The 128,214-nt window shown below is 43.7% G+C and overlaps 3 protein-coding genes and 1 pseudogene across 3 annotated transcripts in view; 3 read left to right on the plus strand and 1 right to left on the minus strand.

The window, feature by feature from the left end:
* The window catches only part of LOC147309813 (uncharacterized), a 10,333-nt gene extending 3,769 nt beyond the window's left edge, over positions 1 to 6,564 (plus strand). The window contains exon 12 of the mRNA XM_086269956.1: positions 271 to 6,564. Within this exon, the coding sequence (XP_086126082.1) occupies positions 271 to 5,699 (5,429 nt within the window). The 3' untranslated portion in view covers positions 5,700 to 6,564. The remainder of the gene's footprint in view (positions 1 to 270) is intronic.
* Positions 6,565 to 30,501: 23,937 nt separating this feature from the next.
* On the plus strand, positions 30,502 to 35,621 carry LOC147309814 (uncharacterized). The gene is made up of 6 exons (XM_086269957.1): positions 30,502 to 30,585; positions 30,803 to 30,907; positions 31,012 to 31,179; positions 31,300 to 31,416; positions 31,714 to 32,767; positions 33,811 to 35,621. The coding sequence occupies exons 1-6, from the start codon at positions 30,537 to 30,539 to the stop codon at positions 34,463 to 34,465; spliced, it is 2,148 nt and encodes a 715-aa protein (XP_086126083.1). The 5' UTR covers positions 30,502 to 30,536; the 3' UTR covers positions 34,466 to 35,621.
* Positions 35,622 to 38,541: 2,920 nt separating this feature from the next.
* LOC147309815 (uncharacterized) lies at positions 38,542 to 110,569 on the plus strand. The gene is made up of 6 exons (XM_086268195.1): positions 38,542 to 38,621; positions 38,839 to 38,943; positions 39,048 to 39,215; positions 39,336 to 39,452; positions 39,750 to 41,087; positions 109,446 to 110,569. The coding sequence occupies exons 1-6, from the start codon at positions 38,573 to 38,575 to the stop codon at positions 110,351 to 110,353; spliced, it is 2,685 nt and encodes an 894-aa protein (XP_086124321.1). The 5' UTR covers positions 38,542 to 38,572; the 3' UTR covers positions 110,354 to 110,569.
* LOC147309816 (uncharacterized) lies at positions 54,183 to 55,263 on the minus strand (annotated as a pseudogene).
* Positions 110,570 to 128,214: the final 17,645 nt, after the last annotated feature.

Below are 128,214 nucleotides of genomic sequence, written 5' to 3' on the forward strand. Positions count from 1 at the left end.
TCATCGGTTTTAGATCAAAGATGATTTCAAATTCTTTTGTGATACATCTGACATATAAAAGAGCGGAAACTTTTACCCTAATTTATACTAAATGTTATCCTTGGGTGTGAAAGTTACTGTGATAAGATTTTAAATTTCAAGCCTGGAAGTCAGACAAACATAAAGTTTTTAAAAAGCTGTTAAGTTGTTTTTTTTGCATGAAATATATTAAGCTTCCTGGAAAGTAGCCAATTTAAAACATATCCTGAAATTCTTCTCTTTGGTCTGTAGTCAAAAGCGGCACCAGCACGTTTCCAGGTTACGGCTGCGCATCTGCAAACCTGTGTGCAGCTGCTTTAAGCCTGGGTTCTCTACCTTTCATGCAGAGCGTTGGTACAGTATCAGGTGTTGCCTGTTCTGCAGCACCAACTACAACTGCTGCCCCAACTACAACCATCCCCCCAACTACAACTACAACCACTGCCACAACTACAACCACCACCCCAACTACAACCACCACCCCAACTACAACTACAACCACCGCCCCAACTACAACTACAACCACCACCCCAGCTACAACTACAACCACCACCCCAACTACAACTACCGCCACAACTACAACCACCACCCCAACTACAACTATAATCACCGCCCCAGCTACAACTACAACCACCACCCCAACTACAACAGCATCTACCACCCCAACTACAACAAAAACGACGACCCCAGCTACAACTACAACCACCACCCCAACTACAACTTCAACCACTGCCCCAACTACAAGTACCGCCACAACTACAACCACCACCCCAACTACAACTGCAACGACCACCCCAACTACAACTAAAACCACTGCCACAACAACAACCTCCACCCCAACTACAACCACCACCCCAACTACAACTACAACCACCGCGACAACTACAACCACCACCCCAACTACAACTACAACCACCACCCCAACTACAAGTACCGCCACGACTATAACCACCACCCCAGCTACAACTACAACCACAACCCCAACTACAACTACAACCACCGCCCCAACTACATCCACAACCACCATCCCAACTACAAGTACCGCCACAACTACAACCACCACCCCAACTACAACTACAACCACCACCCCAACTACAACTACAACCACCGCCCCAACTACAACTACAACTACCGCCACAACTACAACCACCACCCCAACTACAAGTACCGCCGCAACTACAACCACCACCCCAACAACAAGTACCGCCACAACTACAACCACCACCCCAGCTACAACTACAACCACCACCCCAACTACAACTACAACCACCGCCCCAACTACAACTACAACCACCATCCCAACTACAACTACCGCCACAACTACAACTACAACCATCACCCCAACTTCAAGTATCGCCACAACCACCACCACCACCCCAACTACAACTACAATCACCGCCCCAGCTACAACTACAACAACCACCCCAACTACAACTACCGCCACAACTACAACCACCACCCCAACTACAACTACAACCACCACCCCAACTACAACTACAACCACCGCCCCAACTACAACTACAACCACCACCCCAACTACAACTACAACCACCACCCCAGCTACAACTACAACCACAACCCCAACTACAACTACAACCACCGCCCCAACTACATCCACAACCACCATCCCAACTACAAGTACCGCCACAACTACAACCACCACCCCAACTACAACTACAACCACCACCCCAACTACAACTACAACCACCGCCCCAACTACAACTACAACTACCGCCACAACTACAACCACCACCCCAACTACAACTACAACCACCACCCCAGCTACAACTACAACCACAACCCCAACTACAACTACAACCACCGCCCCAACTACATCCACAACCACCACCCCAACTACAAGTACCGCCGCAACTACAACCACCACCCCAACAACAAGTACCGCCACAACTACAACCACCACCCCAGCTACAACTACAACCACCACCCCAACTACAACTACAACCACCACCCCAACTACAACTACAACCACCACCCCAGCTACAACTACAACCACAACCCCAACTACAACTACAACCACCGCCCCAACTACATCCACAACCACCATCCCAACTACAAGTACCGCCACAACTACAACCACCACCCCAACTACAACTACAACCACCACCCCAACTACAACTACAACCACCGCCCCAACTACAACTACAACTACCGCCACAACTACAACCACCACCCCAACTACAACTACAACCACCACCCCAGCTACAACTACAACCACAACCCCAACTACAACTACAACCACCGCCCCAACTACATCCACAACCACCATCCCAACTACAAGTACCGCCACAACTACAACCACCACCCCAACTACAACTACAACCACCACCCCAACTACAACTACAACCACCGCCCCAACTACAACTACAACTACCGCCACAACTACAACCACCACCCCAACTACAAGTACCGCCGCAACTACAACCACCACCCCAACAACAAGTACCGCCACAACTACAACCACCACCCCAGCTACAACTACAACCACCACCCCAACTACAACTACAACCACCGCCCCAACTACAACTACAACCACCATCCCAACTACAACTACCGCCACAACTACAACTACAACCATCACCCCAACTTCAAGTATCGCCACAACCACCACCACCACCCCAACTACAACTACAATCACCGCCCCAGCTACAACTACAACAACCACCCCAACTACAACTACCGCCACAACTACAACCACCACCCCAACTACAACAACAACCACCAGCCCAGCTACAACTACAACCACCACCACAGCTACAACTACAACCACCATCCCATCTACAACTAAAACCACCGCTACAACTACAACCACCACCCCAACTACAACTACTGCCCCAACTACAATCACCGCCCCAGTTACAACTACAACCACTACCCCAACTACAACTACCGCCACAACTACAACCAGCACCCCAACTACAACAACAACCACCACCCCAACTACAACTACAACCACCACCCCATCTACGACTACAACCACCACCCCAACTACAACTACAACCACCGCCCCAACTACAACTACAACCACCATCCCAACTACAAGTACCGCCACAACTACAACCACCACCCCAACTACAACTACAACCACCACCCCAACTACAACTACAACCACCACCCCAGCTACAACTACAACCACAACCCCAACTACAACTACAACCACCGCCCCAACTACATCCACAACCACCATCCCAACTACAAGTACCGCCACAACTACAACCACCACCCCAACTACAACTACAACCACCACCCCAACTACAACTACAACCACCGCCCCAACTACAACTACAACTACCGCCACAACTACAACCACCACCCCAACTACAAGTACCGCCGCAACTACAACCACCACCCCAACAACAAGTACCGCCACAACTACAACCACCACCCCAGCTACAACTACAACCACCACCCCAACTACAACTACAACAACTGCCACAAGTACAACCTCCACCCCAACAACAACTACAACCATCACCCCAACTACAACTACAACCACCACCCCAACTACAACAAAAACCACCACCCCAGCTATAACTACAACTACTACCCCAACTACAACAACAACCACTACCCCAACTACAACTACAACTATCGCCACAACTACAACTACAACCACCGCCCCAACTACAACTACAACCACCATCCCAACTACAACCACCGCTACAACTACAACCACCACCCCAACTACAACTAAAACCACTACCCCAACTACAACTACAACCTCCACCCCAACTACAACTACAACCACCACCCTAACTACAAGTACCTCCACAACTACAACCACCACCCCAACTACAACTACCGCCACAACTACAACCACCACCCCAACTACAACAACAACCACCAGCCCAGCTACAACTACAACCACCACCACAGCTACAACTACAACCACCATCCCATCTACAACTAAAACCACCGCTACAACTACAACCACCACCCCAACTACAACTACTGCCCCAACTACAATCACCGCCCCAGTTACAGCTACAACCACTACCCCAACTACAACTACCGCCACAACTACAACCAGCACCCCAACTACAACAACAACCACCACCCCAACTACAACTACAACCACCACCCCATCTACGACTACAACCACCGCTATACCTACAACCACCACCCCAACTACAACTACAACCACCGCCCCAACTACAACTACAACCACCATCCCAACTACAAGTACCGCCACAACTACAACCACCACCCCAACTACAACTACAACCACCACCCCAACTACGACTACAACCACCGCCCCAACTACAACTACAACTACCGCCACAACTACAACCACCACCCCAACTACAAGTACCGCCGCAACTACAACCACCACCCCAACTACATCCACAACCACCATCTCAACTACAAGTACCGCCACAACTACAACCACCACCCCAACTACAACTACAACCACCACCCCAACTACAACTACAACCACCGCCCCAACTACAACTACAACCACAACCCCAACTACAAGTACCGCCGCAACTACAACCACCGCCCCAACTACATCCACAACCACCATCCCAACTACAAGTACCGCCACAACTACAACCACCACCCCAACTACAACTACAACCACCACCCCAACTACAACTACAACCACCGCCCCAACTACAACTACAACTACCGCCACAACTACAACAACCACCCCAACTACAAGTACCGCCGCAACTACAACCACCACCCCAACAACAAGTACCGCCACAACTACAACCACCACCCCAGCTACAACTACAACCACCACCCCAACTACAACTACAACAACTGCCACAAGTACAACCTCCACCCCAACAACAACTACAACCATCACCCCAACTACAACTACAACCACCACCCCAACTACAACAAAAACCACCACCCCAGCTACAACTACAACTACTACCCCAACTACAACAACAACCACTACCCCAACTACAACTACAACTACCGCCACAACTACAACTACAACCACCATCCCAACTACAACCACCACCCCAACCACAACTACAACCACCACCCCAGCTACAACTACAACCACCACCCCAACTACAACTACAACTACCGCCACAACTAAAACTACAGCCACCACCCCAACTACAACTACAACCACCGCCACAACTACAACCACCACCCCAACTACAACTACAACCACTGCCAAAACTACAACCTCCACCCCAACTACAACTACAACCACCACCCCAACTACAAGTACCGCCACAACTAAAACTACAACCACCACCCCAACAACAACTACAACCACCGCCACAACTACAACCACCACCCCATCTACAACTACAACCACCGCCCCAACTACAACTACAACCACTGCCAAAACTACAACCTCCACCCCAACTACAACTACAACCACCACCCCAACTACAAGTACCACCACAACTACAACCACCACCCCAACTACAACTACAATCACCGCCCCAGCTACAAGTATAACCACCACCCCAACTACAACTACCGCCACAACTAAAACCACCACCCCAACTATAAGTACCGCCACAACTACAACCACCACCCCAACTACAAGTACCGCCACAACTATAAGCTCTGCAGCTACAACTGCTACATCAACTGCAACAACTGCCTCTACAACCAAAAGTGATGCTTGTTCTATCAGACTGGGAATGTTCCATCTGCTGCTTGGACTCCTTCTCTTTACCTTTCATTAAAGTCCCGAATAACAAAAAAACAAACAAAAGAACATATGATGTTTTAACAAGACTCAAAAACCTTTTGGATATTCACCTTGTGTTTACAAACCACTGTTAAAGTATAGTCAATGAAAAAAGGTGATAGAGTCTTGTTGAAGCTGACTTGGAATAAGTATGTAAGACTTCTTTGTATGTTGTCATGATGGACAATTATGTCCATTATGTCCAAAATAATATAATAATATAATAATTATTTATAATGGATGATACAACTGAATCCTTATAACAACAACAAAGCATGCTTTGGAAATAGAAGAAAGAAGGAGAATTTCTATTTCTTATTTATTCATTTATTTTGCTTTGTGCTTTTTATTTTCTGCATTTCTCTCTGTATATTACTAGTGATCAATGGTGAATCTGCAAGGGTGGCATGTGCCCACCTAAAATTAATCTCTTGCCATCCTTAGTGGAACCCAAGTTTTGCATATGACAGTGTTGTTTATTAAAATAAGCTAGCATTAACACTTTGAGCCTAGCTACAGTTAACATTGACAGAGTGAGCAATACAGTAAGTTTGCACCTCCTCTTGTCAGACCTGCAGGGTTTAAGCTTGTGGTGTTCTCCTCTGTCTTATGGCAGACAAACTATTTTTTTGCACTGGCACAAATAATTTGTGTGGCATCTTACTGTGACACCTGATTGTTGTCTAATTTTTGTTTTAGTAGTTTTAAATAGAGGTACAAAAAAACAAAAAGATGCCTGCATCTTTTGGTAAATAGTTGTATAGAACTTTATTGTTTACAAAATGTGGGTGTAGGTATTTAGAATTTAGGAAATTTCTGTAGATCTGCCCCTGCTGATGATAAAGATACAATAAAGCCCTTGTCCTATATCCTTCTGTGTTTCACTGTTAAACTGGGAACATTTCTGACATATGCTGGTATAGATTAATTTGGTGGTGTTGAGGCTGCTGCTTACAATCCTTTGTGTAGTTTTCACAACCGCTGGCAGAGTCATCTTCTTTGCCATAGAGCAGATTCCATGCCAGTGATGCAGGAGCACAGGGAACTCTCTACCACACATCTGTAAAATAGTTTTAGTACTGAATTTCCAAGTCCAGTGTTCCTTCACTTCCTGAGAAAGTAGAGTTTGCCTGTGCACCTTTTTAACCACAAAGAAAAGGTTGTTGTTCCAGATCAGGTCCTCAGAGGGATGTTCAACAAGATAATTAAAACTGAACACCTTTTCAGCTGCTCCTCAATGTGTAGGGGTGGAAGGGAGTTTCTGCCCTTCATGAAACGCTGAGACTGGTATTCAGATTCATCATTCCGCCCCATCTATCACACACTTAATATCTTAAATGTAAAAGTTAATTACAGTACAATTAGAAAAAACCCGAACAACCATGTGAAACGGATACGGTTGAACAGTCCGATTATTCCTCAAATTCCAGTATTGAATAAAAGCTGTATGCCGAGAGTGAATGAGACTAGACATCGATTCACTGATTTACACTACTAGGATAGAAATGTCATTTAGACTGTAGAAGTGTAGTAGGTGGGTAACAAAAAGAGGAAAGCTAGTCAGAACTACCAGAAGGTTTAGTATGTATGTATGTATGTATGTATGTATGTATGTATGTATGTATGTATATATGTATGTATGTATGTATGTATGTATGTATGTATGTGTATGTAAATTAGGACACACTAATTCAGGTCCTCTACCACAGGCCTGGGAGCTTGAGAGTCCTGACAGTGATCTCGGATGTTGTTCCTGGGATCTGCTGGAGCCACTCATCTACCTTGGGAGTCACTTTTTATCTATCTATCTATCTATCTATCTATCTATCTATCTATCTATCTATCTATCTATCTATCTATCTATCTATCTATCTATCTATCTATCTATCTATCTATCTATCTATTTATTGTAGGAATGTTTAGCTTATTTTAGAGTTTAGAAATGTGTTAACATAGAATGTAGAACTATTGTAGAGACACTGACACTGCCCTCAATATAATAAGGGCCTCACTGTGTCGTGAACTTAGGAGTAGATTGTAGGAGACCCCTCCCCCACTTGAACTGTGAAAGTAAAACAGAGAGGAGTTAATGCTGAGTGGAAATTCCCCAGAGAATGTTTGGGTGGGGGTCTCAACATTTGTAACTGGATAACTGTGGTCTGGAAGGGAGATGGGTTTTATGACCTCTAGGGAGTCACCTAAATCCACAGTGTTTTAACTGTCACGCACACACATCCACATGCACACTCACTCATGTGCACTCACACATACACACAGGTATGCGTACACAGTCACACACGAGCACTCACATAGACATGCGGGAATGCGCTCACATAGGCATTCATGTGCTCGTGCACATAGACACAGACACAGAGTTTGCAGCACACCGTGGGGGTTTTATGATAGGGTCGCCCCTACAAAACTGTGTTTCACAGACAAAGGAGTGAAGATTTTTTGCAGAGGGACACACCGGCCTCGTCTTCCCTTCTAGAAGTGCATGCTTAAATGAAGATGAATAAAGATAAATAAAGGTTTTGTGAAATGACTACTGAGTTCCGGTGCCGTCTCTGGAAGTTTCGATGAATAAAAGAACCGGGGTAAAACTGATTTCGCAACAGTTTTGGTGCCGAAACCCGGGATTCACTCGAGGCCCAGAGAGGATGAATTGGCCACCAGGCCAGTAGGTGTCCTCCAGGCGCCCTAAGCCCGCCCCAATTCCATATCAACCACAGTAGCTAAGGCGGGACCAAACCACGACCCCCTACCCCCGCTAGGTGATGGAGCCAATCAAAGGAGCCCAGAGGGATTGATCTAATGTGGTGGCAGAGGCTATATCGAGACTAATGTGATCTATTAGAAGGTTTCTATATTGGTTAGAATTAAGGTTAGAATTTTTATTTTTCCAGTTTATGAGGACCGTTTTATTGGCGATGCATAGGGCAGTAAAAACCATGTGGACTGTATTAGTTTCTGTAGTGACCTCATCCAATTTTCCCAACAAGCATACTAAAGGGGAGGTTGGAATTTTACATTTCAGACACTTTGATAAGTCTTCACATATCTCGTGCCAAAACTTCTGCACTGGTGGACAGAACCAAAGAGCGTGAATGTAATTGTCTGGTGTATTGCCTTGACAGTGTGAGCAGTTGTTGGAAGATGTAGAGCCCATCTTGAACATCCGATGACCTGTATAGTGCACTCTATGTAGTATTTTGTATTGTATTAATTGCAGACTGGGATTTTTAATCAATTTAAAGGTTTTTAAGCATACCTGATACCAGAAGTTTTGTTCTAAGCTGACTGATAAATCTGCTTCCCACTTTGAAATAGGAAGGGATGTTGATTCATCTAATTTAGAAAGTGTTCTGTATATTTTAGATAATAATTTGGGGGATTTAAGAGTAAGGAAATGTGCCGCACTTGGTGGTGTTTGTAATTCAACTTGACTGAGGTTAAATTTCCTTTTTACTATGGATTTAATTTGTTGATATTCTAAAAATCTTTTCTTGTTGATCCCATATTGTGCAACTAGTCTGTCAAATGGAATAAATTCTGTTCCCTCTAATATATGTTCTAAGTATTTAATTCCTTTACAACTCCATTCTGGGAAATTAATCATATTATTGTTTTGTAATATGTCAGGGTTTTCCAGATAGGTGTACGTTTGCATGGGATTAATGAAGACTCAGTTATTTTTAGAAACTCCCACCATGCTGTCAGAGAAAAGCTGATGTTGATACTTTTAAAGCATTCATGTCTTTTGATGTTTGAGCTAATAAATGGTAGGTCTGAAATCTCTAGATCCTTGCATAGTGCCTGTTCAACATCTAGCCAGGGCTCATCTAAGAAGGTATGTTTTAACCATTCTGAGATGAACTGAAGCCTGTTGGCTAAGAAGTATTGGTGAAAATTAGGCAGATCTAATCATCCTCTATCAAATTCAAATTCAAATTCAAATTCAAATTTTATTTGTCACGTACACAGTCATACACAGTACGATATGTAGTGAAATGCTTGGACAACTGCTCGTGACCTAAAGAAAACAAAAAAGGAAAGGCTATGAATAAGATAGGAAATAAATATGAAAAATTAAAAAGGGTAAATTTAACTAGGAAGGAATAAAATATAAATTAAGGTTAAAAATGAAATAACTGTACAACACAAATTAGAATGAAGGGTAAATTTAACTGGGAAGAATAAGATAAAATATATAAATTAAAGTTGAAAATAAAATAACTGTACAACAAAATACACAATACACAATATAGAACTATATAAGAATGTATGAAGAAATCTAAATATAAATAAATATATACACAATAACAGCAGCTGTACAAGTATTAACTGGAAATGAAGAATATAGTGACCAGTGTTGTGCAAAAACAATGTCCAGAAAGTCCAGTGTGTGTGTAAGAACCATATGTGTGGGTCAGTACTGTGTGGTGGTGTGATTGAGAGACCGTATCGCCTGCGGGAAGAAGCTCCTCCTCAGTCTCTCTGTGTTGGTCTTCAGGGAGCGGAATCGCTTTCCTGACCTCAGCAGAGAGAACAGTCTGTTGTTGGGATGGCTGAGGTCCTTCACGATCTTCCTGGCCTTGGTCCAGCACCGCCTGCTGTAGATTGAGTGCAGGTCAGGGAGCTCGGAGCGGATGGTGCGCTCAGCTGACCGCACAACCCTCTGTAGAGCTCGTCTGTCCTGCATGGTGCTGTTCCCGAACCAGGTTAAGATGTTTCCCGCCAGGATGCTCTCTATGGTGCACGAGTAAAAGTTCCTGAGCACCTTGGAGGGCAGTTGGAAGTCTCTCAAGCGTCTGAGGTGGTAGAGACGCTGTCGGGCCTCTATCCTTGGTTCTTTGTAACGTTTTTAAGCTGATACGCGGGGGTTTATCTTTCCAAAGGAATTTGGAATTATATGAATCCAGAGATCTGAACCAGGGATCATCAAAAATAAGTAATTTATTTTTGGCAAGGTCATCATTTTTATAGAGGCGACCCTTCCCATGAGTGATATGGGTAAAGATTTCCATCTAGTCAGATCGCCTTCTACTTTCTTTAGAAGTGGGATGTGGTTTAATTTAGTTAAGTCTGAAAGCTTAGGAGAAACATTAATACCTAAATATTTAATATTTCCAGATTGTAGTGGGGCAGAGGAAGAATTATGGAAGGAGCAGTTAATGGGAAGAACTGTAGATTTTGGCCAGTTAATTGAATAATCTGAAACTCTTGAAAACCAGTTTATTAGAGTAATTACCTCATAGAGGTTTGTTTGTGTGTTTTGCAGAAAAAGCAACACATCATCCGCATAGAGACTGATTTTATGTTCTATGTTCTTACATTTTATGCCCTTAATTGTTGTAGCCTGTCTAAATGCTGCTGCTAGAGGTTCGATAAAAATTGCAAAACGTGAAGGGGAGAGTGGGCATCCCTGTCTGGTGCCCCTCAGGAGACAGAAGCTGGAGGATGTCTGGTCATTTGTTCTGATACGAGCTGTTGGGGAATTGTATAATATTCTTATCCAGTTTATGAAAGAGTTTCCAAAACCAAATTTGTGTAAAGTTGCGAATAAAAATTTCCAGTTAACTCTGTCAAATGCTTTTTCTGCATCTAGAGATAATATTATGGTTTCGATGTTTTTATTGTATGAGTAGTCTATTAAATTAAGTAATCTACGAGTGTTTGTTGAGGAGTGCCGACCTTTTATGAAACCAGTTTGGTCAGGATGAATTAAGAGGGGGGTTATTTTCTCTAATCTCTTTGAGAGAGCTTTGCAGATTATTTTAAGGTCTACATTTAAAAGAGAAATTGGACGATAGCTTGAGGGAAATAAAGGGTCTTTGCCTGGTTTTAGCAGGAGACTAATCTTGGCAGAATTCACATTTGGTGGTAGTCTGCCATTTTCCTCGATTTCCTGCAACATTCCGTGGAATACTGGTGCCAAAATTGTCCAGAATTCTTTGTAGAATTCTGCAGGGAAGCCGTCTGGACCTGGAGCCTTATTATTGGGCATACTTATCAGGGCTTCCTGGAGTTCACCTGGCGTCAGTGGCGAATCCAGTGCCATTGCTTGACTGTCTAGTAATTTTGGAAGAGTTACCTTGTCAAGAAACAAATGAATTTCATTTTTAGATGGGTTTATTTGTGGTGAATATAAAGTTTCATAGAAATCCCTAAAAATGTTGTTTATTCTTCCAGGGTCATATATTGTGTTCCCCAATAAATCTTTAGCAGCACATATAGTTGTTTTTTCTTTATTTATTTTTAACTGGTTAGCTAGAAATCGACCTGATTTGTTACTGTGTTCAAAATTCTGCAAGCGAAGTCTTTGTATAAGGAATTGTGTTTTTTTATTAATAATTTCATTTAATTCTAGTTTTGTTTTGTGTATTTTGTTCAATGTTTTCTGATCTTGGTCGCACGCATAGGGTTCTTCTAGTGATTTGATGGTTTTTTCTAATTCCTGAATATTTTTGTTTTCTTCTTTCTTTTTGTGTGATGAGAAAGAAATTATTTTACCTCTCATCACAGCTTTCCCTGCTTCCCATAGAACAGAAGCAGATATTCCGGGAGTGTCATTAAAGTCTAAATATGAAATCCATTCCTTTTTAAAATATTTAATAAAGTCTTCATCTTTAAGCAGTGATGTATTAAATCTCCAGTTTTTACTTGGCGTAGTATTATTCTTGTGCATTAGTGTTAAAGATACGTGCGTGACAGTTAAAACACTGTGGGTGTAGGTGACTCCCTAGAGGTCATAAAACCCATCTCCCTTCCAGACCCCAGTTATCCAGTTACAAATGTTGAGACCTTTCACAGTTCAACTGGGGGAGGGGTCTCCTACAATTTACTCCTAACTTCATGACAGAGTCAGGCCTTTATTACATTGAGGGCAGTGTCAGTGTCTCTACAATAATTCTACATTCTATGTTAACACATTTCTAAACTCTAAAATAAGCTAAACATTTCTACACTGGTCAGGTGTTTTTAGTTTAATGTAATACCACTTTGTACCACAAGATGGTATGCTGAGTCAATATAACCCATTAAGAACGTGTTTGTATTTACCAGGTTGGCCTGGAAAAAGTCTCTTGACGAAAAAATTTCTATAAAGATTAAAATCTGAAATGATGATTTTTATCTACAGTGCCATCAGGTATCAGCACTTCATTTCCAGTCAAGAACTGCATGTCTGAAAACATCTGTACAGCAGTGGCCAGCCTTTTAAGTCTCCCTGTCTTGAATCTTGGGAACGTCAGCTGTTGTAATAACAATTTGTGTGATGCTGCTCCAACAACAACTATCACGTTCATCTATCTTCTATCTGGACTTATCTATATTATCTATTAGAAGAAAACCAAAAGGCTTGATACACCTTGCGAAGCATCAGAAAGGCTCAGAAAACACCTTTTTCAAGACCTGATTGGGCTTACGAAATCCAAATTTAGATAAAAGAGACTGGAGTCTGTCTGAAGCCGAGGTACAATAAAAAGGTATCAATATAAAACAAATAAAAAAACCTGCATACATACCAATATTTACTCGATATATCATACTTTCTGCATATTTTCTTTTTTCTTTTAATTATCAAGGGAATTAGGAATTTTAAGGCTTGTGTGAAATGTGGAACTGGAGCATTCCTTGTAGCAGGAAAAATAGTATCAATATCTGAAAATAATGAAGATTTAACTGAAACAATGCTAAAGACTTTACAGGCATGAACAATCTACTGCATAAGGGATTCTGCATAAATGGCTCTCAATGTAAAACCATGAACAAAATAAATAAAAAGAAGGAAAAAAATCTGTTTGAAACTGATATGAATCTTATTTATTGTTTTGTTTTTGTCATGTTATGCTGGTGGTCATACTTAGGCCAAACAGAATACAATACAAAATGAAGAAATAAAAACAGAAACATTTCCATGGTGTCCAACCTGTGTTTGGTAATGACGGTGTGCGTTGACATATCCTCCAATCCGTACTGTAATTGGCTGTTAAAGTAATGGCACAAAAATCCACACACTTATGGTACAAAATGTAGCTTTAAGAGCTATGAGTAAGAGTAATGATAAGAGTTGTGAAAGCTATCTGAATCATATATTATCCTTCGGCAATGTCACTCAGAAACAGCCTATATATGATGAATTCAGCTGAGATGGCTAGATGGAAGTAACCTTCCATGAAGGTTCTTTGTGCTCCTTTTCTTTCTCCAGTTTCTGCTCCTTGAGGTATTCACTGAGGTATTCAAGCACCCGATCAGTTGTGGCCATCTCCCTGGTGTACTCATGGATTTTTTTGTGTTTCATCCTGGACAGTGGTTCTTACACTCACTAGTCCCTGGTCACCTTACTGCCGCTTAGCGTACACCTCAAGGTGCTGGACTCTGAGTGAAACCCCTCATGCATAGTAAAGCCTTTCCTTGTCTTGATGTCAGTGGCTTCTGTCTCCTCCTTTGGCCAACTTATTATCCCAGCAGGGTATCTAAAGGGTATCTAAAGGCCAATATGTGTTGGTTGGCCAGATTTTGTACTTCCCATTTAGCTGACTCCTCAGGCCTTTTTCTCTGTGGGTATTTCATTGTTGTGGCTTTCCTAGCAGCCTCGTCATGGGTCCCATTTACCTGTGGGATTCCAAGGTACTTGTAGCTTTTCTTATGTCTGCGATGTTGTCTTCTGGTAGTGCAATCCCCTCAGTTCTGACTACCTTCTCCCGTCTGAATGACATTCTCATGTCATTGCTGTAGGTCTTAGTGGTGTGGATCAATGAACTGATACCTCGTTCACTACTGGCAAACAGCATTATGACATTCATTTAGAGGAGGTGGCTAACAAGTCCTCCATTTTGTAGTCTGCATCCACAGCCAGTTTTGTTAATGTTAATGGCTGAGAGGGTTCAGTTCTACGCAGCAGTGAGAACAAAGGATATTCTTGGTAGATCCCACACTTATGGTGACTTGTGCTTGAAGTTGGCCTCTAGTGTTATTCTGCACATTCCCATCCAATTCCTGATGAAGGGGCAGAGAGTCCGAGGCTTTTTTGTAATCAATCCCGGCAGTGCACAGGTTGGTTCGTCTGCTGTAGATACAGTGTAGAGAAATGACCAAAAAGATGGAAGACAGCAAACAAATCTTTATTTAAATAGCATATAGGAAAGTACACTTTCCTATATAAATATATCCTATATAAATATACATAAAACATTACAAATCTAGCTGATGAAAAATAAGAATACAAATAGTATTCTATAGTATCATTTAAATAAAGTAGAAACAAGGGCCATTCAACAGACTTGCAAATTGGAAGTTACCAGAGATTGACCCTTGACATTCATGATAACTTCTTTGTGTACATGCTGTTCAGAGCCATCGCTTTTGTTTAGCAACACTGTCTCTAATATTACTAATAGTAAACACAAATTTTACATTTGTATGTGTAAAGTAATGTGATGTGTTTAACCCTTTAGAGCCGGTCGGAGCGGGCACGCTCTGTTTTGCATAACTATTTTTAAATCCCGGTAGCACTGCAACCATGTAAGCTAGTGCAATAATTTTTTTTGCATATGAAACCGGAGGAGTTGTACTTACATCTTATGCCATCAGCTTGTCCTAGGTCACAGTTTCCTTCCACATATAGCTTTGCAAAAACTGCATAAAAAGCGCTTGCAGGAACAAAAACATAATATTCCAGAAACACGCTTTGCCGATCCGATCAGCTGTTCATAACACTTCCTACGTTGGAATAGACGTCAGCGCGAACTTTTGCATGTCCGCCATTACCTGCCCAAAACAGGAAGTGACGTCATTTTCGCGGAAATTTAGTTTTTTTTTTTACCATCATGGCCTCAGGGCCTATACTGGTATTTTTAAAAGTTATGTTAGACTTTATGACTTTCTGTGTCGTTTCTGGGATGCTTAGGACTCATATTGCACTGCTGGAAATAGTTTATTTTGATGCATATGCTGCTTTTTTGCAAATTTGCAGTATAATATTTATTTTCATTTTTTCTGCAGTGTATAAAAATCGGTGTATTTCAAAAATAAAACTATGAAGACACAAATTAATTTCCTGTGGTGGGAAACTATTTTGTGCAACTTTTTTGTATTTACAGTTTTGCGGGATAAGCCTCTTAAATTTCTCTAACTAGAAATATATGTTAAAAAAGCAAAAACGATTTTCAATTTTTTTGTAGTTTGTTGCACTTTTTTGCAATTTATGTAATTACTATGCACTTAATGAATACATATTATTAAAATCTGGGCTATAATTGTTGTATTGATGTATAGCAACTTGAAATGCTCCCAAAAATGGCACCACACCATGTAAAAATATAATATAAGCTCTGGCGGACTTGGTTCTATGGTAGGTCTTAAAGGGTTAAAGTGTATTCTATAGATCAGGGGTCGGCAACCCTAGGCATGCGTGCCAGCGGGTTAACTGATGGCACAACTATAGCTGGACTGGCCATCGGGCATACTGGGCATTTGCTCAGTGGGCCCATGGTGAATTTTTTTTTTTCTGATGGTATAAACAATGAAAGGTGGTGGATTGGCCAGATGCTGGCTGATGTGTAAAAATAACTCAGTTGTTTGGTGGTCCGAGTGTCAGGTGAACTGAACTTCAGGTAAGAATTTATGACCTGCAGTTTATCTGGGTCAGATATAAACCAAGTTTAGGTGGAGTTTTTTTTCGTTGTGCTGACTTTTTACAGTCAGTTACAATAACGTGTACTGCGTACTAGCTAGCATGACAGAGTTTCTATACAGCTGGGTGGGTGCTATGATGTTACTGATAGCGAATCGTCCCGTATTCAGAGAAAATATTACGCGTTTCGTATTGAGCTGAAAAGAAACCCGATTTGTCCCGGACTTCAGCTAGAATAGAAAAAAAGACACAAAGCTGGAGTTATTCTGCATTATTACGCTGCAGCTGCCTCTTCTTCTCTCATCCTCTCACCCTCCCGCACCTGTTGCTACTTCAATCATGAAATGGATCAATGATCAGCTGATCGGCTTTTCTCTCATGTTTGTTTATTGCCCACTTTGCGCCAGAAAGAGGAAACCAGCGGATATTGCGCTAAACAACAGCAGCACGTTTAAGCTTGATCAGCTGTTGTTAGAATTTATTTAATATTAATTGTTGTTTGCTGGAGCCACAGCTGGAAAAGCTGCTGGTCACGATAACGGTTTGATATGTGGTGAGAGGTAAACATGAAGATGAAAACAGGAGATGTCCTTACTGAATCATCAGAGCTGAACAGGTGATGGAGAAACAGGTTTACCTTTTAGGTGACATGAATGAGTTGAAGGGAAGTTATGAACTGTTTCTGAGAGACAAATAACCCCAGGATCCTTTTCTATGTAGCTGACAGCTGGTAAGTGTGCAGGGGCGGGTCTAGCAAAGTTTTGCCATGGGGCCAGGTAGAGCATTAACAAGAAAAGGAGGGCACAAAAAATACTTTTCTTTCTTATTCTCATTTAAAATGTCTCGCTTTTAACAAATAATTATCCGAATCTTACAACCAAAGTTTTCATCTGATGTCAAATGTATAGAAATCCATTATTGTACATAGTAATTTTTTTCAGGGTCCCAACATGATTTCTTCAGAAGAAAGTACTGTACATGATGCCAGTATTTTCCCACATTTTCTAGATTCTGTATTAGTACTTTGTGTAAAATGCCATCAAAAAAATTAAGTTTTATTCTTTCTCACGTCTTTCTATCTCCTTTCACTTTTTAAAGGTTGCCATGTTAGAAAAAATATTTTGCCCTGCCATGCTGTTTAATGATGTGGTAAATAAATAGTTTATGAAAATATCATTAAATCTGTCATTTATTATTTTTAATATTCAGTAATGGTCATGTCTCGCCTCTAGTCTTCTCTGTCTTAATTTCAGGTTTCCACCATATGATGTAGATAGTTCAGGAAGTTAACTCAACCAAGCAGTCTTTGGGTTTCGGCTAAGTACTGTTTAGAATACCAGAATAGGGAGGATGGTGTAGATTTAAGTTTATTAGAATGATACATATGTACCAACAAGACAGTGTACATCACTGTCACAATGACGTTTGTTTTCATTCAAAGGCTTTATGGTTTTTCCTATAATACCTGGTGGGCCGGTCTCTAGTCAAAATGCCTGGGCCAATTTTTTTGTCCCAGTCCATTCCTGGGCACGACATGCAGTGAATGAATCTGAGAAGGTGCATTAAAAAAAAAATGGCTGCGCCAGCGGTGCACATCAAAAATTAGCTCGCATAGACATAATAGTTTTGCCGCTTCTAAATGACGGTATCTTAGCTAACAACCCCAACTACCAGATTCAACTTGTAATTGGCTAAAAATAACTTAGCCTACCGGTGAGAGTCACGTTGTTAGCTTTCCACTTTCCGACACTTCAAAAGCTTCAGGAGCTGTCCGCTCAGCACAGCATCAGCACCACGGAAATACACGGATACATCTGTAGACTCGAGACAGAATTCACAATGCGTTTTTGGGACTTTCAGGTGTGTGGACCAATGTTTTCTTTTCTAATCAAACCAGAAATCTTTAATGAGCAGCTGGATTTGTCTTGCATTAACTGGCTGAGTTAATGCCAGTTAATGCAACATCGAAGCAGCTGGAATCCATAGATGTGCGTATTCATGGAGCTGCATTTTCACCTGCTGGACATCACTACCTGACAAGTTTGACTGTCTTCAGAACATTGCAGAGGCCTTATTGACAGTATTTGGCTCTACATATCTGTGTGAGCAGATTTTCTCTCACATGAGTGTCCTCAGGTAGCCATCTGAATGCTGGACACTCGGAGACCTGTGTCTCTGAGTGGGAGACCAGAGATCACATAACATGTGTGTCTCTGTATTAACAGACATGTCATATTGGCTTAGTTTATTTTTCTTATCATTGTTGTGAGGAGACCATAAATAGCATTTGTATTTTCTGTTGTACAGTTCATTTGCTATTATGGAGTTCTTGTTATGGGTAAAAGGTGTCTTTTTTTGTTTCAAAATAGCTGATAACTATTCACTGATAGCTGCCAACATCTGCGAACAAATATAATTCTATAAAGTGGTTCTATATAGTGTGTAACTGTTTATATAGCGTGTTATTAAATTTATTGCTAATGCAATCATATGGCACACTGACTTCTGAGGAAATTTTAGATGGCGCATGCTATAGATGCAAGCTACCTTGAAGAAAAGCTAAAATAAGAGGGACCATTATTGTACTCTCAGTGATTAGTCCATGTTTTCTTTTGTTTTTTCACTTAGGGAAATACAGGCGCATTTGGACCCATCAAACACTTGTTTTTACCCAAAAAATGATGTGGATGTTCTGACTACTAGGCACTGACATTTGTTTTCTGTTAATGTGCTTTAATGTTATTAATGTAATGTAATTCTGAATATTGGAATTTAAGTTCCAGAGAAGAGCCAGCACTTAATGGTGTGTGGATATCCCACCCGTCACACTCATCCACAGACAAACCTTAGACTCAGTTTGTCTTCATTTGACTGTAACGTAATGACTAAGTTGTTGTGTCACATCTACTATTCCAAATGTGACTTTATAAATAACTTCTTTAACCAAATTAATTTCTTTCCAAAAGCATTCTAATAAAGATATCAAACAAAAGTCAAAAAGTCCAGGTCAACATTATGAGCCAGAGAATAATCGTAAACAATTCTGTGCCCTCTCTTTCTAGTACAGGCTCACTGACTGCAACACTGCACCCTGATGGTGGCAGATTTTACAGAGCAAAAATACAATGTGGCTCTGCCAGTGTTTCTGAAAAATATAAGCGCTTCCATTGAAGTGTTGCTATATTACTCATATTAAATACATTTTAATAGAAAAAAAGAAAATAAAAATGTACATTTTTGTAAATTCCTTAGACATAACACTAGTATTTGTATATATGCACTGCACAAACACGTTAAAGAAACAATTTGAAAATGCCTCATCTCAATGGGATTTTTTTTTCTTTTTGCTGTATATCTCTCAAATAAAAGACACATTTAAAATCAAAATGAACAAAATGATGCTGTAGGCTAGTTCATTTTGCAGAAATTTCAATGCAGCATTAGTATCAGTATCAGTAGTTTGTACGACCCCCATGTGCTTGTATGCATGTGTGGCGGAGGTGGGAGGAGGGGAGGAGTGGTGCAGTGATCTCAACGGGGCGGTGCTGGTAAGAACAGCTAATGCAGACGGTGTTCTGTTGTGATTCAGTGCACACTCTTAATAAATGTGGGATCTGATGACAACGACCTGTGTGTGGGTGTATCTGTGCCTAGCATGTGTCACAAGTGGTGCCGAAACCCAGGAGCCTGCCGGTGTGGGGATGTCCGACCCGCAGGCTGCGCCGCCCGCCCAGCCTTTGCAGTTTTTGGCGCAGATGCTGGCGGAGATGGCGAAGATGAGCCACGACCATGCGGCGGCCCAGCGGGCTCACCTGGCTGCGCTGCAGGAGCAGACGGACCGGCAGACTCTGGTTCTGGAGCGGCTGGTTGGCGCCGCTGCCCCGCCGAAGCCCCCACCGCTGTCAAGTCAAGTCAAGTCAAGTCAAGTTTATTTATAGAGCACATTTAAAAACAACCAAGGCTGACCAAAGTGCTGTACAGTAAATACAGATAAAAAATACAATAGAACACAATTTCATAATAACACCTCGCTGATAAAAATAAAATAAAAATATATAAAACAAATAAATTAAACCTTTCTAAAAGCCAATGAAAAGAGGTGAGTTTTAAGAGCGGTTTTAAAAGTTTCTAGGCTTTTGGAGAGTCTGACGTGAGGAGGTAAACTGTTCCACAGTCTGGGTGCAGCCACAGCAAACGCCCTCTCTCCCTTTGTCTTTAATTTATACCTGGGAACATCTAAAAGCATCAGGTCGGCTGACCTCAAAGATCTCCTGGGGCGATAAGTACTAAGGAGTTCTGACAGGTAAGAAGGTGCAGTGCCATTTAAAACCTTAAAAGCCAGCAATAAGATTTTAAAATCAATCCTAAAGGCAACTGGGAGCCAGTGGAGAGAGCAGAGAACCGGAGTGATGTGGTCTCTTTTTTTTGAACCGGTCAACAGGCGAGCGGCAGCGTTCTGCACCAGTTGAAGGCGATGTAGACAGGAACGATCTAGGCCAGCATAGAGGGAATTGCAGTAGTCTAGCCGTGAAGTAATAAAAGCATGGACCACTCTTTCTAGATCGTTCCTGCAAAGGTAAGACTTGACTTTGGCTAAAATCCGCAAATGATAAAAAGATCCCTTAACTACAGAGCTGATTTGTTTATCAAGTTTAAAAGCATTGTCAAAAATAACACCAAGACTCTTAATGGAAGAAGTGCAATCGGAGGTTAGGGGTCCCAAAAAGTCAAGAGAGAAGTTGGGATCTTTAGGAAGCCCAAACACAATGACTTCAGTTTTGCTTTCATTAAGGTGTAAGAAGTTAAGAGTCATCCAAGTCTTAATGTCAGACAAGCAGGAGAGTAGCGGCTGCAAAGAAACATTGCAGTTCAACCTCAGAGGGAGGTAGATCTGAATATCATCGGCAAAGATGTGGAAGGACACATTATGTTTACGGAGCACATCGCCCAGAGGGAGCAAGTACAGAATAAACAACAGGGGGCCTAGTATGGACCCCTGAGGTACGCCACAGGTTAAAGGAGCTCTGGGAGATGACAGTTCACCAAGGTGAACAGAAAAACTCCTATTATTCAAATAGGACTGGAAAAACTTTAAGACAGTGCCCTTTAAACCGACACAGTGTTGAAGGCGGGATAGCAGTATGTTGTGATCAACAGTGTCGAAGGCTGCTGTCAGGTCCAGGGTTACTAAGACAGCAGCACAACCAGAGTCAACAGTTAAAAGCAAATCATTAAAAACTCTCAGAAGGGCGGTTTCTGTGCTATGCCGAGCTCTAAAACCAGACTGGAACTTCTCATAGAGATTGTTATTGTCAAGAAATAGCTGGAGCTGCGTGAGCGCGGCTCGTTCCAGTACTTTAGACAGAAAAGGGAGGTTGGAAATGGGCCTATAGTTAGAGAGTAGGGATGGATCTAGATTAGGCTTTTTAAGGAGAGGTTGAACAACAGCGTGCTTGAAGGGTGTTGGAAAACAACCAGAACTGAGGCAGGCATTGATCAGCACCAGAAGGAAAGGTCCGACTGTCGGTGGCGGTGCCCCGGATGGGGGACGGGGACGACCCCCAGGTTTTTCTGGAGACTTTTCGTGCCACGGCGGAGGCCTGCCAGTGGCCGCAGGTGGAGTGGGCTCCGCGTTTGCTTCCTCTGCTGTCGGGGGAGGCTCGGACGGCGGCCCTCAGTCTGCCGCCGGCTTCGAGGGGCAGCTTCCAGGACGTGAGCCGGGCGGTGGTGGACAGGTTGGGGCTCACCGCTGAAGATCATCGCCGGCGGTTCCGGGCCTGTCGGCTGGCCGTGGTGGATCAGCCGTTTGCTTGGGCCTGGAAGCTGCATGACGCGGCCGTACGCTGGCTGCAGCCGGGATCGTCAGAGGGCGAGACGCTGCTGGTGGACAAAGTGGTGCTGGAGCAGTTCGTGGAAGGGCTGCCTGCGGAGACGGCGAGATGGGTCAGGTGCCACCATCCCGCGAGTCTGGAGGTGGCGGTTACGTTGGCGGAGGACCACCTTGCCGCTAGAGCGGGGGAGCCCGGGAACAGCGGCCGGAGGCCGAACAGACAAGCCCCGGTGCCGGCACCGCTGGCGTTGAGCCCCACTAATCCTTTTGCTGCGTTTGTGCCTTCCCAGGGATCGGACCTGAGCAGTGCCGCCCCTGAGCCACGGAGAGCAGCACAGACGCCGGGGCAGGAGTGCTGGAAGTGCGGACAGCCGGGACACCTGAGGAGGGACTGTCCTTTGATGGAGGTGGGGCAGGTGTTCCGCGTTGCCGGTGCTCCAGCACCCTCTCCCGGTCCGGGAGGGACATACAGCATTCCGGTAAGGACTTGAGGGGGTATACGCCATGCTTTGGTGGACATGGGCTGCACGCAGACCCTCGTGCACCAAAGCTTGGTTCGCCCCGGGGCATTGCTGGAGGCAGAATGGGTGGTGGTGAGGTGTGTGCATGGTGATGTTCACAGGTATCCCATAGTGCCGCTGTTATTAAAGTATAAGGGCAAAACGCATAGAGTAACGGCTGCGGTTAGCCCGCGCCTGTCGCATCCCCTAATTCTGGGTACGAATTGGCCGGGGTTTCATCATCTGTTGGGACAGTATGCGGGGGTGCGGTCACGACCGCTAGTAGCATGTAGTGTCTGCGCGGCGCTCAGTGGTGACGCGGGGTCATCCGACACTGACTCTGGGGAGGGGGAGACGGCGGGTCCTTCACAGGTAGCCCTGCCGGCTCCGGAAGTTCCCCCCACGGGTGATTTCCCACTGGAACAGTCTCGTGATGACACCCTACGCTCAGCCTTTGATCAAGTGATTGAGATTGATGGTCACGTGGTGTGCCCTGAAGCCGTGCGGACCTACCCACGCTTCATTTTATCGAAAGACAGGTTATATCAAGTGAGTCGTGACGCTCGCATGGAGGGGACACACACCCAGCTGTTGGTGCCGCAGGGCCGCTGGGAAACGATTTTCCAGGCGGCTCATTATAACCCCATGGCAGGGCATATGGGATACGAAAAAACTCTGGAGCGAATAACGGCCCGATTTTATTGGCCGGGCATCCGAGCGGATGTGCGCCACTGGTGCGCGTCCTGCCCGGACTGCCAACTTGTTAATCAGCCGGCCATACCAAAAGCGCCTTTGCGTCCGCTTCCACTCATAGAGGTCCCGTTCGAGCGCATTGGCATGGACCTCATCGGGCCGTTTCAACGGAGTGCACGCGGCTACCGCTTTGTATTAGTCCTGGTGGATTATGCAACGCGGTACCCGGAAGCAGTCCCGCTGCGCACCATCTCTGCAAAGAGTGTGGCGCAGGCACTGTTTCAGGTCATCTCCCGAGTCGGAATCCCGAAAGAGATACTGACTGACCAGGGCACTTTGTTTATGTCTCGTACACTGCGGGAACTGTATGAATTACTGGGCATTAAATCTATTCGGACCAGTGTCTACCACCCTCAGACGGACGGGCTGGTGGAGCGGCTGAATAAGACCTTGAAGTCCATGATTCGTAAGTTCATTAACGAGGATGAACGCAATTGGGATCACTGGCTAGACCCTCTGTTATTCGCAGTGCGGGAGGTGCCCCAGGCCTCCACGGGATTTTCTCCCTTTGAACTGCTGTTCGGCAGGAGGCCACGTGGGGTGCTCGACCTGATTAAAGAAAGCTGGGAGGACGGTCCGAGCCCCGCCAAGAATGAGATTCAGTACGTGTTGGACCTGAGAGCAAAACTCCACACTTTGGGGAGGTTGTCACGGGAGAATTTGCTCCAGGCTCAGCAGTGTCAGCAACGCCTGTATGACAGAGGGGCTAGACTCAGGCAATTTTCACCGGGAGACAAAGTGCTTGTATTACTCCCTTCTTCTAGCTCAAAGTTGCTCGCCAAGTGGCAAGGACCCTTTGTGGTCACACGGCGAGTCGGGGACGTTGACTATGAGGTCGCTCGGTCGGACAGGGGAGGGGCCACGCAGATTTATCACCTCAATCTCCTTAAAGCGTGGAGAGAGGTTGAAACCGCTTCTCTGGTGAGCCTGGTTAAGGAGAGAGATGAGTTGGGGCCGGAGGTGCCAAATTCCATCATCCCCGCCTCCCTCCCTTGTGATGACCATCTCACACAGGCCCAGAGAGCGGACGTTGTCGCGTTACAACAGCGTTTTGCTGACGTGTTCTCCCCCCTGCCCGGCCGGACGTCTCTCATTGAGCATCATTTTGTAACGCAGCCTGGCGTGACGGTGCGTTCACGGCCCTACAGGCTTCCTGAGCATAAACGGCAAATCGTGCAGAGGGAATTGGCTGAAATGCTGAGAATGGGAGTGATAGAAGAGTCGCACAGCGCCTGGTGTAGCCCCATCGTTCTGGTGGTGAAGAAGGATGGGTCTATACGGTTCTGTGTCGACTATCGCAAGGTGAATGAAGTGTCACGTTTTGATGCTTATCCCATGCCCCGGGTCGACGAGCTCCTGGATCGGCTGGGCACGGCCCGTTTTTTCACGACCCTGGATTTAACCAAGGGCTATTGGCAGATTCCCTTGTCTGCCGAGTCCAAGGAGAAAACGGCCTTCTCCACTCCGTACAGTTTGTACCAATTCGTTACACTTCCGTTCGGCTTGTTCGGGGCCCCTGCCACCTTCCAGCGCCTCATGGACCGGGTGCTGCGCCCACACGCTGCGTATGCTGCTGCCTACTTGGATGACGTGATCATCCACAGCGACACCTGGGCGGAGCATGTGCAGCGGGTGGCCGCGGTCCTGGAGTCCCTGAGGCAGGCGGGGCTCATGGCCAACCCGAAGAAGTGTGCGGTTGGACGGAGGGAGGTACAGTATCTGGGGTACCACTTGGGGGGCGGGCAGGTGCGTCCACAGGTGGAAAAGACGGCGGCTATCGCATCCTGCCCGCGCCCCAAGACTAAAAAGGAGGTGAGACGGTTTCTGGGGCTGGCGGGTTACTATCGCCGGTTCGTGCCAGGATTTGCGCAGCTGACCAGCCCCTTAACCGATCTTACCCGGAAGGGTGCTCCAGATCTGGTTCAGTGGACGGGGCCGTGCCAGGCGGCGTTTGTGCAGGTGAAAAAGGCTCTCTGTGGGGAGCCGCTGCTTCACACCCCTAACTTTTCCCTCCCTTTTGTTCTGCAGACTGACGCCTCGAACAGAGGGTTGGGGGCCGTTTTGTCCCAGCAGGTGAGGGGGGCCGACCGTCCCGTTCTTTACATCAGCCGGAAGCTGGCAGAGCGCGAAAGACGGTACAGCACCGTGGAGAAGGAGTGCTTGGCTATCCGGTGGGCGGTCGACTCCCTTCGCTATTACCTCCTGGGGCGCTCATTCACCCTCTGCTCGCATATATTAAAAGATAACTCGGCTGTGGGGTATAGGTGACATACCAAGGCATTAGCTGAAAAATTAATGTAATGGCTGTTAGGTTTTGTATTGTTGATTGCCATTTATGCTTAGAAATATTTAACCATATATGCTTAGAGGTGTATAATCAATTGTGTAGTGATAGGACTGTGATCTTTAGCAGGCTGCAAAGGCTTGGTGTGCATTCTAGAGTGGAATGCACACCCACATCCTAGGAGATATATGGTATAGCAAACACACATATACAGTGGGGCAAAAAAGTATTTAGTCAGCCACCGATTGTGCAAGTTCCCCCACTTAAAATGATGACAGAGGTCAGTAATTTGCACCAGAGGTACACTTCAACTGTGAGAGACAGAATGTGAAAAAAAAATCCATGAATCCACATGGTAGGATTTGTAAAGAATTTATTCGTAAATCAGGGTGGAAAATAAGTATTTGGTCAATAACAAAAATACAACTCAATACTTTGTAACATAACCTTTGTTGGCAATAACAGAGGTCAAACGTTTACTATAGGTCTTTACCAGGTTTGCACACACAGTAGCTGGTATTTTGGCCCATTCCTCCATGCAGATCTTCTCGAGAGCAGTGATGTTTTGGGGCTGTCACCAAGCAACACGGACTTTCAACTCCCGCCACAGATTTTCTATGGGGTTGAGGTCTGGAGACTGGCTAGGCCACTCCAGGACTTTCAAATGCTTCTTACGGAGCCACTCCTTTGTTGCCCGGGCGGTGTTTTTTGGATCATTGTCATGTTGGAAGACCCAGCCTCGTTTCATCTTCAAAGTTCTCACTGATGGAAGGAGGTTTTGGCTCAAAATCTCACGATACATGGCCCCATTCATTCTGTCCTTAACACGGATCAGTCGTCCTGTCCCCTTGGCAGAAAAACAGCCCCATAGCATGATGTTTTCACCCCCATGCTTCACAGTAGGTATGGTGTTCTTGGGATGCAACTCAGTATTCTTCTTCCTCCAAACACGACGAGTTGAGTTTATACCAAAAAGTTCTACTTTGGTTTCATCTGACCACATGACATTCTCCCAATCCTCTGCTGTATCATCCATGTGCTCTCTGGCAAACTTCAGACGGGCCTGGACATGCACTGGCTTCAGCAGCGGAACACGTCTGGCACTGCGGGATTTGATTCCCTGCCGTTGTAGTGTGTTACTGATGGTGACCTTTGTTACTTTGGTCCCAGCTCTCTGCAGGTCATTCACCAGGTCCCCCCATGTGGTTCTGGGATCTTTGCTCACCGTTCTCATGATCATTTTGACCCCACGGGATGAGATCTTGCGTGGAGCCCCAGATCGAGGGAGATTATCAGTGGTCTTGTATGTCTTCCATTTTCTGATGATTGCTCCCACAGTTGATTTTTTCACACCAAGCTGCTTGCCTATTGTAGATTCACTCTTCCCAGTCTGGTGCAGGTCTACAATACTTTTCCTGGTGTCCTTCGAAAGCTCTTTGGTCTTGGCCATGGCGGAGTTTGGAGTCTGACTGTTTGAGGCTGTGGACAGGTGTCTTTTATACAGATGATGAGTTCAAACAGGTGCCATTCATACAGGTAACGAGTGGGGGACAGAAAAGCTTCTTACAGAAGACGTTACAGGTCTGTGAGAGCCAGAGATTTTCCATGTTTAAGGTGACCAAATACTTATTTTCCACCCTAATTTATGAATAAATTCTTTACAAATCCTACCATGTGGATTCATGGCTTTTTTTTTCACATTCTGTCTCTCACAGTTGAAGTGTACCTCTGGTGCAAATTACTGACCTCTGTCATCATTTTAAGTGGGGGAACTTGCACAATCGGTGGCTGACTAAATACTTTTTTGTCCCACTGTATCTCTTTAAGTATAAGACCCTTTTGTTCAGATGGACCCGCTAGACTCCTGGCACCAGCTTTGGGGAGTCTTCACAGGGTCACATCTTGACCTCACACAAATCACTTACACACACACACACACACACACACACACACACACACACACACACACACACACACACACGCACACACACACACAGTATTCTTTGTTCACATGTACACCTATGTAAGATGTTATATGTTAATGACCCTATGCATATTCATGTAACCACAATAAAAGGAGTGCTATGGGGAACCTGGCTGAGAGTCTGACGGAGGTCAAGTGGTGGAACGACACTTGGCTCCAGGCAGGTCTCCCTCATGCATGAGTAACATGAAGAACTTTGCCTACTTCGGGTCTTGCTTGCTGTGTAATTATATTGTCCTCAACGTTCCAGCGAATAGGTTCAAGCTACAAACCTATCAATGGCCAAACCCTTAATTAAGTGATTCAGAAACAACCTGCGTTATTTCTGTGTTAGACAATAATAGATAAAAAAAGAAGGTGTGTGTGACAAATGATCATACTTGATAAATAACATGCTGTATGTTTGATTTGAATAGGCGTGCTATTATTATGTTACAAAGAGAGCGTGGCAATGACATCCGTTTAACAACAGCAGGTGTGGTAAATTGAGAGAGTAGCACAACACTGTGACAGAGTTACAGCGTCAGTTGTGCTTCATGATGGTTTTTGAAAACATTTGAGATGGTAGATCATGAGGTTTAGATGATTTCTTGGCTGTTTGAAGCGTGTAAGAGCAAAATGTACAAAGCATAGAAGCATGTGAAGAGAAAATTTTAGAAGGCAAAGGAACTCAGACTCAAGATATCTTATACATGTGCACACATGGACAATCCCCCCCTCATCGCCCGATCCATCCTGCAGCAACGTGTGCAGGACAGATTTGAGAGAGAGGAAAGACCGCCCAGGGCTTTCAGAACTCTCTTTATTTATACTTAAACGAGCTTTCAGGGAAGTAGGAGTGGCAAAAACATTTCCATAAAAGGAGAGACTGTTCGCTTGTCAGCTGGAACAGGAGATAACTTTGTATGTATAGAATTCAGACATTCCCATAAAAGGATAGAAAGAGAGGGGGAGCGCCAGTTTGTCTCGTATGTCACCGCATTCCTCTACACATATGGCTTCAATCTCTCTTCCTGTGTTGGCTCCAATTCACAAGCTCTTCTTCCTTTAAATGAAGCTACAACTAAGCATAATCACAAAATTAAAAATCTTTCATCAAAGCATAAACCAGAAAATCAATGTTTGAGCTAAAAGACATTTCAATACAGTAGCTGAGTAAAAGTAAAGTTACTCCACGGTTCAAGTATTGATCTTGATCGGGTAAGGCAGCTGCCACACCTGCAGCAGGTTTTACACCATTGATCACAAAGCCGTCATCTACAATGATCACTGTTTTTTTCAGATATGTTGATTTTGAGATTAAAAACACAACATTTGTTAGCAAATTAATAGTTCTTTTTGGACTTCTTTCTTTTGTTTTATCTTGACCTCTGTAGGATCTCTGAGTTTTGTCCCTCTTTTGTCCCATGATTTCTCTGTCTTCAGAGGACTTGTTAGCCTATCTTTATAAACTACATTATTATTTAGCAACTGCGACTCTTTGTTTGCAAATGAGGCACCCAGGTACAGCATTTCTAAAAGTTTGCACTATGAGTACATACGTATCAGTCCATTCTTCATTAAAGCTATGGTTTTCTGCATTAACTTTCTACTTAACCTGTTAAACACTTCTGCCTGTTTCCACAGAATCGCCAGAGTTCACTCAGAAAGCACAGATTCCAAAACTGCAAGTTTTGGCAGGCTCCAAGCAAAATTTACCAAACAGCAGCAAAAGACCACAATTATTCTTCAAGTTTGAAAAACATTAGGATGAATTTTGTTTTATCTTTGCTCTCTTGCTTCCAAACGTCCACCTGAACAAACGCTTCCCGCACGGCTCCATCTTCCAGTGTGCTTCAAGAGCTGTTTCCCATCACTATTTTCAGCCTTATTTGCTAGTTATGCGTAGATGCTTTATGCACCAGTCTATTATATGTACAGTGTGGCTGTCCCCTTTTTAAAATTGATTTTGTTTTGCAACAAACACCTCTGACAAGATAACCAAATTTCTGCTGTTCAAGACCTAAGAAATTTCAGCTTTTGTATGAAATTGTATCAAATTGCACAACACTTAAGGCTCTTGAGGAATGACGTTTTTTCATTCATGTAATATATTCAGGCCAACTCCACAAACTAAAGCACTGCATGCATTATTAGCCTCACAAATATGAAGCCTAAAATATTGCAGTCGCTCTCTAGCTAGTGGCTTACTGCAGTACAGGTCATGTGAGTTACTTGATGTTATGTTTATGTCACTTTAGTTACTTTATGAGAGCATCTGGTCCTCACAGTGTGTGCTGATAAAATTCTGGTCCTTGGACAAATGTAGTTGATAACCCCTGATCTATTTAGACAACATTTATCATTAGTAGTATATGTAGAGGACAATATTTGATGTAAAGCATTTAGGCTTGATCTTCATCAGTTGTAGAAAAGTTATTCCAGGATTGTTTCATAACATTTGGTCCTGATTTTATTTGGAAGTGTCAGCTGTTATAAATAAATTGAACTGTATGAACAAAAAGTCAATTATGGTTTCAAAGTCAAAATTAAAGATGATGGCTTAATGACACGAGACGCAAGGTCATTCTCATTTGTTAAAAACTTAATAATGTAAAAAAGAATTCCTGTGTTTTTTGTGATGCACGAATACTTGTTGTTGAATTGAAGAGGAAAGGTGTGGTAAGGTGCTCTGACATAGTGATTTGACGAAAGAAGAGTTGAATGTATGAATGATCATGCTTTAAAAATGTAAACACACCCAAACCTGATGTCACCTGTTCAGTATATAAAGTGCAGTGCTGCTCCTCAGCTTCAGTATCACAGCCCAGGCAAACTAATCTGCAGAACTGACCTGTTCATCACAATGAAGCTGCTGTTTTCTCTGTTTCTTCTCTGGGCACTCTCCACCACAGGTAACTACACTCATTTCACCTGCAGGTAGAAGAGAGTCTAATTTAAAGCTTTAAATCTTTTATTTAAATCTTACATTGTAATTTTTTTTCCAAAGTTAGTGAGTAGTATTGACTCGACTGTAACCTGCTGTAACCCAATATGAACTTTCAGAACATCTCATATTTGCTATATATTTAAATTGTGATGATCAGTTTTGTGTTTCTCTCCTGATTGCAGCTGGAGCCCTCCAGTGCCAAACTTGCACAAATTCAGCATGTTCAAGCACAGCACTACTTACATGCTCCTCATCGGAACCAATGTGTGTTACAGCTACCATTCTAGGTAATGTTTTCTTCATATCATATTTCATATTTTCACCAAATTACATCCCCTGTGAAGCTATTTGTGTTCCATCAACATTAACAAACTGCACTTTGAATTTGTAGCTACTTCATCTGGAACTCCGGTCACACAAATCTACAAGGCATGTGCATCTTCCTCCCTGTGTCCAGCCGTAACCTCTCAGACATTCTCAGTCGACCTGGGTTTTCAAAGTGCTCTGGCTTCTGCTCAATGCTGCAACACAGATAACTGCAACTCAGCAACTCTACCAAGTAAGTTAAATACTACGTTGCTCATTGATGACAAAAGAATAATATAAAGAAATAAAAGCAATAATCTGATGTTGTAAGAGTCTCTGTTCTGAAATGAAATGGCCTCCTTTTCTGTTTCAGATCCTGCTTCTCAGTCAAATAATGGTGGAGTATGCAACTTTTGTGACCCTTCCACTGGTCAGTGCTCCTCCACATTACAGTGTCAGGGAGTGGAGAACCAATGCTTCCAATCAACTAGTAAGTCTTTATGTTGTATCAGCTGTGTCATCGGTTTTCTATCAAAGATGATTTCAAATTCTTTTGTGATACTTCTGACATATAAAAGAGCGGAAAATTTTACCCTAATTTATACTAAATTTTATCCTTGGGTGTGAAAGTTACTGTGATAAGATTTTAAATTTCAAGACTGGAAGTCAGACAAACACATAAACTTTTTAAAAAGCTGTTAAGTTGTTTTTTGCATGAAATATATTAAGCTTCCTGGAAAGTAGCCAATTTAAAACATATCCTGAAATTCTTCTTTTTGATCTGCAGTCAATAGCGGCACCAGCACGTATCCAGGTTACGGCTGCGCATCTGCAAACCTGTGTGCAGCAGCTTTAAGCCTGGGTTCTCTACCTTTCATGCAGAGCGTTGGTACAGTATCAGGTGTTGCCTGTTCTGCAGCACCAACTACAACTGCTGCCCCAACTACAACTACAACAACCACCCCAACTCCAACTACAACCACTCCTACAACTACAACCACCACCCCAACTACAACTACAACCACCACCCCAACTACAACTACAACCACTACCCCAACTACAACTACAACCACTGCCACAACTACAACCACCACCCCAACTACAACTCCAACCACTACCCCAACTACAACTACAACCACCACCCCAACTACAACTACAACCACTACCCCAACTACAACTACAACCACTGCCACAACTACAACCACCACCCCAACTACAACTACAACCACCACCCCAGCTACAACTACAACCACCACCCCAACTACAACTACAACCACCACCCCAACTACAACTCCAACCACTACCCCAACTACAACTACAACCACCACCCCAACTACAACTACCGCCACAACTACAACCACCACCCCAACTACAACTACCGCCACAACTACAACCACCACCCCATCTACAACTACAACCACCACCCCAACTACAACTACAACCACCGCCACAACTACAACTACAGCCACCACCCCAACTACAACTACCGCCACAACTACAACCACCACCCCAACTACAACTACAACCACCGCCACAACAACAACCACCACCCCAACTACAACTACAACCACCACCCCAACTACAACTACCGCCACAACTACAACCACCACCCCAACTCCAACTACAACCACTCCTACAACTACAACCACCACCCCAACTACAACTACCACCACAACTACAACCACCACCCCAACTACAACTACAACCACTACCCCAACAACAACTACAACCACCGCCTCAACTACAAGCTCTGCAGCTACAACTGCTACATCAACTGCAACAACTGCCTCTACAACCAAAAGTGATGCTTGTTCTATCAGACTGGGAATGATCCATCTGCTGCTTGGACTTCTTCTCTTTACCTTTCATTAAAGTCCCAAATAACACAAAAACACACAAAAGAACATATGATGCTTTAACAAGACTCAAAAACCTTTTGGATATTGACCTTGTGTTTACAAACCACTGTTAAAGTAAAGTCAATGAAAAAAGGTGATAGAGTCTTGTTGAAGCAGACTTGGAATAAGTATGTATGCCTTCTTTGTATGTTGTCATGATGGACAATTATGTCCATTATGTCCAAAATAATATAATAATATAATCACAATGCTAAATGTGTGATAATACTGAATCCTTTAGGAATAACAAAGCATGCTTTGGAAATAGAAGAAAGAAGGAGAATTTCTATTTCTTATTTATTCATTTATTTTGCTTTGTGCTTTTTATTTTCTGCATTTCTCTCTCTCTAATCTGATGTATATTACTAGTGATCAATGTTGAATCTGCAAGGGTGGCATGTGCCCACCTAAAATTAATCTCTTGCTATCCCTAGTGGAACCCACGTTTTGCATATGACAGTGTTGTTTATTAAAATAAGCTAGCATTGACACTTTGAGCCTAGCTATAGTTAACATTGACAGAGTGAGCAATACAGTAAGTTTGCATCTCCTCTTGTCAGACCTGCAGGGTTTAAGCTTGTGGTGTTCTCCTCTGTCTTATGGCAGACAAACTATTTTTTTGCACTGGCACAAATAATATGTGTGGCATCTTACTGTGACACCTGATTGTTGTCTAATTTTTTTTAGTAGTTTTAAATAGAGGTACAAAAAAAAAACAACTCCAGATGCAGTGTCTCCATCTTTTGGTAAATAGTTGTATAGAACTTTATTGTTTACAAAATGTGGGTGTAGGTCTTTAGAATTTAGGAAATTTCTGTAGCTCTGCCCCTGCTGATGATAAAGATACAATAAAGCCCTTGTCCTATATCCTTCTGTGTTTCAGTGTTAAACTGGGAACATTTCTGACATATGTTGGTATAGATTAATTTGGTTGTGTGGAGGCTGCTGCTTACAATCCTCTGTGTAGTTTTCACAACCGCTGGCAGAGTCATCTTCTTTGCCATAGAGCAGATTCCATGCCACACAGTGATGCAGCAGCACAGGGAACTCTCTACCACCACCCCAACTACAACTACCGCCACAACTACAACCACCACCCCATCTACAACTACAACCACCACCCCAACTACAACTACAACCACCGCCACAACTACAACCACCACCCCAACTACAACCACCGCCACAACTACAACTACAGCCACCACCCCAACTACAACTACCGCCACAACTACAACCACCACCCCAACTACAACTACAACCACCGTCACAACAACAACCACCACCCCAACTACAACTCCAACCACTACCCCAACTACAACTACCGCCACAACTACAACCACCACCCCAACTCCAACTACCGCCACAACTACAACCACCACCCCAACTCCAACTACAACCACTCCTACAACTACAACCACCACCCCAACTACAACTACCACCACAACTACAACCACCACCCCAACTACAACTACAACCACTACCCCAACAACAACTACAACCACCGCCTCAACTACAAGCTCTGCAGCTACAACTGCTACATCAACTGCAACAACTGCCTCTACAACCAAAAGTGATGCTTGTTCTATCAGACTGGGAATGATCCATCTGCTGCTTGGACTTCTTCTCTTTACCTTTCATTAAAGTCCCGAATAACACAAAAACACACAAAAGAACATATGATGCTTTAACAAGACTCAAAAACCTTTTGGATATTGACCTTGTGTTTACAAACCACTGTTAAAGTAAAGTCAATGAAAAAAGGTGATAGAGTCTTGTTGAAGCAGACTTGGAATAAGTATGTATGCCTTCTTTGTATGTTGTCATGATGGACAATTATGTCCATTATGTCCAAAATAATATAATAATATAATCATAATGCTAAATGTGTGATAATACTGAATCCTTTAGGAATAACAAAGCATGCTTTGGAAATAGAAGAAAGAAGGAGAATTTCTATTTCTTATTTATTCATTTATTTTGCTTTGTGCTTTTTATTTTCTGCATTTCTCTCTCTCTAATCTGATGTATATTACTAGTGATCAATGTTGAATCTGCAAGGGTGGCATGTGCCCACCTAAAATTAATCTCTTGCTATCCCTAGTGGAACCCACGTTTTGCATATGACAGTGTTGTTTATTAAAATAAGCTAGCATTGACACTTTGAGCCTAGCTATAGTTAACATTGACAGAGTGAGCAATACAGTAAGTTTGCACCTCCTCTTGTCAGACCTGCAGGGTTTAAGCTTGTGGTGTTCTCCTCTGTCTTATGGCAGACAAACTATTTTTTTGCACTGGCACAAATAATTTGTGTGGCATCTTACTGTGACACCTGATTGTTGTCTAATTTTTGTTTTAGTAGTTTTAAATAGAGTTACAAAAAAACTTCAGATGCATTGCCTGCATTTTTCGGTAAATAGTTGTATAGAACTTTATTGTTTACGAAATGTGGGTGTAGGTCTTTAGAATTTAGGAAATTTCTGTAGATCTGCCCCTGCTGATGATAAAGATACAATAAAGCCCTTGTCCTATATCCTTCTGTGTTTCAGTGTTAAACTGGGAACATTTCTGACATATGCTGGTATAGATTAATTTGGTGGTGTGGAGGCTGCTGCTTACAATCCTCTGTGTAGTTTTCACAACCGCTGGCAGAGTCATCTTCTGTGCCATAGAGAAGATATTACTCATATTAAATACATTTTAATAGAAAAAAAGAAAATAAAAATGTACATTTTTGTAAATTCCTTAGACATAACACTAGTATTTGTATTTATGCACTGCACAAAAACATTAAAGAAACAATTTGAAAATGCCCCATCTCAATGGGATTTTTTTCCTGTATATCTCTCAAATAAAAGACACATTTAAAATCAAAGTGAAAAACTTATGCTGTAGGCTAGTTCATTTTGCAGACATTTCAATGCAGTATTAGTATCAGTATCAGTATCAGTAGTTTGTACGACCCCCATATATTTTTTGCATACAGGTATAGTAGAATAGCTTTAATTTTGTTTTGTTTTATTAAACTTGAGTATGAACTTATACAACATGCAGCAAGATATTTGAGAAAAATAACGTTTTATTGATTATAAAATACGTTATATCAGATTTATATCTATATCGGCAGATATCCAAATTTATGATATCAGTATCTGACATAAAAAAGTGGTATCGTGCCATCTCTAGTTTGTACAGCGCCCATGTGCTTGTATGCATGCTTGTAATGTTAGGACATGCTTGGTCCACGGCATCACTGAGATGCTGCGTGAGGCTAATAATAATGCTGAGGCTGGGCATTGACGGGCACCAGGAGGAGCCAGGATGTACAGCAACAGAGCAGGGTCTGACAATGGGCCCAAGGATTTCTTGATGATACCTAATAGCAGTCAGGCTGCCGTTGCCTAGCTTGTAGAGGTCCCTCCATGGATATGCCTCCACAGACTATCACTGACTAATTAGCGAACCAGTCATGTTGAAGGCATAAGAACTGGTTTGGTTTAGCCAACAGGGCTCTATGGCGCTGAGGAGAGCACAGGACCTACTAGAAGGCGAAAAGTTCTCAGCACATCAGAGGCTGCCTATCTCCCTCTCTTGACCACAATCAGTTTGTGTACACACCAAATCAGTTCACGGAGGATGCCATCATCATCACCCTTCACAGAATGCTAAGCCATCTGGAGAACAGGAAGATCTAAGTGAGGATGCATATACTTCTCTTATCTGCTACTTATTCTTGCTCCCCTGTTTATATTTTATTTTATTCCATGCACAGTTGGACAGTTGCACAGCCATTCGTTGAAAATGTCCATTTCAAGCTGGACATTGTGTTTTTTCCCCTGCAGTTTCAGTCATAGTCTTCCTTTTATAGTTCATGTTTATCACACAGTAGTGTTTCAGATGTTTCATCTAAGACATGGAAACAGAAAGGAGTAAAGAAATAGTAAAGAGAAGCATATATTAAAAAATAACTCGGCTGTGGTGGAGGTGACATACCAGGGCATTAGCTGAAAAATTAATGTAATGGCCAAACCCTTAATTAAGTGATTCAGAAACAACCTGCGTTATTTCTGTGTTAGACAATAATAGATAAAAAAAGAAGGTGTGTGTGACAAATGATCATACTTGATAAATAACATGCTGTATGTTTGATTTGAATAGGCGTGCTATTATTATGTTACAAAGAGAGCGTGGCAATGACATCCGTTTAACAACAGCAGGTGTGGTAAATTGAGAGAGTAGCACAACACTGTGACAGAGTTACAGCGTCAGTTGTGTTTCATGATGGTTTTTGAAAACATTTGAGATGGTAGATCATGAGGTTTAGATGATTTCTTAGCTGTTTGAAGCGTGTAAGAGCAAAATGTACAAAGCATGGAAGCATAAACCAGAAAATCAATGTTTGAGCTAAAAGACATTTCAGTAAAGCAGCTGAGTAAAAGTAAAGTTACTCCACTGTTCAAGTATTGATCTTGATCGGGTAAGGCAGCTGCCACACCTGCAGCAGGTTTTACACCATTGATCACAAAGCCGTCAGTTTCTCAACAAACCAGATCTATAGGAAAGAATGAAGCAGGTGTGGGGCAAGAAAATAAAAAGTGATTAACATGTTTTATATTTTATTCAGACAGTTACCTCACAGTCATGACTGTTAGTTCTTGCATTAAGGAACATCTGATGATTTTCTTTCAACTTACACATAAAATCAAACAGATTTCACACCACACTGTTTATACTGTGTTAGTGAGTAAAATCAAGTTTTCATATTGAAATGGTCAACAACTGGCATTCAAGTAGGAATGAAAACTGTTATTGTAGTATAAGCTGATTAAATAGACATCTACAATGATCACTGTTTTTTTCAGATATATTAATTTTGAGATTAAAAACACAACATTTGTTAGCAAATTAATAGTTCTTTTTGGACTTCTTTCTTTTGTTTTATCTTGACCTCTGTAGGATCTCTGAGTTTGTGTCCCTCTCTTAGACAAACAAACTCGAAGCTACATTATGACAAAAACTGTATGATTTCAGTGCATGCATTATTAGCCTCACAAATATGAAGCCTAAAATATTGCAGTCACTCTCTAGTGGCTTGTTGCAGTACAGGTAATGTGAGGTACTTGATGTTATGTTTATGTTACTTTAGTTACTTTATGAGAGCATCTGGTCCTCACAGTGTGTGCTGATAAAATTCTGGTCCTTGGACAAATGTAGTTGATAACCCCTGATCTATTTAGACACCATTTATGATTAGTAGTATATGTAGAGGACAACACTTAATGTAAAGCATTTAGGCTTGATCTTCATCAGTTGTAGAAAAGTTATTCCAGGGTTGTTTCATAACATTTGGTCCTGATTTTATTTGGAAGTGTCAGCTGTTATAAATAAATTGAATTGTCTGAACAAAACGTCAATTATGGTTTCAACGTCAAAATTAAAGATGATGGCTTAATGACACGAGACGCAAGGTCATTCACATTTGTTAAAAACTTAATAATGTAAAAAAGAATTCCTGTGTTTTTTGTGATGCACGGATACTTGTTGTTGAATTGAAGAGGAAAGGTGTGGTAAGGTGCTCTGACATAGTGATTTGACGAAAGAAGAGTTGACTGTATGAATGATCATGCTTTAAAAATGTAAACACACCCAAACCTGATGTCACCTGTTCAGTATATAAAGTGCAGTGCTGATCCTCAGCTTCAGTATCACAGCCCAGGCAAACTAATCTGCAGAACTGACCTGTTCATCACAATGAAGCTGCTGTTTTCTCTGTTTCTTCTCTGGGCACTCTCCACCACAGGTAACTACACTCATTTCACCTGCAGGTAGAAGAGAGTCTAATTTAAAGCTTTAAATCTTTTATTTAAATCTTACATTGTAATTTTTTTTCCAAAGTTAGTGAGTAGTATTGACTCGACTGTAACCTGCTGTAACCCAATATGAACTTTCAGAACATCTCATATTTGCTATATATTTAAATTGTGATGATCAGTTTTGTGTTTCTCTCCTGATTGCAGCTGGAGCCCTCCAGTGCCAAACCTGCACAAATTCAGCATGTTCAAGCACAGCACTACTTACATGCTCCTCATCGGAACCAATGTGTGTTACAGCTACCATTCTAGGTAATGTTTTCTTCATATCATATTTCATATTTTCACCAAATTACAACTGCTGAGAAGCTATTTGTGTTCCATCAACATTAACAAACTGCACTTTGAATTTGTAGCTACTTCATCTGGAACTCCGGTCACACAAATCTACAAGGCATGTGCATCTTCCTCCCTGTGTCCAGCCGTAACCTCTCAGACATTCTCAGTCGACCTGGGTTTTCAAAGTGCTCTGGCTTCTGCTCAATGCTGCAACACAGATAACTGCAACTCAGCAACTCTACCAAGTAAGTTAAATACTACGTTGCTCATTGATGACAAAAGAATAATATAAAGAAATAAAAGCAATAATCTGATGTTGTAAGAGTCTCTGTTCTGAAATGAAATGGCCTCCTTTTCTGTTTCAGATCCTGCTTCTCAGTCAAATAATGGTGGAGTATGCAACTTTTGTGACCCTTCCACTGGTCAGTGCTCCTCCACATTACAGTGTCAGGGAGTGGAGAACCAATGCTTCCAATCAACCAGTAAGTCTTTATGTTGTATCAGTTGTGTCATCGGTTTTCTATCAAAGATGATTTCAAATTCTTTTGTGATACTTCTGACATATAAAAGAGCGGAAAATTTTACCCTAATTTATACTAAATTTTATCCTTGGGTGTGAAAGTTACTGTGATAAGATTTTAAATTTCAAGACTGGAAGTCAGACAAACACATAAACTTTTTAAAAAGCTGTTAAGTTGTTTTTTGCATGAAATATATTAAGCTTCCTGGAAAGTAGCCAATTTAAAACATATCCTGAAATTCTTCTTTTTGATCTGCAGTCAATAGCGGCACCAGCACGTATCCAGGTTACGGCTGCGCATCTGCAAACCTGTGTGCAGCTGCTTTAAGCCTGGGTTCTCTACCTTTCATGCAGAGCGTTGGTACAGTATCAGGTGTTGCCTGTTCTGCAGCACCAACTACAACTGCTGCCCCAACTACAACTACAACAACCACCCCAACTCCAACTACAACCACTCCTACAACTACAACCACCACCCCAACTACAACTACAACCACTACCCCAACTACAACTACAACCACTGCCACAACTACAACCACCACCCCAACTACAACTACAACCACCACCCCAACTACAACTCCAACCACTACCCCAACTACAACTACCACCCCAACTACAACTACAACCACTACCCCAACTACAACTACAACCACTGCCACAACTACAACCACCACCCCAACTACAACTACAACCACCACCCCAGCTACAACTACAACCACCACCCCAACTACAACTCCAACCACCACCCCAACTACAACTACAACCACCACCCCAACTACAACTACCGCCACAACTACAACCACTACCCCAACTACAACTACAACCACTGCCATAACTACAACCACCACCCCAACTACAACTCCAACCACTACCCCAACTACAACTACAACCACCACCCCAACTACAACTACAACCACTACCCCAACTACAACTACAACCACTACCCCAACTACAACTACAACCACTGCCACAACTACAACCACCACCCCAACTACAACTACAACCACCACCCCAACTACAACTACAACCACCACCCCAGCTACAACTACAACCACCACCCCAACTACAACTACAACCACCACCCCAACTACAACTCCAACCACCACCCCAACTACAACTACAACCACCACCCCAACTACAACTACCGCCACAACTACAACCACCACCCCATCTACAACTACAACCACCACCCCAACTACAACCACCGCCACAACTACAACTACAGCCACCACCCCAACTACAACTGCCGCCACAACTACAACCACCATCCCAACTACAACTACAACCACCGCCACAACAACAACCACCACCCCAACTACAACTCCAACCACTACCCCAACTACAACTACCGCCACAACTACAACCACCACCCCTTCTACAACTACCGCCACAACTACAACCACCACCCCAACTACAACTACAACCACTCCTACAACTACAACCACCACCCCAACTACAACTACCACCACAACTACAACCACCACCCCAACTACAACTACAACCACTACCCCAACAACAACTACAACCACCGCCTCAACTACAAGCTCTGCAGCTACAACTGCTACATCAACTGCAACAACTGCCTCTACAACCAAAAGTGATGCTTGTTCTATCAGACTGGGAATGATCCATCTGCTGCTTGGACTCCTTCTCTTTACCTTTCATTAAAGTCCCGAATAACAAAAAAAACAAACAAAAGAACATATGATGCTTTAACAAGACTCAAAAACCTTTTGGATATTGACCTTGTGTTTACAAACCACTGTTAAAGTAAAGTCAATGAAAAAAGGTGATAGAGTCTTGTTGAAGCAGACTTGGAATAAGTATGTATGCCTTCTTTGTATGTTGTCATGATGGACAATTATGTCCATTATGTCCAAAATAATATAATAATATAATCATAATGCTAAATGTGTGATAATACTGAATCCTTTTAGCAATAACAAAGCATGCTTTGGAAATAGAAGAAAGAAGGAGAATTTCTATTTCTTATTTATTCATTTATTTTGCTTTGTGCTTTTTATTTTCTGCATTTCTCTCTCTCTAATCTGATGTATATTACTAGTGATCAATGTTGAATCTGCAAGGGTGGCATGTGCCCACCTAAAATTAATCTCTTGCTATCCCTAGTGGAACCCACGTTTTGCATATGACAGTGTTGTTTATTAAAATAAGCTAGCATTAACGCTTTGAGCCTAGCTATAGTTAACATTGACAGAGTGAGCAATACAGTAAGTTTGCACCTCCTCTTGTCAGACCTGCAGGGTTTAAGCTTGTGGTGTTCTCCTCTGTCTTATGGCAGACAAACAATTTTTTTGAACTGGCACAAATAATATGTGTGGCATCTTACTGTGACACCTGATTGTTGTCTAATTTTTTTTTTAGTAGTTTTAAATAGAGTTACAAAAAAAAAAAAACTCCAGATGCAGTGTCTCCATCTTTTGGTAAATAGTTGTATAGAACTTTATTGTTTACAAAATGTGGGTGTAGGTCTTTAGAATTTAGGAAATTTCTGTAGCTCTGCCCCTGCTGATGATAAAGATACAATAAAGCCCTTGTCCTATATCCTTCTGTGTTTCAGTGTTAAACTGGGAACATTTCTGACATATGTTGGTATAGATTAATTTGGTGGTGTGGAGGCTGCTGCTTACAATCCTCTGTGTAGTTTTCACAACCGCTGGCAGAGTCATCTTCTTTGCCATAGAGCAGATTCCATGCAACACAGTGATGCAGCAGCACAGGGAACTCTCTACCACACATCTGTAGAATAGTTTTAGGACTGAGTTTCCAAGTCCAGTGTTCCTTCACTTCCTGAGAAAGTAGAGTGTGCCGGTGCACCTTGTTAACAACTGTGGTAGGACTCGACTTAAGCGGTCGAAGAAGTGCAGGAGACTGATGCTGTCCAGTGTAGCAAGTGATTTATTCACCATTTTGTGACCCAAACAATATTTACAAAGAAACAAATAAGAAACTCAACTCTATAACTCAGTTCAAATAAACATAACTGAACTTAAATCAACAGAAATTAAGGTCAAACTGCACACAGCTACACCGACCTGAACCTTTCTCTCGAAACACCTGAGTTCTTCTGCTTAAATAGGCCACTTAATCAAACAATTTCTCCTCTGGACTATTCCATTCAGTAGGTAGGTAAGATGAACATGATTATATTCAAACCTCTACTACTCCTCTTTACTGGCAACATAAACTCTGTGGTGTAATCAATACATATCACAACAATAAATCTATTTCTTTATAAATCCTCTAAAATCAACTTTATTAAATTATAAGAGTTCTTCCCCTTCTGCACTTGGTCTCTTCCTGTGACCTCAGATGAACCCAGAAGGTATAAAGCAGGAAGTAAAACTACATTTCCTCCTTTTGTTTCTGCAAGACAGGTAGGTAAGGTAAGTTCTAAACAATACAAATTAACAGTTGAAATAAAGAACATGTTAACTTAAACTTGTAGGAATTGATTTAAACCAAGATGTTATTTTATATAATCTGTAAAAGTGCAAAACATAAACAAACCCGGGATAGTAGATGTTTGCCTATTGCAGATTACATGTGAAATATGGTTGAATCAAAACTAGAATGTTAACTAAGAATATAGACAAATTGTCTTCTCACCCACTTTGTCACAACAACAAAGAAAAAGTTGTGGTTCCAGATCAGGTTCTCAGAGGGATGTTCAACAAGTTAATTAAAACTGAACACCTTTTCAGCTGCTCCTCAATGTGTAGGGGTGGAAGGGAGTTTCTGCCCTTCATGAAATGCTGAGACTGGTATACCTGCACCATCTTTTCAGTCTTTTTACCTCCTGCCTGTATTCAGATTCATCATTCTGCCCCTTCCATCACACACTTAATATCTTATATGTAAAAGTTAATTACAGTACAATTTGAAAAAACCCGAACAACCATGTGAAACGGATACGGTTGAACAGTACAATTATTCCTTAAATTCCAGTATTGAATAAAAGCTGTATGCCAAATGAGACGAGACATCAATTCACTGATCTACACTACTAGGATAGAAATGTAATTTAGACTGGAGAAATGTAGTAGGTTGGCTACAAAAAGAGGAAAGCTAGTCAGAAGTGAGGGGACTGCACTACCAGAAGGGAAAATTGCAGAAATAAAGGATTCTGGGGAACAATGAGGAGTAAATGGTAAGTGGACTAGTTCTTATTTAGCACTTATCTACTCTAACTGAGCACTCAGTCCTTTACACAACTCTCCTCATTCACCCATTTGAACAAGCACCGTTTTTTGACATAAATGCTTTCTATCTAACATTCACACAAATTCAATGGATGCATTTGAGAACAACTTGGGGTTAGTATCTATCTAGTCATGTGAGAAAATTAGGACACACTATGAAAGCTTGTATATTTTAAAATACATTTGTGGATATTTAGTATCAATTTTAATGATACTGAGGTATCCAAATAATATAATTAAATGTTTAAAAAAACAAGAAATGCCTTTTTAAAAATTTATGTGAAATGTAATTTAAAAAAAAAATGCAATTTCTGGTGAGGAATAAATTAGGATCTAAAGAAAAGGTTTTCCCTCTAACCCCTGCAGCCGGTCTGTCCTTCAAGCTCAGGTCCTCTACCAGAGGCCTGGGAGCTTGAGTCCTGACAGTGATCTCGGATGTGGTTCTGGGGTCTGCTGGAGCCACTCGCCTAGCTTGGGAGTCACTTTTTACCTCTTAAGCTACAGCCATCACAGGGCCTAGCACCCACCCCAGGAGGCCCCTCAGAAAGCTGCAACAGCCAAATATCTGCAGGAAGTAAGGCAAAGCCTAAGGAGTCAGCTGAATGGGAAGAACAACAAGTGGGCAATCACTAACTATGCCCTGCTGGTGATCATATATCAGCTGGCCAAAGGAGGAGATAGAAGCCACTAACAAAGAACCACCTCACCGTATATGTGTGAGTGTGTGTATATATGTATATATATATTCGTCAGGGTGCCCTGGTTCCTCAACACCTGACGCGGACCTTGTTGATCCGGGCGACGTCCGAGCCGGCATGGCTTCATATTTATCTGTCTCGCTCATGTATGCGGTAGGCTCACTTAGCATAGGGGGTCTAGCCTTAGGACCCTTACTGGATACAGACGCCTCAGGCAGGAATCGAACTTGCGATCCTGGGTTCCAAAGGCGTGTAGTCTAACCACTACGCTATCCAGCTGCATATATATATATATATTATATATATATATATATATATATATATATATATATATATATATATATATATATATATATATATATATATATATATATTTTTAAAAAAAACCAAAAAAAAAAACACCCAGCACGCCCCTGCGGGCGGTTTGTCCTTCAAGCTCGGGTCCTCTACCAGAGGCCTGGGAGCTTGAGGGTCCTGCGCAGTATCTTAGCTGTTCCTAGGACTGCGCTCTTCTGGACAGAGATCTCCGATGTTATTCCCGGGATCTGCTGGAGCCACTCGCCTAGCTTGGGAGTCACCGCACCTAGTGCTCCGATTGGTTGGAACCCACAGCAAAAGATATTTTTGGTATTTGGAACAAGGTAATCTGAGATGAGACTAAAATGAGACTTCTCATGAAGCGTTAGCTGTTTGTGAAATCAGATCTCAGCAGTTGACACCTTATCTATTTTTCTTTGCAACTCCTCCTTTCTTACCTTTGTGCATTATGACTTCTAATGTGTGATGTCTGATTTAAAACAAAAACTGACCTACATACAGTACATTTTAATTTTCAGAAAATGTAAATGTTTTTCCGGTTTTCATTTTGATGCAAGTTTTTGTTTTGAGCTTTAAACAAAAACTGATAAAATGCCAGAACAAACGAGTTACAAAGATACTGTTTCTAAGACACTTGCCATTTCTTCTGAGTTCTAGGTATATCAGGATCCATGTGTGGGGCACAGAGTCATAGGCTTTCTTGTTGTTAATCCAGACAGTGCACAGGTAGGTTCATCTGCTGTAGTTACAGTGTAGACTAGAGGAATGCCACAGAAGATGCAAGACGGCAAACAAATCTTTATTTAAATAGCATATTACATTCCAGGTGGACGTACACTTTCCTATATATGTCCTATATAAATAGATATACTACATTACAAATCTAGCCGAATAAAACAAGACTACAAATAGTACATGTCATTTAACTAAAGTAGAAATAAAGGCCATTCAACAGACTTGCATTTCGGAAGGACCAGAGATTGACCCTTGACACTCATGATAACTTCTTCATGTACATGATGTACAGACCCATCTCTTTTGTGTAGCAACACTGTCCCTAATATTACTAACAGTAAGTATAAATATTATATTTGTATGTGTAACGTAATGTGATGTGTTCTATTTGCATTGTATTTGATAGATACAAGCCACCTGGAAGAGAAGGTAAAATAAGTGGGACCATTATTGTACTCTCAGTGATAAGCCCATGTTTTGTTTTTGTTTGTTTGTTTTTTTTAACGTAAGGATATAGAGGCACATTTGGACCCATCAAACACTTGTTTTTCCCCAAAAACGGGTGCGGAGGGTCTGACTACTAGGTGCCGACATTTGACCTTTCTCATCTGTTTTCTGTTAATGTGCTGAAATGTTATAATTCTGAATATTAGAGAAGAGCCAGCATTTAATGGTGTGTAGCAGGGATGGACCAATCTGATATACAGTATCGGTATCGGTCCGATCCTGACCTAAATTACCGGATCAGAAAATGGGGAGAAATAAAAAATGTAACCCGATCCATTAAATATTTACAAAAGCACCTCACAAAACTTGCGAAGTAGCATAACCCAGGTAGTGACACTAGCACCTCAGAGCAATATGTGTTACGTGAAAGAGCGGCTGTCGCGTGCAAGACCTGACGGCTGTCTGGAATTACTTCACACTGAAAGCATCTGGATTCTTGCTACATGCTGCCAAACTGGCATTTCATCTCCGAGCAAGCTATCCCAGAGAAGTAAAGCAAGTGTGTAAGTTCATCTCTGAATGTTTGTAAATCATTCCTACGTTATATGGAGCTTGGACGTCTGTGTGTTGTCATTGTTAAGTCTGACCGTACAATTGATAGACTCAAGTTTTGCTTTGAAAAAAAAAACTGTGTGCAGGCTAAACAGTTCCGTGGCTCGAAAACAAAAAATTATATGAAAAACACTTTTTTTCAAACTTGTTTTAAGTTTTGTATAGAAATAACACAAAATTCAGTCTGAGGTTGAATATAATAGAAACAGCTTACACTGACATCAATCTTGATAAAAGATGAGTTTCATGAACCCATGTTTGCATTTATTTGCACTGCTTTCCACTCTGGATGTCTATTTATGTTAAGCTTGAAGTATAAAAGGGTCCATTCTACAACCATTTTTTTCTTTAGTTGTTGAATATAAACATTATTTTGTGCTGATATTGCACTTTTTTTTCAGAACAATGCAGCATTATCAGTAGCAGTCGCTTGCATGGCCCCATGTGCTTGTATGCATGCTTGTAATGTAAGGACATGCTTGATCCACGGCATCATTGAGATCCTGCATGAGACTAATAATAATGCTGAGGCTGGGCATTGGAACCCAGGACCCACTGCAACAGAGCACGGTCTGAAAATGGGCCCAAGGATTTCTTGATGATACCTAATAGCAGTCAGGCAGCCCGTTGCCTAGCTTGTCGAGGCCCCTCCCCAGACCATCACTGACTAATTAGCAAACTAGTCATGCTGAAAGCATAAGAATTGGTTTGGTTTAAGCTGGGCATACTTTGTGCCATTTTTGGCCCATTTCGAGACTATTTTTCACTCGTGTGACCATTTTGGAGATTGGCCCAAGTTTCACCTTAATCGTGTGTCGTGCATCGTGTAGTAACACATGAGGTAATGAGAAGCGATTAACACCTCACGACCAGCTCCCGATCAGCAATCATATGGTCACAAGAAAATCAAACCTGTTTGAAATCCTGGTTGCCCTTCGTGAGGGTATCACACTGTTGAAGTAGTGCCACAAGCCGATTTAACGCAACCTCCCACACTGCACATACGCAAACACAGAAATGGAAGTGAAAAAGGTGGAACAGTGTCCTGCAGGTTTTACTTGTGTCCTTGATCCGTCACAGCTGAGTTAAATGGTTAGATCACCCCCTCAACATGTCTTGAAGTTTTATTTATTTATATATATATATATAAATCGCGTCAGGTGTTGAGGAACCAGGGCACCCTGACGAAAAGTGGGCTACTGGAACAAGAAGGCATCGGTGGGCATAGCATATGGGAGAAGGATGCAACCCATAACGGCAATGCTCAGTGGCTAGTGGATCTGAGGGCAGACCACAGCGACCTCCCTGAACAGGGTCCAGTAACCATCACAGTGGCAGATATCCAAGAAAGGGTCTCCAGTATGAAGAGTTGGACAGCACCAGGGCCCGACATGGTTCACGCCTACTGGCTGAAGAAGCTGACTGCACTCCACGAGCGTCTGGCAGCACAAATGAACCAGCTGCTAGTTAACGAGAGACACCCGGAATGGCTAACTGAAGGCCGGACGGTCCTGATCCCCAAGGACCCCAAGAAGGGACCGGTCCCCTCCAACTACCGACCAATAACCTGCCTCAGTACTACATGGAAGCTCCTGTCAGGCATCATATCGGCTAAGATGAACAGGCACATGGGTCAATACATGAGCGGGACACAGAAAGGAATTGGCAAGAATACCAGAGGTGCAAAACACCAGCTACTGGTAGACAGAACAATCAGCCGAGACTGCAAGACCAGACTGACCAACCTGTGCACTGCCTGGATTGATTACAAGAAGGCCTATGACTCAATGCCCCACAGCTGGATACTGGAATGCCTAGAATTGTACAAGATCAATGGGACCCTAAGAGCCTTCATCAGGAACTCAATGGGGATGTGGCGTACAACACTAGAGGCCAACTCCAAGCCCATAGCACAAGTTACCATCAAGTGCGGGATCTACCAAGGAGATGCTCTGTCCCCACTGCTGTTCTGCATAGGCCTGAACCCCCTCAGTGAGATCATTAACAAGACTGGCTACGGATACCGACTACGGAACGGAGCAGTTGTCAGCCACCTCCTGTACATGGATGACATCAAGCTGTATGCCAAGAGTGAACGAGACATCGATTCACTGATCCACACTACCAGGCTATACAGCAATGACATTGGAATGTCGTTCGGACTGGAGAAGTGTAGTCGGATGGTAACAAAGAGAGGGAAGGTAGTCAGAACTGAGGGGATTGAACTACCAGAAGGCAACATTGCAGACATAGAGGACAGTTACAAGTACCTGGGGATCCCGCAGGCAAATGGGAACCATGAAGAGGCCGCTAGAAAGGCTGCAACCACCAAGTACCTGCAGAGGGTCAGGCAAGTCCTGAGGAGTCAGCTGAATGGTAAGAACAAGATCCGGGCCATCAACACATACGCCCTGCCCGTGATCAGGTACCCTGCTGGGGTAATAGGCTGGCCAAAGGAGGAGATAGAAGCCACTGACATAAAGACAAGAAAGCTCCTGACCATGCATGGAGGGTTTCACCCCAAGTCCAGCACCCTGAGGCTGTACGCTAAGCGGAAGGAAGGGGGCCGGGGACTGGTGAGTGTCAGCACCACAGTCCAGGATGAGACAAGGAACATCCAAGAATACATTGGGAAGATGGCCCCAACTGACCGAGTGCTCAGTGAATACCTCAGGCAGCAGAAACCCAAGAAAGAGGAGGGAGACGAGGAACCATCATGGAAGGACAGGCCCCTGCACGGTATGTACCACCGGCAGATAGAGGAGGTGGCTGATATCCAGAAATCCTACCAGTGGCTGGACAAAGCTGGACTGAAAGACAGCACAGAGGCACTAATCATGGCAGCACAAGAACAAGCTCTGAGTACAAGATCCATAGAGGCTGGGGTCTATCACACCAGGCAAGACCCCAGGTGCAGGCTGTGTAAAGATGCCCCAGAGACAATCCAGCACATAACAGCAGGGTGCAAGATGCTAGCAGGCAAGGCATACATGGAACGCCATAACCAAGTGGCCGGCATAGTGTACAGGAACATCTGTGCCGAGTATAACCTAGAAGTCCCGAGGTCAAAATGGGAGATGCCCCCAAGGGTGGTGGAGAATGACCGAGCTAAGATCCTGTGGGACTTCCAGATACAGACGGACAAAATGGTGGTGGCTAACCAACCGGACATAGTGGTGGTAGACAAACAGAAGAAGACGGCCGTAGTGATCGATGTAGCGGTTCCGAATGACAGCAATATCAGGAAGAAGGAACACGAGAAGCTGGAGAAATACCAAGGGCTCAGAGAAGAGCTCGAGAGGATGTGGAGGGTGGAGGTAACGGTGGTCCCCGTGGTAATCGGAGCACTAGGTGCGGTGACTCCCAAGCTAGGCGAGTGGCTCCAGCAGATCCCGGGAATAACATCGGAGATCTCTGTCCAGAAGAGCGCAGTCCTGGGAACAGCTAAGATACTGCGCAGGACCCTCAAGCTCCCAGGCCTCTGGTAGAGGACCCGAGCTTGAAGGATAAACCGCCCGCAGGGGCGTGCTGGGTGTTATATATATATATATATATATAGATATATATATATATATATATACATATATATATAATTTTATTTTATTATTTTATTTTATTATATATATTGTTGGAGTTTTCAAGTTATGAGATATTTTTGTGTTTTGATGCTGACTTTACTGCCTTGGCAGATGTAAGCAAATCTTTTGTGAGTTTGAGCACGGACGTCATCCCTGGACAGTCTAACTTGCAGGATTTGGTAACCAGCCGACAGTATAGTAGCAATGCTAAAGACAGAAAAAAAGAAAAAGTGGGCAGGATTGGATTGGGCAGACTCCAGGAGACAAGTGCACTCAAAACATCTTTATTGCTGAACACCAAAATAACTAAACTGAAACCACAAAGTGTAGAATGAGGGACATCACAACACAGATCAAGAAAAACACAGGGCTTATATACACAGAGGTATAATGGGGGAATGAGACACAGGAGGAGAGCACAGCTGGGAGTAATGAAACTTGACTAGACCAAGAAGAAGCAAAACCGCAGATATTAACACGGGACATTGACTGTCAAAGTAAAACAGGAAACATAACACAGAATTGCGGACCTGACAGTGAGACATGAAAAAAGACATAACACAGGGAAGGCATATAAACAAAACCTAAGACTTGAAATCAGGAGATACTAAAGAACTTATGAAGCTAGAAATACAGAAACAAAATAATAGAAACACTACGTCACAGAATGTAAATAAACTAAATCAAAACCATTGGGTTACCCTAACAGGTTGGCTGTGCCTTCACTTATGGATCAAAGTGTTTTAAGCTTGAAACAAAAACTGATAAAATGCCAGAACAAACAAGTTCCAACGATACTTTCTAAGACACCTGGCATTTCTTCTGGGTGTGGGATTTGTCATTAGAACCCAAAGCGACAGGTATTTTTGGCATTTGGAACACGGTAATCTGAGGAGAGACTAAAATTATATTTCTCGTGAAGCGTTAGCTGTTTGTGAAATCTGATATCAGCAGTTGACACCCTGTTTCCTTTCAACTCCTTCCTTCTTACCTTTGTGTATTATGACTTCTAATGTGTCAGTCTGATTTAAAACAAACTCCCCTACATACTGTACATTTTATTTACACAATTGGATTGTTTTGCAATTTATGTGAGGAAGAACAATAGAAAACATTTAGGTTTTCTTTATCAAGAAAAAACCCACACAATAAAACACTAAAATAAATCAATGTCCGTTGGGTTTAGATTTTATTATTGTCATTTGTATTAGGAAATATTTAACCATATATTCTTAGAGGTGTATAATCAATTGTGTAGTGATAGGTTGTGTGATCTTTAACAGGCTACAGAGGCTTGGTATGTATTCCACACTAGAATGCACACCTACATCCTGGGAGCATGGGAAGAGGTCGCATCTTGTCTTAATTGTTTTATGGTAGGATTAACGTAGCTACGTCTGTTCTAGTCTAAGTGCTTTTCTGTTTAGATGAACTGCTGGACTTCCTCACCGGGGGGGGGGGGGGGTCTACCCTCTTCCTGACCAAGGATGTTTGCTTGTGTGTTTTTATGACCCTTTGATCAGCAGTACCACAAACACACACACACACACACACACACACACACACACACACACACACACACACACACAATTTAGAGCTGACCAGTTTAATAGAGGCCCGGACCCCTGGATGGGTGAGAGCATGTACCGAGTCAAAAACTTGACGACGCCAGGAAGCGGGAACCACTGGGTGAGGGCGGCCGGTGGAAACGTCACAGACGAGGAGGGGACCACCGTCCTGCACGGGTCTGTCCTCTAGTATGAGGCCCGTCTGGGTGGATTTAAGCGCGAGGATGTCCGGGTCATCGCTCTGATCGGCAGCCATGGCGGAGTAGTCTATGCCGAGAAAGACAGGAGAAACCAGCGCACGGGACAAACAGTCAGCCACATGATTGGATTTACCAGCCACGTGCTGAATGTCCGTGGTAAACTCAGAAATGGCTGCCAACTGGCGCTGCTGGCGTGCACTCCATGGATCAGAAACCTTGGACATGGCAAACGTCAAGGGTTTGTGGTCCACGTATGTGGTAAAGTGACGACCCTCGAGAAAAAACCGGAAATGACGAGTTGAGCGGGTTGAGAGATAGCACCGATGGATCGAAGCAGGGAGGAGGATTTTCGGGCAAGAATTCTCCAGGCACGCGGAGGGAATGACCAAACACTAGCTCAGCTGGGGAAGTGCCGAGATCCTCCTTAACCGCAGAGCGCAGCCCAAGCAAAACCCACGGGAGGCGGTCAACCCAATTGCCATCCTTTAAGGAGGCGCGAAAAGCAGCCTTAAGCGACCGGTGGTACCGTTCACACATCCCATTAGCTTGCGGGTTGTATGCGGTTGTGCGGTGGACTTTAGCCCCCAGTCCATCAGCCATGGCCGACCAAAGCTCGGAAATGAACTGGGGGCCTCTGTCTGACGTAATGTCCGCGGGTGGGCCGAAACGCGAGACCCAGCTTGACAAAAACGCCTTGGCTACCACTGCTGCGGTAGTGGACGCCAGGGGGACCGCCTCCGGCCACCTGGTGGTCTGGTCAACAACAGTCAAAAGGTGCGTAAAACCGTGTGACTGCGGTAGAGGACCCACCAGATCGACATGCACATGATCGAAACGTTTGCCGGGTATGAAGAACGGCTCCAGGGGCGCCTTGGTGTGTTTATGAACCTTCGCACGCTGGCAGGGGATGCACACCGACGCCCATTCCTTAACAGATTTGCGAAGGCCTGGCCAAACAAATTTAGAGCTGACCAGTTTAATAGAGGCCCGGACCCCTGGATGAGAGAGAGCCGAGAAATGACGAGTCGCCAGGTGGAGCGCCAGTAGCTCCCTGTCAAAAACGCTGTAATTGCGTTCGCTGTCACGTAGTGTACGGCTGAAAAAGACGAGCGGTTGCCAGACACCCGAGATCCGCTGTTCCAGCACCGCACCTACCGCTATGTCCGACGCATCGGTGGTCAACGCAATCGGCGCTGAGGGGGATGGGTGGGCCAGAAGGGCAGCATTAGCTAACGCTGACTTAGCATCAGAAAACGCTTGGATTCTTTCCGGAAACCAGTCAACGGAGTCATTAGCTTTCTTACCTTTTAACGCCCCATAAAGGGGCTTCAGCAGATGTGCCGCTCTGGGGAGAAAACGGTTGTAAAAATTCACCATCCCCAAAAATTCCTGCAGTGCCTTAACATTCGTTGGACGCGGAAAATCCGAAACAGCTCGGACTTTGTCAGGCAACGGAACCGCGCCCTCGGCGGAAATACGGTGCCCAAGAAAATCGAGAACGGGCAACCCAAACTGGCATTTAGACGGATTAATAATCAGTCCATGCTCCGCCAAACGCTGAAAAACCTGCCGCAGATGGAACATGTGCTGCTCCTTCGAGCTGCTGGCCACCAGTATATCATCAAGATATACAAAAACAAAGGGCAGCCCGCGGAAGACCGAGTCCATCAACCGCTGGAAGGTTTGGGCGGCACCTTTCAGGCCAAACGGCATGCGCAGAAACTCGAAAAGGCCGAAAGGTGTAATTACGGCGGTTTTGGGGACATCCTCCGCGCGCACGGGAACCTGGTGATATCCCCGTACCAAATCGATCTTCGAAAAAACCGAGGTCCCCGCAAGATGGGCGGAAAAATCTTGGATGTGGGGAATGGGATAGCGATCGTTCTCTGTGACATTATTAAGATGGCGGAAATCCCCACAAGGTCGCCACCGACCATCAGATTTAGGCACCATGTGTAACGGAGAAGCCCAGGCACTGTTCGAACGCTGCACGATGCCCAGACGCTCCATGGTGGCAAATTCTTCCCGAGCGACAGCCAGTTTGGCAGGGTCGAGGCGGCGCGCGCACGCAAACACCGGGGGCCCTACTGTAGTTATGTAATGCTCCACCCCATGCTTCGTCACCGTGCTCGAGAAAGTGGGGACAGAGAGTGAGGGAAACTCAGAAAGCAAACACTGAAAAACGTCACCTGAATCTACTGAGTTAGCATGCACCACGGGCTGAGCACCCCGAGTCAAACAGGGTAATGAGGAAAATGACACAGCATCAATTAAACGTTTGTTAGCAACATCAACCAGCAGTCCGTGAGCACAAAGAAAATCAGCGCCTATTATAGGCACAGAGCTAGCAGCAACAACAAAGTTCCACTGAAAGTCACGGTCGTGAAAGCAAACAGTCACCAACCTTTCACCGAAGGTTTTGATGGGAGAGCCATTAGCCGCTGTTAGCAATGGCCCGCAGCCCTCAGCTAGCCTGTCCAAGCCAGCCGGGGGAAGAAGGCTCTTCTGTGAGCCGGAGTCCACCAGGAAACGCCTCCCCGAGCGTGAGTCCTCTAAGAAAAGCAGCCTTTCCTTGTTGCCAGCGGTCGCGGCTGCTACAGAGCGCTGACATGCCCGTTTCCCTGGGTCTGGAAACTGCAAGGCGGGAGACAGCGCCGTGCCTTCACTCCAAAACGCTGGTGATAAAAACAAAGCCCCTTTCCGCGGTGCCGCGGTGCCGCCGTGCAGCGATTCCGGCCACCGTGGACGAGTCGGAGGGCCCCTGGAGCATCGGTTAGGGGGCGGGGGAACACGCTGGTGAGTCCTGAACAATCGCCTGGACGCCGAAAGTCCTGGTAGCCAGGAGGATGCGATCCGCCTCTTCCGCAAGGCAGCGGTAATCCTTCGTGGCCAATAGCGGGGAGTTGGCAAGGCCAGCGCGCACTGGAGCCGGCAGCTGTCGGAGAAAGAGGTGGGTGAAGAGAAATCCTCCGTCATCCACGCCCAGCAAGGACAGCATGCTCTCCATGAGCTCGAGAGCGGTGCCGTCGCCCAGGCCCGCGAGGGAAAGGAGTTTCTCGGCTCGCTCAGCATCAGAGAGGGAGTAACGCCGCAGCAGCAGCGCCTTGAGGGCGTTGTACTTGCCTTGGGCTGGGGGGTCCCGGAGGAGAGTCATCACGCGGCGGGTTGACAGCGGGTCAAGTGAGGCCACCACATGGTGGTATTTAGTATCGTCGGCTGAAACTCCACGAAGAGCAAACTGAGCTTCTACGTGCACGAACCATGAAGGAGGATCGTGAAGCCAAAAATCCGGCAATTTAAGCGCCACAGCAAACGCAGCCATCGGCGGAGGTGAAAGTCCGGCGGCAGCCGATGCTTCCAGGCTGGAGCTGGCTTCGTCGTCGAGCCTTAGCATGTTCGCTACAGGGGTCACCAATGTGGAGGTATGTAATAACAACAGGAGAGGTCTCTGTGTCTCACTCCAACTTTATTAACTGACTCTCAGAACTTCACATAAGTGAGCGCCAAAATCTCCACCCCAACACTTCCCTTCAACTTGGGTGTGAGTGGAGCCACCTGGTGGTCCGCCACAGTATGAAGTTCATTTTTTGGTTTGTTAAGGTTAGGGTAACTAAAGTAACTAAAGCCAGGCAGAGAATCTAAAATTGGGATCTTAATAGATTGAAAAAAGAACTTAGTGCAACCAATAAAACCTGGAAGAGGAAAGAAATATCTGAGGAAGAACAATAAAAAAAACATTTAGGCTTTCTTTATCAAGAAAAAAAATAACACTCCCATTTCTTCTGGGTGTGGGATTTGTGGTTGGAACCCACAGCAAAAGATATTTTTGGTATTTGGAACAAGGTAATCTGAGATGAGACTAAAATGAGACTTGTCATGAAGCGTTAGCTGTTTGTGAAATCAGATCTCAGCAGTTGACACCTTATCTATTTTTCTTTGCAACTCCTCCCTTCTTACCTTTGTGCATTATGACTTCTAATGTGTGATGTCTGATTTAAAACAAAAACTGACCTACATACAGTACATTTTAATTTTCAGAAAATGTAAATGTTTTTCCGGTTTTCATTTTGATGCAAGTTTTTGTTTTGAGCTTTAAACAAAAACTGATAAAATGCCAGAACAAACGAGTTACAAAGATATTGTTTCTAAGACACTTGCCATTTCTTCTTTTTTTTTTCTTTTTTTTTTTTTTTGCCTGTCCCGTTTGGCTCTTTTGCCATCAGAATTGTTGTCTAAAGGCAAAGAAAGATGCCCAACGGATTTACTTTACCAAATTGACCATCCCAGCCTTGCCGTAATGGTCCATTTGATTCACCTTTTATTGTTCATTTTATTTTCACTTACTGAATACGGGACAGACTTGACTGGGGTAAAGAAGGGGAGAAAGAAAGAGGGAAATAGAAACAGCTGAGAAGAGGGACGGGGGAGAAGGGCAAAAGACAAAAACCAACAGAATGAGCAGAAAAAAAAAAGAAAAAAAATGCATATATCAATCACCTGGATCACCTGCTGAGAAAGAAAAAAGAAAACAAGCAGAAGAGAACAAGAGTAATAGAATAAACAACATCACAATGATATATGGGAATATGACAGTAAAAACTAAATATTAAACATTATTGTGCAGCACATAAGATCAACAGAACACAGTGTGCTTTGAGGTAGGAGCCAAAAAGGGTGTAGTTTGTGGGTGTGATCACCCGTGTGTACACCTGTAAGCATGGACGCGCTTGTTTTTTTTTTTTTAAAGGTTCCTTCATGTAATGATCTGCTAGAGGGTGTGGGGGGGCCACAGCCCCGTCCTCCAGGGCATGAAGCAGGTATGGAGGAGATCAAAACTCTAGACATCCAGAGGCCCCCAGAACACAAGAGATCAAGGAAGACCAACAGAGGGGCAGCCGCGCCACTGTCCCAGAAAGAGCTGAGGAGAGTCCCAGATGAGGGCTCACTCAGCAGCCGCGGAGCAGAAGCCAGGGGGAGTTGCAGTGACGCGCCCGTGAGCTCCGCCGGCAGCCAGCCGTGCCTGAGTGACCGAGCCCCAGGCCGAGAGGCCGGGGGCACCCCACCTCCGAAGTGGCCCGAGCGAGCCCCAGGCTCCAGGCCCTGATAAGCGGCCGCCAAGGAGTGAGCCGGTGTGTACCTGGACGTCCATCCCTGGACACAAAGAACCACCAACGCACCGATGTCTGAGGGAGTCCGCCACTGGCAGGGGAAGTGGTGGTAGGGGGAGATAGGCCTCCAAACCTTGGAGGGCCTAAGATGTCCCCAGAGAGGTGGCGCCTGACACCCAACCTGACATATAGACACAGAAATACAGGCACACACATATACAAACATCCATTCCCACCCTCATGCTCTCATATGCACTTACTCCACACTCAACCAACGTGGAGACAGACATAAAGAGACGCTGTACGCACGATCACACTCCCCAAGCGTACTCTACAAACCGGGTCTAGGTACCCTTGCCCCTGGAGGGGGGAACTGCACCCAGACCCAGGTGGTGTTACCCTTTTCCCTGCGGTGGGGGGAGGCAGACCGCCCCGACTCCGCAGCAGCAGGGAGGCCCCACACTCCAGACCGCAGTCGGACGGCCAACTCCTCCTCCTAGCCCCCCCGCTCCAGCAGGTCGCAGAGAACGGGGGTGAGAGAAGACTCCAAACCTCCCTCCACCCGCTCATTGTAGTGTTGATGCATGTGTGTTCTAAGGTGTATTTAAAACCCAGGAGGGCATGGAGCTACCTGCCAGAGAGCAGCAGGTAAGCGCATGGTCCCTCCTGCTAGCCCTCAATGTCTACGTGTATTTAACATTGAGAGGTGGGCAACGACGCCAGGGGTGGGGTGTACACCCTGATGGTACTTTGGATTCCGTGTATCGTGCCCACCCCCAAGATCCTATATGTATGTGTAATGAGAGTGTGAGTAATGTGAATGTCTAAGTTGTGGGATAAAATTGAGGCAGAGGCAGCCAGAAGGGGACGGGGGGGTGGCCTCCTCTGCACCCTGGTGACATACCCCTACTCCAAGGTCCTGCATGTGTGGGTGGTTGTGGTGGAGCGGGAAGAGGGAGGCAGCTGGAGATGGGGAGGGAAGGAAGGGAGGGGCAAGTGACCCCTCCCTGGGGCCAGCTCCCCCGCTGACCCCAGTAGGCACCCCCATACTCCGTGACCCGCCAGGGAAAGGGGGCCCAGGCCCATCCAGACCGGGGCCCAGCGCAGCAGCGCCTCCCGGCCCCACAGAGCCCGGGACAGTCCACCCAACCCCACCACAGAGAAAACTGCACCCACCCCACCATCCACTCTTGTTCCAGACTACATAAGACAATAAACACCCAGGCTGAGATCTTCCTCCACCTCTCCTGTATCTCCCCCTCCTGCAGAGAGAGCCCCTGAGGAGAGGAAAGCTCCTGCAAGATGTGACAATCTTCCCCACCAGTTGAAGAGCCCCCCAGGTGGCTCGATGCACCGGCGGCACCCTGCTCCAGGGCTGGGCCCCCATGCACCCACCCGCCCACAACCCCGGCAACACACCAACCAGGACCCAAGCCGCTGAGGCCCAGCCCGGGCCCCAGCCCAGAGACGGAGAGCCCCCAGAACCTCACGCCCATCCCGGACCCATCCAGGGGCAGCCAGGCTACCAGGTCAGTAACCCACGTCCGTCAGCACAGACCCTCCCCTAGCCCCGCTGCACGCAGCCGCGAGGAAACAGTCACCTGAGAGCCAACAGAGCCCCTAACCGGACATGACCGCTACCCTGGGTTGAGCCCCCAAAGGAAGATGCCTCCGGGGAACCCCCCGACGCCCTAAGCCTGTCCCTACCCCCACACCAATCACAACAGTGAAGGCGGGACCAAACTATGACCCCCCACCCCCACTAGGTGATGGAGCTGATCAAAGGAGCCCAGAGCAATTGATCTGATGTGGTGGCAGAGGCTGTATCAAGACATATGTAATCTAATAGATAATTCCTATATTGGTTAGAATTAAGATTATTTTTATTTTTCCAGTTCATGAGGACTGTTTTCTTGGCTATGCATAGGGCAGTGAAAACCATATGGGCGATATTCTTTTCTGAAGTGACATTATCTAAGCTGCCCAACAAACACACTAAGGGGGAAGTTGGAATGTTACATTTCAGACACTTCGATAAGTCTTCACATATCTCGCGCCAAAACTTCTGAACTGGTGGACAGAACCAAAGAGCGTGGATATAATTGTCCGGTGAATTGGTTTGGCAGTGTGAGCAGTTGTTGGTAGACGTAAAGCCCATCTTGAACATCCGATGACCTGTATAGTGCACTCTATGTAATATTTTGTATTGAATTAATTGAAGACTGGGATTTCTAATTAGATGAAAGGTTTTTAAGCAAATCTGAGACCAGAAGTTTAGGTCTAAGTTAACTGATAAATCCGCTTCCCATTTTGCAATAGGAAGTGATATTGATTGAGAGATCTGAACCAATCTTGTGATGGTTTGTTAGGGATCATCAAAAATAAGTAATTTATTTTTGGCAAGATCATCATTTTTATAGTGGCGACCCTTCCCATGAGTGATATGGGTAAAGATTTCCATCTAGTCAGATCGCCTTCTACTTTCTTTAGAAGTGGGATGTGGTTTAATTTAGTTAAGTCTGAAAGCTTAGGAGAAACATTAATACCTAAATATTTAATATTTCCGGATTGCAGTGGGGCAGAGGAAGAATTATGGAAGGAGCAGTTAATGGGGAGAACTGTAGATTTTGGCCAGTTAATTGAATAATCTGAAACTCTTGAAAACCAGTTTATTAGAGTAATTACCTCAGAGAGGTTGGTTTGTGTGTTTTGCAGAAAAAGCAACACATCATCTGCATAGAGACTGATTTTATGGTCTATGCTCTTACATTTTATGCCCTTAATTGTTGTAGCCTGTCTAAATGCTGCTGCTAGAGGTTCGATAAAAATTGCAAAAAGTGAAGGGGAGAGTGGGCATCCCTGTCTGGTGCCCCTCAGGAGACAGAAGCTGGAGGATGTCTGGTCATTTGTTCTGATACGAGCTGTTGGGGAATTGTATAATATTCTTATCCAGTTTATGAAGGAGTTTCCAAAACCAAATTTGTGTAAAGTTGCGAATAAAAATTTCCAGTTAACTCTATCAAATGCTTTTTCTGCATCTAGAGATAATATTATGGTTTCGATGTTTTTATTGTATGAGTAGTCTATTAAATTAAGTAATCTACGAGTGTTTGTTGAGGAGTGCCGACCTTTTATGAAACCAGTTTGGTCAGGATGAATTAAGAGGGGGGTTATTTTCTCTAATCTCTTTGAGAGAGCTTTGCAGATTATTTTAAGGTCTACATTTAAAAGAGAAATTGGACGATAGCTTGAGGGAAATAAAGGGTCTTTGCCTGGTTTTACCAGGAGACTAATGTTGGCAGAATTCATATTTGGTGGTAGTCTGCCATTTTCCTCGATTTCCTGCAACATTCCGTGGAATACTGGTGCCAGAATTGTCCAGAATTCTTTGTAGAATTCTGCAGGGAAGCCGTCTGGACCTGGAGCCTTATTATTGGGCATACTTATCAGGGCTTCCTGGAGTTCACTTGGCGTCAGTGGCGAATCCAGTTCCATTGCTTGACTGTCTAGTAATTTTGGAAGAGTTACGTTGTCAAGGAACAGATCAATTTCATTTTTAGATGGGTTTATTTGTGGTGAGTATAAAGTTTCATAGAAATCCCTAAAAATGTTGTTTATTCTTCCAGGGTCATATATTGTGTTCCCCGATAAATCTTTAGCAGCACATATAGTTGTTTTTTCTTTATTTATTTTTAACTGGTTAGCTAGAAATCGACCTGATTTGTTACTGTGTTCAAAATTCTGCAAGCGAAGTCTTTGTATAAGGAATTGTGTTTTTTTATTAATAGTTTCATTTAATTCTAGTTTTGTCTTGCGTATTTTGTTCAATGTTTCCTGATCTTGGTCGCATGCGTAGGCTTCTTCCAGTGATTTGATGGTTTTTTCTAATTCCTGAATATTTTTGTTTTCTTCTTTCTTTTTGAGTTATGAGAAAGAAATTATTTTACCTCTCATTACAGCTTTCCCTGCTTCCCATAGAACAGAAGCAGATATTCCGGGAGTGTCATTAAAGTCTAAATATGAAGTCCATTCCTTTTTAAAATATTTAATAAAGTCTTCATCTTTAAGCAATGATGTATTAAATCTCCAGTTTTTACTTGGCGTAGTGTTATTCTTGTGCATTAGTGTTAAAGATACAGGAGCATGATCGCTGACAGCTATAGGATGAATCTCAGTGTCTGAAATGTCACTCAGCAGTGAGCTGCTGACCAGAAAATAATCCAGACGAGAGTAAGAGTGATGAACATGCGAGAAAAAAGTATATTCCTTACTGTTGGGGTGAAGGGAGCGCCATGCATCACGAAGGCCAAAGTCGCTCATATACTGTTTGATTATATTTGTGGATTGCCAATTGCGCTGAGTTCCTGTTGTGTTGAGCCTATCCATTTCTTCATTTAGTCCAAGGTTGAGGTCACCGCCAATAATGAGTGTGCATTCGAGGTGTTCAGAGAGTGCACTAAAAAATCCGTGGAAGAATGAGAGTTCATCAACATTTGGACCATATATACTTACAATACATAGTTTTTTGTTCAATATTGATAGTTTAATAATTAGAAATCTACCCTCTGGATCTATAACTGTATCGAGTACTGTAAAATTAACATTTTTATGTATTAAAATTGCTACTCCCCATTGTCTAGAATTATAACAGGCTGCAAACACGTTAGGAAACTCAGGTGTTTTAAGTTCGTTTAAACCTGTGACAGGTCTGTGAGTTTCTTGTAATAAAACAACATCTGCCTGTAGTTTTTTAAGCTGGTTAAATATCTTTAACATCTTTCCTCTGGAGCCAGCTCCATTTACATTCCATGTGACAAACCTCAGCATGCCCATAATTGTGTGTGTATTTCTAATGATGTACGCTGGGTGTTTCGTTTAGACGGGTGGAGAGAATGTGGAAACATCCCTTGTTTGTAAATAGAAAGAGAGAGAGGAAAAAAAAAAAGGTGTGGTGAGAGGCTCCATAAGTCTGACTATGTGTGTGAATATTCACTAATATGAACAAGCATGGCTTGTGTTATGTGTCCTGCAAGTCTGTGCGTGCTGTGAGGCTGTTGTGAATATGCTGCCGTTGAGCGGATGTGTTTGCGTGATCGTGGTGTGAAAATATGGAGAAATAGAGGGTGTTGTTTGTAGGTGAGTGGGGAAGTAGGTGATCACAGCAGTGAAAGACAAGAGAAAGAAAGAAACCACATGAACTGTGAGCGACAACAAAAAAAAAGAAACGAAACGGAAACATTCCAATTAAAGCAATGACGGAGGGTGACGGTGTTATATCTGCTATGACATCATACTGATATTACTAGGTTAAACCCATGTTAAAGGAGAAAGTGTGAATGAATAAGAAAAGAGTGTAGCGGGTTCTTATCTGGAGTGCAGTCAATATAACCACGGTGTGGTGCCGGGGTCGCGGTACAGCTGTCCGTCCACGTAGAGCGGCGATGACAGCACGGGAGCCTTTCTGGATGAAGCTACGTCGAATTGGGAACAGGGCCTTGCGTCGTTCCAGGATCTCTTTGGGGAACTGGTCGTTCACGCTGAAGTCCGTTCCTTTCAGCTCTCTGCCGCGACTCTTCACCTGTTCCTTCTGTTTGAATTGACTGAATTTGGCCACAATAGGCCGTGGTCTCCCGGTCCGCGACCTCACGCCCCCCAAGCGATGTACTCTATCGAAGTCGATGTTCTTTACGGTGTCCTCCGGCAGCTTCAGGTGGATTTTAATGAAGCTTTTCACCATTGCCTCCGCGTCCTCTCCGGCAGATTCTGGAATACCAGAAAACACAAGATTATCTCTCATGCTACGGGCTTGTAGATCGATAACGGACTCTTTTATTTTTTTTATTTTCAATGTTTAGCTGGGTCACGTTATTGGTGAGAGATTTGACCGACTCCCGTAGCGTGGTATTTTCAGCGGCAAGCGATTCCACCTGCTGCTGGCTGAATTCCAGGGATTCTCTCAGAGATTTAAATTCCCGGTGTAAAATCTCCACCAGGGACAGCCTCGCATCGAAACTGGACAATCGCTTGTCGATTGACTCCAGGATGTCTGTGATGTCTTTGCCGGCAGGCGATGTTGTACCGGGGGAGTCTGCTGGGCGACATCTCTTCGATGACGGCGTCTCAATTTTGGCCGGGGAGGATGCACTCTGGGCCTTATTCATTACTAAATCTTGAAAACAGCGGTCGATGTAATCTTGGAGAGCGTCTAAACTCTCCCCGTTGTCCTCCAGGGTGTTAGAGATGATAAAACAGATGTTGTTAGTTATATGACAATTGATTAGTATATTTGGTAATACTGAAGCTTGAAAAACCTTTGTTAAACTCTATGCTACCATTTGCTTTTTCTCCGCCAATTCTCCGGCATCTGACGTCACCTACAACATGGGTCTGTATAGTGCACTCTATGTAATATTTTGTATTGAATTAATTGAAGACTGGGATTTCTAATTAGATGAAAGGTTTTTAAGCAAATCTGAAACCAGAAGTTTAGGTCTAAGTTAACTGATAAATCCGCTTCCCATTTTGCAATAGGAAGTGATATTGATTCATCTGTTTTAGAAAGCATTCTGTATATTTTGGATAGTAATTTGGGGGTTTTAAGAGTAAGAAATTGAACCACACTTGGTGGTGTTTGTAGTTCAACTTGACCCGGTTTAAATTTCTTTTTTACTATGGATTTAATATGTTGATATTCTAAAAATCTTTTCTTGTTGATCCCATATTGTGTAACTAGTCCGTCAAATGAAATAAATTCTGTTCCTTCTAGTATATGTTCTAAATATTTGATTCCTTTACCACTCCAATCTGAAAAGTTTATCATATTATTGTTTTGTAATATGTCAGGGTTGTTCCAGATAGGTGTACGTTTGCATGGGATTAATGAAGACGCCGTCAATTTGAGAAACTCCCACCATGCTGTCAGAGAAGAGCTGATGTTGATGCTTTTAAAGCATTCATGTCGTTGGATGTTTGAGCTGATAAATGGTAGGTCTGAGATCTCTAGATTATTGCAAAGTGCTTGTTCTACATCTAGCCAAGGTTCATCTAAGAGGGTATGTTTTAGCCATCCTGAGATAAACTGAAGCCTGTTGGCTAAGAAGTAGTGCTGAAAGTTAGGCAGTTCCAGTCCTCCTTTATCCTTAGTCTTTTGTAGTGTTTTTAAGCTTACACGTGGGGGTTTATTTTTCCAAAGGAATTTGGACATACATGAATCTAGAGATCTGAACCAGTCTTGTGGCGGTTTAGTTGGGATCATTGAGAATAAATAATTTATTTTTGGTAAGACCATCATTTTTATAGCGGCAACCCTTCCCATGAGTGATATGGGTAGACATTTCCATCTAGCCAGATCATCTTCTACCTTCTTTAAAAGTGGGATATGGTTTAATTTAGTTAGATCTGCAAGCTTGGGAGAAACATTAATACCTAAATATTTTATATTTCCCGATTGCAGTGGTGTAGAAGAGGAATTATGGAGGGAGCAATTAATTACTTGCTAATTACCTCGCCTCTGTCAGTGCGCCCCAGGGCAGCTGTGGCTACAATGTAGCTTGCCATCACCAGTGTGTGAATGTGTGTGTGAATGGGTGGATGACTGGATATGTAAAGCGCTTTGGGGTCCTTAGGGACTAGTAAAGCGCTATATAAATACAGGCCATTTACCATTTACCATTTACTTGCCATTTCTTCTGAGTTCTAGGTATATCAGGATCCATGTGAGTCATAGGCTTTCTTGTAGTTAATCCAGACAGTGCACAGGTTGGTTCATCTGCTGTAGTTACAGTGTAGACTAGAGGAATGCCACAGAAGATGCAAGACGGCAAACAAATCTTTATTTAAATAGCATATTACATTCCAGGTGGACGTACACTTTCCTATATATGTCCTATATAAATAGATATACTACATTACAAATCTAGCCGAATAAAACAAGACTACAAATAGTACATGTCATTTAACTAAAGTAGAAATAAAGGCCATTCAACAGACTTGCATTTCGGAAGGACCAGAGATTGACCCTTGACACTCATGATAACTTCTTCATGTACATGATGTACAGACCCATCTCTTTTGTGTAGCAACACTGTCCCTAATATTACTAACAGTAAGTATAAATATTATATTTGTATGTGTAACGTAATGTGATGTGTTATATTTGCATTGTATTTGATAGATACAAGCCACCTGGAAGAGAAGGTAAAATAAGTGGGACCATTATTGTACTCTCAGTGATAAGCCCATGTTTTGTTTTTGTTTGTTTGTTTTTTTAACGTAAGGATATAGAGGCACATTTGGACCCATCAAACACTTGTTTTTCCCCAAAAACGGGTGCGGATGGTCTGACTACTAGGTGCCGACATTTGACCTTTCTCATCTGTTTTCTGTTAATGTGCTGAAATGTTATAATTCTGAATATTAGAGAAGAGCCAGCATTTAATGGTGTGTAGCAGGGATGGACCAATCTGATATACAGTATCGGTATCGGTCCGATCCTGACCTAAATTACCGGATCAGAAAATGGGGAGAAATAAAAAATGTAACCCGATCCATTAAATATTTACAAAAGCACCTCACAAAACTTGTGAAGTAGCGTAACCCAGGTAGTGACACTAGCACATCAGAGCAATATGTGTTACGTGAAAGAGCGGCTGTCGCGTGCAAGACCTGACGGCTGTCTGGAATTACTTCACACTGAAAGCATCTGGATTCTTGCTACATGCTGCCAAACTGGCATTTCATCTCCGAGCAAGCTATCCCAGAGAAGTAAAGCAAGTGTGTAAGTTCATCTCTGAATGTTTGTAAATCATTCCTACGTTATATGGAGCTTGGACGTCTGTGTGTTGTCATTGTTAAGTCTGACCGTACAATTGATAGACTCAAGTTTTGCTTTGAAAAAAAAAACTGTGTGCAGGCTAAACAGTTCCGTGGCTCGAAAACAAAAAATTATATGAAAAACACTTTTTTTCAAACTTGTTTTAAGTTTTGTATAGAAATAACACAAAATTCAGTCTGAGGTTGAATATAATAGAAACAGCTTACACTGACATCAATCTTGATAAAAGATGAGTTTCATGAACCCATGTTTGCATTTATTTGCACTGCTTTCCACTCTGGATGTCTATTTATGTTAAGCTTGAAGTATAAAAGGGTCCATTCTACAACCATTTTTTTCTTTAGTTGTTGAATATAAACATTATTTTGTGCTGATATTGCACTTTTTTTTTTCAGAACAATGCAGCATTATCAGTATCAGTCGCTTGCATGGCCCCATGTGCTTGTATGCATGCTTGTAATGTAAGGACATGCTTGATCCACGGCATCATTGAGATCCTGCATGAGACTAATAATAATGCTGAGGCTGGGCATTGGAACCCAGGACCCACTGCAACAGAGCACGGTCTGAAAATGGGCCCAAGGATTTCTTGATGATACCTAATAGCAGTCAGGCAGCCCGTTGCCTAGCTTGTCGAGGCCCCTCCCCAGACCATCACTGACTAATTAGCAAACTAGTCATGCTGAAAGCATAAGAATTGGTTTGGTTTAAGCTGGGCATACTTTGTGCCATTTTTGGCCCATTTCGAGACTATTTTTCACTCGTGTGACCATTTTGGAGATTGGCCCAAGTTTCACCTTAATCGTGTGTCGTGCATCGTGTAGTAATACACATAATGAGAAGCGATTAACACCTGTGAGATTATTCTGTTATCATATGTTATCTTATATCTGTAGTTAAAGTAGTTGAATTATGTTAACTGCTGTAGGTCATATAATTTCCTTTAGTTTAGATGGTGTGCTGTGTATGTAATTTAGTTCTCATTATACTTTTGGGTTAAAAGAACATATTCATTTTGTAGTTCATTAGATAAAGTGTGCATCACTCTGTATCCTTGATCTGCTGTGAATGTCTCACACTGTGTTCTTGACATGTTTTACTGCTGAATCATGAAAAGAAAGGTTGTATGCAGGAGACTCTGTGTCTAGGACAGGGGAAGACAGACCACATTCCATACCCCCACCTTTACAGAGAGCAGAAAGACAGGGAGCCGAGGTCATAACTTAGGCGTCGTAACAAAGAAAGAATGTGAATGTTTAGGCTTTGTTGGGAGAAAACCCTGCAAAAAACCCAGGAGGAATAAAGACACAATGAGACAAAGTTACTTTTTGGTCTTAAACGTGTACACGGGTGAGCTGCTGAGAACAACCCACAACCATGGACAGTGGCTTGGCATTTTTATAGGCACAGATCACAGAGACAGTGAGAACAGGATAAGAAAATAATAAACAGATAAAATAAAACAACTCCATATATGGTGCTAGTCTAGTCAGCAGAGAGCTAGGAAAGATAAAACAATCTGAAACAATATGTCCTTGCTGGGAAAGTGAAAAAGACACTTCTAAACTAATCTAAACACAGACAAAGGGCATCTTTGTACATTTAAAAGAAGGTAAAGAAACATAGAATCATTTTTCCTCTAACAGGCTTTTACGACTAGGTGGGGGCCACTAGAGGCTATAAGAGCTTGAGTAACCCTCCACCATGTTGAGACATGCGGTAACCCCCTGTCAGCATCTCTCCCGTCCGGACGTTCTAATGCTCTTTAGTGTTGAATTGTATGGAAATAAATGATTGTTGATTGAGCATTTATACACCGAGTATTGTCCTTCCTTCAGCCCAAAGATTAAAAGAATTGGGAGATTTCAACACACCTCACGACCAGCTCCCGATCAGCAATCATATGGTCACAAGAAAATCAAACCTGTTTGAAATCCTGGTTGCCCTTCGTGATGGTATCACACTGTTGAAGTAGTGCCACAAGCCGATTTAACGCAACCTCCCACACTGCACATACGCAAACACAGAAATGGAAGTGAAAAAGGTGGAACAGTGTCAGGAAGCGATGCATGCAGCAATTGTAGATGTGAGCAGAAATGCATAAAGAAAAAGGTCTTTTGAACGGCAAGGTCAATTTTAAAGCAATGCCAGATTTTTCTCTTGACAAGACCATAGTAATTTCTATTGACTGTTCATGTGAACTGAGTTATCACCGTAGTACATACAGTCTCAAACTTGCTAGCCGAGCACACAGCTAACGCAGAGAGCCCTCCTCCCTCTCGCCAAAGGCAGTCCACGCCGGATAGCTTTCAAAGGAGACGTCTGGACAATTCTACAGCCAACAAACTTTCAACAGCCATAGCAAAATGGGTGGCTGCAGCTTGCAAGCCGATTAACATTGTGGAGGATGAGGGGCTACTTGAAATAATTTGCATAGCATCCAACGACTGCACGTATGAATTGCCTTCAAGAGCCACCACTGTAACCAACATACACAACTTGTATGAAGATGAGAAAGCCAAAGTCGAGGAGGCTTTGGGGCAGACCAACACAGTTGCACTCCCCGGAGACTATTGGACTTCTCTAAGTAATCACAGCTACCTTGGGGTAACAGTGCATTATTTTTCACCACAGTGGGAACTTCTGTTGCATGCTTTCACTGTTATGAAGACGGAGGAGAGGCACTTAGCTCTAGTACTTGGCAACACCTGCCACATCCATACCATGTGAGAGGTTATTTTCCCTTTCTGGGCATGTTGTTCAGAAGAAGCAAGTTGCCCTGTCATCTAAAATGTCAAAATGCTTATATGTTTGAGCAACTGGTTCAGTGCAAAGAAACAAAAGTAATAGGGACAACCCATGCACTGTTAGGGATGGGTATCGTTTAGGTTTTATCCAATACCAGTACCAAACCGGTACTTTTGAAATGGTGGCGGTGCTTAAACGGTGTTCAAACCGGTGCTTAAAGAATGGAGAACACAAAATTGGTCCAAAAACCTCTCATGTTCAGCTGTTTTTTTTGTAAAAAGATAACAATGTTAGCCTTTTCTGCAGCTATAAGGGATTTATGGCATCTCTCTTGGCTGGAAGCAGTGCTTAATCAATGGAAAAAACACAAACTTTGTCCAAAAACCTCTCATGTTTAGTTGTTTTCCACTTTTTCTTTGCTCGTTTTAGCCTTTTTGGCCAGGGTGAAGAGAGTATCTGCCATCAAACAAGAAGACAGCTGCATGTAACTACGATGGTGTTTGCTAGTTCACCTTACATGCATTAATTTAATAACGTGGTTAGCCTACTCTCGACTGAGAGTAGGCTAACCACGTTATTAAATTGACGTCGACTGAGAAAATTGTCAGGCGGTGGAAGGAATACTTCGAGGACCTCCTTAATCCCACTGACACGTCTTCCAAGGAGGAAGCAGAGTCTGGGGATGAGGGGAATGACCCACCAATTTCCGGGGGCGAGGTCACTGAGGCAGTTAAACAACTCCTTGGGGGCAGAGCCCCTGGTGTTGATGAGGTCCGCCCCGAGTTCCTGAAGGCTCTGGACGTTGTAGGGCTGTCCTGGTTGACACGCCTCTGCAATGTTGCGTGGAGATCAGGGGCAGTACCTGTGGACTGGCAGACCGAGGTGGTGGTCCCCATCTTTAAGAAAGGGGACCGGAGGGTGTGTTCCAACTACAGGGGGATCACACTCCTCAGCCTCCCTGGGAAAGTCTATGCCAGGGTGCTGAAAAGGAGAGTTCGTCCGTTAGTCGAACCTCGGATACAGGAGGAACAATGCGGTTTTCGTCCTGGTCGCGGAACACTGGACCAGCTCTTTACCCTCTCCAGGATACTTGAGGGTGCATGGGAGTTTGCCCAACCAGTCTACATGTGTTTTGTGGACTTGGAGAAGGCATTCGACCGTGTCCCTTGGGGTGTCCTGTGGGAGGTGTTGCGGGAATATGGGGTGTCTGGCCCATTTCTACGGGCCATTCAATCCCTATACAACCGTTGCAAGAGCTTGGTTCGCATTGCCGGCAATAAGTCGGACTCGTTCCCGGTGGGTGATGGGCTCCGCCAGGGCTGCCCTTTGTCTCCGGTTCTGTTCATAATTTTTATGGACAGGATTTCTAGGCGCAGCCAAGTGGCGGAGGGCTTTCGCTTTGGTGGCCTCAGAGTCTCATCTCTGATTTTTGCAGATGATGTGGTTCTGTTGGCTTCATCGGGTGAGGGCCTCCAGCTCGCACTGGAACGGTTCGCAGCCGAGTGTGAAGCAGCGGGAATGAGGATCAGCACCTCCAAATCTGAGGCCATGGTTCTCAGCCGGAAAAGGGTGGAGTGCCCACTCCGGGTCGGGGATGAGTTCCTGCCCCAAGTGGAGGAGTTCAAGTATCTCGGGGTCTTGTTCGCGAGTGATGGGAGAAGGGAGCCGGAGATCGACAGACGGATTGGGGCTGCAGCTGCAGTAATGCGGACGCTACACCGGTCCGTCGTGGTGAAGAGGGAGCTGAGTGTAAAAGCGAAGCTCTCAATTTACCGGTCTATCTACGTCCCTACCCTTACCTATGGCCACGAGCTGTGGGTAGTGACCGAAAGAACGAGATCGCGGATACAAGCGGCAGAAATGAGCTTCCTCCGAAGGGTGGCTGGCCTCTCCCTTAGAGATAGGGTGAGAAGTTCGGCCATCCGGGAGGGGCTCAGAGTAGAGCAGCTGCTGCTCCACATCGAAAGGAGCCAGCTGAGGTGGTTCGGGCATCTGACAAGGACGCCCCCTGGGCGCCTCCTGGGTGAGGTGTTCCAGGCATGTCCCACCGGGAGGAGGCCCCGGGGCAGACCCAGGACACGCTGGAGAGATTATATCTCTCGGCTGGCCTGGGAACGCCTTGGTATTCCCCCGGATAACCTGGAGGAGGTGGCTGGGGAGAGTGAGGTCTGGGCCTCTTTGCTTAGGCTGCTGCCCCCGCGACCCGGCCCCGGACAAAGCGGATGAAGATGGATGGATGGATGGATGGATGGATGGTTAGCCTACTCAACGTAAATTACACACGAACAACATTAAGCTACTCACGCAGAGAAGAACGGCTGCTGCTGCCATCATCACCACCAGCATGTTATCGCGATAACAGCGTATGTCCCCCCCTCGGCCAACGCGGATGCAGCCTGTGACTCTCTCCACTCTGTGGTCAGCAGACTGCAAACACAATCACCGAGAGCCCTTCTCATAATATCAGGGGACTTCAATCATGCCTCACTGGACTCCACACTGCCCACCTTCACCCAGTATGTGACCTGCCCAACCAGAGTCAATAAAACACTGGACTTACTGTATGCCAATGCAGAAGAGGCATACAGTTCATCACCTCTCCCTCCCCTGGGCAGATCTGATCACAACCTGGTGCACCTTGTCCCTGTGTATGAGCCCTTAGTGCGCAGGGAGCCACCAGCCACCCGCACAGTACAGAGATGGTCAGAGGAGAGCGAGGAGGCTCTTAAGGATTGTTTTGAGTCGACTGTGTGGGAGGTGATTTGTGATGACCACGGTGAGGACATCGACAGCCTTACTACATGCATTACTGACTATATAAACTTCTGTGTGGATAACACTACCTACCAGGACTGTACGGTGTTTCTCCAACAACAAACCTTGGATTACCCCAGAAATTAAAACCGTCCTCAAGCAGAAGAGGAGGGCCTTCAAATCCAGAGACAAAGAGGAGTTGAAAAGGGTGCAGAGAGAGCTGAGGGGACTGATAAGGAATGGGAAGGAGAGCTACAGGCAGAAGATGGAGAACCAGCTTCAACAAAACAACGTTGGTGAAGTCTGGAGAGGCCTCAGAACCATCTCGGGCCACAAACAGCAGAACTCTCTGCCTGGGAGGGATGTGAGATGGGCAAATGAACTGAATCATTTCTTCAACAGATTTGACTCAGCCATGAGGCAGTCTGCAACATCGGCTGCAGACTCACCCACCCCCAATTCAATTCAATTCAATTCAATTTTATTTATATAGCGCCAAATCACAACAAAAGTCGCCTCAAGGCGCTTCATAGATACAGAGAAAAACCCAACAATCATATGACCCCCTATGAGCAAGCACTTTGGCGACAGTGGGAAGGAAAAACTCCCTTTTAACAGGAAGAAACCTCCAGCAGAACCAGGCTCAGGGAGGGGCGGCCATCTGCTGCGACCGGTTGGGGTGAGAGAAGGAAGACAGGATAAAGACATGCTGTGGAAGAGAGACAGAGGTTAATAACAGATATGATTCAATGCAGAGAGGTCTATTAATACATAGTGAGTGAGAAAGGTGACTGGAAAGGAAAAACTCAATGCATCATGGGAATCCCCCGGCAGCCTACATCTATTGCAGCATAACAAAGGGAGGATTCAGGGTCACCTGGTCCAGCCCTAACTATATGCTTTAGAAAAAAGGAAAGTTTTAAGCCTAATCTTAAAAGTAGAGATAGTGTCTGTCTCCCGAATCCAAACTGGAAGCTGGTTCCACAGAAGAGGGGCCTGAAAACTGAAGGCTCTCCCTCCCATTCTACTTTTAAATACTCTAGGAACAACAAGTAGGCCTGCAGAGCAAGAGCGGAGCGCTCTAATAGGGTGATATGGTACTACAAGGTCATTAAGATAAGATGGGGCCTGATTATTTAAGACCTTGTATGTGAGGAGCAGGATTTTGAATTCAATTCTGGATTTAACAGGAAGCCAATGAAGGGAAGCAAAAACAGGAGAAATATGCTCTCTCTTTCTAGTCCCTGTCAGGACTCTTGCTGCAGCATTTTGGATTAGCTGAAGGCTTTTCAGTGAGTTTTTTGGACATCCTGATAATAATGAATTACAGTAGTCCAGCCTGGAAGTAATAAATGCATGAACTAGTTTTTCAGCGGCACTCTGAGACAGGATATTTCTAATTTTAGAGATGTTGCGCAAATGGAAGAAAGCAGTCTTACATATTTGTTTAATATGTGCGTTGAAGGACATGTCCTGGTCAAAAATGACTCCAAGGTTCCTCACCGCGTTACTGGAGGCCAAGGTAATGCCATCCAGAGTAAGAATCTGATTAGATACCATATTTCTAAGATTTTCAGGGCCGAGTACAATAACCTCAGTTTTATCTGAATTAAGAAGCAGAAAGTTAGCGGCCATCCAGGTCTTTATGTCTTTAAGACATTCCTGCAGTTTAACTAATTGGTGTGTGTTATCTGGCTTCATGGACAGATAGAGCTGGGTGTCATCTGCATAGCAGTGAAAATGTATGCTATGTCTTCTAATGATACTGCCTAAGGGAAGCATGTATAATGTAAACAGAATTGGTCCTAGCACTGAACCCTGTGGAACTCCATAATTAACCTCAGTGTGTGAAGAGGACTCTCCATTTACATGCACGAATTGGAGTCTATTAGATAGATATGATACAAACCACTGCAGCGCAGTACTTGTAATACCTACAGCATGTTCTAATCGCTCTAATAGGATATTATGATCAACAGTATCGAACGCTGCACTGAGGTCTAGCAGGACAAGCACAGAGATGAGTCCACTGTCAGAGGCCATAAGAAGATCATTTGTAACCTTCACTAAAGCTGTTTCTGTGCTGTGCTGAGCTCTGAAACCTGACTGAAACTCTTCAAATAAACCATTCCTCTGCAGATGATCTGTTAGCTGTTTGACAACTACTCTTTCAAGGATTTTTGATATGAAAGGAAGGTTGGAGATTGGCCTATAATTAGCTAAGACTGCTGGGTCTAGAGATGGCTTTTTGAGTAAAGGTTTAACTACAGCCAGCTTGAAGGCCTGTGGTACATAGCCGATTATTAGAGATAGGTTGATCATATTTAAGATCGAAGAATTAATTAATGGCAGGACTTCTTTGAGCAGTTTTGTAGGAATGGGGTCTAAAAGACACGTTGATGGTTTGGAGGAAGTAATTATTGAAGTTAACTCAGAAAGATCAATTGGAGAAAAAGAGTCTAACTTAATATCAATGGTACTAAGAGTAGCTGTAGATAATATTACATCTGTGGGATGATTATTGGTAATTTTTTCTCTAATGATAAAAATTTTATTTGTGAAGAAGTTCATGAAGTCATTACTAGTTAACGTTAAAGGGATGGTTGGCTCAAAAGAGCTCTGACTTTTTGTCAGCCTGGCTACAGTGCTGAAGAGAAACCTAGGGTTGTTCTTATTTTCTTCAATCAGTGATGAATAGTAAGATGTTCTGGCTTTGCGGAGGGCTTTCTTATAAAGCAGCAAACTATTTCTCCAGGCTAAATGATGATCCTCTAGATTTGTGACACGCCATTTCTTCTCCAGATTACGAGTCATCTGCTTTAGGGTACGTGTTTCAGAATTATACCACGGAGTCAGGTACTTCTGATTTGAGGCCTTAGTTTTCACAGGAGCTACAGTATCCAGAGTCGTACGTAGTGAGGAGGTGAAATTATTAACAAGATAATCGACCTCTGTTGGGGTAGCGTTCAGATAGCTGCTTTGCTCTGTGTTGGTACAGGGCATTGGAGATGATAACAGTGGGTGGATTATATTCTTAAACTTAGTTACAGTGCTTTCAGAAAGACATCTACTTTGATAAAGTCTACTCTTCACCGCTGTGTAATCAATTATTGTAAAAGTAAATGTTATCAGGAAATGATCAGACAGGAGAGGGTTTTCAGGAAACACTGTTAAATGTTCAGGTTCGATGCCATATGTTAAAACAAGATCTAGAGTGTGATTAAAGTGGTGGGTGGGTTCTTTTACATTTTGAGAGAAACCAATTGAGTCTAATAACAGATTAAATGCCATGTTGAGGCTGTCATTTTTAGCATCTACATGGATGTTAAAATCACCCACAATAATTATTTTATCTGAGCTCAGAACTAAATTAGATATAAAGTCTGAGAAATCAGACAGAAACTCTGTGTAAGGCCCAGGTGGACGATAGATGATAACAAGTAAGACTGGTTTCTGAGTTTCACAGCTGGGGTGGACAATGTTAAGCATCAGGCTTTCAAATGAATTAAAAGTCTGTCTTGGTCTTTCATTAATTAATAGGCTGGTGTGAAAAATTGCTGCCACACCGCCCCCTCGGCCTGTGCTTCGAGATTTCTGGTAGTTAGAATGGTTCGGGGGTGTTGATTCATTTAAACTAACATAATCATCCTGCTGCAACCAGGTTTCTGTAAGGCAGAGTAAATCAATTTGTTGATCAATTATTAAGTCATGTACTAACAGAGACTTGGAGGAGAGAGACCTAATATTTAATAATCCACATTTCACTGTTTTACTCTTTGGTTCAGATGTGGATACTGTATTGTTCTTTCTTTGTGATTGTTTATGTTTAAGTTGTTTGTTGCTGGTTTTTAGTTTGTTTTTTGTCTTTTTGGAAGCTGACACAGTCTCTATGGAGATGGGTTTTTGGGGGGGTAGCAGGAGGAGAGAAGCTGCAGAGAAGCGTGTAAGACTGCAACTCTGCTTCCTGGTCCCAACTCTGGATAGTCATATTTTGGGGGGTTTAATAAATTTGTCCATATTTCTAGAAATGAGAGCTGCTCCATCCAAAGTGGGATGGATGCCGTCTCTCCTAACAAGACCAGGTTTCCTCCAGAAGGTTTGCCAATTATCTATGAAGCCCACATCGTTTCTGGGACACCACTCAGACAGCCAGCAATTTAAGGAGAACATGCGGCTAAACATGTCACTCCTGGTCTGATTGGGGAGGGGACCAGAGAAAACTACAGAGTCCGACATTGTTTTGGCAAAGTTGCACACCGATTCAATATTGATTTTAGTGACCTCCGATTGGCGTAACCGGGTGTCAATTACTGCCGACGTGAATTATGATTTTACTGAATTTACGTTTACCCTTAGCCAGCAGTTTTAAATTTCCTTCAATGTCGCCTGCTCTGGCCCCTGGAAGACAATTGACTATGGTTGCCGGTGTCTCTAGCTTCACATGTCTGAGAACAGAATCGCCAATTACCAGAGTTTGACCCCCGGCGGGTGTGTCGCCGAGTGGGGAAAAACGGTTAGACACATGAACGGGTTGGTGGTGTACCTGGGGCTTCTGTTTAGGACTATGCTTCCTCCTCACCGTGACCCAGCCGCCCTGATTCCCCAGCTGCTTGGGACCTGCCGGGGAACAGCTAGCGGGGCCTACGCTATTTTCGGCTGCACCAGCTACAGGGGCCTGGCTAGCTGCGGGTGAATGAAGGGTGCGAAGCCGAGTCTCCAATTCAGTAATCCTGGCCTCCAGAGCTGCAAATATGCTACATTTGTTACAGATATCATTACTGCTAAAGGAGGCCGAGGAGTAACTAAACATCTGACACAATGAGCAAGAAAGTGCAGGAGGGACAGGTGAAGTAGCCATGGTGCTAATGAGTCGGCTACGAGCTAAGCTAGGCTAGCGAGACAGTACAGAGACAGTGAGTGAATACTTTGGCTATAAATTAGGTAGTGAGTACACAGAAAGTGTGCTTCGGAGGAAGCACGTGAAGATTATACTATGAAAGAAGAATGTATTTAAAAGTTGTTAATTAAATCGCTAAGCAAATAAGCTACTCAGAAACACCACTGTGTTTGAGCAGGAACAGGAAGTGATACTCTACCACAGAGCGAGCGAACACCAAGTGACAGCGCCACCAGGCGCCACTGCTGCTGTTCCACCTCAGACACTTCACACCTCCTCTATTCACCCTGCTCACTCCCCCCCACCCCCAACAACAGCATCCAATACACACTCAACACAAGGCTCCAGCCTGTCTCTCTCAACCACCCAGGTTAGGAGGGAACTGAGGAGGATTAATGGCAAGAAGGCAGCGGGTCCAGATGGCATCAGCTCGAGGGTCGTCAGGTCCTGCGCGGACCAACTGTGTGGGGTGATGGAGCACCTCTTCAACCTGAGCCTGAGGTTGGGAAGAGTTCCACAGCTCTGGAAAACCTCCTGTGTTGTACCAGTGCCAAAGACTTCACGCCCCAAGGACATCAACAGCTACAGGCCGGTGGCTCTGACATCCCACCTGATGAAGACCCTGGAGCAGTTGGTCCTGGCTCAGCTTCGGCGCCTAATAAGCTCATCACTGGACCCACTTCAGTTTGCCTACCAGCCTGGCATTGGAGCGGATGATGCCGTCATTCACCTCCTACATCGTTCCCTCGCTCACCTGGAGACCGCTGGAAGCACTGTGAGAATCATGTTCTTTGATTTCTCCAGTGCCTTCAACACCATTCTTCCCTCGGTTCTAAAGGACAAGCTGGTGAACTCTGGAGTGGACCATCACCTCACTACCTGGATCCTGGACTACCTCACCGACCGACCACAGTATGTGAGGACTCAGGGCTGTGTGTCGGACAGGGTCGTCTGCAGTACGGGGGCCCCACAGGGAACGGTTCTGGCTCCGTTCCTCTTCACCATCTACACTGCAGACTTCTCCCACAATTCCACCCAGTGCTTCCTGCAGAAGTTCTCTGATGACTCTGCAATAGTCGGCCTCATCACTGATGGGGACGACAAGGAGTACAGAGGTCTGACCCAAGACTTTGTGGACTGGTGCCAGCTGAACTACCTCCAGATCAACGCCAGTAAAACCAAGGAACTGGTAGTAGACTTCCGCAGGCATAAGCATTCTCCACTGCAACCACTGAACATCCAAGGTATGGACATTGAGGCTGTGGACAGCTACAGGTACCTTGGTGTTCATCTGAACAATAGACTGGACTGGACTCATAACTCAGACGCCCTCTACAGGAAAGGGCAGAGCAGGCTGTACCTGCTGCGGAGACTCAGGTCGTTTGGAGTGGAGGGCCCACTCCTGAAGACCTTCTATGACTCTGTTGTGGCTTCTGCTATCTTTTATGGTGTGGTCTGCTGGGGCGGCAGCATCTCTGCTGGGGACAGGAAGAGACTGAACAGGGTGATCCGAAGGGCCAGCTCTGTTCTAGGATGCCCTCTGGACCCAGTGGAGGTGGTGAGTGACAGGAGAACGGCGGCTAAGCTGTCATCCCTGATGGACAACATCTCCCACCCCATGCAGCAGACTGTGAGAGCACTGAGCAGCTCCTTCAGTGGGAGACTGCGGCACCCACGGTGTGGGACGGAGAGATTTCGCAGGTCTTTCCTCCCCACTGCTGTCAGACTCCATAATAAAGACTTTAACTGATCAAGCACACACATCCATACATATGCAATAATACTAAGTGCAATAATCCTTTCTGTCATCGTTGTATTTTTACTCAGTTGTATATAGTATTTGTATTTGTATTCTATTTTTATCTTATTGTATATTTATTTTATTTTATTCTACTGTATATAGTATTTTATTTTATTCTATTCTGTACAGTTGTGTACTGTATTTATTCTTATTGTATTCTAATTTTTGCCTCATAACTTTTGCACTGTCCACTTCCTGCTGTGACAAAACAAATTTCCCACGTGTGGGACTAATAAAGGTTATCTTATCTTATCTTATCATCCGTCATCATTTCTGCTACACTGGCAGGGCTAGGGGCCAGGACTCTACTCTTCGGGTTTTTGGGGGATGTTGCTAACTCCGGGTCCGATAACAGGCAGCACACCCGCAGTAGATGTGCACGGTGTGAGGTCTCGCAGCAAGCTATCACATACGGCTTTTAACAAAATGCTATACATTGCCAGGTTTTTCAGATTCGAGGTGTTACCTCCTTTTCACAGTATCACCTTAAAGCACTTGTTGCAGGCTGCTGAGTTTGCATCTTTTGCTGTGAAGTACAGCCAGAGTTTGACCACTTCGCCTTGGGCATTTTTAATCAGATTCTGTAGCTCTGCTCTAAAAGAACGTACGTACCTGGGCCCGCCTACTATCCTCAGAAAGGTAAAATGATTGGCTAGAATCCAAAGTGTATGACATCTCAGGAAAAAAAAGCACCGAAATAAAGCACTGAAATGTGCGCTGCTTTTCGTTCTGGTTACTACCGTTTATGTCAGAACCGGTGCCTTCATGGCACCGGATACCGGTACCCATCCCTATGCACTGTATGCTTTTAGTTCTTTTTTCTTTCTCCTTTGTGGTGTTTCCTTGTTCATGTTTTGTTAGGAAAACAGAAAAAGGAAGAAGCTTGTCTTGCTCAGCCTCTGCTAAATATAACTGGAGAGCAACAAGAAGTATAGCCAAACTGTTTTAGTCAAAGACACTGGAAGTATTAAGGTAAAGCCTAACTGCACTTGATACACTTATGTATTACACTCCCCACAGTTACATATGCATTTTATTTATTGTATTTTTATTTTTAATGTGTATTCTGTCTCTCTGTTTTGTGTCTCTCTGTTCCCACGTAGATGGGAATATGTTTTGTGCGGCTTAACTGTCTAATGGTAAATTAAACAGTTACATTGTGTGGGAGTATATGCTTAAGTTTCCTTTCAGCATATTTTTGAGCACTGAGTACCCTTTTTTACCTTTTTTCTGAAGAACATTTTGGACTTTTCATCGTTTTGAATTGTTGCAATAAAAATAAACATATTTGAATAAAGCAAGTATATTTGTTCACTCACATACTGTTAATGGTATTAAAAAATGAAGAGTATCCTGTTAAAGTTCCATTAGAACAGATTTTTTTTTAAATCTGTGATTAATTTGCAATTAATCTTGAGTTAACTATTGATAAGTATGCGATTAATCGTGACTAAATATTTTAATTGACTGACAGCCCTAGTACATTTAGATGGTTAATGTAAGGGAAAGTGGACATGAATGGATCTTCGTAGAATGGCAGATTTTAGATGATGGAGGGAGATTAGAATGTAGTAGTAGTAGCTTATGTAGTATGAACATAGTAGTAGTATGGATGTGGATAGATAGACTTGCATTTAGAGGGCCAGTGATGTAGAAAAGCAAAAATATGCATGTACTTGCAGGGGTGAATGTCTTCTTAATGTGATATAGGTAGATGACCTTGCCTCATGCCCAAGATTCTAGTTTAATATGGAGGATTACAGAAATGTCATGTCCGCACACTTGCCTGTTGCCAAAAATCGTAGGGTAACGGAAAGCCTGTCCCTGGGGCTGATGGCCATCCTGAGGTGTGTGTCCCTCTTGATGATATCAGGAGTTACTCTCTCAAAGAAAAAGTTAAAGTTCTCCACAGACATTCGAAGAAGGTCCCGAAAACCCTTCATATCATCTGCCCTAGTTACACAGAACACAACAATAATACAGCAACATATTAGATGTTGGATGTTATTGGTAATTGAAGAGTCTAACTGATATTTAACCAATGTTGTATAAAGCAGAAAGATGTCCCCAAAATCACTTTGGTAGATGTTCAAGTCACTCACTAGCATGCTACTCAGGTAAAAGGGTAAAAGTAGGCAGGCTAGTATAGTTAATGGTCAGTAAGCCAATTACATAAAACACTGATAGGCTACAATTAAATGTTGCCTAATGAAAGTAGATGAGTCAGATGTCTTTAAAAGTTTACCCATTATTAGATAAAGCCTACATCAACACGGGTAATTCACATGCAGATAACGTACCTGTGTAGATAAGTGCAATTTAGCTGTTGCTGCTTACCTCCAGTTCTCGTTGTAGAATTGACAAACCATACTGCCCATGTCTGCCCAGCCATTTCCTTGTCCATACACGCTTGTCCTTTTAGATGTTTCTGCGTACAGAAATCTCTTAGGTGAGCATTTTCAAATTCTCAGATTGCTGTCTCCCCACTTCGGGGTTTTTGTTCTGCTACATCCGTTAACAAGAACACCACATGTTGTGTATGGACGCACAGTGTAAGCACTTAGGTTGCATCAGAGCATTGGGCCGTATAGTGTGAGAACATGCATCGTGAGCTATGAGCTTCTAACCCTTGCGATTCGGTCGTACACTTTGAGCAGGAGTTGAATAATGCGACTGAAAAAAAAATTGCAGTGTATGCCCAGCTTTAGCCAACAAGGCTCTATGGGGCAGAGCACGGGGCCCACTAGAGGACATTGGGCCCTCGGGCCACCCTTGAGAAGTTTGAGTAAAGAAATATTAATAAAGAAGCATATATTTAAAAGATAACTAGGTCGTGGGGTGACATACCAGGGAAATAGCTAAAAAATTACTGTAATGGTCAAACACTTAATTAATACACCATAAATAACCTGCATTATTTCTACTTCACAGAAAGAAAAAATAGTAATAGAACAAAAAGAACTTCTTGTAAGGTGTGTGTGACACATGATCATACTTGATGAACAGTGTGCTGTATGTTTAATTTGTGATGTCCTATCATTACGTTACAAAGAGAGGGTGGCAATGGCATCGGTTTAACAACAGCAGGTGTGGTAAATTCAGAGAGTAACGCAACATTGTGTGACCGTGTTTCAGTGTCAGTTGTGCTTGATGATCATTGTTAAAACACTTGAAATGGTAACTGATGAGGTTTAGATGATTTGTTGGCTGTTTGCGTGACAGGTTGAAGGACTACTGCATATAAAACTGTTCAGTTAATACTAATTCATATCTGTTGATATAAGGATGAAAATAATGTAAATATGGTAAGAAAACGGTTAAGAGTTTATTATTTTTCATGTTATATTAATGGCTTTCATGTTACTTAAGAGAACTGCAATCTATACATCAGTGATCGGCTAGTAAGCCTTTTCTGGGATCGATTAGTAGTGTCTCTATTCTCCACTAGGGGGCTTTCGCGCGTTCTCCTCACTGCAATAAACTACTGCATGAGAGACGCAAGTCATAATCACTCTCGTGATTCTTTTCCCCCTGTTTTCAGGTAAAAGTGTTTAAAAGTTGATATATTTCCAATGTGTACACTGTTAACTCATTCACTGCCAGCCATTTTCAAATCAGGTAACTCCCCAGTGCCAGGGTTTTTGAGCATTTTTACTCATTTTTGAAGAGCCACAGAAAACTGTGTGTTATGATCATATAAACGCTGAACCTACCAAAATGAAGAACAGACTCTCTTCTTTCATCCAAAAAAAAAGCTTGTTTCTACCATTTTCCATTCTTTAGTAATCAGCTGTAGAAGAGAGGTGGGTTCCACCAAAAATGCCCGTTTTGACCAAAAAAAGGGAGAAAACGAGCTTTTTGTGAAAAATACATTTCAAGCAGAAAAGTGCCTTTGACACTAATATTTCTTGCTTTGTGACACCTCTAACATATAAAATAGTTTTTCACTTCTATAAAACAGAAATAACACTGAGAAAGGTTATGTTTTATCAAAACAATTTATATGAAAAAATAAAATGTACATAGTGAAACATTTAATCACAATGAATAATTCACTTTTGTGTGGTAATCATTATAACACTTTCCGGGATGCAAGGGCACACAACAAGACTTGCACCACATTTTTGTCTCACTGCGCAATCCCTTACGTGCGCAAACCCTGCACCTCCTTGCAGGTCTACTTTTACTGCTGGTGGGCTTCAGTTTTTCAAGTTGGTGCCTGCCTAGGTCACCGTCTAGCCTGCTATCAGGGTCGGTGTTGTAAGGTGCCCTTGGGGTTCTTCTGCCTTTCCAGTCACCTTCCCCTTCAAATCCCACACCTGCCCCCTCCCATTGAAAAACGTAATTGACGTCTATAGATGTCAATGGCAGTCAACGTAAGTTTTTCAATTGACGTCTATAGACGTCAATGGCAGTCAACGTAAGTTTTTCAATTGACGTCTATAGACGTCAATGGCAGTCAACGTAAGTTTTTCAATTGACGTCTATAGACGTCAATGGCAGTGAATGAGTTAAGATATTTAAGAGGTAATCCTTCATTGTTTTGTAAGCGTTAGAAGCATTATATTACAGTTTTGTGCACATATACGTGGTGGTTTTGAGCTGTGTTTTGTACTGTGTAATGGCCATTAAGATAACTGCAGGAGCTAAAAATGCCGCGATTGTCAGCCATTTTGTCAGGAAACCTGCTCAAGTATATGTATAGTAAGCACTTTAGTATTTCGGTTTATTATTTAGTGTTTTTCTTCCACCATGTGACATTTAGCAGTACAGAATGTGAAACGTTCCTGCTCATTTTCACTGCAATAAACTACTGCATGAGAGACGCAAGTCATAATCACTCTCGTGATTCTTTTCCCCCTGTTTTCAGGGGTGTAACATTTGGAGGCACCGCTGGGATAGCTGCTTAGATGTCCGGTGTCCACAATCTGCACATCGTAGTCCAAGCCAGCTAAATCCCCCCACTACAACCCAGGCAGACTGCAGTGAGGAAAGTGTTGCTGTCGAGGTGAACTGGTAGCTGTGTTTTAGTGCATGTTTCCTGAGTCCAGCCAGAGATCATCAGGGGCTGCAAAAACGACTCAGCTCAGCGTCACCTGTACATGCAAAATTCTTCCTGCCTACTGCCACAATGTCTTCGGTGGAAGAGCTGCAAGAAGAGGTTGTGCGTGAAATGCACACTCTGTCCAAAGATCAACTAGTGTCAATCTGCGAGTTCCTTGGCATTGCAGAGAAAATAGATGTTAGCAGAAAAACACGACTGTCACTGCTAACACACATCCAAATACACATTGAGAGAGAAGGTATAACAGTACTTGAGGATGAAGGAATGTCAGAACTGTTGTTGCTTAATGATAAGATTGCTGAAGTAATGAAAGAGACAATTGTTGAGACTGAACCAAATGCAAATGAAGAGGGTGATTCAGGACACAGAGAGCAACCAAACACTGCAACCTCACTGGTAACAGAGACAGCTAATGCAGTTAACACAGCGGTTGTTTCTCACCCCCAAGGTAATCACTTTGTCCCTAACTCATCTGTGTCAAGTACCCCCCAACGACCAAGCCCTTACTGGCAGAAAGATTTCAAAATATCAGGCCAGATTGGCGAACCAGGGGCCCGTTCTTCGTACGTCGCTTACTACATCCAAGATCAAATGACACATCCAAGATCAAATCATCGCGCTAACCGTGAGCTCGCTAATCCGGTTCCCCGAACACACCTGCTGTTGACGATTACTACAGCTGGACGCAGGAATGTGACATCACTGGGTGTCGTAAAAGGGGCTACGCATCGATAGTAGAAACATTGATCGGCAACCCGCTGATTGGTCGGCGAAAATGTCGAAGGGGCGTGCTCGGTATTTTCCGGCAGCAGAGCAAGAACTCATGAGTGAGGGATTTCAGGAGTTTCAGAGTTTAATTAAAACGCAAGAGAACACTGCAAAGGCTGCAAAAGCAAGGAGAGAGGGCTGGCAGAAAGTTGCTGACAAATCAAACTCGTAGGTAATTTAATAATAATAATAATAATGGATTGGATTTATATAGCGCTTTCCAAGGCACCCAAAGCGCTTTACGATACCACTATTCATTCACTCCCACATTCACACACTGGTGGAGGCAGCTACGGTTGTAGCCAGGCTGCCATATCGCGCCATCGGCCCCTCTGGCCAACACCAGTAGGCGGTAGGGTAGATCTATCATATGACACTATATTGTCCAATATCATATGGCATTATATTATATTATAATATGTTATATTATATCCCCTTTCACATTAGAGCCACAACAGGACCCACAAGAACATGGGAACAAGTAAAAGTGGAATACAGGAGTATTCTACAGAATGGTAATATTTATCTCTTAGATTGCTTTGCGTCTCTTGGCAAGGTAATACTGGCCTGTAATACTCTGTTAGTTTGTTCATAACAGCAACCAAGAAAAGGGCAGAGGAAAAAAAGACAGGTGGTGGTCCTGCACCCCCTCGTCAACAAGTTGGTTAAGTAAATAATACCCTCACGGGAATATCGATATCTCTCTATGAGCACACTGTCGCGCTGAGCTAAAGGATCCTGTCTATCCCGCAATATACGCTGAATTCTGAGGACTCTCCTTATCAATCTTGCACCTTCCGCAATGGGTTGGTCGCGTATACGGACAGGACATGGCTGCGACAGGCTTCCCAAATCCACCTTCGCTTTTATAGCCGTGGTCTCTCATCTTGATTACACGAAGTAATTTACAATTACTACTCTGAAATATGAATTACATCTGTAATAATCACATACATGTAATAGAATGTTAATAGTTCATTTCCCTTTTTTAGGAAATGACCTGTATGTATCTGTGTGACATCAATAAAAGGATCAAGTGCTGCATTATCTTTAGTTACATTGATAATATTTATTTATGGTGAAACAGTGGAAAAATATCGCTGTTGCTTTCGTATAAATGAAGCGGACATACCTGCGTGGCCGCGATCTAATCCTGTTTACATAAAGTAAACCTGCTCCCGAGCAGGTTTACGCTTACGGCTCTGTTGCTATGACAGCAAGTCCCGGATGAGCTTCGGGGAACCGACTGATCCAGGATCACGCGAAATCGTCAACAATCTAATCCGGCTAACCTACTTAGCGAGGTACGAAGAACGGGCCCCTGGTCAAAAAGATAAACTGACATTTTCCAGTCTTGCTCACCAGATCGAAAATGGACTGAGCAGAGGCTACTCAGAGCTTGACATTGTAGATGCTGTCATCAGAGCTATCTTGCCAGGTCTACAACTACGCAGCTATTTGGAGGGAAAAGCTCAACTCACCCTTCCGACTCTACGCTGCATACTGCGCTCCCATTTCCAGGAGAAGAGCGCCACCGAACTGTATAAACAACTTGCCTCTGAGGTACAGACCCCAAAAGAGACTGCTCAAAGCTTCCTGATGAGAGTTTTAGATCTAAAGCAGAAAGTCTTATTTGCTTCCCAAGAATCTGAGTCAGGACTCAAATACGACCCAGCGTTAGTCCAGCGTATGTGTTTGCACACCATACTCACAGGCTTCCAGAGTGACAGTGTCAGGATAGATATGCAGCCACTCCTGTTAGACTCTAAGACACCTGATGAACTCCTGTTAGAGAGGTTAAATATGGCTTGTGCCAATGAGGCAGAAAGGAAAAACAAGAAGAGATGTTTAGCATCACAGACTGCTACAAGTGTGAGTGCAGTGCAGTCAGATGATGTGTCACCGGCTAAGAACCCTGTGAAAGAAGTTAAAGCTAAGATACTGTCGAGGAAAACCTGTTATTTTATTTCAGACTTGGTTGTTATTTACATGCACTGTTATTATTTCATCATGAATTCATTAGTCTGCATCAGTTTATTATCCATATTAGCATGTATCATTTATCATTTAGTAAATCTGCTATAACAGAAGTCTAGATACAATACTCTATTAGTTAGTAAAACCACCAGCTTAGCTGTGGATCCAGACGGCCCAAAACAGAGTCAGATAAGGACACTGACCGTTTGTTGGCCGGAAACTGACACTCACAAAATACACACTCATGAACACACTATTGGTTAAGTTCCCAGAAAGCATGAGTGGAAACATCTGGAACATGTTGTTGTTCTTAGCCATAGAAGGACATAGAAGGAGATAGGGGAATGTTTCTGAATTCTTCTGACGTCATAATGACTATAAAGCTTTCTGTCTTTGTGCAAACGAAGAAGAAGTCCGGCTCTTCCCACACTGTAATGTGTGTTTTAATAAAATGATCTGTGCTGACCCAAACTATATCCCAGTCGTAGTCTCTTCCTCAAAATCCGAACCATGACAATACCACCCGAGCTTTTAACTGAGTTAGCGGAGCTTAAGACAGGTGTAGCCTCCCTGAAAGGTCTCAGTGCAGAGATAGCTCAGATTAAAGAGACTCTACAGCAGCCGGTGCCTGGTCCTCAGTCATATGCCCCACCACCAGTTATGCAGTATGATAGGGACCAGCAGTATTATAGTTTCCAGGGCCCCCCGTCAAAGACCACCACCCCCTCAGTATCCTGTACAGCACTACACAGGTAGTCCAGCCCGCCGTGAGAGGAGGTGCCACATCTGCCAGCAGAATGGAGTCAACGAGCGCTGCACCCACTGCTACCTCTGTGGGAGTAGAGAACACTTTCAGGCTGGATGTAGAAGCAGAGGTATGAGACCATATAAAGAGAAACATTTAAACCAGCAATGGTTACCACCGAGGGACGAGTGTTAACCATGCCCATCATCCACAAGTCCCAACATTGCTCCAACTGTAAACAAGAAAAGTCAGGCATGAGACAGTGTTCAGCATGTAAAAACGCACTTTATTGTTCAAGAACATGCCAGAAACAACACTGGAGACAACATAAGAGACAATGCACTGGCTTAAAGACTAAGAAAGAAAATGAGACTGTCCAGGTACCACTGTCGCCAGCTCATGTAAATTCCCCTCACAAAGTCACATCTCTGGTGGGCAGGCAATGTCTGGTTGAGTGTTTCCTGGACGGCCACAGGCTTCAAGCTCTATGGGACTCAGGCTCACAGGTATCAATCATCGATGAGAAGTGGAAAAAGGACTATCTGCCACACACAGAGCTGAGAGATGTAGCAGATATTATGGACACATCTGAACTCACCCTGAGGGACCAACATGCCATATCTTGGGTGGGTTGAGACAACCTTCCAACTTGTTTCCGGAACTGAACAAACTGAGAAATTGACCATCCCCATGTTGGTAATGAAAGGTTTTCAGCTCACATGCCCTATTATAGGCTACAATGTAATTTAATACATTGTGAATAAGACTGACCAAGCTAAACTGTACAGCACAGTGAGAAAAGCATTTCCCAGCCTCAAAGGACACAAGGTGAAAGCTTGACGAGTACAAAGTGATGACAAAGAAAGACTGTATTACTGTACCTAAAAAAAGCCACATGCATGTTGAGGGTCGTATAGCAGCAGGGCCATTTAAACAAGACATGGTCGTGATATTTGAGCCAGACTTAAACCCCCAGTGGCCAGACGATCTTGAGTTTTTTGACACTTTGGTTAAAGTTAAGAAGGGTACTTTACCCGTCATAACACTAGGTGTCTCTAACCCAACTGACCATGAAATTGTCATACCAGGCCGTACATTAGTTGGCACGGTCCAGACTATTACAGCTGTTTTACCTGCCCAGGTGTTTGAAAAAGCCACATCTGTAGCTACTGTTAACCAGACAAATACACAAGCCCAGTGTAGCGCTAGCGAAGAGTGGGACCCACCTGTAGATCTTAACCACCTGGGTGAAGAGCAGAGAGTATTAGCAAAACAGATGCTCAGAGAGGAATGCCATTCTTTCTCTAAAACAGACAATGATAAAGGCTGTATTGAAAAACTGAAAATGACCATATCACTCAAAGACAACGAACCAGTCAAACGAACATACCTGTCTGTGCCACGGCCGCTCTACCAAGAGATGAAAAGTTACCTGCATGATTTAATAGCACAAGGCTGGGTCAGGAAGTCAGACTCGTCATACTCCTCACCAGTTGTTTGTGTTAGAAAAAAAGATGGTACTTTAAGACTGTGCATAGACTAAAGAGACCTGAATCGGAAAACCCATCCTGATCGCCAGCCCATCCCACGCGTCCAGGACATTATGGACAGTTTGGGTGGAAACTCCTGGTTTTCGCTTTTAGGTCAGGGGAAAGCGTACCACCAGGGGTTCATGTCAGAAGGAAGTCGTCCACTCACTGCTTTTGTGACCCCCTGGGGATTATATGAGTGGATTCGCATCCCCTTTGGACTTATGAATGCCCCTGCAACATTTCAGCGCTGTATGGAAGAGTGCCTGGATGGGCTTCGCGACAACATCTGCATCCCCTATCTGGATGACACATTAGTTTACAGCAAAATGTTCAAAGATCACTTGGAGGACGTGAGAAAAGTGCTCCAGAGATTGAGAGGCTTTGGTATAAAGCTGAAGCCAAGTAAGTGTGACATGTTTAAGTCTGAGGTGCGCTATTTGGGCAGAATAGTGTCTGCAGAGGGCAGTAAAGTGGATCCTGCAGACTTTGAAGCAGTCAAAGCACTCAAAGGTATAAAACCACAAAATGTTGGTCAGCTCAGAAAAATGTTAGGCCTTCTCTCCTACTACAGACAATACATAAAAGACTTCTCCAGAAAAGCAGGTTGTTTGTATGAACTGTTAAAAGCTGACAAAACCACAGAGAACTCAGACACCACAAAAGGGACAAGGGCAAGACCAAAGAGAGCCAGTCAAGTTGTGCCCTCCTCAAAACAAATCGTGTGGACTGACCAGCATCAACGTGCGCTTGAGGAACTAATAGACTGTTTGCTCCACCCACCAGTGCTGGGGTTCCCAGATTTCACACAGCCGTTCATCGTACACACAGACGCTTCACACAAAGGGCTAGGCGCAGTGTTGTACCAGAGACAAGATGGTAAGCTGGGAGTTATTGCTTATGGCTCCCATACTCTAACAGCGGCTGAAAAAAACTACCACTTCCATGCAGGAAAACTAGAATTTTTAGCATTGAAGTGGGCTATCACCGACAAATTCAGAGACTATTTGTACTATGCCCCAACATTTACTGTGTATAGCGATAACAACCCACTAACGTACATTCTGTCAACAGCCAAACTGAATGCAGCCACATCAAGATGGGTTGCTGAGCTCGCTGATTTTCACTTCACCATTAAGTACAAACCAGGGAAGGAAAACAGTGATGCAGATGCTTTATCAAGAATGGCACTTGATGTCGAAACCTTGATGAGAGACTGCTCGGAGGAAGTGCCACCGGACACTATTGCAGCTGCTATCCAGGCCATTGAGGTACAGAAAGACACACCTGCCGCATGGACACTCTCAGCTGCAGCAATGTCAGTCACAGCAGAAGGTGAGCCAGCAGAAGCAACATTCACACCCATACCAAAAGAACAGCTTAATGAAGCGCAAAAGTCTGATCCTGTTATAAGCCCTGTATTACAGTGTAAACAGACAGATTCAAAACCACTGCCCAAAGAGCTAAGAACATTTGACCCTAAGACAAAATGCTTGTTCAGAGAGTGGGGCAAGTTAAGACTAGATAACAATGGCATCTTGTACAGACTCACTTCTGCCCGGAAACAGCTAGTCCTGCCAGATCAGTTCAAAAAGACTGTACTTGAAGAGCTGCACAATAATATGGGCCATCAAGGTGTTGATCGCACAGTGTCTTTGATACGTGAACGCTTCTTTTGGCCACACATGCAGGCAGATATCGAGCATTATGTGACCAACGTTTGTTCCTGTGTAAAGCAGAAAAAGCCCAGCCATGAAACAAGAGCTCCTTTAACAAACATTGTAACTACGCAGCCCTTTGAGCTGGTGTGTATAGACTTTCTCCATCTTGAAAAATGCAAAGGCGGTTATGAATATATTCTAGTGATAACTGACCACTTCACACGTTTTGCCCAAGCCTATGCCACCACCTCAAAGTCAGGCAAAACTGCTGCAAACCTGATATTCAATGACTATGCCCTAAAGTTTGGCTTCCCCTGTCGCATTCACCATGACCAAGGAGGTGAATTTGAAAATCAGCTATTCAGTCAGCTCAAGAAACTGTGTGGCATGGCCGGTTCTAGGACAACACCCTATCACCCAATGGGGAACGGTCAAGTTGAACGTATGAACAGGACATTGTTGCAAATGCTTAGAACGCTAACTGAAACACAAAAGTCAAACTGGAAGGAATCTATCAACAAACTAATGTATGCATATAATTGCACACGTTGCGAAGTCACTGGCTACTCCCCATTTTACCTACTGTTTGGACGGTCACCCAGGCTACCAGTAAATATGCTCTTTGGACTGTACTCAGAAACAGATTTTAGTGACCACAGAGACTATGTTGAAAAATGGAGAAAGGGCATGGAACAAGCATACTCTATAGCAAATGAGAATTCAAAGAAAGCTGCTGAAAAGGGCAAAAGACACTACGACACAAAAGTAAGGAGTTCTGTGTTACAACCTGGTGAGAGAGTTCTGGTCAAAAACCTGACACCTAGAGGAGGCCCAGGGAAACTGAGAGACTATTGGGAGGACACTGTTCACACAGTAGTCAGACAAATGGGGCCTGACCTCCCTATCTATGAGGTAAGACCGGAGAGAGGCAGAGGTCGCTCTAGAGTGCTTCACAGAAACTTGCTTATGTCATGTGACCACTTACCTTTTGAAAAAATGCCTGAAAAAGATAATCGTACAAGACATGAACAGAAAAAGACTGATAAACCTGTCGCTGTTGTGCCAGACTCTGATGATGAGGGCAGTGTTGATGAATACCGCTGTCATTACGCACCACCTCAACCTGTGTCCCAGCCATCAGAACAAGAACTTCTCACAGCAACGTCTCAGCCCGCAGCTTTAGTCCCTGCTCTTGCACCAACACCGGAGCCTCTTGCTGGAGACCATCTGGAGGCGCCTGACCCAGCTGTCATGGAGACAACTTGTGAGGAGGCAGAGCCCATTGCAGGTGACATACCTGCCCCTCCTCCACCTGTTGTACTCGAGAGACTTGAGGAGGAGACACCTCAGCGGCCACAGCGAGAGAGACACCCGCCAAGATGGATGACGTATGACCAACTGGGCACCCCATCTTGCTACAGTGTTCAGCCAGCACCGCAACTGCTTCCTGTGTACCCGGGCCTGGTTCCATGGATTCCAGCTGTGCAGTCATACTGCACCCAGCCCATTGGTTTGTATGGACTCCAGCAAATGTAAGTTGACACTTTTTCACTGATGACTTGAGAACTGTACTTAGAATAGAATAGAATAGAATTCAACTTTATTGTCATTGCACATGCACAGGTACAGGGCAACGAAATGCAGTTTGCATCCATCCAGAAGTGCTTTAGTGATATAGATATATTACAATATATATTAGCAATAGTATAGATATGTAAGTATATTACAGAAATGGGTCTATTATGGTATGTTATAATGTACACGGTATGAAGTATGTTGTGAATATTCTATAACTAAGTATGTACAGGCTGTAGTGAGTACAAGCTATGTACAGGCTATGAACAGGATATAAATATGAAAAACTATACAGAATATGAAATAAATAACTTTACAGAAATCTGAGATATACAGCTATACAGAAATGGGAACTATGCAAGTTGTAAACAGTTGTAGGATTAAAGATTATTGAATGTACAGAATGATTATTTACACAGAGCTATGCAGTAGTGCAGTTAAGATAAGTGAGATATAATTCCTACAGAGGCTATATAAAGTGCTAGTGGTTGTGAGTGGTGGTTCACTCCATGTTATTATTGTGTGTTTGAGGGTACAGTTGTCCATTGTGGGGGTGTGTATGTTCAGTCCATGAGTTTAACGTGGGTCAGATGTCAGGAGGCAGAGTTCAGGAGTCTGTCAGCTGTGGGGAAGAAGCTGTTCCGGTACCTGGTGGTCTTAGTCCGGAGGCTCCTGTGGCGCCTCCCAGAGGGCAGGAGGGTGAAGAGTCCATGTGATGGGTGACTGGGGTCTTTGATGATTTTCCCAGCCCTTTTCAGACACCGCTTCCTGTAGATGTCTTTTATGGCAGGAAGTGGTGCTCCGGCGATGCGCTGGGCAGTTTTCACGACCCTCTGCAACACCTTCCGGTCCGAGGCAGAGCAGTTCCCGTACCAGACTGTTATACAGTTGGTCAGGATGCTCTCGATGGTGCAGCGATAGAAGTTCACCAGGATGTCTGAGGACAGGTGGTTCTTCCTCAGAGTCCTCAAGAAGAAGAGGCGCTGGTGAGCCTTCTTGACCAGCTTGGAGCAGTTGGTCGTCCAGGTGAGATCCTCGGAGATGTGGACTCCCAGGAACTTGAAGCTGCTCACACGCTCCACAGCCGTCCCCTTAATGTGGATGGGTGGATGTGGGTCAGCATTCCTCCTGTAGTCCACGATGAGCTCCTTGGTCTTCTCGGTGTTAAGCAGCAGGTTGTTTGTGTCGCACCACTCAGCCAGACGATCCACCTCCTCCCTGTAGGCGGCCTCATCGTTGTCACTGATGAGGCCAATCACCGTGGTGTCATCTGCAAACTTAATGATGGTGTTGGAACCATCAGCAGGTCTGCAGTCGTGGGTGAAGAGGGAGTAGAGGAAAGGGCTCATCACACAGCCTTGTGGTACACCGGTGTTCATTGTGATGGTAGATGAGCAGTGGTTATCCAGCCGGACATGTTGGGGGCGGCTGGTCAGGAAGTCCAGTAACCATTTGCAGATGAGGGAACTGATGCCCAGGTCTGTCAGTTTCCTGATGAGTTGTGAGGGGTGGATTGTATTGAACGCTGAACTGAAGTCTATAAACAGCATTCTGGCGTAGGTGTTGTTGTTGTCCAGGTGTAAGAGGACAGAGTGCAGTGCGATGGAGACTGCATCCTCTGTGCTCCTGTTCTGGCGGTATGCGAATTGGTGGGGGTCCAGGGTGGGGGGGAGACAGGATTTGAAGTGTGCTAGGACCAGCTGCTCTAAGCACTTAGTGATGATGGGGGTGAGTGCTACTGGGCGGTAGTCATTGAGGCAAGATGGGTTGGAGTTTTTGGGTATCGGGACGATGGAGGTGGATTTGAAGCAGGCCGGTACCACAGCGTGGGCCAAGGACAGATTGAATATGTCTGTGAGCACTCCTGCAAGCTCCCCAGAACACGCTCTGAGAACACGCCCAGGGATGCCATCAGGACCTGCAGCCTTGTGGACATTGATCCTGCTCAGCACCGCTCCTACATCGGTGGGGGAGAGAGTCAGAGGTTGGTGGTCTGGCGTCACGTCTGCTTCGGTTGTGGTTGTGGGGTTCCCTCGCTCAAAACGAGCATAAAAGTTGTTGAGCTCGTTGAGGAAGGAGACATCAGAGGATGCGGGGGAGGGTTTGGTGGTCCTGTAGTCTGTAATGGTCTGGAGTCCTTGCCACATGCGTCGGGGGTTGGAGTTGGAGAAGTGTCCTTCTACCTTCTTTTTGTAATGGTGTTTGGCTTTTTTGATGCCCTTCTTTAGATTAGCCCTGGCTGTGCTGTAGGCGTGTGCATCTCCTGACCTAAAGGCGGTGTTGCGGGCCTTCAGGAGGAGACGAACATCCCGGTTCATCCAAGGCTTCTGGTTGGGGTACATGGTGATCCGTTTCTGGGTGGTGACACTGTCTGTGGTTTCGGAGATGTAATCCAGTACAGATGAGGCGTACTGGTCCAGGTCTGTGTGGGTGAACATATTCCAGTCTGTGTTTTTAAATCTGTCCTGGAGCACTGCCTCTGTCCCCTCTGGCCACACTTTAATTGTCCTCACAGCAGGTTTCACACGTTGGATGAGTGGTGAATACCTAGGTGTGAGGAACAGGGAGAGATGGTCCGATTGTCCAATGTGGGGGAGGGGTGTGGCTTTGTAGGCTCCAGCCAGGTTGGAATACACATGGTCTAAAGTCTTGTCTCCTCTGGTGTGGCAGGAGACATGTTGGTGGAATCTGGGGAGGACTGTCTTTAAGTTGGTGTGGTTGAAGTCGCCAGCAACAATAAAAGCAGCCTCGGGGTGTTTATTCTGGTGTTTGTTAATGGCTGCAGAAAGTTCTTTCATGGCCAACCTAGCATTAGCATCGGGGGGGATATACACGGCAGTGAGTATGATCGAAGTGAGTTCTCTGGGGAGATAATAAGGTCTGCATTTGACCATTAAAAACTCCGCATTAGGTGAGCAGTGACTCTCAGTAGTAGTGGAGTTCATGCACCAAGCATTGTTAATATAAATGCACAAACCTCCACCTCTGGTCTTGCCGGAGTCATCTGCTAGCCTGTCGGCTCGGTGTGTGTGGCGTCCTGCTAACTCGATAGCATTGTCCGGGCAGCTGTTGTTCAACCATGTTTCGGTGAAAAACATGACATTTGAGTCCATAATCCGTCTGTTGTTAGTGATGGAGAGCCGTATCTCATCCATTTTGTTTGCCAGAGAACGGACATTGGCGAGGAAAATACTGGGTAAAGGCAGCCGGTGTGGTGTTAGCTTTAGCTTAGCCCGTAGCCCTCCGCGCCTACCTCGCCTTTGTTTACGATCTCGGCGCCGTCTGCGTGCACTTCCGCCCGGCCGGGGAGAGTGGGCAGCCTCCGGTGTTCTGGAGATCTCTGGGATGAGTCGGAGATCGGCGATAAAACTGTTGGAGTTGTGAGTCCAGATGTCCAGAAGCTCTTGTCTGCTGTAGGTCAGCAACGCACAGCAATTCTGGACGAATAATCCGGTTAAAAGTAGATAAAAAACCGCTAAATAGCAGATTCTGGAGAGACACTGAGCCTCGCGTTGTTCACGCGCCGCCATCTTGAAGTAAGACTTACAGACTTACAGAAAAAGACATGAACTTTTCCCCATCTGTGCATTATAACCATAGACAATAGACTTTGTGAAGACTCACATATGGACTGGTTATAGACTTTGTCTTCAGTCACCAGTGATGGACTGTGGTGAAACAGGTGTTAAACCCACAGAATTGAGGACATTGGTTCACTCTACTGTTGATGTCCTGACTACAAGAGAATATAGACTGAAAAGCATCTTGTTGGTATAATGTCGGGACGACATTTTTTGAGTGGGGGAGAATGTGACAGGTTGAAGGACTACTGCATATAAAACTGTTCAGTTAATACTAATTCATATCTGTTGATATAAGGATGAAAATAATGTAAATATGGTAAGAAAACGGTTGAGTTTATTATTTTTCATGTTATATTAATGGCTTTCATGTTACTTAAGAGAACTGCAATCTATACATCAGTGATCGGCTAGTAAGCCTTTTCTGGGATCGATTAGTAGTGTCTCTATTCTCCACTAGGGGGCTTTCGCGCGTTCTCCTCACTGCAATAAACTACTGCATGAGAGACGCAAGTCATAATCACTTTCGTGATTCTTTTCCCCCCGTTTTCAGGTAAAAGTGTTTAAAAGTTGATATATTTCCAATGTGTACACTGTTAAGATATTTAAGAGGTAATCCTTCATTGTGTTGTAAGCGTTAGAAGCATTATATTACAGTTTTGTGCACATATACGTGGTGGTTTTGAGCTGTGTTTTGTACTGTGTAATGGCCATTAAGACAACTGCAGGAGCTAAAAATGCCGCGATTGTCAGCCATTTTGTCAGGAAACCTGCTCAAGTATATGTATAGTAAGCACTTTAGTATTTCGGTTTATTATTTAGTGTTTTTCTTCCACCATGTGACATTTAGCAGTACAGAATGTGAAACGTTCCTGCTCATTTTCACTGCAATAAACTACTGCATGAGAGACGCAAGACATAATCACTCTCGTGATTCTTTTCCCCCTGTTTTCAGGGGTGTAACATTTGCGACATGTAACAATCATAACAAGAGAAAACTGTACAAAGCATAGAACCGTAAAACTGAAAATCAATGTTTGACCTAAAAGACATTTCAGTAAAGTAGCTGAGTAAAAGTACAGTTACTTCACTGTTCAAGTATTGATCTGACGCGCAAGGTAAGGAGGCTGCCACACCTGCAGCAGGTTTTAGACCGTTTCTCACAAGCTGCCAGTTTCTCAACAAACCAATTCTATGGGAAAAAATGAAGCACATGCGGGGCAAGAAAATAAAGAGTGATTAACATTATTGTTTTATATTTTATTCAGACGGTTACCTCCCAGTTATGACTGTAAGTTCTTGCATCAAGGAACATCTGACATTTAATTATACACATAAAATCAAACAGACACTACACCACACTGTTTGCACTGTGTTAATGAGTAAAATCAAGGTTTTATATGAAAATGTTGAACATATGTCGTAAAGAAAACTTTCATATAATATAAGTTAATTAAATTTGCAATAACATTTACAATGATCACTCATTTTTTTGTCATAGCGTTATATTGATTTTGAGAATAAAAATACTAATTTTTATGGCAATTTAATAGTTGTGTTTTGGACTTCTCTCTTTTGTTTTAGTCTTAACTTTGTAGCATCTTTTGTCTCTCTCTCTTTGGTAACCAAGCCCTAAGCTACATTATGATAAATAACTATGATTTCCGTGTCTTCAGAGGAACCTGTTAGCCTATCTTTATCAACTACATTATGCTATAGCAACAGTGAAACTTTGTTTGCAAATGAGGCACCCAGGGACAGCATTTCTAAAAGTTTGCACTATGAATACATACGTATCAGTTAATTCTTCTTTAAAGCTCTGGTTTTCTGTATTAACTTTCTGCTTAAGCTGTTAACACTTCTGCACATTTCCATAGAAATGCCTGAGTCACAGCTAACGCAGCAAATAATTAAAGAGTTGGTAAACAGATTCTGTGAAAGGATGTAAATACAAATAGCTGATTCCCCCATTCGCCTGACAGCATTCTTGGACAAACAATTACTCTGAAAGCACAGATTCCAAAACTGCAAGTTTCATCAGGCTCTAACCAAAATATACCGAACAGCAGCAAACAGCAGAAGGAATTCAGGAGAAATCTCTTTAGCTTAAAAAGATTTAATTTACTTTAGCAGTTGAAATTACAAGTTTACAGTGCGGGGCCCCAGTGTGATACAACAGCCTGTCTCACACCAATTATAACCCTGAAATTGGCTGTACATGGGCTTATATACTGTGACAATAACTGAACATTATTATTTATTATGGCTCTCTTCTCCCAGCACCCCAATGTGATGCTCCATTCGAATCTTCTCAGTCCAGTCCACCCTCCTATCTGCTCACATTCCTGGAATCAAAAAGACAGATATAAAAACACGCTGTGTGGCCTTCTATTCTATTCTATTATTTAATGTTATCCTTCAGCTGTCCCAGTTCAGGACATCTTGTTCGGACTTCCTGACCCGGACACTTTTCTACCCATTTTCATGTGTATGTAAGCATGCTGCAAAACCGTCTGCACTCTACGTCATTAACAATTTTTCAAATCAGGAAAGCAGTGATAAATGAAACTCTTAACCATAGCTGGACTGGCCATCGGGCATACCGGGCATTTGCCCGGTGGGCCGATGGTAAATTTTTCTTTTAAATGGGCCGATGTTTTGTTGTTGTTGTTGTCTTTTTTTCGTAACTGTGTAAACAGTGAAAGGTGGCGGATTGGACAGATGCTGGCAGACGTGTAAAAATAACTCAATTGTTTGGTAGTGGCTATGGTGGAGCTTTCACAGATTCAGTAAAATTAGGAAGTGGTGGAGGCCAGCAGGTGGATGGGGGAAAGGGGAGGCGGAGGTGGAGAGACCCAAGGCGGCCGCAGGTCCGACTGTCAGGTGAAATGAGCTTCAGGTAAGAAGTTATGACCTGCAGTCTATATATAAACCAAGTTTAGTTGTAGTTTATTTTTGTTGTGCTAACTTTTTACAGTCAGTTACAATAACTCGTACTATGTACTCTAGCATGATGGATTTTCTATACAGTTGGGTGGGTGTTATGATGTTACTGGTGAACTTTATTTTATTCATATGGTTAGTTAGTAGAGTTGACTACCGTCCAGTAAAAAACTGAATCCTCTGGTATTCAGAGTTAATATTATGCGTTTCGTATTGAGCTGAAAATAAACGGGATTTGTCCCGTACTTCAGCTACTTCAATCATGAAACTGATCAATGATCAGCTGATCGGCGTTTCGGCCACGAGTCCCGTCTCTCTTGCTTGTTTATCTCCCGCTTTGCGCCAGAAAGAGGAAACTAGCGGAGGTCGCGTTAAACAGCAGAAGCGCCTTTAAACTTGATAAGCTGTTGTTAGAATTTATTTAATATTACTTTCTAGTATCAGCTGATATTTGTTGGAGCCACGGTCGTAAAAGCTGCTGGTCATGATATCGGTTTGTATATCAGGTGAGAGGGAAACATGAAGATGAAAACAGGAGATGTCCTTACTGAATCATCAGCGCTGAACAGGTGATGGAGAAACAGGTTTACCTTTTAGGTGACATGAATGGGTTGAAGGAAAGCTATGAACTGTTTCTGAGAGACAACTTACACCAGGATCCTTTTCTGTGTAGCTGACAGCTGGTAACTGTGCAGGGGCGGGTCTAGCAAAGTTTTGCCATGGGGCCAGGTAGAGCATTAACAGGGAAAGGGGGGCACAAAGAAATACTTTTCTTTCTTATTCTCATTTAAAATTTCTAGCTTTTAACAAATAATTATCTGAATCTTACAACCAAAGTTTTCATCTGATGTCAAATTTATAGAAATCCATTATTGTACATAGTAAGTTTTTTTCAGGGTCCCAACATAATTTCTTCAGAAGAAAGTACTGTACATGATGCCAGTATTTTCCCACATTTTCTAGATACTGTATTAGTACTTTGTGTAAAATGCCATCAAAAAGTCAGTTAAGTTTTATTCTTTCTCACCTCTTTCTGTCTCCTTTCACTTTTAAAAGGTTGCCATGTTAGAAAAAATATTTTGCCCTGCCATGCTGTTTATTGATGTGATGTGGTAAATAAATAGTTTATGAAAATATCACTAAATCTGTCATTTATTATTTTTAATATTCAGTAATGGTCATGTCTTACCAATAGTCTTCTCTGTCTTAATTTCAGGTTTCCACCATATGTTGTAGATAGTTCAGGAAGTTAACTCAACCAAGCAGTGTTTGGGTTTTGGCTAAGTACTGTTTAGAATACCAGAATAGGGAGGATGGTGTAGGTTTAAGTTTATTAGATTGATACATATATACCAACAAGACAGTGTACATCACTGTCACAACAACGTTTGTTTTCATTTAAAGGCTTTATGGGTTTTCCTATAATACCTGGTGGGCCGGTCTCTAGTCAAAATGGCCGGGCTGATTTTTTGTTCCAGTCCAGCCCTGCTCTTAACCCTCAAAACACGGAGCGCCAACTCGTTTATGAGCACATTTATGGGCTCAAATTGTGGTCATAAATATTTTGTACTTGTAAATCAGTTTTGTACTTGTAAATAAGGAGTTGTATGTGTAAAAAGAATTTGTGTGTGCGTAAAAAACATTTGTATGTGTAAAAATAATTTGTGTGTGTGTAAAAAAGATTTGTGTGTGGACTTAGCCAAAAAATACGTGTGAAACTCTGCACTCAAGTTTCAAGTTACATGTACGAATTTGGACCCTATTTTTCTTCCTTTCATCTGATTGGCCAATGTCATGTCAATCACAAATTTAACTATCCAATCAGAGAATAGATGGGTTTGGTTGTTGGAGGGGGCGCTTTTTTGAACTGCAGGTCCTTAAAGGGTAATACAGTTTGAAGCTGGAGGATCTCTATATAAATATCCGATAGAAGCTAGGTCCCCTAATTTTCAGTAGCTGTTGAAAGGATAAGGTTGTGGTGTATCAGTGGTTAGAAATAACATTATTACTTTAGGATTAGTTTAACACAAAGTCAGGGCTGACCCGGGACCATGGCTGTGAGTCACAGTGCGCAGCATAAAGGTCGTTTCACATCGGATGCAGCATGTGCTGCTAATGCTAACTAAAAGCCAAGGATCCAGAATTTGTTGCGCTGGCTGCTGAGCTCTGTGGGTTTTTACAGCAGTTCTACCTGCACTAGATGCACCTGCAAAACTCGGACCACCACAGACTGTTTTCCTGTAGAGAAATAATCAGTTCATTTGTTTATGTCTTTTTCTAGCAGGAACCCCAGAAAGCACCAGAGGATTAACAAGTTAAGGCTCTTCAAGAGTGGTGTTTTTTATGGTGTAATATATGCGGGTCGTTCTGCTGCCAGTACTCCACAAACTAAAGCACTGCGTGCATCATTAGCCTCATTAATACGAAGCCTAAAATATTGCCTCTGGTGGCTTGCTGCAGTACAGGTAATGTGAGTCTGTTATTTTTATAAGAGCAACTGGCCCTCACAGTGTCTCCAGATAAAATTCTGGTCTTTGGACAAATGCAGTCGATTACCCCTGATCTATTTATTAGTAGTACAGGGAGTGCAGAATTATTAGGCAAGTTGTATTTTTGAGGAATAATTTCATTATTGAACAACAACCATGTTCTCAATGAACCCAAAAAACTCATTAATATCAAAGCTGAATGTTTTTGGAAGTAGTTGTTAGTTTGTTTTTAGTTTTAGCTATTTTAGGGGGGATATCTGTGTGTGCAGGTGACTATTACTGTGCACAATTATTAGGCAACTTAACAAAAAACAAATATATACCCATTTCAATTATTTATTTTTACCAGTGAAACCAATATAACATCTCCACATTCACAAATATACATTTCTGACATTCAAAAACAAAACAAAAACAAATCAGCGACCAATATAGCCACCTTTCTTTGCAAGGACACTCAAAAGCCTGCCATCCATGGATTCTGTCAGTGTTTTGATCTGTTCACCATCAACATTGCGTGCAGCATCAACCACAGCCTCCCAGACACTGTTCAGAGAGGTGTACTGTTTTCCCTCCTTGTAAATCTCACATTTGATGATGGACCACAGGTTCTCAATGGGGTTCAGATCAGGTGAACAAGGTGGCCATGTCATTAGTTTTTCTTCTTTTATACCCTTTCTTGCCAGGCACGCTGTGGAGTACTTGGACGTGTGTGATGGAGCATTGTCCTGCATGAAAATCATGTTTTTCTTGAAGGATGCAGACTTCTTCCTGTACCACTGCTTGAAGAAGGTGTCTTCCAGAAACTGGCAGTAGGACTGGGAGTTGAGCTTGACTCCATCCTCAACCCGAAAAGGCCCCACAAGCTCATCTTTGATGATATCAGCCCAAACCAGTACTCCACCTCCACCTTGCTGGCGTCTGAGTCGGACTGGAGCTCTCTGCCCTTTACCAATCCAGCCACGGGCCCATCCATCTGGCCCATCAAGACTCACTCTCATTTCATCAGTCCATAAACCTTAGAAAAATCAGTCTTGAGATATTTCTTGGCCCAGTCTTGACGTTTCAGCTTGTGCGTCTTGTTCAGTGGTGGTCATCTTTCAGCCTTTCTTACCTTGGCCATGTCTCTGAGTATTGCACACCTTGTGCTTTTGGGCACTCCAGTGATGTTGCAGCTCTGAAATATGGCCAAACTGGTGGCAAGTGGCATCTTGGCAGCTGCACGTTTGACTTTTCTCAGTTCATGGGCAGTTATTTGGCGCCTTGGTTTTTCCACACGCTTCTTGCGACCCTGTTGACTATTTTGAATGAAACGCTTGATTGTTCGATGATCACGCTTCAGAAGCTTTGCAATTTTGAGACTGCTGCATCCCTCTGCAAGATATCTCACTATTTTTGACTTTTCTGAGCCTGTCAAGTCCTTCTTTTGACCCATTTTGGCAAAGGAAAGGAAGTTGCCTAATAATTATGCACACCTGATATAGGGTGTTGATGTCATTAGACCACACCCCTTCTCATTACAGAGATGCACATCACCTAATATGCTTAATTGGTAGTAGGCTTTCGAGCCTATACACCTTGGAGTAAGACAACATGCATGAAGAGGATGATGTGGACAAAATACTCATTTGCCTAATAATTCTGCACTCCCTGTATATGTAGTGGACAATACCTAATGTTAAACATTTAGGTTCGGCCTTCATTCGTTGTAGAAAAGTCATTCCAGGTTTGGTTCGAAAAATTTGATCAGGGGCGTTTTATGCCCATTTTTGGGGGTGCTTCAACACCCCAAAAAATGAATCGGGGGTGAATCAAAGCACCCCTGAAGATTTCTTACTTTTTTTGACAATATTTGCTGTTTGTGTGACACACTAATAAAAATACAAAAATCATACAGTACCTGGTTGAGACGTAATATTTTAACAACAAAAGGTTTGTTGTTAAAATATATTAAAATGGTTTGTTCCAGCTCGCCTCTCCCCTGCTCTGACTCTAGCGCCCTTTCTTCCAGAGCGATAGTGGCTGAGACGCAGCGGAGCGGAGGTGTAAGTGCCTGGCTTAAAACAGGACATGTTAGCTGCATTTAACCTTCAGTTGCTCTTTATATAGTTAGGTAGGAGTCAGACCATGTTTCTTTTTAGCTGAAAAACATTACATCCAGGTAACCTGCAGTGTTGAAAACGTGTTTTCCGACGATATTTGCTACCCTACAATCCGTCTTACTCTGTAGTAAAATCAGCTACATTTGACCGTCCTGTTGCTTCCATTGAGATTTATACAGCCTATTTGAAATCTAAAACTTATTGTAGCGTAGTGTTGTTACCACTGTCCTGTTTGAAATGGAATGAGAGAAGCTGCTTATTTTGTCATATGTACAAGTGATTTGAAAATTTGCCTTTTAGTTGAAAGTACACTAAGAGAGAACTTTTTTATTAGTGATCTTAATAGTATTTTTTGCATATTAATGTAATTTTTTTTCATCTAATTGAATACAATCTATTTGTGTATGATTGTCAGTCCAAAGAAGGAGAGAGGAAAGAGAGGAACGTGAGGAGAAAGTACAAGGTCAGGAAGAACCAGGTAAGAAAACAGACAGGGACTAGTGACAGGCAAAACAGAAACTGTTAAACTGCTTGAGAGATTTGACCACCAAAAGTGATTTGCCTCAAGGTGAGGCGACGGAGGTTAAACTAAAATAAAAAATCTGCCATAGAGCCATAGTAATAGCTGCAGTAGTAGTAGCTTTTTTACATAGTATACATTGTACCCTAGGCAAAGTTGCCTCAATTTTTTATAATTTTTTTAATTAATATTTTGTACATTTGTACATCATCAGGACTCTTCTATTTTTGGAGTGTATTTTTTATGTATCTGTATTATATTGTACATACACAATAAAAGTGAATCTCTGTTCAAAAAAATGCAGTCAGTTTTACTGTTTACTCACTATGAGCACCATGCATTATTCTCCCCCAGTAATTAAGGTTAGGATATGTATTTTTTTATTCCAATCAATTCTTCTTTTGCAGTAGTAGCCTTTTGCAGCATTTAAATAACCTTTATCAGATTTGATGGTTTTGTTACAAACTTTTTAAAAAAAAAAGTGTTTTGCTTTTCTTTCACAAATGTGGGGATTAAATTGTGTTAAAATGTACAAAACAGTGATGTCGTGTTTTGTGACGAGGACCCAGGCACATAGAGACTTGATGAATTTAAGATTCTTATGATTTAATGAAGAAATTTGCAGACGAGCACAGAGATGGTAAAATTATGATGACTGATAACGGAGACGAAGACAACAGACGACGAGGACGGGAACAGGGGTTTAAATGCACCAAGGAGACAGTCAGAGAGAACTCGGGGCAACTGGAGACATTTAAGGATGCAGGGACTGACAGAGACAGGGAAGAAGTCTCATCGTGACAAGTAGTTTATCTTGCTTGGCTGGACAGCTCTCTGGGTGCTCAGCATCCCCAAAGCTCTGATCCTAGAATCGCCCTTGCATTTGATCCTGATTTTATTTGAAAGTGTCAACTGTTATAAACAAATTAAATTGTATCAACAAAAATTCAATCATGGTTTCACAATAAAAATGAAAGATGACAGTTTAATGATGCTAGGCACGAGGTCATTCTCATTTATTAAAAGGTTAAAAAATTAAAAAACAACTTACTTTGTTTGTTTTGATGCCTGGATACTTGTTGATTTGAAGAAAACAGGTGTGGTAAGGTGCTCTGACATAGTGATTTGACGAAAGAAGAGTTGAATGTATGAATGATCATGCTGTAAAAATGAATTTTGAACAGGTGACATCAGGTTTCACACCCAAACCTGATGTCACCTGTTCAGTATATAAAGTGCAGTGCTGCTCCTCAGCTTCAGTATCACAGCCCAGGCAAACTAATCTGCAGAACTGACCTGTTCATCACAATGAAGCTGCTGTTTTCTCTGTTTCATCTCTGGGCACTCTCCACCACAGGTAACTACACTCATTTCACCTGCAGGTAGAAGGGAGTCTAATTTAAAGCTGTAACCTCCTAGGACCTGGCGTCCACATATGTGGACATCACATTTTGGGTTATTTAGACTAAAATACTCAATTTTGCTCTACATGGGCCTGATATCCACTTACGAGGACATTATACTGCTACTGTTCTTTTAAAATTTTAAACGAATATCCTCATATGTGGCTCTTATTTTTCTTAAAAACAAAAATATGGTTAAAAAAAAAATCTGGTAATTCTTTGTTTTTACATTCACCGGGCCCCAATATGCCCAAATATCAAAGAGAAATTAAAAATGCATGTCTTAGGAGGTTAAATCTTTTTTTAAATCTAACATTGTATTTTTTTTCCAAAGTTAGTGAGTAGTATTGACTCGACTGTAACCTGCTGTAACCCAATATGAACTTTCAAAACATCTCCTATTTGCTATATATTTAAATTGTGATCATCATTTCTGTATTTCTCTCCTGATTGCAGCTGGAGCCCTTCTGTGTCAAATCTGAACAGATTTGACGTGTTCAACCACAGTAGCAAATACATGTTCCTCATCGGAACCAATGTGTGTTACAGCTACCATTCAAGGTAATGTTTTCTTCATATCATATTTCATATTTTCACTAAATTACATCCAATGTGAAGCTATTTGTGTTCCATCAACATTAACCAGCTGCACTTTGTATGGGCAGAAATCTGTGCCATCAGAAACTGAATTTGAATAAGTTAAATTTGAATTTGAATTGCTCCGATTGAATCTGAATTGTAACTTGAATAAATGCTTTTGAAAACTGAATTTGAATTAGTCTAAATTGAAATTGAATTTTATATTTTGAAAATGAATTGATTTGCTTTGAAACTGCATTTTATCCTTTAAAAATTCAGCTCTCGAATAATTTCAGTTTCACTTCTCACCATTCAGTTTCAGTTCTACAATTCAATTTCAGTTCCAAAATTCAGTTTTTTGGAACTTACATCCGGTTCCGGTTCAAGCGCAGATTAATAGAACTACGTTTTACTAGCGGACCGAAAGTGTTACTGACGGGAATCTAAAGCGTCTTGAGCTGAATTAAGACTTCAGAAGTCATTCGTCATGTCGAATGACCAGCGGATAAACTCTCAGGTTGGTAATAAATGTATTACATGTATAAAAACAAGCGTCGTGTTAACAAATGATAGCCGTAAGGTAACTTTTATGCTTATTGTAGCTGTTAGCTAAAAACGCTAATTTAGCGTAGTTTGCCCTGAATTCAGCTTTGACAAACAAATATGATCGACTGTTTTTAGTAGAATTCCAAAGTTGTCATCTTGTACCCTCTCAGATTACCCCCTCTGTATGCTTGCAGAGACCCCTACAGTAGGGAAACATGCAAAACAGTGTCCAAACCTTTGTATTTTAGCTTTATTTATGTCTTTCACAGCATCCCAACTCTTTAGCTAACTTAATAACTTTAGCTAAAGTGAATAGTTAGTCTAATTCATTAGTGCAGCATTACTGGATCACCTCTGTTTGAAGTGATATAATATGATATACAACTATCACTGTGTTTAACTACCATAATAATTCTTAGGGTACTGAGTGCATGCTTAATTAGATTTTTTTTTTTAAAGCATACTGCTCCATTACTATGTTTGACAGGCTGAAGTTGTCGGGTCACCTCCTAAATCGACCATCTTTTACAGGTGTTTTGTGCCAGAAATGGAGTGTCCACTGAAGATACTGAATCTCTACGCCTTGCCATTGATCCCTCTTGTGCCTTCATCTAGACAAGAGACATTAACTTAACCACTCTCATATGCTCTGTACCTACATCACCTTCCCTGACAGTTGTAGCTTGGCTCATCTGAGGGTGAAATTATAAGAATGTGTTATTTTGCAAAGTGCTCTCTAGGGTTCCTAAATAAAATATGGCATTGAGGTCATTTCTTTTGAATTAATCCCTTCTTCTGAAATATAAGAACCTCTCCTGGTTTTAATGGCACTTTGGATTTCCTTACTTTCTGTTCCACTTCCAAACCCAAATAGATGCTGACAAGCTGACACAGTAACATGGAAGAGGGAAAGAAGTTGGAAAGGACTACTACAAATAAACCTAATGCCTAACAATGAAAAATGTAAAATAAGAACAATGATAATAATAAAGATAAAAGATGAAGTAACAAGTTTTTAGTTTTTAGTTTATTCCAAATGATCATCCAGATGTCTGTGACATGTGATGACAAACACCATAATGGAAGGCCTTAGTCATTACATGCTTAAAGTCATCATATATTTTTGCATATGCTGAACAGGCAGTCAGACATGCTGTAACTGTGGGGTAGAAAACTGCATGAACACTATACGGCAGGGGTCTCAAACTCCAGTCCTCGAGGGCATGGAAAAGTTGCATGACACTTTGACCCTTGAGAACTGGAGTTTGAGACCCCTGTCATATGGAATATGACAGGTGTGGTTGAACTGCATGAAGACTCTGAAGTTTCTCTTCTCTTCTGGCAGGACAGGAATGTGGCCTTGTCCTGTGAGCCACTGTAAGGCTGTACTTAGAGTAGAACTGGACTGTCACCGGCCTCAGGCTCTTCACCCTTTTCAAAGACAAAGCAGTCATTTAGATAAAATATTAGATATTGTTTACCTGTAAATGCACAAAGTAAATTTTGAAATGTAATTATTGTCAAGAGTGAACAAGCACTGATAGTGTAATCTACAGCTGTGGCCAAACGTTTAGAGAATGAGAAGTGTTGTTTGCTTATTTACAAAGTTTGCTGTTTCAGTGATAGTTGTATATCATATTATATCACTTCAAACAGAGGTGATCCAGTAATGCTGCACTAATGAATTAGACTAACTATTCGCTTTAGCTAAAGTTATTAAGTTAGCTAAAGAGTTGGGATGCTGTGTAAGACATAAATAAAGCTAAAATACAAAGGTTTGGACACTGTTTTGCATGTTTCCCTACTGTAGGGGTCTCTGCAAGCATACAGAGGGGGTACTCTGAGAGGGTACAAGATGACAACTTTGGAATTCTACTAAAAACAGTCGATCATATTTGTTTGTCAAAGCTGAATTCAGGGCAAACTACGCTAAATTAGCGTTTTTAGCTAACATGTCACGACCTGCGGGATCGGCAAGGCGCTGATCAGCGTCTCTCCACTCCTAGCCCCCCTTCTCTTCTCTTTTTCCTCTCTCTCTCTCTCTCCCTCTCCCCTGTTTTGCCGGGGCGGAACTCATGGCGGGTTCACGCCCTCGGTCCACGCCTTCCTGGATCATGCACACCTGGGCCTCATCAGACCAGCTGGTATATTAGAAGGAGGAGATCAGCTGTTCAACACTGGATTGTTGTGAAGACTCTAGTCAGTACACGTCGAGCCCTAGTTTCCCACACTTCCGTCTCAGAAAGTTAACGTGTGTCTCTCTGTTCTAGATTCCCCGGACCCGTCCCCGTGTTTCCCCGTGTGGAGTGTGTAAGGGGTGACTGGTCACTAGCGGAGAGAGGTTGGCGTGAGCGCGTGTGTGATTCCCTTGTTTGCCCTGGAGCCCTGGAACCCTGCCTCTCACATCTTGTATATAGCACTGTCCTCGCACTGTCTGTAAATACACTTGGTGAAGATCTTGTAAATAAACCGTCTCTGTTAAAACACAACTCCGGAGTCCTGCGAGTGGATCCTCAGAGCAACTCGTGACATAACAGCTACAATAAGCATAAAAGTTACCTTACGGCTATCATTTGTTAACACGACGCTTGTTTTTATACATGTAATACATTTATTACCAACCTGAGAGTTTATCCGCTGGTCATTCGACATGACAAATGACTTCTGAAGTCTTAATTCAGCTCAAGACGCTGTAGATTCCCGTCAGTAACACTTTCGGTCCGCTAGTAAAACGTAGTTCTATTAATCTGCGCTTGAACCGGAACCGGATGTAAGTTCCAAAAAACTGAATTTTGGACCTGAAATTGAATTGTAGACCTGAAACTGAATGGTGAGAAGTGAAACTGAAATTATTCGAGAGCTGAATTTTTAAAGGATAAAATGCAGTTTCAAAGCAAATCAATTCATTTTCAAAATATAAAATTCAATTTCAATTTAGTGATGATCATTTTCAAACCATAAATTCAATTTCAAATTAGACTAATTCAAATTCAGTTTTCAAAAGCATTTATTCAAGTTACAATTCAGATTCAATTGGAGCAATTCAAATTCAAATTTAACTTATTCAAATTCAGTTTCTGATGGCACAGATTTCTGCCCATAACTTTGCCTTTGTAGCTACTTTATCTGGAACTACGACAACACAAATCTACAAGGCATGTGCATCTTCCTCCGTATGTCCAGCCGTAACTTCTCAGACATTTTCAGTCGACCTGGGTTTTCAAAGTGCTCTTGCTTCTGCTTAATGCTGCAACACAGATAACTGCAACTCAGCAACTCTGCCAAGTAAGTTAAATACTATGTTGCTCATTGAAGACAAAAGAATAATATAAAGAGATAAAGACAATAATCTGATGTTCTAAGGGTCTCTGTTCTGAAATGAAATCATCTTCTTTTCTGTTTCAGATCCTGCTTCTCAGTCAAATAATGGTGGGGTATGCAACTTTTGTGACCCTTCCACTGGTCAGTGCTCCTCCACATTACAGTGTCAGGGAGTGGAGAACCAATGCTTCCAATCAATCAGTGAGTCTTTATGTTGTATCAGTTGTGTCATCGGTTTTCTATCAAAGATGATTTCAAATTCTTTTGTAATACATCTGACATATAAAAAGAGCGGAAACTTTTACCCTAATTTATACTAAATGTTATCCTTGGGTGTGAAAGTTACTGTAATAAGATTTTAAATTTCAAGCCTGGAAGTCAGACAAACACATAAATGTTTTACAAAGGTGTTAAGTTGTTTTTTGCATGAAATATATTAAGCTTCCTGGAAAGTAGCCAATTTAAAACATTTCCTGAAATTCTTCTTTTTCATCTGCAGTCAAAAGCAGCACCAGCACGTATCCAGGTTACGGCTGCGCATCTGCAAACCTGTGTGCAGCTGCTTCAAGCCTGGGTTCTCTACCTTTCATGCAGAGCATTGGTACAGTATCAGGTGTTGCCTGTTCTGCAGCACCAACTACAACTGCCGCCCCAACTACAACCATCCCCCCAACTACAACTACAACCACCACCCCAACTACAACCACCACCCCAACTACAACTACAACCACCGCCACAACTACAACTACAACCACTGCCACAACTACAACCACCGCAGCAACTACAACCACAACCACCGCCGGAACTGCAACCACCACCCCAACAACATCTACAACCACTGCCACAACTACAACCACCACTACAACAATCCCCCCAACTACAACCAGTAAAACTACACCCACAACCACTCCCCCAACTACAACCACCGCCGCCATTACAGCTACAAATGCTACAACTGCTACATCAACCACAACCATGCCCACAACTACAACCACCGCTGCAACTACAACCACAACCACCGCTGCATCTACAACCACCACCCCAACAACAACCACAACCACTGTCCCAGCTACAACCACCGCCACAACTACAACCACTGCCGCGACCACAACAACCACCAATGCCCCAACTACAACCACCACCACTGCCCCAACTACAACCACCACCACTGCCCCAACAACAACCACCGCCGCAACTACAACCACCATCCCAACTACAACCACAACCACCGCCGCAACTTCAACCACCACCCTAACAACAACTACAACCACCCCCGCAACTACTACCACCCCCGCAACTACAACCACCACCACAACTACAACCACCGCCACAACTACAACCACCGTCCCAACTACAACTACAACCACTACCCCAACTACGATTACAACCACTACCCCAACTACAACCTCCGCCGCCATTACAGCTATAACTGCTACATCAACTGCAACCACTGCCTCTACCACCAAAAGTGATGCTTGTTCTATCAGACTGGGAATGATCCATCTGCTGCTTGGACTCCTTCTCTTTACTTTTCATTAAAGTCCCAAATAAAACAAAAATAAACAAAAGAACATATGATGCTTCAACAAGACTCAATAGCTTTTTGGAGATTTACATTGTGTTAACAAATCACTGTTAAACGGAAGTCCATAAAAAAAAGGCAATAGAGTCTTGTTGAAGCTGACTTGGGACAAGTATGTAAGACTTCTTTGTTTGTTGACATGATGGACAATTATGTCAATTTTGTCCAGAACATTGAACATTATTTTTTTATAGATATAATATATACATTTACATGTATCCAAATGCATGGGATTTATTTAATACTGAATAGGTGATAAAAATGAATCCTTGTAATAATAACAAAGCATGCTTTGGAAATAAAATAAAGAAGCACAATTTCTTTTAGTTATATGTTCATTTATTTCCGTTTGTGCTTTTCTTTCTGCATTTCTCTCTCTCATTTAAGACCAACTGAGGTTAATTTCAAGATGGCGCCTGTGTGTTCGGCACGCCGTCTATCGCTCTCCTTTATTTGTTTTGTTTTATTGTTTTTAGTTAACTTTGTGTTACATGTGTGTTGTACTTTTTCCTATGATCGCCAGACATTATTGGAAATAGGTTTATCCATCCGGATGTCTGACCGGCCTGAATATGACAGCCAAGGATTTTTTCCTCCCTAACTGGAACCAATACCAAGTTGAAGATGAAGTATTTTCTGATCATATGCCTATCTTATTTGATATTGCTCTTTCTAACGCTTTTGCAAATCAGGCTGCACCTGCTCGATGTTATCGTGCCTTTGGCTCGGATTCTGATAAACGGTTTTCTATACTGTTTGACAAATTTATGTCTTATGCCCCTGAGTTGCCCACTGCAGATGACCTACTTTTGTATTTTGACTTTGCTTGTAAATCTGTGCTTGATGTTGTTGCCCCTTTGAGACTAAGAAAATGTAAATCTAAGACTAGTCCTTGGTTAACAGAGCGTACCCGAGCTATTAGAAGACAATGTAGGAAATGTGAAAGACAGTGGAAAAAAGACAGATTGCATGTCTCCCTGTGTTACGTCCCCTGGCTAGTCTAGGGGGTTGAAGGGACGAACATAAATGTGGATAGAGAAGGAGGAGCCAAGATGGTAATTTTAAAAGGTTTATTTAACACTGGTGATGGGGTTCAGACCGAGGTGTAACGTCAGGGAGAGCCAAGGCCAACATAACAAACAAAACATCCCTGACGTAGAAATAAAAGAAACTTACCTAACTCCAAAGAAACAAAATATACAACCTATAACCATAACCTACCTAACAACACATAAACAGGAGAAAACAGGGTGTCAAAACAAAAGGCAGCTCTCCCCTACAAGCAGTCTGAACATGAAACAACAATGCTCACACAAAATACAAAGGCATGCAAGCCTGCACAAGTATGGCAACCAAAATGGCCAGAGGGCACAGAAGCACAGCTCCACAGGCCTTAAGTAGTGCTCTGCTGATTACCAATTAGCCGGACTCTGCGCAACATCCAATCAGGACAGAGGAGGTGGAGCCTGGACAAAACAAAGGGTTAATAGGGAGAAGAGACATCCTCCTGGGGGATGTAACACCCTGGAAGCCCTAAAGATTAGTTGGAAAACTTATCAGAGGGCAGTTAAGGCCGATAAACACTCCTACTTTTCCCAACTTATTTCGGCCAACTCTCACAACCCTTGTGTTTTATACAATACGATTAATTCTGTACTTAACTTGGAGGGTTACAACCTTTTGCCGTCCTCTGAGGCTAGCCTGAGGCCTCTGATTCCACCTATTGTCGATCCGGCCATGCATGCTCCTTGCTCAAGCCTATTCCCTGCTTTTGCACTGATTTCTCTGCGTGACTTAGAGGAGTTGGTGCTACATGCTAAGCCCTGTGGCTCCCCGAATGATGTTGTTACTCCCCGTTTTCTCCAAAAAGTATTTCCCATCATTGGACCTTATATCCTGAAAATTATCAATACTAGTCTGTTAACCGGTCAAGTTCCTAGTGCGTTTAAACATGCAGTCATACACCCCTTACTTAAGAAACCTGGCCTTGATAGTTCTACTATGTCAAATTTTAGACCTATCTCCAAACTTCCCTTTTTAAGCAAGATCTTGGAGAGGATTGTACATACCCAACTGTTGGATTATTTGAGCGACTCGCAATTGTCTGAAATCTGGTTTTAAGCCCTTTCACAGTACGGAGACAGCTCTTGTTAAAGTTATGAATGACAACCTTGTTGCTACTGATCGTGGTAAATATGCTGTGCTTGTGTTATTGAATATGACAGCTGCATTTGACACAGTGGACCACGACCTGCTGATCTCCCGCTTACATCACTGTGTGGGAATTTCTGATCTGGCATTGTCATGGATAAAATCATATCTTTCCAAAAGGAGTTTTTGTGTCAAGCTGGAGCTGGCCGCTTCCTCTGTGGCCCCTCTGCTTTGGGGTGTGCCCCAGGGATCTAGCCTTGGGCCATTATTTTTCTCGCTGTATTTACTCCCCCTTGGTGCGATTTTTCGTAAACACGGAGTGTCATTTCATTTGTATGCCGATGACTGTCAGCTTTACTTACCTTTTAGTCATTTGGATACCTCCCCAGGTCAATCACTGCTTGACTGTCTTAGCGATATTAAATTATGGATGGCAAATCATTTTTTGAATTTTAATGGTCGCAAAACTGAAGCAAATTTTATATGGCCCGCATCGTTCTACTGATTCTCCAGATGTTGATTTTGGTGATTTGACCTCTCATCTGAAAAGTTCAATCACTAATCTTGGTGTTAAACTTGATTCTGCGCTTACTTTTGAAGGTCATGTAAATGGGGTGGTGAAATCAGCTTTTTATCACCTCAGACGCCTGTCGAAGGTTAAGCTTTTCCTTTCCAAACCCAATTTGGAAACTCTTATTCATGCTTTTATCACCTCACGTCTGGACTATTGTAATTCCCTTTTAATAGGGGTCGGGTCGGGCACCTTGTCACGCCTGCAGTTAGTGCAAAATGCGGCGGCGCGATTTTTAACTGGTAGTAGGAAATTCGATCACATCACTCCGGTTCTGGCTTCCTTGCATTGGCTTCCCATTGAATTTAGGATTCGTTTTAGAATAGAATAGAATAGAATAGAATAGAATAGAATAGAATAGAATAGAATAGAATAGCCTTTATTGTCATTGTACAGAGTACAACGAAATTGGAGTGCCACTCCCTTGGTGCAAGTTTCAATAATAAATATAAATGTAAAATATAAAAAGTACAAAAAAAAAAAAAACGATCGTAAGTACTCAAACAATAGTATGTACAATATATACAGGATAGCAGCATTAATATGATGACAGTATGAATAGCAGCATAATATAATGACAGTGACGGTATGGAATAGGTTCAATTGTTTTTGTGCTTATTTACTACGGTGATAGCTCTGGGAAAGAAGCTATCCCTGAATCTGTTTGTCCTGGTTTTATGTGACCTGTACCGTCGGCCTGACGGTAATAGTTCAAACAGTTGGTTGCTGGGGTGAGAGTGGTCCTTGATGATATTGCCAGCTCTGCTGAGGTACCGAGAGTTTGCAGTGACCTCCAGGCTGGGCAGAGAGCAGCCAGTGATCTTCTGGGCTGTGTTGATGACCCTCTGCAGTACTTTCCTGTCTGCAGCTGAGCACCCTGCATACCATGTTGTTATGCCGTACGTTAGGATGCTCTCTATGGTGGCTCTGTAAAATGTCACCAGCAGCCTCTCCTCCAGGTTGTTCCTCCTGAGCACTCTCAGAAAGTGGAGACGCTGCTGGGCCTTTTTAACCACCGCTGTAGTATTTGCAGTCCAGGAGAGGTCATCAGATATCTGCACGCCCAGAAACCTCATGGAGTGTACCCTCTCCACACAGCTCCCGTGAATGTAAAGTGGGGCCGGGTCTGCTCTGCCCTTCCTGAAGTCCAAGATAAGTTCTTTAGTTTTCGTGGTGTTCAGTTGGAGGTTGTTAACTGAACACCACTCAGTCAGTCTGTTGACCTCATCTCTGTAGTCCGACTCATCCCCCCTTGAGATGAGTCCAACCACTGTGGTGTCATCTGCGAACTTTATGATGGTGTTTGAGAGATGGGTAGGGGAGCAGTCGGATGTGTAGAGCGTAAACAGGAGGGGACTCAAAACACATCCTTGTGGAGACCCGGTGCTGAGTGTGATGGTGCTGGACCGGTGGGGGCCGAGTCTGACAGACTGTGGTCTATTTGTCAGGAAGTCCTTGATCCAGAGGCAGATGGGGGTGGAGAGTCCCAGGTGAGACAGTTTCTGGACCAGGATCTCCGGGATGATATGATTGAATGCTGAGCTGAAGTCCAGAAAGAGCATTCTCACATAGCTTCCTCGGTGCTCCAGGTGACTCAGCGCAGTGTGGAGCGCTATGGTGATAGCGTCCTCGGTGGAACGATTTGTCCTGTAGGCAAATTGGTGGGGGTCCAGAGTGGGAGGCAGACCGGCCCTGATGTGCTGACAGACCAGTCTCTCAAAGCACTTCATCACTACAGGCGTAAGTGCAACAGGCCTGTAGTCATTTGGGCTGGCCACAGCTGTCTTCTTGGCGATGGGGATGATGGTGGAGGTTTTGAGGCAGGGCGGGACGGTGTTTGATGACAAGGAAAGGTTGAAGATTTTAGTGAAGTCCTTTTTAAAGTCCTTTTATTGGTTTTTAAATCTTTAAATGGTCTGGCTCCTGTCTATTTATCTGATTTGCTGAAGCCACATGTTCCTCCTCACTCGCTCCGTTCAGCTGAGCAGTTGCTGCTGTCGGTCCCTAAGTCGCGGCTGAAATGCAGAGGAGACCGTGCCTTTTCAATTGCGGCTCCGATGCTCTGGAATAACCTTCCCCTCCAAATTAGACAGTGCAGGTCTTTAAGTCCAGATTGAAAACCTATTTTTATTCCCTGGCTTTTAACTCTGTAGGAAACTGACACCTTCTTATTTATTTTATTGTATGTAATGATTTTATGGTATTTTTAATTTGGTTGTTGTTTTGATCTGTGTTGTTCAGCACTTTGGTCTGCCTGGTGTGTTCGTAAAGTGCTATACAAATAAACGATGATGATGATGATGATAATCTGATCTATGTTACCTAGTGATCAGGGGTGGCTCTTATTTCTTGTTTTCTTTAGCAACCAATGCATATGATTGTGCCAGAGCACACTCTGGAAATGGAATGAAGGTGACTGTTATTTACCCTCAGCTGCAGCTATGAGTCTCCATTTCAACTTGTGTTAAAAGTTTGGACTTAAAATTGTATGCCACTTTTTACATTTTAATGATGTCATGAGGCCATGGCACAGTCTGCTCTGGCAGATGGTGTGGAGAGTAGTATAACAAATGCAGACAAATGAAATGTGGACACAACAGAAATCTTAACGAGAAGAACTGTTTATTGTGGGTGAGGCAAAAGAATCTGACACTAAACTGAACCTAAATTGGGAAAACTAGATAATAAACGTGACAACTTTAAACATGAAAACCAGTGTGGAAACCTGGAGACATGGTGTGAAAATAACCAATGACCAGAAACACATGGGGAACACAGCTGATACAAATGAACTTGACGCCACAGGGGAAGCAAAACTAAAAACATTGAACATGGAACACAAGTCTGTCAAAATAAAAAAGGAAACATAAAGATGCCAACCTAAGACACGCAGAGGGGCGAGAGAGAAACGCATACACATGGGAAGGTGAACGTAAACACAGAAGACACTACAGCAGGGGTCAGCAACCCGTGCCAGCTGGGTTAACTGATGGCACAACCATAGCTGAACTGGCCATTGGGCATACCGGGCACTTGCCCGGTGGGCCGATGATAATTTTTCATGTTTATGGGCTGATGATTTTTTTTTTTCAGATATAAACCAAGTTTATGTGTAGTTTATTTTTGTTGTGCTGCCTTTTTATAGTCAGTTACTAACTCATACTGGGTACTAGCTAGCATGACGGAGTTTCTATACAGCTGAGTGGGTGCTATGATGTTACTGATAGTGAACTTTATTTTATTCATAAGGTTAGTTATTAGAGTTGCCAACCGTCCCTTAAAAAATGGAATCGTCCCGTATTCAGCGAAAATATTACATATTGAACTGAAAAGGAATAGTTTGTCCCGTGCTCGAGCTAGAATCGAAAAAGACACAAGATGGAGTTATTCAGCTTGATGAGCTGTTGTTAGAATTTATTTAATATTAATTTCTAGTATCAGCGGATGTTTGCTGGAGCCACAGCCATAAAAGCTGCTGGTCATGATATTGGTTTCGTTATCTGGTGAGAGGGAAACATGAAGATGAAACCAGATGTCCTCACTGAATCATCAGAGATGAACAGGTGATGGAGAAACAGGTTTAGCTTTTAGGTGACATGAATGAGTTGAAGGGAAGTTATGAACTGTTTCTGAGAAATAACACCAGGATCCTTTTGTAAGTAGCTGACAGCTGGTAACAGAAAACAGAACAGGAAACAGAAACTGTTTTTCACATTTCTTGAATGTAAATGCTTTGAACCACTGTTTGTTATGTTAGAGCATGTCTTTGAAAAATGTGGATGGGGTTGGTCTCCATTGGCATTTCTGTTTGGTGCTGGCTATACAAAAAAAGGAGGCTTCAAAGTGGAATCTGCTAAATTTTGTGGTGGGTCAAGCAAAATTTTCTATATATAAAAGCAGAGTTTCGGTTTTACTCATTGATGAATAATTTAACAGATATATCTTCTCAGTAATGTTTTAAGAATGTGGTATGTTCTGTTATAGATGGCCATTTGTACTTCAGCCCTATATTCATGTGACAGTTTTGTTTTCTTCCCTTTGTGACAAAACTTGTGATCTTTCTTTCTTCCTTCCCTTTGTGACAAAACTTGTGATCTTTCTTTCTTTCTTCCTTCCCTTTGTGACAAAACATGTGATCTTTCTTTCTTTCTTCCCTTTGTGACAAAGCTTGTGATCTTTCTTTCTTCCTTTCTTCCCTTTGTGACAAAACTTGTGATCTTTCTAACCCTAACCCAACACCGAACAAAACAAGATCCAGCGAGCCGAGGGAATTGTCCAAAACAAAAACACACATGCTGGAGTACAAGAACAAAACACAGTTCAGGAGGCCGGCCCGGAGGCTGACAACTCAGAAGACCAGGACAATTCATCTTCTGAGGCCGGCCACGTTGGCGACACAGATCCAAAAGCCGACTGCGCGGAAGGCAGTGGTGGCGAAGTGGAAACAGTTCAGGGGGCTGACCGTGCACACGGCAGCGGCGGCGACGGGGAAACCGTTCAGGCGACTGACCGTGTGGACGGCAACGGCGGCGTCTGGGAGGTCGTCCATGTCGACGATGACGCCCAACTAGCGGCCCAGCAGACGACCGCTGATGTCGAGGCGGCACTCCGGGACGCGATGGTGGTGTGGCCCCCGCAGTACCAGACGAGGCAGAAGCAGAGGCTGGACCAGGCGAGGCAGAAGCAGAGCCGGACCAGGTGAGGCTGATGATGCTGGAGCCGGGCTAGGCGAAGCTGATGATGCTGGAGCCGGGCCAGGCGAAGATGATGAAGCTGCAGCAGGCGGCTGGACGGGCTCCTCGGGCCCTCCAGCTGACGAAGCAGGAAGCTGGCTAGGTTCCCCTGAACCTCCAGCTGACGAGGCAGGAAGCTGGACGGGCTCCTCGGGCCCTCCAGCTGGCGAGGCAGGAAGCTGGCTAGGTTCCCCTGAACCTCCAGCTGACGAGGCAGGAAGCTGGACTGGCTCCTCGGGCCCTCCAGCTGACGAGGCAGGAAGCTGGCTAGGTTCCCCTGAACCTCCAGCTGACGAGGCAGGAAGCTGGACAGGCTCCTCGGGCCCTCCAGCTGACGAGGCAGGAAGCTGGCTAGGTTCCCCTGAACCTCCAGCTGACGTGGCAGGAAGCTGGACTGGCTCCTCGGGCCCTCCAGCTGACGAGGCAGGAAGCTGGCTAGGTTCCCCTGAACCAGCTGACGAGGCAGGAAGCTGGACGGGCTCCTCGGGCCCTCCAGCTGACGAGGCAGGAAGCTGGCTAGGTTCCCCTGAACCTCCAGCTGACGAGGCAGGAAGCTGGACGGGCTCCTCGGGCCCTCCAGCTGACGAGGCAGGAAGCTGGCCGGGCTCCTCGGGCCCTCCAGCTGGCGAAGCAGGAGGCTGGACGGGCTCCTCGAGTCCTCCAGCGAAAACAGTCTCTGGACCAGTGGGCACCGGGGCCCCTGGAACACACAGGACAAAACCAGCAAGCGCACGGGCCTCTGGCAGGAACAGGTCAGAACCAGCAGGCGCACGGGCCTCTGGCAGGAACAGGTCAGAACCAGCAGGCACACGGGCCTCTGGCAGGAACAGGTCAGAACCAGCAGGCGCACGGGCCTCTGGCAAACACAAAGCAGACTGCAGCTGCACAGAGCATTGACTTAGCTCAGGCAGCGATAGCCGGGTGCAGTCCTCAGCTGGCTTCTTAACCTCCAGGGGTCCAGAGTGGGCTGGGGGCTGAAACCCAGCCTCTGGGGAGGCCCTGGAGTGTGTCTCAGTCTCAGAACTGGCCAGCTCTTGAGGAATGTTTTCAATATTGTGTGGTTTGTCTCTCTGCTTGAAATAAACAGATGAAAAATAGTTCTTTTCGGGTTGGATGGACTTAACTTGTTGTACAGGAGGAGTTGGTGAAGATGATGGCTGAATAGGTGGCTGAGCTGATAATAAGGCTGATGAGTCTTCTAACAACTGAGCTATTGACTGGGCTATGGACTGTAACATAGTGTCTAATAAGTCTGGCTGTGACTGTAACTGGGCTATGGGTAGTGAGGCTGAATGTGATGGAGGTGAAGGCTGGGCAGCTAACTGAGCTTCTGGCTGGGAAGCTAACTCAACAAACACTGCCCCGGTATAAACAGTAACAAGATCTGGCGAAACAGACAGAGTGTCTTTTGCACTCACCACAGCTGGCAACTCAGAAGTCCTAATCTCCGGCTGTGGGGTGACGCGCCGACGGCGCGATCCTCTAATCGCCTGAGCCAAGGTGTGGCGATTAGAGGATCATCAGGGGGTCCTTTTGTCCCTCATTGGGGGGTTACTCCCACTAGGTTTATATCTGGGACTCTCCACCATTTGACCTTAGAACTGAAGAAGCTTCTCGGATGAGAGGTGAAACGTCTTCAAACAACTTAAAGAAGTCCTGACGCTTTTCTTTGCAAGCTCCTTTGACTACGATGACCTGGATGACTGAGAACGTTCACAGACACACAGGAGGGAAGAACAGCTGAACCTAATACACACGAGGACCGGAGGAGACAAGCTGAACACAATGACAACAGACACAGACTTTCAGAACAAAACAGGAAATCTAGGACCCGAACCGGACACAAGGGGGGAGGACACAGAATAACTAGAACAGAGGAAAATAATCACAAAACGCTGGGTCAACGACCCAGGACCATGACACTTTGTGACAAAACTTGTAATCTTTCTTTCTTTCTTCCCTTTGTGACAAAGCTTGTGATCTTTCTTTCTTTCTTTCTTCCCTTTGTGACAAAACTTGTGATCTTTCCTTCCATCCTTCTTTCCTTTGTGACAAAGCTTGTGATCTTTCCTTCCATCCTTCTTTCCTTTGTGACAAAGCTTGTGATCTTTCCTCCCATGCATCTTTCCTTTGTGACAAAGCTTGTGATCTTTCCTTCCATCCTTCTTTCCTTTGTTAAAAAGCTTGTGATCTTTCCTTCCTTCCATCCTCTTTCCTTTGTGACAAAGCTTGTGATCTTTCCATCCATCCTTCTTTCCTTTGTGACAAAGCTTGTTATCTTTCCTTCCATCCTTCTTTCCTTTGTGACAAAGCTTATGATCTTTCCTTCCTTCCATCCTCCTTTCCTTTTTGACAACGCTTATGATCTTTCATTCCTTCCATCCTTCTTTCATTTTTGACAAAGCTTGTGATCTTTCCTTCCATCCTTCTTTCCTTTGGGACAAAGCTTGTGATCTTTCCTTCCATCCTTCTTTCCTTTGTGACAAAGCTTGTGATCTTTCCTTCCATCCTCTTTCCTTTGTGACAAAGCTTGTGATCTTTCCTTCCATCCTTCTTTCTTTTGTGACAAAGCTTGTGATCTTTCCTTCCTTCCATCCTCCTTCTTTTGTGACAAAGCTTGTGATCTTTCCTTCCATCCTTCTTTCCTTTGTGACAAAGCTTATGATCTTTCCTTCCATCCTTCTTTCCTTTGTGACAAAGCTTGTGATCTTTCCTTCCATCCTTCTTTCCTTTGTGACAAAACTTGTGATATTTCCTTCCTTCCTTCCTTCCATCCTCTTTTGTTTTTGACAAAGCTTGTGATCTTTCCTTCGATGCTTCTTTCCTTTGTGACAAAGCTTGTGATCTTTCCTTCCATCGTTTGTTTACTTTGTGACAAAGCTTGTGATCTTTCCTTCCTTCCATCCTTCTTTCCTTTGTGACAAAGCTTGTGATCTTTCCTTCCATCCGTCTTTCCTTTGTGACAAAGCTTGTCATCTTTCCTTCCATCCTTCTTTCCTTTGTGACAAAGCTTGTCATCTTTCCTTCCATCCTTCTTTCCATTGTGACAAAGCTTGTCATCTTTCCTTCCATTCTTCTTTCCTTTGTGACAAAGCTTGTGATCTTTCCTTCCATCCTTCTTTCCTTTGTGACAAAGCTTGTGATCTTTCCTTCCATCCTTATTTCCTTTGTGACAAAGCTTGTGATCTTTCCTTCCATCCTTCTTTCCGTTGTGACAAAGCTTGTCATCTTTCCTACCATCCTTCTTTCCTTTGTGACAAAGCTTGTCATCTTTCCTTCCTTCCATTGTTTCTTTCCTTTGTGACAAAGCCTGTGACCTTTCCTTCCATCCTTCTTTCCTTTGTGACAAAGCTTCTGATCTTTCTATCCATCCTTCTTTCCTTTGTGACAAAGCTTCTGATCTTTCCTTCCATCCTTCTTTCCCGTGTGACAAAGCTTCTGATCTTTCCATCCATCCTTCTTTCCTTTGTGACAAAGCTTCTGATCTTTCCTTCCATCCTTCTTTCCTTTGTCACAAAGTTTGTGATCTTTCCTTCCATCCTCCTTTCCTTTGTGACAAAGCTTGTCATCTTTCCTTCCATCCTTCTTTCGTTTGTGACAAAGCTTGGGATCTTTCCTTCCTTCCATCCTTCTTTCCTTTGTGACAAAGCTTGTGATCTTTCCTTCCTTCCATCCTTCTTTCCTTTGTGACAAAGCTTGTGATCTTTCCTTCCTTCCATCCTTCTTTCCTTTGTGACAAAGCTTGTGATCTTTCCTTCCATCCTTCTTTCCTTTGTGACAAAGCTTGGGATCTTTCCTTCAATCCTTCTTTCCTTTGTGACAAGGCTTGTGATCTTTCCTTCCATCCTTCTTTCCATTGTGACCAATCTTGTGATCTTTCCTTCAATCCTTCTTTCCTTTGTGACAAAGCTTGTGATCTTTCCTTCCATCCTTCTTTCCATTGTGACCAATCTTGTGATCTTTCCTTCCATCCTTGTTTCCGTTGTGACAAAGCTTGTGATCTTTCCTTCCATCATTCTTTGGTTTGTGACAAAGTTTGTGATCTTTCCTTCCTTCCATCCTTCTTTCCTTTGTGACAAAGCTTGTGATCTTTCCTTCCATCCTTCTTTCCTTTCTGACAAAGCTTGTGATCTTTCCTATTTTGTCACAAAGGAAAGAAGGATGGAAGGAAAGATCACAAGCTTTGTCACAAAGGAAAGAAGGATGGAAGGAAGGAAAGATCACAAGCTTTGTCACAAAGGAATGAAGGATGGAAGGAAAGATCACAAGCTTTGTCACAAAGGAAAGAAGGATGGAAGGAAAGATCACAAGCTTTGTCACAAAGGAAAGAAGGAGTTCCTGATGAAGGCTCTTAGGGTCCCATTGATCTTGTACAATTCTAGGCATTCCAGTATCCAGCTGTGGGGCATTGAGTCATAGGCCTTCTTGTAATCAATCCAGGCAGTGCACAGGTTGGTCAGTCTGGTCTTGCAGTCTCGGCTGATTGTTCTGTCTACCAGTAGCTGGTGTTTTGCGCCTCTGGTATTCTTGCCAATTCCTTTCTGTGTCCCGCTCATGTATTGACCCATGTGCCTGTTCATCTTAGCCGGTTTATTCTCCTGCCTTCTATCTCTCTGGTGTACCTCCTCAAGCGGCTGGCCAAGGCTGTGAGTCTTTGCTTGGCAGTTTCCAAGGCCTCAGGTATGGACAGCTTGCTGTATTTCTTAGGCACCTTATTTGTCGCACCTTTCTGCAACTCCGTTAGTTGGCTAACCTCCCTCCGTGCTACTTTGATCTTGCCCTCTAGCCTCCTTCTCCATGGAGGGTACTGCCCCTTGTCGCTGTTCAACTTGTAGCCAAGCATCTCACTGATCACTGTTGCCATATTGTAGATCAGCTTGTTAGTGTCGGTAATCGTGGTTGTGTATATATATATATATATATATATCGTAGTGGTTAGACTACACGCCTTTGGAACAGAGGATCGCAAGTTCGATTCCTGCCTGGGGCGTCTGTATCCAGTAAGGGTCCTAAGGCTAGACCCCCTATGCTAAGCAAGCCTACCGCAGACATGAGCGAGACAGATAAATATGAAGGCTACATGAATAGGATGAGGGACCTATGGTTTCTTCGATACCCAACATCCACAATGACAGCGAAACAACTAGTAGCTCAGTGTTCCAACATTCGAAAGAAGGGACTGCTCTCACAGCTAGAGATTGACGAGGTACAACACAAATGCTACGGCAAGGAGGAGTCAGGACGCCAGGTCAGGGGGGAGATATCATCACCCCCACCCGAGATTGGGTACATAGCCCCAAGTGCGATAGGAGAAGGATCGTTGAGTGCGAGAGGAAATGACCTGAAAAATAGGATCATGGCCAAGCTTGAAACCTGGATCCCGCGTAGCCGGTTACCAAGATTACGTGAAGTTCCCTCAGAAGGTCTGCTAGATGATGTTAATGCAGCACTACGGGCAATACCTACAACCACGATTACCGACACTAACAAGCTGATCTACAATATGGTAACAGTGATCAGTGAGATGCTTGGCTACAAGTTGAACAGCGACAAGGGGCAGTACCCTCCATGGAGAAGGAGGCTAGAGGGCAAGATCAAAGTAGCACGGAGGGAGGTTAGCCAACTAACGGAGTTGCAGAAAGGTGCGACAAATAAGGTGCCTAAGAAATACAGCAAGCTGTCCATACCTGAGGCCTTGGAAACTGCCAAGCAAAGACTCACAGCCTTGGCCAGCCGCTTGAGGAGGTACACCAGAGAGATAGAAGGCAGGAGAATAAACCAGCTGTTCTCCACAGAACCAGCAAAGGTGTACTCTCAGTGGCAAGGGAACAATAAGAGAACAGCACCACCAAGGCTGGAGACGGAGCAATACTGGAAGAGCATATGGGAGAAGGATGCAACCCATAACGGCAATGCTCAGTGGCTAGAGGATCTGAGGGCTGACCACAGCGACCTCCCTGAACAGGGTCCAGTAACCATCACAGTGGCAGATATCCAAGAAAGGGTCTCCAGTATGAACAGTTGGACAGCACCAGGGCCCGACATGGTTCACGCCTACTGGCTGAAGAAGCTGACTGCACTCCACGAGCGTCTGGCAGCACAAATGAACCAGCTGCTAGTTAACGAGAGACACCCGGAATGGCTAACTGAAGGCCGGACGGTCCTGATCCCCAAGGACCCCAAGAAGGGACCGGTCCCCTCCAACTACCGACCAATAACCTGCCTCAGTACTACATGGAAGCTCCTGTCAGGCATCATATCGGCTAAGATGAACAGGCACATGGGTCAATACATGAGCGGGACACAGAAAGGAATTGGCAAGAATACCAGAGGCGCAAAACACCAGCTACTGGTAGACAGAACAATCAGCCGAGACTGCAAGACCAGACTGACCAACCTGTGCACTGCCTGGATTGATTACAAGAAGGCCTATGACTCAATGCCCCACAGCTGGATACTGGAATGCCTAGAATTGTACAAGATCAATGGGACCCTAAGAGCCTTCATCAGGAACTCAATGGGGATGTGGCGTACAACACTAGAGGCCAACTCCAAGCCCATAGCACAAGTCACCATCAAGTGCGGGATCTACCAAGGAGATGCTCTGTCCCCACTGCTGTTCTGCATAGGCCTGAACCCCCTCAGTGAGATCATTAACAAGACTGGCTACGGATACCGACTACAGAACGGAGCAGTTGTCAGCCACCTCCTGTACATGGATGACATCAAGCTGTATGCCAAGAGTGAACGAGACATCGATTCACTGATCCACACTACCAGGCTATACAGCAATGACATTGGAATGTCGTTCGGACTGGAGAAGTGTAGTCGGATGGTAACAAAGAGAGGGAAGGTAGTCAGAACTGAGGGGATTGAACTACCAGAAGGCAACATTGCAGACATAGAGGACAGTTACAAGTACTTGGGGATCCCACAGGCGAATGGGAACCATGAAGAGGCCGCTAGAAAAGCTGCAACCACCAAGTACCTGCAGAGGGTCAGGCAAGTCCTGAGGAGTCAGCTGAATGGTAAGAACAAGATCCGGGCCATCAACACGTACGCCCTGCCCGTGATCAGGTACCCTGCTGGGGTAATAGGCTGGCCAAAGGAGGAGATAGAAGCCACTGACATAAAGACAAGAAAGCTCCTTACCATGCATGGAGGGTTTCACCCCAAATCCAGCACCCTGAGGCTGTACGCTAAGCGGAAGGAAGGGGGCCGGGGACTGGTGAGTGTCAGCACCACAGTCCAGGATGAGACAACGAACATCCAAGAATACATTAGGAAGATGGCCCCAACTGACCGAGTGCTCAGTGAATACCTCAGGCAGCAGAAACCCAAGAAAGAGGAGGGAGACGAGGAACCATCATGGAAGGACAGGCCCCTGCACGGTATGTACCACCGGCAGATAGAGGAGGTGGCTGATATCCAGAAATCCTACCAGTGGCTGGGCAAAGCTGGACTGAAAGACAGCACAGAGGCACTAATCATGGCAGCACAAGAACAAGCTCTGAGCACAAGATCCATAGAGGCTGGGGTCTATCACACCAGGCAAGACCCCAGGTGCAGGCTGTGTAAAGATGCCCCAGAGACAATCCAGCACATAACAGCAGGGTGCAAGATGCTAGCAGGCAAGGCATACATGGAACGCCATAACCAAGTGGCCGGCATAGTGTACAGGAACATCTGTGCCGAGTATAACCTGGAAGTCCCGAGGTCAAAATGGGAGATGCCCCCAAGGGTGGTGGAGAATGACCGAGCTAAGATCCTGTGGGACTTCCAGATACAGACGGACAAAATGGTGGTGGCTAACCAACCGGACATAGTGGTGGTAGACAAACAGAAGAAGATGGCCGTAGTGATCGATGTAGCGGTTCCGAATGACAGCAATATCAGGAAGAAGGAACACGAGAAGCTGGAGAAATACCAAGGGCTCAGAGAAGAGCTCGAGAGGATGTGGAGGGTGAAGGTAACGGTGGTCCCCGTGGTAATCGGAGCACTAGGTGCGGTGACTCCCAAGCTAGGCGAGTGGCTCCAGCAGATCCCAGGAACAACATCGGAGATCTCTGTCCAGAAGAGCGCAGTCCTGGGAACAGCTAAGATACTGCGCAGGACCCTCAAGCTTCCAGGCCTCTGGTAGAGGACCCGAGCTTGAAGGATAAACCGCCCGCAGGGGCGTGCTGGTTGTTTTTTATATAGTATATATACACATTTGTGTGTATGTGTGTGCAGCAGCAACAGTTGCAGTACGCACACTGTCACCTTCATTAATATCACACTCAACGACTGTGTTTTATCTTCCCATTGCACTGATGGGTGGACAGTTCTCAGGTGAGGTTTTGCTTCTTTTCTTGGTGTCACTCATTTTCTTTACTATACCTTTCTGATGTGGCAATGTTGTCTCTTGTTGTTGCCCCTGGATTTCTTTCTCTCTCTCTCTCCCTCCTGCTCTGTTTGTGTGCTACTGCTGCTGCGAGTGGAACTACCGCCCCTCCCCCCTCTGCTCAGCAAACACAAGGCTAACGTGTGGCGTGACGGAAAAAACTGAGAGAGAGAGAAAAAAAAGGAAAAAGTGAGAGAGAGGGGGTAAGCAAAAGAAAAAAAAATGTCTCCCATCGTCGTTCACTTCAAAGCGAGAATGGGAATCCATCCTACCTGACAAACCATCCTACCCGTTGTTTCTGCGCATGCGCACAACACGAAATTAAGTGGCAAACCGTATTGCCTTTGTGAATATTAGCCAGAAGAATACTCTGATGGGTAAACTTAAGTGCCAAACCATCCTACCTTTGTGAATGTGACCTACAAGCATACTAACAGCTAAAATTTAGTGGCAAATCGTCCTACCTTTGTTAATCTGAGCTAGAAGCATATTTTCATAGCTAAAATTCAATGGCGAACCATCCTGCCTTTCTGAATATGAGTTAGAAGCATACTTTAACGGCTAAAATTAAGTGCCAAATCAGCCTACCTCTGTTAATAAGAACTAGAAACATACTATGACGGGTAAAATGAAGTGCCAAACCATGCTACCTTTGTGAATGTTACCTAGCCTTGGGCGCATGCGCACGCAGCGACCGGCAGTGAGTGAGAGCTAAGTTTTTAAGTTTTTATTATTTCTTTTCGGTTTTATTTGTTGCCGTGTGTTTTGGTTGAAAGAAGTGACAGTTTCTTACAAAGTGACACACGCTCCACAAACAGTGAGAACGTCATGGATTCTTTCTTCTTCATTTTGGTTGGATTTCTATTGTGCTGGCTCGTTTCCAATGAGGTGGGGCCTGTGAGTCAGCTGAGGATTGTTTACTCCCGCGACGAACTGTTACAACTTAACTTACCGTATGATGGTAAGGACCTCACCTCATGTATACCGGATTTTATACATAAAGACTCTAACAGAACGAGTGAGAAGAGGAAGAGGAAAAGAGGGAGACGTGGAGGTGTTAAATTGCGTATGAGGAGACAACAGGTCAGTCGGTTTCCCCTGCCGTCTGTTATCCTTGGAAATGTTCAGTCTCTTAGGAACAAACTGGATGAACTCCAGGGAAACGTCAGGTTCCAGAAAGACTTCAGGGACAGCTGTGTAATGGCTTTTTCCGAGACATGGCTGACGGAGCTGGATCAGGACGCCGATTTTTCAATCGACGGTTTTGGAGCTCCCTTCCGCCGGGATCGAGATGCACGGGTAACAGGGAAATCTCAAGGAGGGGGAGTATGCTTGTATGTGAACAAACGTTACTGTAGCGCTGTGACTGTTAGAGAATGTATTTGTACACCAGATGTTGAACTTTTATCTGTGTCACTGCGCCCTTTTTATCTCCCTCGTGAGTTTCCACAACTTTTTATAACCGTAGTTTACATTCACCCGAAGGCTCACCCCGCCTCCACTTGCAGCATCATTTCAGATGTAGTGCAGAAGCTGCAGGCGCTTTCTCCTGATGCACCAAACTTTATAATGGGGGACTTTAACCATGTCTCCCTTAAATCAACTTTGGGCAATCTGTATCAATATGTATCCTGTCCTACCAGACGGGATAAAATGTTGGACCTCTGTTACGGATCAGTGAAGAATGCTTATAAATCCCTCCCGCTTCCTCCTCTGGGATCTTCTGACCATAACTGTGTGCATCTTCTGCCCATCTATAAAACTGTCTTAAAACGAGAGAAGACAAAGACTAAGGATGTTGACATATGGTCAGAAGAATCTGTGCTTACCTTGCAGGAATGTTTTAAGTGTACAGATTGGGAAGTTTTTATTCAGTCTTGTGGAGATGATCTCGACGCTTTGGTGGATGTTACTAGCTCTTATGCAGTATTTTGTAAAGACATGATTATACCCCGTAAGCGCGTTAAAATTTACGCTAAC

This window comes from Aulonocara sp. 'chitande type north' Nkhata Bay, linkage group LG17, assembly GCF_057382095.1.
Source record: "Aulonocara sp. 'chitande type north' Nkhata Bay isolate Kocher_YH1m ecotype deep benthic linkage group LG17, A_spYH_male_GT1.1, whole genome shotgun sequence".
In the NCBI taxonomy this organism is placed as follows: Eukaryota; Metazoa; Chordata; class Actinopteri; order Cichliformes; family Cichlidae; genus Aulonocara; species Aulonocara sp. 'chitande type north' Nkhata Bay.

Bases quoted from the DNA above. Each gene is read 5' to 3' on its own strand.
- LOC147309814 (XM_086269957.1), top strand. From the start codon at position 30,537: ATGAAGCTGCTGTTTTCTCTGTTTCTTCTCTGGGCACTCTCCACCACA. The intron at 30,586-30,802 runs GTAACTACACTC...TCCTGATTGCAG, and splicing joins CTGGGCACTCTCCACCACAG to CTGGAGCCCTCCAGTGCCAA. The intron at 31,417-31,713 runs GTAAGTCTTTAT...TTTGATCTGCAG, and splicing joins CCAATGCTTCCAATCAACTA to TCAATAGCGGCACCAGCACG.
- LOC147309815 (XM_086268195.1), top strand. From the start codon at position 38,573: ATGAAGCTGCTGTTTTCTCTGTTTCTTCTCTGGGCACTCTCCACCACA. The intron at 38,622-38,838 runs GTAACTACACTC...TCCTGATTGCAG, and splicing joins CTGGGCACTCTCCACCACAG to CTGGAGCCCTCCAGTGCCAA. The intron at 39,453-39,749 runs GTAAGTCTTTAT...TTTGATCTGCAG, and splicing joins CCAATGCTTCCAATCAACCA to TCAATAGCGGCACCAGCACG.